Genomic DNA, 144,179 nt, shown 5'->3' on the forward strand with positions numbered 1-144,179 from the left:
AATGGTTAACTGCTAACTGTGTTATAAAAACATGTGCTAATTTGCAAAAAAAAACTTTAAAGAAAAAAGCACAGACTACTTCGATTCAAAAGTAAAAAAATCACATTTTCTAATATTAAAATGACAAGAAAAAACCTTTGACTTTACAGCACTATAAATAACCATATAGTTACTTAATCGCCAAAATAATAATGATACTGTATATTCTGAAGTGTAGAGAAAAATTTACCATGAAAATTTTATAAAAATTAAAAAAACAAAAAAAAAAAATGTTTGGCCGGAATTTACCACCAGTCTTTGGCGACTGCATGCAACATTCATCATGTTTATAAACATTTCCATCAATAGAAACTAGTTATCAACAATGTTGATAACACGCAGTACCAGAGATATCTACATATCAGGATAATCTCACCGCATATCCTATAGTATCTCAGCCAGTGTACCACCCTGTTTATGGTCGAAATTTCTGTCTGTATAATGCTGCATTGATCTAGCACCCTGAAACAAAACGTCTTCCAAAAAAAGGGAATGTTCAATTCAGTACCTATCCTAGCCGCAAACATCTGTACAGATCTCGAACATGATCGATACCTAAAATCAATGGTATTAGGGCGTAATCCTTAACAAACGTTCATAATCTAAATAATGACTCTTGATACAAAATTAATTTTGTAAAATCTATTAATAAAAAACTTGTATAATGCCAAAAGTTCCTGACTGATCTTTTTTCTACCATAAAAAGGCCGACGGCTATAATCAGGAGGAATTTAAGAAAAACAATTTCGACGAAATTGAGTCTCATTTTTAATATTTCACTTCCATCCTGGAAGTAAACACATGGTATCGAAAAATGGTCGCATGATATGTGTCCAAGGTTTACATACACTTCGCAGTATTGAGTCTGACCGAGATCAGAGCCAGCAGTTTGGCCATAAAGTCGGTCGGAAGACTGTGTATGATATGAAGCAAATCACCAGATGGATTGCTTAGTAAGGAGCCTGCGATTATGAAAGCAGAAGTCCATAGTATCTTTTCGGATACGTCCCGCAGTTGATGGATTTACCAATTGGCATTCAACAAATCAGTGCACCATAAATTAGTATGAGCTTGATCAATATGTCGAAAAGCCATTCTCTAGTTTGGAGACCAGAATAACATTAACATTGAAGCTGCTAAAAGCTCTAGAAATATAACATTCTAGTTTTGTTCGTTAAGAGAATTCATGAAACAGTTGGAAGATGGTACTGTATTTAGTGGCAGCGGTTACAGTACAGTTCATCATAGGCGCTGTTAGATTTAACATCAACAGCATTGCCAGTGTATTACTTAATTAACATTATAAACCGTGTAGTATACATAAGTTGTGTACATTTGAATAAATAAAGAAATGTTACATTTTTAAACTACTAAACTTATTTGCAATCAAAAGAATACAGTTTATTTAAAAAAAAATAAACCACCGTTTTTAAAAGGTTAAAACGTAACAACATTTTATCCGATTTTTTAAGCACATTATGTCTTTCATGATTGTTTATTGTTGTATAATTGTAAGTCCAAAACGATTTAAATATAGTCTTCATAAAATATAACTTCAATTTGTACTTCAAATGAAAATTTATTGTAAGAAAAATCTTTCCACATTACACGAACTTTTGACTTTTGTCACATTTTATAGGAATCCATAATTTTGTTTGAGAATTTGTTTAAAATATATGAAATAAATTACACAATAAATCTCAAGAAATCGCTTAGCATAGCTGTTAATTTAGAGTTGTCAAATATGACAAATTTATAGCCGTTTTTATTATGTGAATTTATTATATGCACAATGGGATCGGTTGTAAAATAATTGTGATATAATATCCTGTTGCTAAAAGCAGACTTAATACACATCGCCTGGAGTAAATTTAGAGCAAGGATCGATAGGGTGCAACCATAAGCCACTCTGATCTCACAAGCCTTAAACAAACAGAGGCCTCATGATGGATAATGTGTTAAAACTCTTCTGCATAGTTCACGATGCCCAATAAGACGAAGGTATTCGGATAGTATATACCACAAAGAGGAGTTGTGAATGAACGGTTATAGTGAATATTGATTTATTGAAGACTTTCTCCAAACTAATCAATGATACCCTCGGTCTGCAGATGTTGCTAAACTTTCAACTCTCATAACTTCATCAGAAGAAGTGAGGCGGAGAATACATGACGATGTAGCAAAACAATGATAAATTCTGAATGACATGTATTTACCCAATACATGTCACAGCAAATATGCTTAGTACAAAATTATTGGCCGGTCAGTGAACAATTAAACTGCTCCTGCGGTTTTAGCTTTATTGAGGGTATACCTAGTAGAGAACACTAACTCTGCAGAGTGGGGTCCTGACGTCTTGTTCTACTTCCGCCTCTTTTAAATTCCTAGTTAGCAAAAAGTTTATATTCAAGATCAAAAAGTATGAAATTTTTTGAAAATATGATGGTAACACTCTGAATTTCAAGATTTTGGATAGAAAATCCAACAATTTGGATTGCTCAGTTGCTGGCACAATTTGAGAACCGTAACATAGTCAATGAAAACTCGAAGTATTTTGCAGTTTTGCCGATATTAGATCCAGAAGTTCTCTCGTAAATCTGTAACATAATTATAGAACGTCCAAAGGATGCCTACACCAAAATAAAACAGCGCCTCATTGACCATTTCTCTATTTCTGAAGAAAACCAATTGGTGACAAGAAACCGCGAAATACGTAGTCTTGCCGACGCACAGTTTTTCGTTGAAAAATAATAACTTTTTCACCAAAAAAGATAATCATTAAATTTAAAAGGCATATGATAGATAATTGATCAGCCTATGAAATGAGTGTTTGAAAATGGTTTTATGCCTTTCAGGTGCCTACTTATGGGTTAGCAAAGTCAAAATTTGTAGAAAAATAAATTTTTGTGGAAGCAAAATAAAATAGTTTTTAACATTTTTTATGTTTCTTTTTAAAGGCTTTTAGGATTTAAAATTATTCCAGAAAAGACTAAAAAAAATTTTTTTGAACAATTTTTTTGGTAGGTTTTTCATTGTTATGTCGTTTTTGGAACCATGTATTTTTTTAAAATTTTACTTCTAGCAAAAAATGGGGCAAGAACAGGCAGCTGGAAATTTTTGCATTAGGTAAAGGAATAATCGAAGAACTTATTTTGAAAATATGCCAAAAGTTGAAAAATATTGAAAAAATGGATAGTTGGTAAACATTGATTTACCTGCACAAATACAAAGCAAACAATACAAATTTTCTTTATTCTTTTCGTAATAAATGGATATATCAATAGCATCAAAAATAATGATGATTCCTTATATAGTTTTCGATATATTGTATCTGAAATCGGACCAAATTACCTAGAAATGGTCTGTTATTTTGAAAACTCAAAATCAGTCAACTTTGAATGGCTATATCTTCTGCACCAAAAATCTGATTGTAAAAAGAGTAGCATATTTGAAATCGATGGACAGCTTTCTGTAAAATAGGTTTATTAAATATTTTTTAGGGGTACTTGAAATTTTTAATTTTTGCAACCTCACTTGTTCTACGGGCGCCTCTGTGCAACGGTGGTGTCACGAGTTCCTCCGCACTATATAGTGTTTACCTCTTCAAACTCAAGCAATTTTAGCCACTTCCTCAGAACCATTGCTCAGTAGCGCTCCCTAATAGATCACGAAGACCTCGTTGTTCATCAGAATAGGTATGTTATTATCATCATAAGTATGTAAACAACGTTAGATGTTGTCGTACAATGACACACATTCAGAAAACTCTCAAGGCGGTCACTAAATACAACTAGTGACCGAAGCAAAGCAACAATTCTATTTATTTTCGACTACCAAATTCATGTTTTCCTTTGTCAAACCACAAATTTGAGAAATGACCAGAAAATTATAAATGATTTTTCAATAATGGAACACCAATCAATACGTATGCTGATGCTATCTCCAACACTTCGTTTAAGAAGAAGTTTCTCCTGGAATATTATTGGTGCAGACTCCTTATATGATTACGGGTTGCTGATAGATCTTAAAAAGAAGAAACCTATTGACAACTCCAGACAGATCATATCGAAATTAAAACCCTCAACAACAACATTCCATAGCATGATTTGATTACTCGTTTTTCAGATATTACCAATCATTCAACAACATCTGTAAAACAAAAGCACAATGTGCAACATATTATTGAAAAGAAATGACAACCTGCAACATCGAAAGCACCACACCTATCTCCAGAACAATTAGAAATAGCGTTTATGATGGAACAATCCCTGTGTTGTCCATCGAAAAGCAATTGGTCCAGTCCAGTACATATGATTCCGAAAAAGATAGGCCAATGGCAACTATATGGAGATTATCGAAGACAGAATGCCGTAACAGTTCCTGAAAAATATTCGGATTTGGATTGAATGGTAAGACAATTTTTTCTACAATAGACTTTGTACCTGCCTATAATTAAATTCCTGCGGCTCCAGAAGAGTTTCCAAAAACTACCATTATAACATAATGCATACACACATGACAATTTTCCAATCGTTCCCACTGTGCAATATTGCAAAATCATAATTTCCCAAAACAAAAAGGAAAAATTTACACGTTTTTCTTCCAAAAAATGCCTTTTAAACAAAAATATAACTGATACATATTTTATAAAATAAAGACTCCTAGCGTTGTGGTGTTGTTCAGAGTCACCCTAAATGTTTATGAATTTTATTCTACTTATTTACTTTGAGTTGGTTTTTTTCAGCTCTTCCACCTCTATAGTCTATAGAATATTTTTGTGAAAAATCCTATTATAATATTTTGTTTTCACTTCATTTTCTTTAAGCACTTACAATCTAGTTCATCATATTCAATTATTATAATGGCATTTTATCTTTCCCCTTATTATATTTTTATATTATTTATTACGTTGTTTTTGTTTTTCTTTATCAATAATCAATTTTGTTCATAAATTTTCACTTTCAGTCTTAAGCTAAAATAATTTTATTTATTTATAAATAAATTTGTTTAACACTAATTTTTTTTATATAAATGAGAAAAGTTTTTTTTTGTTTTTTTTTTTAAATTTGTTGTTTAAATAGAGATTTTCTGTTTACGAGAAGTTAAATTTAAATTCGGTGTTTAGTTTTTTTTCTTCAATATAAAACTACAGTTTTTAAATTTGTCTTTATGTTTCTCTATTTAGAAAACTAGAGTAAATAGATGTGGTTTATTTTAAATATTTAATTGTCAATTTTATGTCATTAATTAATTAATTACAAAGCTCTCAGAGATACTCCTTTAAATGTTTAATTACAAAATAAATGTTTTCTATTTTTATAAAGTTGATTTTAATTTTAAAAAGAAAGTAATTGAATACTAAGTATTTGTTTTTTTTTATTTATATACAATTAAATTTTTATAAGAGTTTAAATATTTACATTTCACTTGGGTTTTTTTGTATTATTTTATTAAATTTTCCTTAAATATTTAACACTAACCCTACGAGTTTTAAACTTCATTACAAGCATTTTTATTTTATACAAGCACTTTTTTTTTATATTTTATAGCATTAAATTAATGTTATTGAATCTATATTGACATATACTTAAGTTTAATTAAATTATATGTAGTTGTAAAAAAAAGAAGTGTTTTCATTTTTTGTAATGAAATTTATAAATAATGAAACACCAGTATATCGGAGGTTTAATTTTATTTATAGAGCATGTTTTTATTTTTAATTTTTATTGTTTTCATATAAATAATATCCTACACTACAGTGGGGAGAGTAATGGTTTCTAAAGAATTGTATCTGAAAACAGCAATATTTTTCTCTTTAATCCAGTAGTGTTATATTTTTTTTTGAAGTTTCCATAGTAGAGATCTTCAATATTACCGAAATGTATAGATTTAAAGAACAACTTCACAATGATATGAGACATTTTTGTAAATAAAATGTATGTTTTAAAGTTTCCAAAGTAATGTGGCAATTGTTTTAATATCTGTAATGATCTCGAATTTGGATTATCAAGAAAAATGGGGAGTATAATGATTTTATCATTCCATTTGTAACACATCGAAATATTTTGTGTCCTTATGAAATTCTATGATGATCTAGTTATGTCCGTCCGTCTGTCTGTTTATAGTGCCAAAATTAAAGGAGCTAGCTGGCTAAAATTTTCACAAATTCTCTCCGTTGATAAGGTTTGTTTGTTATTGAAAGGAGGCCAAATGGCTACATTATTTAACCTAGTCCCCAAACAAATGTCCCCCCGGAAATACTGTTTGAGCAGTCATAAATATGTTGATTATGCGGTAATTTTGCACATAAATACTCTGAAATTATACTGTAAAACTACAAGGTCACTCTCAGAAAATTACTTGAACATTCATAATTATGTTTAATAACTAAAATTGTTATGATATTATACATAAAAAAGTTTCATATGAACCTAAACCTTTCTACAAACTTTTGTGAGAATAGATTCATAATTTGTCCTATCCCACCTAGTAGCCCCTATATCTGAAAAATATAGCCCCTTTTTGGGGTGGTTTTTTGCCACACTTTAATGTCAAAATTCTTGACGAAGTCATGACTTCTTATTCACAATACATTTGATTAACAAATAAGTGAATGTGGAACTGACACAGAACTAGCTATTCGTCAGGCTCTTTGGCTCTTTTCAATTTAGCATGGTGTTGTGAGGTTATGTTGAACCTTTAAGACTCTCTGTGTCAGGTCAAGGTACTATCCAAAAATAACTTAATTTGTTTCGGATTACAATTATTTGATTTTTTTAAAATATTCATTGACAAATTATAAAAATTGTGGCACTATTAGACAAACCAAAGGAATAAATTTAAAGTTTCCGAAATTTACAGTTTTGTAGCTATCGAATAAAACAAATGTATATCTTTAAATCAAAGTTGTCTATGTTTTCTTCAATAAATTTTTTATTTTGTGTTTTGTCATCCTAGAAATATTAACTGACAAAATTCGTGTAAAACTTGAGCATTACACAACAATATTTTAAAGACAAGTAAGAGAGCTATATTCGGCTGTGCCGATTCATATATATCCTTCACCAAATTATACTTCAAAATAAAAATTTTAAATATTTTTAGGGAAAAAAATTAATTTTTTTTTCAAAGTTGTTTTTTTTCATTTTTTTGGAAAAAAAAATTTGTATTGTTTTTTTAAAATTTATTTTTTTTTTTGTTTTTTCAATTTTTTTTTAATATTTAGCAAAAAAAAAAAATTTTGGTGAAAAATAAATCGAGTTAAAAAATATTTTTTCCGATTTTGACCCATTGTAGATCCAACTTATTATGGTCCTATATACGTCGTTGCAAAGGTCATTGAAATGTCTATCATTAGATATCCATATTGTCTATATTAATGACTTAGTAATCCAGATATAGGTCAAAAATCGTGGTTTTCCTGGTTTTTTCCTTATATCTCAGCCATTTGTGGACAGATTTTCTCGATTTTAATCAGCAATCGAGCCGGAAGAATTCCGGAGATATTTATGTATGAATCGTGTATGTCGGTTATTTGGGGCTTCGGAAAGTTGATTTCAACAGACAGACCGACAGAATATATATACTTTATAGGGTCGGAAAATTATATTGTGGAAATTACAAATGGAATGAGAAACTTATATATAACCTTCTTTTGAAGGTGAAGGGTATAATAAAGTTTGTTGGAAACAGCTCAAAAATGTCATACAAAACATGTTTGGAATATTGATTTATCTACAAATTTCCCTGAAAAATTCAGGGGGATTTGATCAATTGGTGATGCAAATTGGTCGTCAAAAAACGAGCCGTTCAACTTTGTTTTTCGTCATAATTTCTGCATTTGAAGTTAAGAGAACCCAAATGTGATTCTCGAAAAACAAATGCATTCACATCGTGTCATTCTGTGGTGCAGATTTTGAGCTGGAGGCATCATTGGACCACACTTCTTCGAAAATGAGGCTGGAAAAGACATGGTAAATACTACCAGTCTGTATTGAATATTATTAATGTAGACGACACGTAAATGCCATACAATAATTACTGCTTGAAATATTTCCCGGTCATGTACTCTTTCGTGTCGGTCATCAGGATTTTTAGAAGAAAAAATTGTCTTAAATTAATCTTTGTCTTTTAAAAACTAATATCGAATGTCAAATACTCAAGTTTAATGAAATTTGTCATACTGTATGGCAGTTACTGGAGTAAATATACATATTTTTGGAATCCTGAGGAGTCCAGTTAGAAATATTGCGATACAAATTTTAAATCTTAAGAACAGACAACAACATTGAACGCACATTGATGTCAAAATTATACTTTGCACACGGACATACATATGCAGAAAAAAAATATAGTTGTACATGATCACCGCAAACATTTCAATATTTTGAAAATGTTTTTAACAATATTATGGTCGGTGTTATAATTTATATGATTTAAGCAACCATAATATGTTAAAGTTATGATTCACATGATTGTAGTCATCTTATATTAGGCTATCAGTCGCAATCATAGAAATAATTACAGTGACCATAATAATGTTAACCCTCTAACCGGCAAGGCTGCCTTCAGGCGGGTATGTTATATGTATGTAATGCTACTTTATTTGGTTATTTTTCCCGTTATAACGGTAAATATGAGTAAAGAGACAAACAATTTACTTATTGCGATAAACAAGAACGTGCACTTGTCTTTTGTTTGTTTATATTCCAATGTATTTCTTTTTTTTTCAAACAATAACCTGGTATATTATTTTACCTCGAAATAAAATTGGCCGGTTAGAGGGTTAAAATACTTATAGGATAATCACAATTCTTAAATTTAAAATTTTTTCAAATTATCTTAAAAATATTTTCAATATTTTTTATATTTAAACCGTATATTTAACCATAATTACAATGACCATAATATTGTAAAAATTTTTTTTTTTAATTATTGTGTGATCATCTACAAAAATATTTTCTCAGGGTACAGTTAGCTGGATAATCACTGAGCTCCATATAATTCCACGAAATGAATTCCATTAGACATAACAAACAAACATTTTGACCTTGCGTCTCTCGATTTGATAAACACATACTCTTTAAGGTCATTGACTTCGAAAATCTCTCGATTTTAAATTTTCAGAACAATTAATATCGGGTTTTATTGATTTAAAAGATAATTGTAGCATCTGTGAAGTACATAATTAAAACAAACGTTTGTTCTCAAAAACTGCATTCATGACTACTGGGAGAACTTAAAAAAAATTCATTTGAAAATTGTAAAACTGCAATTGCATTATGAATCCAAGTTTAAGAAAATGTTCACTTTTAATTGCTTTCTTTAAAGTCGATACATGTAACTTTGTAAGATTTTGAAAATAAATAAAATCCGATTTTTCAATAATAGTATTTGTAATCTATTTGTATGAAAACATTTTTTTAAATAATGAGAAAAAAAATCGTGTTAAATATAAAAAAAAATATTAAAAATAGTAGGACTTTCCGTCACAAACAAAATTTAATTTAGATGTTTAGTTAATTCAACACTTTTTAGGATTATTTAAAAAAAAATAAAATTTTTTTGGTAGATTACATTTCGAAAAGCTCGTCTGAAAATTGCATTGGCATCATAAATGCATTTTTTGAAAACAGATAATTATGTTGTCTAAAATGGGATTAATTATAATTCAAATGATTTTTAAAGGCAGCAAATCCGATTACACATGCAGAGAAAAATATAGTATAAGTTTTGGAACAATAATATGGTCACTGACATTATTTATATGATTGCGGTAACCATAATATCGTAAAGTTACGATTAACATGATTCTTATGATGAAGGATTTACCATATTATGGATATCTAATTGAAGAACAACATATTTTGATATAAAATCATTGTAGTAAATAAGTGCTGGTTCGCACACGTCAAGTTTATTTGCCAAGTTTTGAGTTTGTGATGAGAGAGGGGAGGACATTGGAAAGATTTTAATTTTTTTCATCCTCTCTCTTCTATAAACTCAATACTTGCTCAAGCAAAGTTATGTTATATGTTTATTTACTACAAAAATATATATGATTGCGACAATCATGCGAATCTTAACTCTGCCATATTATGGTTATCTCAACCATATAAACAATTAATATGACTATAATATTGTTTAAAAATTTGTCAAAACGTTGAAATGTTTATTGTAATAAACATGTAAAATTATATTTTTTCTCTGGGTGCAGCTTCATAAAATAAAAGTATTTAAAACTATAGCCCATATGTACAATTCTAGATTTTTAAAAAATTTTAATAAAATTGCGAGTTTTTCAAAATTTAAAATAATGCACAGAGAAAACAGATTCGTGATAGCAATCGAATTTGTTGCCAATCGAATGATTCTACCTTAGTTACCGAATTTTACAGTTGTGCCTACAATCTTTTAGAAGGGGTAACAATAGTTTGGTTGCTTCAAATGAAATTCTTCTTTATCAACTGACTTTCTATTGATAGAACCGAAAAATTCTATGCGTGCAACGGAATCATTCGATTGGCAACAAATTCGGTTGCTATCACAAATCTGTTTTCTCTGTGTGGTATGGTTCAAAGGACTCCAAAGGGCTTGTGTTTACCGAATATGGTGAAATTAGAAGACCCGTTGTTAAATACTTATGTATTCTCAGTTTTCTTTAGTGAATTCCTGATATACTCGTCTGTATATCATCATCAGGTTGCGATTTTTAACTGAGATCGCATGAATTTAAACAAGAGTTCAGATGTAATTTAAAACAATCTATTAAAAATGTAAAGTAATGTTGTTGCTTTTATAAATAAATTTGCTTGCTATTTAAAATGATAGCATAACTGCCCATAATAATAACATTATCTGCATCCAAAGTATTATTTAAAACAAGAAATTGAATCGAAATACATTTGCAATCCTTTGGCAAATTGTAAAAAAATTCTATGTTTGCCATATGTATTAAATTTGTAATAAATTGAATAATTTATTGTGTTTAATTTTTGCTTGCAAATGAAATCCACAAAACCAGTAGCAGCAGCAGCACATGACCTGCTCATTAGTGTAGTGTAGGATTTTTATTTATTGTCGGTCTTTGGCCGAGTTTGGGGTTTGTTTTACTTGTGTTTTTACTTTTATACTTTAATACAAATCTTTTTTCTTTATTCTTGTCTTTTAAAAATCTTGTTTTGTATTTTATTCTTTTGTAATTTTTTTAGAGTTTTATTTCACATTATATTTTTTTCTTCTTCTTCTATGTTGTTTGTGAATGTTGAAATTTGTATTTTTTTTATAATATTTGCAGACTAAAACTATCTTTAGTTTATCTTACATTTAATGTAGAGAGTAGTTAGATACATAAATACATACACATGTATTTACACAGTGTTTGACCTAAAAAATATTATAGTACGAGTTTATTTAAAATTATACGAATGAGTTTGTGTGTAGTTGTGTGTGTGTAGAATTTTATCCTGCAACTAGGATAAGTAAATGTTGTTTTTTGTGTGTGAGAGAGTGAGTGTTAGAATCTTACTGGAAAATTCTAAAACAAACTAAAAAAAAACAACAAAACTAGTATTGTAGAATAATACAACTTTAAACATGAACAATATTTTTAATGGAAAATATTACAAAAATAAAAGACATTAAACATAAGTTTTTCCCTACTTACTAAAACTAATTTATTTATTTATGAATTGTATTGTAATGTTTAATTTATTTGTATTTTTAAGTGTTGTTTTTACAAAAATATATCTAGATTTGTATATTCTTAAATGCATTTATTTTAAAACTTGAATACAAATAGAACAATTGTTCTGTGTATGTTTGGGAGATTTATTGAAATTTAGTGAAATTAAGAGAATTGATTGTTTGGAAAATGATTTTACCTGCTTTTAGAAGTGTGGAATTAATCTAATATATGATTTTAATATTTGTTTCAGCTGTTAACAAACTGGTTCAAAATTTAAATTCATATAAATAAATTATTTTTAATCTTATATAGATTTCGTTTAGATTTAGAAGAAATTTTTAGACACTTGTAATAAACCTTGTGTTCTGCTTTATATTCAGTAAAAAAATTCTTCAATTACACCAGATAAGTTAAGATATATAATTAATTTATTTCGCTTAAATTGGGATATTTTTGTAAAAAGAAAAGTAAAGTAGTAACAGATTGCATGTTATATACTAGAGTGCCATATTTTATTTAACCTTCGTCTTTATAGATAGTCATGGTTTAAATCAATGGAAAGATCTTTCAAATACTTTTTATTATATATGCAAAACATGGTACCAGATAAATACCAAGGTAGTTGAGTATTCGGGTTTTCAAAACTAAAGTTTTCATGAATATATCTGACGTGTTAATAAAAATTGAGTCTTGATTATATGTGGCAAAATTATATTGGAACTTTTCCATTTTCGCTGCGCTCAAGTTCTAAAATTATTCAATGTTATCAATTAAACAAATATCCAAATTTTAAATTTGGATACTTGGAAACTTATGTTGTTTTCCACACATACTTTATGTCTATGAATTTTACACTAGCAACAAAATATTTTTTGTAGTCAAAATCAGAATTTACCATCAACTACATATTTATCTTTATATTTTGTTTGTCATTGAATTAGTGTATCAACAATAAATAAAACTTTTGGTAGAAACAACATATTTGACGACAAAAAAAAACCGTTCCTAGCGCAAATTACATAGAAAATACAACGTCACTTTTTAAATAAATTTATTTCTGCTTAGGAAAAGTAAAGAATTTTCATGAGCATCGCTTTATCAATTTTATTTCAAAATGTATAATAATTATTATTTTTGTGTGGTTTGATGTGAGGGTAAAACATTTTTTCCCAATTCTAATTAATGCTAAATCAAAAATGCAAATTTTAAATGGATTAATATTTTCAGTTACCTTGAAATCTAAATTATAAATATATATTCTGGATCGTTATAAGTAGCGAAGTCGATTTATCCATGTAGAGGTGAATATTCCGAAGCCATGATTAATACATCAATATATTGGACCTAAAAATTTTGGCCTGCAAATGACAAAGTTATAAGCCATAACCACGATTTCTTTACCTATATCTCGTTCATTTCTTAGATCTTATCAACGACATATATAACGAAATAGAATTCGGAACGATTACGGGTCAATATCAAAAAAATGTTCGACCCATTATAACCCAAGTGATAAGTATAAAATATTGACTAGTTATCTTTATCTTATCGACATCAATTAATTGTTAGATTCATCCAAGACAATGCTATTGGCAGTTCAAGTAAATAAAAATTGTGAGTTTTGAATTGTTATAAATTTTCCCAAAAATTTTACTTTTCATTAAATGTTTATGTGAAATAATTATTAATTAGAAAGATAGAATTATAGGAAAGTAGATTATGTGTGCAACATATCCTTACCTTTTCAATTTTGTGTCTTCGAATTTTAGTGTAGATATTTTGTATATTTGTCTGATAATCATTCTGACAATTCATGTGTTAATCAGAGAATCAGAAATTAGCAGAGTTTCTAACTGCGATATTTATATGTTTGCAAAATATGTTCGAAGTCCTTCCAAAGTATTTTTTTATGTCCAAAATTATTTTTAAATTTACTAATTGAAGCTAAGAGCATGAATAATCGACGTAACACATGTTTAATAAAATACTAAGTTCTGTTCAGTAAAGATATTCAACTCAATTATGAATAAAAACTCCCCGGGAGTTTTTTCCCTTTTCTCATTTTTCCTATTCAAATTCAATGGGAAAAAACTTCCAAACTCCCGGGGAATTTTTCTAATCATAATTGGGCTGATTGTAATACGCACATTCCCAATAAACTATCCATTAGTAATAATTTGCAATTACTCAATAACATACTTTTCAATGACAAGTACATACTATCTGGATTACAAAGAAGCAGTGGTATAATGACTTATTTATTATCTGGTATCTAACTGTTTATCAACTAAGCTAATTCTGTTTTAACTGATAACGACTTCTGTGGTACAACTAGGGTATTCAATTAATCGGGTTACTGGTTTAATCGGTTAATCGAGCAAATAATTAATCGGGGTTTAGATTTTCGATTAACCGAATAATTTATATTTAAATTACAAACTGAAAATAAAACCACGAATTTTGTGTATTTATTTAAGTATGTTATTAATAAAAAGAACAAAAACATAAAAATAAACAAAATATAACAATTCAGCCAAAAAATAAATAATTTTTCTGAGTTTTCATAAAACTCGACTTGGAAAAATTCTCTCGCTGATTGTAGATGTTGGAGAAATTGAAAATAAGGCATGATAAAGAATATACAACATCTCAGTAATTTTATACCTTTACGTCCTTTTTGAATTTTTTTAGATTTTAAATACTTTTAATAATTTCTACAAGTTCTGATAAAAGACTCGTTTCAGTAAAGTCTCCAGTTTCGTCAATTATCATGTTTTCATCCAACAAATATGTACATGTAAATTGAATATGTCAGTTGTTATTGGATGTTCGAAAAAATATGTAATTTTACTTTGACATTTGTAAAAATAAATACAAAAAAATAAGTAAAGTACAAAAAATAGGAATTTCGGTTAATCGGTTAATCGACACAAATTAATCGGTTTATTTGTTATTTGAAAATCGGCAATTTTGAATTATTCGAACAGTTAACCGACCAAAATTAATCGGTTAACCGATTAACGGTTAATCGATTGAATACCCTAGGTACAACTATCAATGAGTAATTTAAGTCATTACTAAAGTAATGTTCTATTTATTAGCGGTTGTGGTAAGTACTGGCCACAATTAATCACTTTAATTTATTACTTGGAAATTAAAGTTTTTGCTGGGGAATTGAATAATGCTGACAAATGCAGCAGATTTTACCTCCCAGTTCTAAGCAGATGTAAAATACAAGAAATACATATATAGAATTACATACTCAAAATGCTAAATTTTTTTAAATATGGATACAAGGCCTATTCAGTATTCCAATTTTTTCTTAAAACATTTGGCTGACCCTTTAGTGTACGTTAGACTAGCCCTAAAAAAAATTGGTTAATTAGAATCCGAGCAGGAAATTAATTGAAGGTTGTTTCTTAATACCTCTAACATCTGACATGTTAGTGGGAGTCGAAACGTAATTGTCCAAAATGTAATTCTATCAATAGCTAAATGAGCTTTTTACCTCATTTAAAATTTTTTGGAAATTGTTTTTTATTTATTTCGTCCTTTTAAAAAACTTCTTGAACCTCGAAATGGTAACATTTACAGGTTCTATAGATACATCTAACTGCCATAAGTCACCACATTACATTTTAAGGATGTTTGATATAAAATCACTTTTATATCGGAAAAAGAACCTTTTGCTAGAAAAAAGTAAAAAACAACGTTTTGTTTAAAACTAAATTAAAAAATTAAATTTTTTTAACGATAACCTTTTGACTGAATGTTTTTAAACCTGATCTAATATACAAAAAAATTACACATTGAAATTAAATATATTAAACAAACATTTGTTTAAATAAAATTATATTTTAGAACATTATGACAATACGACCTAATAGCAGACCGTTTGAATCCCCCAATTATTTTTGCCGCTTTATACTAGTGTTGTTCAAACAAAAATAAAAAAGTACGTTTTGTTAAGCACCAATTTTTTTAGAACCCATTTACTTTGTAAAAAATTTTAAAAAAATTAGCTAATTTGATTGGTTTTAGAAGATTTCAACCCAAATATTATAAAAATACCAAAAAAAAACAATTTGTCAAAAAATGTGTAAAAGTTAATGACCTTAAAAATTCGAAATATTTATTATGAAAGTATTAGGCGTATGACTTAAAAATGCGGGATTTGCAATAGATGGTGTATCTTTTGAACGCTGTTTTTTTTAATAACTTACATATATGCAATTTTGAATTTGTCATTTATTCTCACTGAGATATTGAACATGAATGGATAAACAACAATGATTTTTTTTGCATCGAAAAAGTTTATGCCAACAAAGTATAATATGCCGCTGAAGCTCACGGATTGCTCACCGAAGCTTATGGTAAATGTATTTCATAGGTTTCAACGTGCGAGAGATGGTTTGTACTGTTCAGAAGTGTGGATTTTGACACGCAAGACAAAGATCCCCCAAGCCAAACAATAAAAGGTAGAATACCTTTGAGGAATTATTCCATGAAGTTTGATGTCAAACTCAACAAGAGCTTGCGAAATCATTAGGAGCAACTCAAGCTGCTCCAAATGATTTCAAACGTTTGCGCATAGCAGGGAAATTGGTGGGAGCAAAAGGGTGTTATTATGAGCTGCTGAAATCTGGCCAGATCATCACAGATAAACTTAACCGACGCACCTAATTCATTTGACGCGAACATTTTTCGAAAAATGGTATCAATTGGTATCAATACCTGTTTAGAAAGAAGTTTTTGGGAAGTTTTGCCTCACCCGAGTTATAGTTCAGACTTTGCACCATCCGAATACTATATGTTTCGAGCGATGCAGAACGCACTATCTGAGATACGCTTCACTTTGGAACAGAGTATGTATCAGAGAAGCAAGCCGTGTCGGCGCGGCTGACAGCTAGCCGCTCAGCCGATTTTTTTCAATAAGCCACGCCGCCGCCGAATTACTCGGCTGGTTGGCGGCTCAATTTCTAGCCGATTCTCATTTTTTCTATCGTATTTTATTTAATATTAAGTTACAAATGTATTATACAATTAATTTTTGGTTCTTTTAACCAGCTGCTTTTGTTTACTTTTATTTATAAGAAATTGTGTCACTTTGGAACAGAATTATTGTGTTGAATGGCATTGTGTATGAAAACATTAACCGACATCTAGAACGTAAACAAAGTCTTCCAAAATATGTATACCATCGTTTGTTCCAAAGATTTAACTTTCATTCAACAATTTTAGAATTAAAATTTATACAATTTGAAAAAAAATTATTAAAGCTTTTGTTGAATTTATTTTTATGTGACATTTTTATCAAATATAAATTTTCTGTATAAACTTGCACAAAATTGAAATGGTGGGTTCACGAAACACATCGCGCAAACTTGCACATTTGTCCAAATGGGAAACTTAAGCATTTAAAGGAGTTCCCTTAACATGTGTTTTGATTTATTGGTTTTGTAATTAATTAATTTTTAATAATTAAAAATATTTTTATTTAAAGTAGCGCAGTAATTTATAAAAATTAGGAATACTGTTGAGACAAATTGATATGAAAATATCTTATAAAGCTACAAGGAGGACAAAAGATTATTAGCGGTATTCACAATGTAGAGTACTTGTCCTGGTAATGTTGTAAGAGAGCACAATATAAAAACAAAAAAAATAAAAACATTAGAAATTGAAATGTTTGTCAATAAATAGCTTTTCTGCTTTTTTTCTAGGCCAAGTACTCTACATTGTGAATACAGCTATTGTTTGAATTTGGCTAAGCTGAAATTTTTTTCAGCCGGTAGAAAACTCGGCGTAGAGCCGGCTAGCCGCCGCCGCCGAAAATTGCTGCTCATAAGCCGCCGCCGAAATTTTTGAATCGGCTTGCTTCTCTGGTATGTATACTATATTGACTTGATTCGTTATTGGCCTCAAAAGATGAGAAGTTCTTTTGGTTCGAAATCCATATGTTGGGATATATATGGGAAAAGGTCATAGCTAACAATGGTTAATACTTTGAATAAATTTATATTGTACAAATGTTTCAAAATAAAAGCTACACATTTTAAAAAATTACGCATTTTTAAGTCATAAACCTAATAGGAATATGAAAAAACGGCATTTAAAATTATTCGCGAAGTTAGACAAAATCAAGTTATATACATTAAATATTTTTATAATGCAAATTGAGGACAATAATATTGAGCTGTTTGTGAGTGGCTCCATGAAAGTCTATTTTACTCCAAAAAAGTTTATTTCATGATGTATATTTTGATTTCTCTCATTTCTGTTCCGAATCAATAAAATACAATTTCTATATAACACCGTACGACACTCAATATTAGACACGAACCGGATGAAATACGTCTGAAACAATAAATTAAATGGAGAAAAACTGCGTTTTCAGTTTTTCTTTCGTGATCCTGTTTTCTTTTAAAAGGACTTCAAATTTTCAGAGAAGTACATTTTTAAAATACTTCTGATCATCCTACTATAACAAATTTAGTGTCAAATGATCAAGAAGAGCTGCAAAATATTTCGTATTATTTTTATTTTATCCTGTAAGGATCAAAAGATGTCAAAAATGTCCTTTAAAATTTTTATCCTTGAATATCCTTTTAGATTTCCAATATTTTTTTTTTTAAAAAATAGTAAGTTAAAGATTAAAATATTGAATACCACACGCCAAAATTTCATCCTTCTATCTTAGCTACTTAAGTGTTGAAAAATATTTTAAATTTGAATTATTTGATTTTTTATATTTTATTTTAATATTTCATTCGAAAAAAATAAAACAAATTCCGTTGTGAAAAGCAACGAAGAAGACTTTTTAATAAACAAGTAAAATGGTATAGTCGGGCAAGCCCAACCCTATGATACCCTACACCGGGTATATGATTACAAAGTGTTTCCTTTTGATATGAAACTTATTTGTGTTGAATCTTATTTGAATACACACATTTTCAGTAGAGGGCCTTATATGGGAGTTATGACTAATTATGGACCAATCGTCACAAAATTTGGTAGGATGAATCGCGAATATATGGAACATATTTGTGTTGAATTTTGTTTGGATACTGATATATTTCAGAGATTTATGTATATTAATGACATATTCGAGAATGTTGCTTATATGGGAACTATGGAATATTGTTGACCGATCGTCACGAAATTTGGTGAGAGTTCGGCTAACATAGAAATTAATTGTGATGAATTTGGTTTGAATATGTTTATAATTAAGATATTTATGAGAGCTTAACTATTTTCAAATAGGCCAATTGTATGAGGGATATGATAAATAATGGGCTGATTCTAACGAAATTCAATAGCCTTTGTGCTTGGGACAATATAAAGGTTTGTGCTAAATTTTGTCGCATTATCATTAAACCTACGACCTGTAGTTTAATTACAAGGTTTACATGGATGGACGGACAGAAGGACGGACATCGCTTAGTCGACTCAGAAAGTGATCCTGAGCATATATAAGGTGGGTGTTGGAACAATATTTTTGTATGTTGCAAACAACAGCCCTAACCCATTATACCTCCCCCACTATGGTGGTGTAGTTTATAAACAAAGTTCTTAATAAAACTTTTTTGTATACTAATAAATTTTTTTTTTATATTTTAATTTGACCTTTATATATATATATAAAGGATGAAATTTTGACATTTAGTATAGAATATTTGGGTCTTTAACGCACTGTTTTTTAAAAGGAATTTATTGGCAATCTTAAAGGATATTAAAGGATAAACATTTTAAAGGATATTTTTCACATCTCTTGATCCATACAGGATAAAATAAAGATAATACAAAATATTTTACAACTCTTCTTGTTCTTTTGACATACAATTTGTCATTGTTGGAATAGCAGGAGTATTTTTAAATATTTTTTGAAAAATGTACTTCATTGAAACTTTGAAGTCCTTAAAAAAGGACACAGGATCACGAAATGAAAAACTGAAAACTCAGTTTTTCTCCATTAACTTTATAGTTTCAGATGTATATCATCCGGTTCGTGTCTAACGAATTTTTTCTCTATTTGTCGGACGGTGTAATAAATAAGCTTTTTGAATAGCAAGAGATTCTAAGCCAATATCCGATTTTGTTTCAAAATAACACTCTTCCAAAATTGTAATACTTTTAAAAATTTCTGTATAGCTTCTTATATAAGTATAAGAAATTGTGATTGCTTCAATGAAATCTAAAATTTGACAGGAATAGTAATTTAATTTTTAAGCATTTGTATAGATTTCCGGAATAGAAAATAGATTAATTAATTATTTTTTGAAGTAGCTTCATTTGAAATGTTAAGCACTTTAAATGTTTTTTGAAAAGTCGTGAGATTTATTTCTATACAAAAAGTTATTATTATTTCAATATTATTTTCCCTTTATGATGCAACATTTCCTTTCTTTTAGAAATTAATAATAAAAAATTTGGAAAAAATTTTATTTTTTAGTGTATTTAATTTTTATTATTTAATTTTTGGTTTTTTTTTTAAATTTTTCTTTTTCTGATGATCAGTGTATTTACAATAAAATTATGACTTATAAAATAAATTATTGGACTGCTTTGGCATTTTGTATGTATAAATACAATATAAAAATTAAAATAAAATTAAAGGCTAACCATTAGTTTGCAAGCAATTAAGCATAAAAGTTTTGTTTTTATAATTATGACATAAATTATAGTATTTAATTAAGAGATCTTAATAGTAAAAGAAAATCAAAATAAAGTAAATTATAATTAAAAACCTGAATGAAGTATGTTTATTTGGTAAAAGATTTATTTGTGTAGTGTTTTGTGTAGCTATATAAAAAAAGCACAACACAAATTATGATGGACTTAATTAATTAATAATAATTTTATTAATTTTCTTTCATATGAATAAGAACACAAGGTGAATTTTGAAATTATTACTTATTTAGCTTATATTATAATATTTTTTTTTCTCTTTTTTTGTAAGTTTTTTTTGTTTTAATTTTTGTTTTTAAATATTAGTGAAAAAATGTTAATGACCCCGAAATGAATTTAATTATTTGTATGTAATAAACCCGTTGATTTTATTTTTCTTTTTTGAATTTTTTTCTTTCTTACATTTCAAACCCTTCTTAATGTGTGTAGATGTGTGTAAATGAAACTAAAAAATGATGCTGATGAGTGTGTATAATAGTTAAGGCTAAGTATACCTTCTTAGCCAACTTGAGTGCCATAGACAATGGCCAATATCAGCCATAAAATGTTGAAGGAATGTTTGCTTATTGAGCCATTTATGGAGGCTGATAACACCTGTACATTACTGCTGCGTGCATCCATAAGATCTCTGGACAGCGGCAATTCAGTGGGATCACTCAGCTCTTCATGACATGGCAGACGTTCTGGTTTCAATAAGAACAGACGCACTGGTATGGCCAAGGCTTGTACCGTCATCAAATCTGCACCATCCAAATGATTGTGACTCTGTGCTGATGTCAGAACATCATTATTCTGTGAGTATAAAGCATTTTGCTTCATCAATTCCAGTTCATCTTCCATTTTGACGGGATGTGTCAAAAGTACCTCAGAGTTGGCATCAAAATAATCATTGTGCAGGCCACTGTTACTGTCTGGTCCCCCAAATATGTAGTGACTTTCTACGGGCGTATGGCTGGTATCCTTGGTTGTGCTGCTGGCATCCAAACTGCCAATGCCCTGGTACTGTGATAGAGCACGTTTCTTCTTCAACGAAGCTGAATTTTCTAATGCCTGCTCGTGTCCAGCATGTCCATCGTCTGTTAATTGAATTTGACCCTCAAATTTGTTGTTGTTACGTCTTTGAGCTCCCTGGCGTTGTTTGGTATGATGTTTTTTACTATTGGCTCCACTCATGAACTGTTCGCTGGTGCTTAAAGCTGCATTTATGCCACCCACATTTAATAACTGCAACACATGGTTGGGCACTGGCTCAATGAAATTGTGCAAATGTGGCTCCTGTAAATTGCACACAAATTTCTCCAACGAGTCACGCAACTGTGGATGACGTGTACGATTTTTCAATTCATACAGCCATTGCAGGCGACAATCACAAATGAAATTATTATCTGAAAATAAGCCAGAAAAGAAGGAAACAAAACGAATAATGAAGAAATTTCCGTAAAAATTTTAAGGTTTTTTTTTAGTTTAGTTTTTAATAACCAATTTAGTAAAGCTCTGTCTATCTCTCTCTATTATTTCTGTAAATTGTTTTATTTTTAAACTCTTACTTAAGTCTAAAAGGAACAAAAGAAATTTTGGAAAAAACCAGGAAAAATAAGAACGTAAAACAATTGACACTTTGACAGCAGCAAATTGCCAAATGTCCTTTCAGGTTAAATGCTTTTGACACATAAGTGTTGGTTTATTGTAAATGTTTATTTCTATTTTTTTCTATTTTTCATTTACAAAACTAAATTTGCAACATTGTTTTTTAAAAAAATATAAAACAAACTGATAGAGTTTGGCAAAATAGTACGAGGCTTGCTCGGTTATTTGGTGAATTAAATAAAAATTATTAGAAGTTGGACAGCAGGATTTCTACTGAAACAAAAAGCTATGAAGAAACAAAAATTCGCTTTGGTTTGTCTTTTATTGAAGTTCAAAGTTCGAATTCAGAAGAGTCGAATTTTTTCATTCCGTCACCATTTTAAGCGAACCTCGTTTATGTTTTTACAATTATTATTCTCAACCTGTATTTTCCATTAATGTTTGCCCTTTTTTTTGTATTATTATTTTTTGCTATTGTTTCTGCTTTTTTTATTTTTATAGTCATAAAATTTTATACTTTAGTTGAACCATTTGTGTATTCTTCAACTCGTTCAAACATACTTATATGCAACATGTTTTAGTCATGTCACTCAGTTTTGTTGCTACTCTTTTGTGAAAAGTAAAATGTATTGTTCAAGTGTCTTACTAAAATGTCTCAAATGTCTTCACATTTACAGAATCTTTTTTTATGTTTTGTGAAATATACTAAATATACAAAAATGTTACTTTTGATTTGTTTAACAATCAACTACTACTGTATGATTTTTTTTTATTTTTCATTTTCACGAGGTTTTTCCATTTCAGCATGTTTGTAAGGTTAAAATTGAAATTTTCAGAGAAAAACTAATTAATTTAAAAAGTGTTGGATGTAATAAACAATAGCTTGACTTTTAGCTTTCAAAATCTGGGAAAATTTTGAAAAATTAATCAAAAATAAGCTCAAGGTTATTTATTACTATATGAGTTGAAATGCTGTTTAATAGTTTTTAGAAAAGAGCTAACGTTAAGAAGTTAATTATAGTATATCTTATATAATAACAGTATGACATAGATAAGAAATCAGGGTTGCTGCAACAAAAGAAATGTTTGTCCTGATAGACCATAAAACTATTTTTATTCTTTGGCTTTGAAAGCTTACACAATAGTGACCGTTTAAGGCATTGTAACTATTTTTGATTCATAATTTTAGTTATGAACTTTTCCCATCGTTCCTGAAACATATGGATTCCGAGCAAAAAGAGCTGCTCATCTTTTGATTCCATGAACGAAGCAAGTCTATATCGGATACTCTGTTCCAAAGTGAAGCGTATCCCAGAGAGAACATTCCGATTCGATCGAAACAAATAGCAGTCGGACGAGACACGTTTGGGCTATAAAGGGGTGAGGCAAAACTTGTCAACCACTTCATTGTAAATACTTTTAATTTGTATTGCAACATGTGGCCTAGTATTGTCATGATGGAATATTACTGTTTCATGATTTTTTCGGCCAATGCTCGCTCCAAATGCATCAGTTGCATTTGGTAAAGGTTTTCTGTGATGCTATGGTCAGACTTCAGTAGCTCATACTAGATAGGAGTCTTTTTTTTTAACCAAATACACATCACCTCTGGTTGACCGGTCTTCATATAAGATCTCATATGCTTCGGGTTATCGTAATGGATCCATTTTCCATCGCAGGTAATGATTCGGTGCAAAACTGGTTTTCCTTTATAGCGTCCAAGCATCATTTTGGATATGGAACATCATCTTTCAAGGTCTCTCGGCTTCAATTTGTATGGAATATAAAGTTGGTGAGACGAAACTTCCCAATCACTTCATTCAAAATACTTTTTAACAGGTATTGCAACATGTGGTCGTGCGTTGTCATGATGGAACGAACGGTTTCATGTCTGGCTGCACATTCAGGCCAGTGCTAGCTTCAAATCAGGTTCGGTACAGATTTCCTGTGACAATCTGGTCAGTTGTCAGCAGCTCATAATAGATATACCCTTATCCTCCCACCAAATATGGAGAATTACTATAAGGCCATGGCTCTTTTGTCGATTGGCTGATTTGTTTCACATACGATCTCGTACGCTTCGGGTTATATAGCAAGTAATGATATAGATAATATAGAGTTCAAGCATTATTTCGTTAAAATCGTCGTTCAAGGTCTTCTTCCGGCTTCAATTTACCCAATTTGGATGAATCCTGCTGCTCAATGATTTTTCCAAATGATTTTGCAAGCTCTTGTTGAGTTTTACCAAAAATGTCATGGAGTAATTCCTCCAATTCTTTGCGTTCAAACTCTTTTGGCTGGCATAGATGATCTTTGTCTTCAGCATCAAAATCACATCTTCTGAACCGCACAATCCATTTATCGCATTGAAACCGATGGAACATATTCACCATAAGCTTCGGTGAGCAGTGGGTGTGATTCAAATTAAAGAAGTAAAGCAAAAATTCCTGCATATGACGCTTTGTTGGTAAAAGATTCAACATTTGCGAAGCAGAAGAAACGTTATTGTTTCATTATAATGTTCAGTAGCTAATTGAGAATAAATGACAGTTAGGTACCCTTCAAAATTACATATAAGTTATTAAAAACAAATACCGTGTTCACGCCATCTATTGTAAGTCCCGAATTTTTAAGTCATACACCCAATATAATTTTAAAGTATAAGAAATTACTTAGTGAAGTAAACACTTATTTTATAACTAAGTTTCATTCATTGAAATAAGTTCAGTTTTGTACAAGTTACAAGCTGTACAAATTTTCCTAACCAAAGGTAAAAGGACTTTGACATCCTGTATCTCAGTATGCATTCTAACAGATGATAAATCATTTTGCAATCGGACCTGTAGTTTAAAAGATTCACTTTTATTACAATTTTTCTATCGAACCCACTGTGCGTTGATCGTAGTGCAAAAAACATAGAACTTACATATGTGTGAAAAACCACACAAGAGGTTAAGAAATGTAGCTTTTTATATATCGCGAAATCAAAGAGTATTTTTCAATAAATACTTTTTTTCAATGCTACATTGATTCATGAACATCGCCTATTAACCATTTTTAAAAACTATTATTATTGTGTGGTTTCCCACACAAGAGATAGAAAAGCGTAATTTCTTCATTCAAAGCACTGTAGTCATGTGATTGTTGGTATAGACCTTCAGCTTCAAATATTGTCATACAAATAAATCCAATGGTATTTAATCACAAAAATTAGGACTAGGAAATATCTCTTATAGTAATTTAATTGTTTCGCGGGTTTTATGTTAATGTGCCACTTGCTTTGTTGAAACCATATGTCATCTACTTTTAAATTGACCAATTTATCATGTAGACTCATTTTTGAAGAAATATGGTCCAATGATGCCACCAGAACAAAATTCCCACCAAATGTGTTTGTTTTTCGATACATAAAAGTAGGTTTTTTCGAGGTGATAAGGTTTTTCTTCGCTTAAGATGATTTTTTTCAAACTATGACTGCTAAATTGCCATTAGTTTTTAATTAGATGTCTCAGCTAAATGACGGCACATTCATATCTTGCCCGAATTTGAAAACATCCTTTATTTATCTACTTAGATATTTATATTTGCTCTAAAAGTCGCATGAATTTTCATTAGTTTTGTTTCTAAATCCGTTTGTTTTATTTCTTCAACTCCAAATGTTTTGTTTAATTTCTAGCCACCAGAAAACTCTATTTGTTTTACTCTTTGCAGCCATTCAAAATCAAATAATAATGTATTCTTTACAATTTCTTTTAGATTCCTTTGTATGCATATTTTTAAATTTCATTTCTCATAAAGAAACCCTTTAAATACACAATAAAATTGAAGTTGCAGTGGTTTCTTTGAAAAAAACTTTTCACAGTTTTATTTTTTTTTTCTGTTTTTCTGTGTTTATTTCTTTTTTGTTTGTTGTTACGAGTAAAGTTAAACAATAATACACATTTTAAAAAGTTGTTGACCCACAACAATGTTGTGGTAACTGCAACAAAAAATAAAAAAAAACACAATTTGGCTTTGGAAAAAACCGGCATTATCCCAGCAAAATATGTTATAAAATTTTTCAATTTAATTGAGAAATATTTTCAATAATATTTAAGCTCCTATAAGGCATAGACAAACAAACAAATAAACAGACATACATTAATATGTATTTATATTGATTTTGATCAAATTGCTATAAGCTTAGAGCAAGAAATCGGAGAACATTTTTTTAAGATAATTATATATACATACATATATGTTTCCCTGTTGTTCCTATCAGGAACATTGCAACTTTTTGTAAAGATATCCCAAGAATTGTTTTCAAAATTGAAAATTTATCTTTATATTTAATTAAGTCTATCAGATTTATGCCATTCATAGGGTATCTTTCAAACCATCTAACAATTTTTTTTTTTTCATTTCAACAATAGATTTTCACATTTATGTTGTTTTTGCTGAAAAAAAATACTAACGTTAAGAATTGTTTGTCTTTTAGACAATATGACTAACAATTGTTAAGCTAAGAGGGCGTATAATCATAAGTTAAATTTTTTATATTTTTTTTCCAGCATTATTTTGGTTAACAATAGAAGTACGAATAAGTACCTAAATATTTTACAGAAAAACAAAATATATTTTTTCAGTATAAACATTGAACATAGAGTTGTAAGTGGAAGGCTAGGAGAAAAAGTTAAATTCGTAGAAAGTATAATTGTGTGGAAATTTGAAATGAAATATGGAATTTTATAAAATCATTAAAATTAATAATTTTAGATGAAAACCACAAAATTTCAAGTAAGTAATTACATCACAATTCCATCGTTTTTATAAATATTTGAGACAAAAATGGGAGTAGTAGCAACAGAGGGCGTGGCACCTCCCATATGATGTTAATTAAAAAAAAGAATCGAATATATACAATCCATACATTTTGTACCAGCAATATTAATTGGGTGCCACGCCCACTATCAATAGTGGGCGTGGAACCTCTCATACAAACTAAACATTTGAATTTATGTCTCTCTGTATAATTTTAATATGTGAAGCCTAGAAACTTTGTATTAATTTCATAGGCCAAAAATGGGTATGCTAGCAATAGTGAGCGTGAATATTTAGTACATAAATGGGAAAACCTTCTTATTTATGGGGGATTTCAAGTAAGTAAACCAAGTTTTGAAATTGAAGTCTTCCGATTGGGATGAAATTGGATAGTAATTCAGTTATAAAACATTTATTTTGATAGATATCCCATTCGCATCCCACTCAGCAAAAAAAAAAATTAAAGGAAAAGACCTTAGCTTCTTTTGAGCAAAAAAAGGACCCATTTTGAAAAAAAGTCAACAAAGTTTTTGATTTAGTAAGAAAAAGTTTAAAATTGTGTGTCTTAAGTTACAAAACATTTATTTTGATAGATATCCAACTCTCATCCCATTAAGCGACCAAAAAGCTCTTCAAGGAAAAGATCTAAGCTTTATTTTGAGAAAAAAGGGCCCATTTTGGAAAAAAGTAAAAAAAGTTTTTGATTTTGAAAAAAAAATTTCAAACATTTTTTTTAATTTTTTTTTTCGAAAGATTGAAGAAATAGCTATCTAAACAATTTGGGACACATTTTGCTAAGAAAAATAGATAATAAGTTACATGGATGAGAAAAAACATTTGTTTTGCCAAAATGTCAAATTTTGAATACCTCTAGCTCAGAAAGTTCTTGAGCGAAATTGTTGAAAAATTGTGCATGAATTACTATCCAAAAGGAATAATTTATTTATGACTTGGGTATACATATGAATTATTAGGAGATAAATCAAGATCAATCAATAATGTTAAGTTAAAGTTAAAATTAGTATACCTGTGGCACTATAATAGCTGAAGTCCTTAATGTATATGAGGAGCCGCAGAACCAAAGGTACTTTTTTGAATTTTTAAAAATTTTTGGAAGTTGATTTTTTCTAGAAAATTTTAACCCAAATATTATTAAAATACCAAAAAATCAATTTGCAAAAAAATTTGAAAAAGCTCCTTTTGTTCTGCGACTCCTCCTCATATATAGATAAAAATTAATGTATGTCTTTTTTATTTGTTTGTTTGTCTGTGCCTTATAGGAGCTTCAACCAATGAACCAGTCATATTGAAAGTTTCATTGTATTCCTCTATATCTGGAAGAAATAATAGGCTGTAAAATTTTAAGTGGGCATGGCACCTCCTATACAAAGTAAATAGTTATTATGGAATATTTGGTGAACTATAATTGCGAATTCCGCAAAACTTCGCGGAATTTACTTTGGTACCATTCTTATAATTATACGGAGTTTGCTTGGAAATGGGCGGAATTGTATTAGTGGGCGTTGTAACTATCATACAAAGTAAATTGTTATTTTCCAACATCTCCGGAACTATAATTGTGAAAGTCTTCAAACTTTATATGAATCAATTTCGTATCACTGCATGAAGTTTAACAAATAAAATTAGAGGGGGTAAGTCACCTCCCATACAAAGTAAACAGTTATTTTTAAATATCTTGACAACTACAATTACGAGATTATTTAAACTTTGTCCGAATAGCTCTCTCTTATTTTAAATATAATTTTTTAACTCTAAACTCTTTATTTCATTACGATACGGGTAGCAAGGAACAGCGGGTTTTAGCTGTTCTATTCAAGACTGGTTAATTATCTAAATTACTTTTTTGGAAAATATTTGTTCACTATCCCACAATTTCCATTATATGAATCCACAACTTTGGTTGTACGACTAAGAAAAAAAAACATACTAGTTAAAATCTAAATCATAGCCATTTTGTACGTTACGTTTATATATGTATGTCTTAGTATATGTATGTATATCTTTTAGTCGAAAGTATATTTTTAGTTAGTCATTCTTGTTGTTGTCATAGTAAAAGTTGTTGCTTGTGGTTTTTATTGTGCAAAAAAAAATAGAACTCACATATAGAAAGTAATGCAAAAAAACTAGGAAAAAAAAGGAATTACCCTAAAAAAACAACTTAAAATTTACAAGACAACTACAACAAATTAACATATACAAACATACATTTCCTCACATACGCTTCGCTCACTCTCAAATACATACATACATATTTGCAACACACACACAAAGATATAAGTACTAACATTAACATAAAAAACTATAACTACAAATGTTGAGTTTTTACGATGTTATTTTAGTTATTTATATGCACATTTATGTTTGTAGTCTTTAACATTTTAACTTGACATACGTACACATATAAATAAACACAAATGTTTTGCTTCTAATCATTCTACACTGATACATACACTTTTGAATATTTAATAAAAAGGCGGGCTGAAAAGATCTTAAAATTTATAAAAATTATATTTTAATTTCATGTCATATAAATGAGCTAATTTCAACCTACCATCGTATATATCTCATTGTATTGTAAAATGTAAATTTTAATATAAATCCCAGCAGTTAAGCAAGTTGTCAAGGTATCCCTTATAGACAGTAATTGTCACTTATATCTGCTCACTTGTCTGACTCAAATTTATAACATTTGACATGCAGGTGCTCTTTGTAGAGCAGAGATAAGTCAATTGGTATTTTTATTCATCCCTGGTAATCGCTAGTGAAGTCAATAGTTACTTAAGTGTCTCTAAGTAATCTAGAGTGTAGTCACTTTATTATACTCTTTACCTTCGTGAGAAAGGTATAAGTTTGTCATTCCGTTTGTAATTTCCACAATATAATTTTCCGACCCTATAAAGTATATATATTCTGGATCGTTATAGAAAGCGGAATCTATTAAGCCATGTCCGTCTATCTGCCTGTTTGTTGAAATCAATTTTTTGAAGACCCCAGATATCTTCGGGATCCAAATCTTCAATAATTCTGCCACATGCTATCGAGAAGTTTCCTATTTAAAATCAGCAAAATCGGTCCACAAATGGCTGAGATATGAGAAAAAAAAACAAGGACAACCTAGATTTTTGACATATTTTTGACCTATATCTGGATTACTAAGTCATTAATATAGACAATATCGATATCTAATGATACATATTTCAAAGAACTTTGCAACAACGAATATAAGTAAGTTGGACCTACAATAGGTCAAAATCGGAAAAAATATTTTTTAAACCGAAATTTTTTTCCACAAAAAAAAAAAAATTTTATAAATTTAAAAAAACAAATTTAAAAAATTTAAAAAAAATGTTTGTTTTAAAAAAAAATTTTCCAAAAAATTAAAAAAAAACAACTTTGGAAAAAATAAATTTTGTTTCCCTAAAAATATTTCAAATTTGTATTTTGAAGTATAATTTGGAAGAGTAAAAAGATTCGGCACAGCCGAATATAGCTCTCTTACTTGTTTTTTACTGCACTTTATTGTCGCTATTGGAGAGTTTTCGGAGGAAGGATTGTTTACAAGCAATCGGTTATTGGTCTGTTTATGAGATGTTTTTATAACTGACTATTAAAGCCAATTAGCATCCGTACATGTTAAAATTACTAGCTATGAAGCTGATTAAATAACCAGTCCAATGCGTTGACTACTTTGAATCAGCTATCAGACAGTGTCATTGGGTCGCAAAAGGGGGTCGACCCTTACTTGGGACATGTAGGTGTTGCTTAGGACATGTAAGTGTTAAAATAACTTGTGACGTTGCTGGTTATATAACAGTTATTTTTTATAACCGTTATTTTGTGATTTTAAAAATAAAACTCCATCTACAGCAGTTATTATTCAAAGTAAAAATAAAAGTAAAAAAAAAAAAAAAAACTCTTAAAAAAGAGTTTTAAATAGCCGTCACAAAAAAAAACTCATTTGAGGAGTTTTATTTTTCTCGTCAGAAAATTAAACTCATTTTATGTAAATTGACACATAAAATTACATCATTACAATTTCATTGCATTGCAATTGAATAAATTGTCATTCAAATAAAATTAAGTGGAATTTTAATTTGTTATTGTTTGATTTCTATTATGAAATTGTTTCTTTTTTTATTTTTCTTAGACTCAATAAAAAAAGATACTGAAACAAAGTAGAAACACACGAAAAGAGTTTTATTTTCTAGCGGGAAAAATAAAACTCCTCAAATGAGTCACTGAGTTTTTTTCTGACAGGAAAAATAAAACTCCTCAAATGAGGTTTTTTTGATAACGGCCATTTAAAACTCCTGTTTGATTCCTATTATTAAATTTTTGTGGTTTTTTTTAATCAAATAAATTACTACAAACATTATATCAGATAAACCCAATAAAGAAAGATACTGAAAAAAGTACAAAAGTAAAAAAAACGAAAAGAGTTTTATTTTCTAGCGGGAAAAATTAAACTCCTCAAATGACTTTTATTTTATGAAGGAAAAAATAAAACTCCTCAAATGAGTTTCTTTCTATGACGACTCTTTTCTCAAGTGTTTCGTGCGAACTTTTATTTTTACGTTGAAAAATAACTGTTAGCTCTGGAGTACAGATAATTTTTTTAAATATCACCTTAGATTCTTAAAGAATCCGTTGACTCTAACATAGAGAGCTTTTGATTTAAAATTTTCTGGGAAAATCACTAGTTCGAAACAGTCTCCCAAAACTGCTGGGATGTTTCAAAATTATATGTGCCTGTATTTGTATGTGTATTTAATATATGTATGTATACAATTCTGAGGTTTTACCTTAGGAGACATCAACAGCAACAAAAACAATAATAAAAACAACGATCAAGCAACCAGGCAACAAAACCAACTGAATAAATAAAAAGCAACAACAACAACTACAACAAAATCTTACCACACACATACAAACAGCCACACACAAAATTGTCATCCATAATAAAATCTCAACTCTTTTACTACATCAAAACATTATGAATTTAAATATTTATGAATTGTCTCTGAGAGTTTGGCTACAAAGTAATTGTATATTAGGTTGGCTCTTAGTTAGCAATCTATTCAGATTTAGTGCTAAAAACTATCTGAAAAACGAATTCTGAAAATTTGGGTTAACGTTTAACACTTTGCGGTTTAGTGGTCACTTTACTAACCACCTTTTCTATAGTCTTTAAAAAATAGTTTATTGGCATCTATTGGCATTTTGCAAAACAATTATATTTTTTGAAGGTTTGGTTAGATAAATGTATTAATTTGAAAATATTGTAAACCCCAGTTTAAGAGATTTTCACGCATTCAATAAAAAAAAGCACAGAGTTATTATTGTTCATCGAAATTGTTCCTTTCATTAGAACAATTTTAGAATTTGGCAGCATCTAAAAATAGCAAAATAAAGGCTACCCTAATATATACGTGTGAGCCATACGACAGATTATTATATAAGTTTGTATATCTGAACATGTGTAACTGTAGTTTAGTTGTCGTATGTTTTGTAAATATATTCAAATTACCAGCAATTTTACTTAAAAGTATTTTTTATTTTATATTTTTCATTTTATTTTGGTTGTTTTGCTGGTGCGAGTATATAAAAGTTAGTGGGCTACAATTTACACGCATATTACCAGAAATTAGCATTGAAATGAACAGTGTTGTGTTTTATTTAAGACTTGTATAAATATTTTTATTATTCATCTGCATAAAAAAAGATTTTTTTTTTTGTGTTTGTCGCATAAAAAGTGTACTAAAACCATAAAATGTAAACAAAACTAAAAAAAAAAATCAAATAAAGTTGAGTTAAAAAATAGATATAAAAACTAAATAAACTTGTTTACACCAACAAATAAAGTTGATGTTTTAGAAAAAAATAACATGTTTTGTTTTCAAAACAAAAAAAAAACAGATTTTAAATATGACTTTTATGGAAACGACTAACTACTGAATATTTTGGTTAAATTTTATAGATTAGTGGTTCGAGTAGGTGCTTTGTAAGAAACTGTAAAACTTAATGAGGTTTTTGGTTTGTCAAACTTATGATTACGATAAATAGTCATATAACCGATGATTTTGTTACCAGTTATATTTGTGATAGTATAGCTTTAAATTATTTCAATATTATCTAAACTACATATCGATGGCTTAATATAGAAGGTCGTATCTCAACTTTTAGTCACTTTACCGGAGAAGAAAAAAACTCAATAATAAAATTGAAAAAAAACAACTAAAAATTTGTAATATATCAAAAATTATTTGTAGAAAAGTTGTTTGTTTAATATAAACCAAAAAATATGCATTCAACTTTAAATGAGCTAGGGGTTCTTCTTTCAAACGATTTTTTAAATGAGTTAGTGCTTTTTTATAATTACTGTAAATCTGTTATTCGTCAACATAGGAAACTGAAAATTTTAAGGGAGCTCTATTTGAGTTTTGTCTACCAGAATATGTAAAAAAATCCGATTTTGAAAAAAAAAAAAAAAAAAACGAGATACGACCTTTCTATATTAAGCCATCAATATAACAACGTACGACACTCAATATTATACACGAACCGAATGATATACGTCTGAAACTATAAATTAAATGGGGAAAAACTGCATTTTCCGTTTTTCATTTCGTGATCCTGTGTCCTTTTTAAAGGACTTCAAAGTTTCAAAGGAGTACATTTTTAAAAAAATGTTTTAAAATACTTAAAATTTCTACTTGAAATTTTGTCATGTGATATTCAATATTTGGATCTTTAGCACACTTTTTTTTTTTGACAAAAATAATGGAATGCTAAAAGGATATTAAAGGATAAATATTTGAAAGGACATTTTTGACATGTTCTGTTTCAGACAGGATAAAATAAAAATAATACGAAATATTTTCCAACTCTTCTTGATCATTTGACACCAAATATGGTATAATAGGATGAGCAGAAGTATTTTTAAATATTTTTTGAAAAATATACTTCTTTGAAACTTTGTAGTCCTTTGAAAAGGACACAGGATCACGAAATGAAAAACTGAAAACGCAGTTTTTCTCCTTTTAATTTATAGTTTCAGACGTATATCATCCGTTTCGTGTCTAACGACTTTGTTTTTCTTTTGTCGGTGTAATGTAAATTCAGTTTATGTTCTATTTAAATAATCGCAGGCGTATGATTATTATTAATATTTATTTGGTACTCATACGTACTGGAAACTTACATATAACTTTTATTTACTGACAATGTAAAGAATAATAACGTATTCGGTATACAATTGAAACAAAACTGTAAAATTTTCATTTTTCTCTAACTTTGAACACAATATTACACAATATTATAATACCCTAATACCAAGTAAAAGAGCAAAAATATTTTTCTTTTAAAATTTCAATAATTTATATATTTGAGTGATTTTCGGAAGTGGGCCTTATATGGGGGCTATGACCAATTATGGACCGATCACCATGAAATTAGGTAGTGTGATTTATGTCTATATGAAAGTTTACTATGTTGAATTTTGTGAGTATACCAACATTTTTAAGCGATTTATGCACGTTAAAGTGATTTTCGGAAGCGGGTCTATATGGGAGCTATAACTAATTATGGACCGATCGTAACAAAATTTGGTGACATGAATTTTGTATATATAAAACTTATTTGGAGCGCAATTTGTGGAGATACATTTATAAATTAAATATTTATGACCGATAAAGTCCAATTTCGGAAGGACATTTGTATGGGGGCTAGGTGAAATAATGGACCGATTTCAGCCAGTTTCAATAGGCTGTGTCCTTGAGCTGAAAAAAAAATATATACCACATTTGATCGAAATATCTTCAAAATTGCGACCTGTACTCTGCGCACAAGGTTTACATGGACAGCCAGCGGACGGACATCGTTTAATCGACTCAGAAAGTGATTCTAAGGTATATCGGTATACTTTAAGGTGGGTGTTAGACTAATATTTTAGGGCGTTACAAACATCTGCACAAACGCATTATACCCTCCCCACTATGGTGGTGTAGGGTATAAAAAAATGAGTCACTCTCATTCTCTATGGTGGGAGTTTTGAAAGGTCTTATATATATATACTTAAAATATCGAAGATTGCATTTTTATGTATTTTTAATAAAAATGATCTTATAGCTTTCTTCTATTTAAATAAGTCCAAAGACACTGAATTCATTTTAGTTTAAAATCTTTGGGATACCGACATTATATGCGATAAGGTTTACATTAATTTGAAAAAGTGTCTCTGAAGCTCACCGATGGCTCACCAAAGCTTATGGTTCAAAGAGCGCCCATACCTGCGAAAAAAGTTTGGAGACCAAGATTTGGAGGCCTTACTCAATAAAGATTGTTGTAAATAGCAGGATTCATAAAAAAGCAAGGAAATTTGGGACCATACTGAGGCTGAGCGACTTTGCAACACGATTTTGAAAGTCTGAAATGCTGCTTGAACTCTATACAACATTTTTGCACCGAAACATACACAAAATAAAAGCTTGCGATGAAAAATTGATCCATTACGATAACCCGAAGCTTAAGACAACACCAAAGCCATATATCCATGGTGCTAAGGTAATGCTCTGTATTTTGTAGGACCGAAAGGGTCCTGCCTATTATGAGTTGTTGAAATCTGGCCAGAACATGGCAAGGAACCAGTACCGAATGCAACTGATTCGTTTGAAGAGAGCATGGCCCCAAATTAAAAGCTAAAACTGTGAAAAAATCCGTTATTTATAAATCATACACACAATAGTAAATCCCTTATTCCGAGAGAATTTTGTGTGGTGACTAAGGATAAAAAAAACTAATGTAGAAATACCTGGAAAGTAATACTATATTTCTGATAGGCTTTACGAGTACAATAAGAATATGTTTCTGAAATTAGCAAAACACCTCCAAAATCTTGAGTTACGGGTAAAAAACCGGGTTTTCATACCTTTATGTACTTATAAGCCATTAACTAAGCTGATTCTCAATCGATTTTAATTTTTTAAACGAAGAAACTGTGACCTTTCCAATGGTTTATATATTGGATATTCGATTGAGAATCAGCTTAGCCTATAAGTGCTTAAAGGTATGAAAACCCGATTTTTTACCCGTAACTCAAGATTTTGGAGGTGTCTTGCAAATTTCAAAGACAGATTCTTGTTAACTCGACAGCAGCTTCCAGAAAAATTGTATCACTTTCCAGGTATTATTTTTTGTCGCATAGTGTAATGTTCCGATTTGAAACAATTTCATTAGTCTTCGTTCTTGAGAAAAAAATATCGAAATATTTTTAAAATTGGCACTTGTACTTTTCTCCAAAAACAGATATTTATCCCTTCAGTTACTTCTGTTTAATTTTAGTATTTTAACATAAAAACTGTTAAAGCTTGTTCTACATATATAGATACAAATGAGGTTAAAATACATATTTATCTTTATTATGACCACAATCTGGAGGTTAAAAGAGAAACACATAACATATTGCTTAAAATTCTGAGAATTTTTCTTCAAAATAAAAGTATTAAGGAGTGAGATCGAAAAATTCTTAACATACATATATGTTTATAAAAAAGAAACCACTAAACTTACAGCTTTAATTTTTTTTTATTTGATTGAAATTATTATTACAATTTACAAAAAAAATTATTTTTATAGTTTTAATCACTAGTGATGAAATTTTGAACCTTTTTCGGAAACCCTTCCATTAACGTTTTTATAGTGCTTTCTGTCACTTTGCTCGAACATGTAGTCCATCTCCGTTTAAAATCTACCACACTTTTGGACACCTTTTTTGTACTCTTCAATTCTCTTTTAACAAGAGCCCAATATCTCTCCACTGGCCTTAGCTCCGGGCAGTTTGGAGGATTTGCCTCTCTTGGTACAAATACCACATTATTGTTCTTGTACCACTCAAGGGCTTGTTTGCCATAGTGACAGGATGCCAAGTCAGGCCAAAAATAAGTGGACACATTATGAAGTCTTATGAATGGAAGCAGCCTTTTTTGTAAACATTCCTTGATGTAAATTTCGGTATTTATAGAGCCCGTTGTAACAAATGAGTGGCTTCTTTTGCCGCAACTGCATATTGCTTGCCATACCAAGAACTTTCTGGGAAATTTTGTCTGCTTTTGGGTCCTAAACTTTTCTTCAACATTCCCTCGAGCATCAGCAACATAAAATTTTTGACCTGGAAGTTGCGAAAAATCTGCCAGAACATACGTTTCGTCATCCATTATGCAGCAAGAATATTTTTTTATAAAACTTGACTTCAATTTCCGTGCTCTGTTTTTGGCCTCTAAATTTTTAGTAGCGTTCCTGTCAGGAACTTTTTGAGCCTTGTATGTTTTTAAACCTGCATTAGCTTTAACTTTTCGTACCAAATAGTCCGAGCACTGAGCTAACCGGGCTGCTTTCCTACCGGATGTGTTGGGAGCTCTTTTGAAAATGCGTTCTATTTTTTTGGCTTTAGAAACATCATGTGGACCATTCCTTCTACCTGAACCAGGTTTTCTATCAACTGACAAGTTCTCCCGGTACTGTTTAATAACATTGGAAACAGTTTGACGGCAGACCTTTGTATGCTTGGCCAACTTTTTGTAAGACCAAGTTGGGTTTTGTTGAAAATATTTAATAATTTCAGTACGCACTTTTTTCTGGTCACTCATTTTAATCAGATTAACAAAAAAATTAATATAATTGACATTACACATAATAACTGACATGTTTTTCAAAGGTAACTTGATCAAAAAAAAATTCAAATAATACTTGGGTTAAAAAATGTAATGAAAAACGTGTGTTAAGAATTTTTCGATCTCACTCCTTAGTTGCTAAACTACTAAGTACTTAGCAACAAAACACTATAGAGAATGTGTGAAAATAATATTTTCACTAAATATATTCCTTAAACAGAATTTAAAGCAAATATTGCTGCTTAAGTTTCACAACAATTTGTTACAGTTTTTATGAAACAACAAATCTTATTAATATATTTTACCATTCTTAGTATTTTTCCCTGTTTTGTTTCTTTAGTTTGTGTTTTATATTATTTTTATATTTTTTGCTGGTATAACTTTAACACTTATATCTTTGACAGCTGTCAAAAACAAAAATCGCTTTAAAAATTTCATCCTTTTGTAGTATCGTTTTAATACACTCCATGCACTCAAACACAAAACCCCCATCACTTTTATTTTATAAATATTTTTTTTTATTATTTTTTTTTCATATAAAATTATATACAAAGCATGAAAAATGGGAAAAATATAAAAAAGCTTATAAATTTTAAGTACTTTTAAGGACATTTAAAAACTTTATTTTTTTTATTTTTTATAACATATTTTCCTTTTCATTTTTTTTTTTGTCCTTTATATTGTTAATGAGTTTTAAAGTTGCTACATAAATTTCAAAGTGTTTATTTGACAATATTATATTTCAATTAACAAGTTCTAATTACAATTAATAATATCTAAAGGAAAGTGGTTAGTATTAAAAATAAATTAAAAAAATCTCACCCAAACTGTGTAAAAATATCCAACCTTTATTTTAACAAATGTTGCTAAATTAAATATTTTCTTTTTCCATTAAATTGCATTTTGCTAAAAGTTTCTTATAAAATATTACTTTAAAAATAATTTGTTTACATGTAAAGAAAAATCTTGCCAATAGAATTCTACTATTTATTAACTTCCCTAGAATATTTCTGTATTATTATTGTTTATTTCTTTTTATAAATAAATATGCCTTTAATAAACTATGTTATTTAGTTATTTTTGCTTTTAAATAACTTCAATAGAAGTTAGTTTCTAGTTATTTACTATACAAATTTATTTCCTTTAAAACGAAACCTTACATTCACTTAAGCATTAGTTATTGTATTGTTTTGTTGGTGTTTTACTTCTAAAGATACTTCTCGTTTTGTTGTTCCTGACCATTCTTTTTTCTAACCTATTCATTTTAGATTGAATTGATACTCATATTACTTATGGTCTATACGAGTACAATATATACTATATATTCTGCCACCACTCACTCACAAACAATAGTTAAAGTATCCTTGCTGTGTGTTAAATTGTAAATTGTGCTGTAAGGTTGGATGTAACTAGGAGCATTCTATAGACATACGATGCCTTAGAACTCATTTATTACATTTTATGTTTATTGATGTAACCTTTTAATGCTGTGAAGCAAAAAATAAGCAATAAAATTCCTTGTTATTATTATTCTTATAAACTTTATTTACAATAATAACAAAAAAACATTTTAAAGGAAAACTGTATAGTATGGCAGGGGGTGCTGATTGTTGCTAAAGCAACAATAACAATTTTAGCAAAACAAAAGATAAGAATTGTGAAGACCTAAAGGAACAACTAGAAGTGTATTAGATTGTAGTTATAAGTGATGTTAAAAACTATAGCTTTTCTTCATTTGATTTCTTCTCACTAGCCTTGTTAGGTGAATAACAGCTTAAATGGAAAATTTTGATGGAAATGAAATTTTTAGAAAATGTAAGATATAGTTTTTTGAGATATCCTTGTGTGTAAAATAACATCATTTTTAAGAAAATATATGGAAACCAGAATACGACACATTACTATTTGACGAATAATTTAAAAATTGGATAAGTTATAAACAATTGAAATTCTTATAAAATGCCAGAAGCCCGGTAGCATTTACTAATGTTAGTTCTTCAAGTTTCTCCAACCCACGCACACCAGCCTGTTCTTATTTGCAAATAAAATATCTAAATTTGTACTGCATACTTTAGGAAGCTTTTTTATTACAGTTGACTGGACTCAGAAAAAAAGAATTTCCGAGTATTACCCGAAATTTTTTTTCTTTACAAACCATCTCCTGAAAATTTCGAATCGAATAAAAAAAAATCCAGCCGTTCTCACGTGATGACATTATATACCTGGACGATTTCATTTTTATATATATAGAAGAAGATTTGAACTTTGATTTTTCAGCAACATCAAATTTCGATGCTTTGTGGAAAATTTTATTTCCACCCTATAAAGAACTCACCTATATATTCTGGCTAACATATTCTTCAATTGAAAATTCACCTAATCATTCTCATAAAAACTTTTGCTCTCATATCTAATTTGCCTAAAATTTCTTTTACGAAGGCGTATAAATATTTGAAATAATTATTAAATTAATCATACGTCATGGTATACATACTAAAGACCTGCACAAGCTGCATTGTTTAACACGAAGACAATTGCCACATGATGCTTTTGTCATGTCATGTTATGTTCTTTTACCTACTTAACAGCAACACGCAAAGGCAATGTATATCAAAACAAAAAACAAACGCAGCATCATTTTAACAACATCATAACACACACAACATTAAAAAAATTAACAGATGCATGGATGACATGGAAAATAATTTCAAGTCATTTAAATCATGTATGAGGCCTTTTTTGTATGAGATGATTTCAATTCACTTGTAGTATTTATTGTGTGCAATAAGAAAAAATCTATATTAATATATAAATGTCTTTGTAAGTTTGTTGGTTTGTTTATTTGTTTGAGCATCACGCCTAAACGGCTGAACCGATTTTATTGAAATTTGGAACGTAGATAGATCCTTACTGGGAAGCGTCAATAGGCTATATATTTTTTTACTACGACAGGGCTAGCGAAGCGCACCGAGTCAAGCTAGTTGACTATAAAAATACAACTGAAATTTATATTTATATTATATAGTAGGTCAAAATAAAAATACGAAAGTACACCAATGGGTTTTTCAATGTTGTTTTGGAAAATTTTACAATATTTAGTAATATTACCTGTTATATTATTACTTTAAAAGGAATACGTGGAATTAAAAATGTAATGTGTTTCACATACATATTTTAAATACTACCTGACTTAGGTACAACCGCTCGAATATTATTAACGGGACATTTAATAATTACATTGCTAAATAAAATAAAACTTCATGAACAAAGCCAATTGGCCTATTAAACGGTGTTTAATTAAAGAAAATTAAATTAATGTATAAATCCTTAACGGTGAAGTTTATAATATATTTAATGTTTAAATTTAATGAAGTGTCTCTGAATCGTTCGCGGCATAATTGCTACAAAAATAAAAATCTACGAAAATGATCCAATGGAACAAAAGCAACTGCCCAACGATTTGAAGAAAAAGTGTAGGGCATTTATTGCGTAACTTCACAGAATTTTTTCCCCTATTTTTTGTTTTTAAATAAAATCTAGAAGGCTTGAACAAAATTATTTAAATTTTCTAGTATATTTTAATGTTATTCAAAAATGTTTGAAATTTTTGTTGGAAAATATTTAATTTTTTTATGATTTTCAGCTATACAATGAGAAAATATGTATACGTTTCAGACTTTTCTATACATTTAGAAATATTGGCCAATATTGGGATATTATACAAAAATATTTGAACTACATAATGCAATTTATTATAAAATAGCAACAAATTTGTGTAAAAAATTAAAAATTTCCTTCATGTACAAATTAATAATATTTATGAACATGTTCTTATTCTGAATGAAAAAAGTTTGGAAAAAATTCATGTTCGATTAATAATATTTATTAAAAAATTCATTCCAATTATGAATTTCTTTTTCCTGTGTTACACTTTATTATTTATATTTTTTAAAAATCCTTATATTATTTGTTCTAAATATTTAAAAAAAAATATATAATGCTAAATAATAATAGTTCTCAGATTTTCACAGTTCAGCAGTTATGTACAATTTCATTCTGCTATGCAATTTTATTCTGCCTAACAATGCGACACTTGTTAACATCAATTCAATTCAAGCTACCACACATAACAACAGCATCATCAATAGTTATAGACATGACATGGCACAACACGGTTTTCGCGGCGCGAAGACATGGTACAACATGGTTTTTGCGGCGCGATGACATTGAACAACATGATGTGCGCGTCGACACAACAAAACAAAGCATCAAATTTTGAAGTAAGACATTTTTCTACAAAATGTTGTCTTGTGCAGGCCTTTAATACATACTAATCTTGTTGTGGATTCTACATAAGTCTGCAAGGTACATACATATGTTATCGAAACCTTAAAAATCAAAAAAACGATTTTGGAAAAAGCTGTTATAAAACATGTAAGAGAGCTATATTCGGTTGTGCCGAATCTTATGTACCCTTCACCAAATTATACTTTAAAATAAACAAAACTAAGACATTTTTTTTTCCAAATTTAAAATTTTTTTTTTCGAAATTGTTTTTAATTTTTTTTCCAAAATTTTTCTTTTTAATTTTTAAAGTTTTATTTATTAGTAAATAGAAAATGTTGGTGAAAAAAATAGACTTATGTACATATAGTTGCAATGGACTTTGAAATATTTATCATTAAATATCCATGTTGTCTATATTAATGAATTAGTATACCAGATATAAATTAAAAATATGCCAAAAGTCGAGGTTGTCCCGGTATTTTTCTTATATGTGAGCCATTTGTGGGTCAATTTTCTCAATTTTAAATATAGGTTGCTATTTAAAATTGAGAAAATTTTAATATATTGATGTATCAAAAATGTTAGTAAGTTATTCGAGGGCTACGGAAAGTTGATTTCAACATACAGACGGATATTGCTATATCGACTCCGCTATCTCTAACGATCCAGAATATATATACTTTGTGGGGTCGCAAATGAAAAATGTAGAAATTACAAATGGAATGACAAACTGTTAATTAACAGCTGAAAACATCATTGCCGAAGGCGTATACTCATTTCAAATAGGAATTATGTTTATCATACGTCATGTTGTACACACAAATAACGTTTAGGCAGTTATATGGAAAATATTGGCGGAAATTTATTTATTTATTCTGATATTACTGAAAATGTAAACAACAAAGTTTATTTTTGCCTCGAAAATGTCGAATTTTGTATACTCAAAGAGTCATATGCTGGAAGTCATGCTTTACTTCTTTAATTTTAAAACAAGTGCCTCTGAAGCACACCGGTTGCTCACCAAAGCTTATGGTGAGTGTGTTCCATCGGTTTAAATGTGGGAGAGATGGTTTGTGCGGTTCATAAGAGATAATTTTGACAGGGAAGATAAAGATCGCCCAGGCCAGCCAACATAGTTTGAAGACCAAAAATTAGAGGCATTACTTCATGACGATGGTTGTAAAACTCACTGCTGGAGTAGCAGCAATTCTAAAACCTTTGCTAGCAGTACAATTCATCCGAAAGTAGGGAAATTGGGTAGCATACGAACTAAAACCGAGAGGCCTTGAAAGACGATTTAGCATGTCCGAAATAATGATTGAACGCTATAAAAGAAAGACATTTTTGCACCGAATCATTACTTGCTAAGAAAAATGTATCCATAACGATAAACCGAAGCGTAATAAATTGTATGTGAAGACCGGCCAACCAGCCGAATCGACACCAAAGCCAAATACATATGGTACTAAGGTAATGCTCTGTATTTGGTGGGAGCAAAAGGGTCCTATAATGGATAGGAAGACAATAAGATGCCGAAATCTGTGCAGACCATTACAGGGAATCTGTAATGTTCCAAAATAAAAGCTAGAAATCCCGCATTCTTAATTCATATGCCCAATAAGTTTTAGTCCAATGTGCAATGTAATGAAAGCAAATAAATTCCTATATTTTTAACATAAAAGTATTGTCTATGCAAATGAATTCTTGGCAGTGATGGACCGATTTTAACCACTTTCAATTGGCTTCGTTCTAGGGCCTAAATGTGCAAAATTTTATCACAATATTATTAAAATTGCGACCTGTACTTTGCGCATAAGATTTACATAGAAAGCCAGCCATTCAGGTAGGCAACGTTTGATTAACTCAGAAAATGATTCTGATTTGATAGGTAAACTTTAAGGTGGGTGTTGGGACAATATTTTTGCACGTTACAAATATCTCAACAAACCCAATATACCATCTCCACTATTGTGGAGTATAATGACTCATATGATGGTAATGTGTATTTTCTATTCCTTACAATTTAATCTTACTTAAATCAGTAAAATAAATAAATATAACTATCTAAAAAAATTAGTATTAAACTTAGATCTCTAAAAACTATTTTAATTCACTAATTTCAACAAATAATTTTCAGACAACAATTGACATTATTAGCCCCTATTTTATTACATTCATATAAAGCAAATGTCATCTATAATTTTACAACTTGGAAGTAAAACCCATATAGAATAGACATAGAGCGGAAATTCTCCTGTCAAAGACCTAACGCAGTTGTCAGAAACCTAAGTGTTGAGATTGTATTTGTAAAAAAATCTATGTGAAAACAAAAACAACACTCATATGTGTGATTATTGACGACTGGGTCTTTGACAGGAGAGTTTCCGCTCTATATCTATTCTCTATGATAAAAACATTTGGTTTTTATGACATTTTTTCATGTGACTTTAATTTAGATTGTTACTTTATTTTTCTGTTTTTAAGCAGAAATCAAAAAAAATCTATTAAATTATTCTAACAAAACTCAAACAAATTCAAGAATACATATGTTTATGTATAAAGCTGGAAGTAGTTATGTGTGTAAAGGCCATAAATACCAAATGAATGTATGTATTTGTAAACTCCCATAAACAAACAAACATCGATTTAATGTTTTCTTATAGGAATTGTTGTTTTTTTTATTTCTATTTTTTTTGTGTAAATTTATAGTGTAGAACACTATTAGAAACTCATTTAAATGTCGAACAAATGATTGATCCCATAAAATGGACAAATGACTAAAGAACATGAAATGACATATAGAAAACAACATTTACTACAACTACTACTATTCCAGATACATATACCTATTCTAACATAAATATATGGATAAAAACATAAAAACCTACAAGTTAAATAAAATGACTTTCATTTGTTTAAGTAAAATCTTAAGATTACAAACAATATTTTCAATAAAATAGAAATGTAGATATGTAATAGAATGGCCCTTATTTTGCGCTTTTTTGGATTTTCGATACTGTCAAGGTATCGAGCCAAAATAGTGAATGGGATAATGTTTAAACACTGCAGATTTGATATGAACTTCTGAGTATTGGGTCCTTTGCGCAACCTCTAAACTTAAGCCGCTATTACTGAAATTATCAGTTTTTGGTTTTTAGATGATGGAGATCATGTTTAGTTTTTGAAAGCATCGAAAATCCAAAAAGTATAAAATAAGGGCCACCCTAATGCTACAAAAGAGAGAAAGAGAGAGCATTAATGTTTGAAAATACTTTATAAAATTTATATTTCCTTTCTTTTCTTTGGTCCATAAAGATTACAAATGAAATATTTGCAAAGTAGTTTATTTACAAACAACATAACCAAAAAAAAATCTATTGTAGAAACCTAGTCCCAGTTAATACTTTAGCATTTATAAATACGTATTATTATTCTTGCATTTTCTCTCTTATTTTATTTTCTAATTTATGTAGACACACTTCAACATAGGCACACTTGTAAATATTTATCCTTAACCACTTGATTTGCAATTTTCTGGTTAAAATACAATATATATGTATCTGTATCATTATTTAAAAGAAAAATTTAATTTTAAATTTATTTAAGTCTATAGACATAGAAAATGTTGTAGTTGTTGTGTGGTAGCTGTAGTACTCGTAAGTATTCAGTCATGTTATATTAAGTTACACTTGATTACATTTCAATACCATAATAGAAACAACAATAATAAACAATCCCTCCTACAACACTTGTTAATTTATTTCCTCTCCTTGTTTCAATATAATTGTTGCTAGTATTTTAATATGATATTTTTTTGTATGGTTTGAAGCAGTTTAAGAAAACTTGTATTTAAACTACTTGAGATGTTAAGTGATGCCATAATTTATTTAAACTCTTGCTTAGAAACAAGGTTACTTCAATTTTAGGAAATAATAATAATATCTATTGTCCAAAATGATTTAATTGTTTCTCAAAATTCTTTTGAAAACTTCAAGGGAGGTAAATTTAATGTAACTGTACAAAATAAGAGCTTATGGGAGAATAATGAGAATTATCTCAGTTTCACTATAAATCATGTGAAGATCCAGAAATATCATTACCCAATGTATAATGTGACAAAGGGCGACATCAGTCGACCTTCATGATATACGTACTTTAGAAAAGTAATTTCTGCGAATTTCAAAGGCTTACTACTTAAGTAAATCATAAAAAATTGGCATAAGTATTTGATATCGCTGAATAGAGAATTTTATCTATATTAAAAATATATTAAAATAATTTAACCTCGACAACAAATGTATTAAAAAAACATAATGAAACATTTTTTAACCAAAAAAATTTTTCATCCTGGAACAATTAAAAAAATACTTTTTTTAATACTATTCCTAAATTCATTCAACAATAAGTCTGATCATATTTATACCCTACACCAAGATAGTGGGGAAGTATATAATGCGTTTGTGCAGATGTATGTAAAGCCCAAAAATATTAGTCTAACACCCAACTTAAAGTATACCGATCGACTTAGAATCACTTTCAGAGTCGATTAAACGATGTCCGTCCGTCCGTCCGTCTGGCTGGTCGGCTGGCTGTCCATGTAAACCTTGTGTGCAGAGTACAAGTCGCAATTTTGATGATATTTAGATAAAATTTGGTGCATATATTTGTTTTGGCCTAAGGACAAAGTCTGTTGAAGCTAGCAGAAATCGGTCCATTATTTCACATAGCCCCCATACAATGTCTTCCCGAAATTGGACTTGATCGGTCATAAATGTTTAATTTATATAGCTATCTACACAAATTTTGCTCCAAAAAAGTTTTATATATACAAAATTCATGTCACCAAATTTTATTATGATCGATCCACAATTAGTCATAGCTCCCATATAAGACCCTCATCCGAAAATCACTTTAACGTGCATAAATCACCTAAAAATGTTGGTATACACATAAAATTCAACATAAATAACTTGAATAGAGACACGAAACACACGACCTAATTTCATTATGATCGGTCCATAATTGGTCATAGCTCCCATATAAGGCCCACTTCCGAAAATATCTTTAACGGGTATAAATCTCATAAAAGTGTTGGTATATACATAAAATTCAACACAAATAACTTTCATATAGACATGAATAACACAACCAAATTTCATGGCGAGCGGTTCATAATTAGTCATAGCTCCCATACAAGGCCCATTTCCGAAAATCACTTTAACGAGCATAAATCTCTTAAAAATGTTGGTATACGCATAAAATTAAACACGAATAGCTTTCATATAGACATAAATAACATGATATAATTTTATGGCAATCGGTCCATAATTAGTCATAGCTCCCATCATAGCACTCTTCCGAAATTCATTCACGAAAATAAATTATTGAAATTTTAAAAGAAAAATAATTTTGCTCATTTACTTAGTGTAGGGTATTATATGGTCGGGCTTGACCGACCACACTTTCTTACTTGTTTTTAACTGTGTAACGCAAAACTGAATTGAAGGCCTCTTTCACGATGAAAATAATTTTAAAAACTGTGTGTTTTTCGTGGAACAGGCAGTGAGTTTGAAAAATTTGATAAATCTTTTGAACGCGGTTTTTATTTTTAATACCTTATATGTAATTTCGAAGGGTACAAATTTTTCATTTATTCTCACTGAGTCATTGAGCATTATAGTGTAAACAATAAAGTATTTTTTTGCTTCGAAAATTTCGAATTTTGTGCCAATAAAGCGTCATATGTGGGCAGTTTTGCATTATTGCTTTTAATGTGCGAGATATGGTTTGTTCTATTCAGAAGTGGAAGACAAATATCGCCTAGGCCAGTCAAACAAGACTGACGACCATGAATTGGAGCCAATACTCTATGAAGATTGTAGAAAAACTCAACAGGATCCTCCAAATCATTGAGAGGATTCATCCATATGCTGGGAAATGAGCTACCATATGAATTGATGTCGAGCGAAATTGAAAGACAATTTTGCATGTCCAAAATGATGCGAACACTATAAAAGAAAATCAATTTTACACCGAATCATTTCATGCCATGAAAAATTGATCTATTACGATAACCTGATGCGTAAGATGTTGTACGTGAAGCCCGGCCAAACAACCATATCAACACCAAATCCAACTATCCATAGCGCTAACGCAATTATCTGTATATGTTGGCAGTTTTGCTTTACTTCATTCATTTGAAAAAGTGCCGCTGAAGCACACCAATTGCTTACCAAAGCTTATGGTGAATCTATTTCATCGGTTTTAATATGCGACATATGGTCTGTTCCATTCAGAAGTGGAAGACAAATATCGCCTAGGTCAGTCAAACAAGTTTGACGACCAAGAATTAGAGGCAATACTCCATGAAAATAGTTGTAAAACGCAACAGTAGCTTACAAATGATTGAGAGCTACACAAGCAGCAATTTCAAAATGTTTCCGAGCAGCTGGATTTATCAAAAAGCTGGTAAATAGGGTACCATACCAAAGATATCATATGTGGCCAAACAGCCAAATCGATACCAAAGCGAAATATCCATGACGTAATTCTCTGTATTTGCTGGGAGCAAAGAAATCCTAGCTATTATGAGCTGCTGAAATCTGACCAGACCATCATAGGGAACCTGTATTGAAGGCAATTGATTCATTTGCAGTGAGCATTGATCAAAAAACGCCCAGAATATTAAGTCAGACATGCTAGCGTAATATTCTATCATGACACCTATCGGCCGCATGTTGCAATACCTGTTAGAAAGTATTTAGAATGAAGTTTTGCCTCAGCCACTTTATAGTCCAGACCGTGCCCCATTCGACAACTATTATCTAGTTGATGTGAAAAGGTCATAGCTAACAATGGCCAATTCTTTGAATGGCTTCAAAAATGATTAATAAGACGTCTTGAAATCTAACCTGAAATGGTCGATTAGGGTGATTGCGAATTTAATTTTCTTAAAGTCTATGTCTATGGATATTCAGGTCCTTTCCGATGATATATTTTTCAAAAATCGCATTTATAACTTTTGAATTTCCAATAATATTCTGTATAATTCTGTCCCAAAGACTTTTTTTCAGATCCATTATTAATCTAACTTTTTGCTCAGAAATCGTATGTCCTGATTGTGAAGTTCTAATACCGCAAATAACAAAAGACCTTGCAAAAGTTATCCTCTGAAATTTGATAAATTTTACAGGAGGCACAAAAAACTTTTTTTGTTATTTTAAATATATTATATATATAAAAATGAAATGGTCCATGTATGTAATGGCATCACGTGAGAACGGCTGGAGTGATTTGGCGGTTTTTTTATTCGATTCCAGGAGATGGTTTGTAAAGAAAAAAATTCAAAAATTCGGTGTAAAACTCGGAAATTTTTTTTCAGTCCAGTCAACTGTAATAAGAAAGCAACCTAAAGTATGCAACACAAATTAATAGATTTTATTTGCAAATACGTAAGAACAGGCGGGTGCATATGGGTGGGTTGGAGAAACTTGAAGAACTAACATTAGTAAATGCCACCGGGAGAAGCCGGGGCGGTCAACTAGTTTTAAATATTTTTGACATCTGTTAATGTATTTTATATGACTTCTAATGACAAATATAGTTTTGAAGAGATGCGTTGGCGACTTTTTGGGTCTTATAGCAAAATTTATATTAATTCTTTTATATTTTAGGGGAATTTTAACCAATTTGTCCCTTTATTTTTATAGACTTCAACATGAGTGGTATGTGTATATATAGGTTTGCCATTCCGTTTGTAATTTCCACATTTTTTATTTGGATTATTATAGATAACGCAAAAAAATATAAAGTTCAGTTTCATTTAAGAGCTAGTTTTAAATGTCTTTCATTATACGGTTATATAAATCCATTCACATTGCGGAATATTAATATTTTATATCAATATTTGTAATGTTAACTATGATTTTTGTATTTACCTATTAATATTTACTTGTGCATTTATTTGATATGGATCTTTTTTTAATAAATAAATTTTGACGTAACCCAGCAACACATTGTTTTCCAAATCTCAGTGGGTCAACTCACCGAAATTCTTCACATTAGAAATAAATTTGAAATATTGCCAATTTCTACCAACTTCCAAAGATTACAAGTACTTAGACTGAAAAAATCTCTAAGAATATGGCAGATAATTTTAAAGAATTTTAACTGTGTTCTCAATATTAAAGTATAAACTTTAACAAATATTTTTGTAACTATACGTTTACAAATAAAAGCAAACAATGAAAAAAAATTGTTAAAAAAATATTGTTTTCATTATATCCGTTATTGAGCATTTACATTTTCGAAATTGAAAAAGCAAGTAAAATAAAACTGAGCAAGAGGTAAGGATGTGTGCATGTGTTTAATATTCATATAACTAGTTTTAAAAGCATATGTGCAAAAAACACTCTTACGCACACATACACAATGAGAGAATTCAATTTCCGTTCGGATATACATGCGAACACACAGACACACACACACACGTACACATTGACAGGCCTAGCATATGTGCTGGTGTAATGATATACGAATATTGCCATCAGACTAACTAACATATTTCTGTTCATGTAAATATGTATATTTTTACGAATAGTACTTATGGCTGTGTTCAGCTATTTTCGAAATTTTACCATATATTTTTCATACTTCTCTCTGTTTTTGCTATTGTTATTAACATTAATGTCACAAATTCTTAAATTTATTTAACTCGAATGGGTTTTTTCTTCTATGGTTTTGTTTCTATTTTCCTTTTTATTAATATCTTTAATAAGCCACATGTTTTTTGCTTTTGGTCTATACTATCTGGTTTTTCTTGTGAGCTGTTTGTCGCTGTTAAATTTCCACATCAATAATTTGGGTAAACCAGAAATCATAAGGACTTTGTGATTTAATCTTAAAAACATCCAAGGATTACAAATTAAACACATACCACACATACACACACACGCATAGTTACAACTACTAATACATTTTCTTTGTTTTTTTTGTTGGTTGCGGGTTTTGTTTTATTTGTACACATCCCAGCAGTCAACCAACCATCATAGAACATAATAGAAGAACTCCACCAACCAACCACTCAACCAACAAACACTCAAACATCATTATATTTATTTTGTAGTATTTTAAGGTTTTAATGTGTGCTTGAATATGTATCTATACGAGTTCATATAAAAACTCTGCTGAAATACAATTTAATGTTGAGAACTTTTTGTTGGATAAAATTAAAAAAAAAAACAGACGAAAGTAAAACTAATCAGTAGGCTTTAGGTTGCTCAACGAACGTAAACGAATATTGATGAGAATTTATTAACCAAAAATCCTGAGAGCTTACATTTGATATTTTTGGGCATACATTGATTAGGGTGATTCTTAAAATTAAATTATTAAACTAAATGTTGATGAATTTGTAAGGAAACTAATTCAAAGTCAGGTTTTCACTTTTTAACTTGTTTAGTTAAGTTATGGGTGAAATAAAAAAATGTGACCACCCTTAAATATCTAAACGGTTGAACATAATATTGAAGTATTTTTTACATGCAACGGTTTATCGAAATTTATTTTTCTACTAATTTTTAAAACCAAACATTTTGAGATCTTTGACACTTCTGGTAGGTGCTGTCGAGTATAAAAAGAATAGGTTTTTGAAATTTTCCAAAGACCTCCAAGATCTTGAGTTATGGTTAATATATTTGTTCTTCGTAACTTTATGCACTTAGTAAGTTAGATGAATATCAACTAATTTTATACGGATTTAGAAAGAAGAAACTGAGGCCTTTCTAATTGTATATACGCTATTTAACCCTCGGAGGTATAGGGGTTTGTTGGCGCTAAAAGGTATTACCAAGTCTGTGCAGACCTATATGGGATTTGCATGAAAATGCATATTCAGACCTCCTAAAATTATGTGAAATTTTTTTTGTTTGGCATTAAAGGCACGAATACATGACATGTGAATGCTGTAAACAAACCGGCTATTTTTAATACATGCAATGAAATCACAATTATGCACATGCATTAATAAAGTGTGAATCCCCTTAAATTATACATAGAAAAGAGCTACCATATGTATAGTTTCCGTTTTTAATTTTTCTTAACGTTCAAATTATTCATAGGTCTGCACAGACCTGGTTATGACATTTGAACCAAAATATTTGAAAATCTGGATTAAGCCGAACCTGCTTCCACAATCGGTTTGATTTTTCGCTCATTGTGTCCGCAGAATGTTGCTCCAAGAAATCATGAAAGGATTTGAAGAACAATAATACCTGGTTATACCTCCTAGGGTTAAATATCTAAATGGTTGAACATAATATTGAAGTATTTTTTTACATACAACGATTTATCGAAATTTATTTTTCTACCAATTTTTAAAACCAAATATTTTGAGATTTTTGATACTTCTGGTAGGTGCTGTCGAGTATAAAAAGAATCGGTTTTTGAAATTTTCCAAACACAAGATCTTGAGTTATGGTTAATATATTTGTTCTTCGTAACTTTATGCACTTAGTAAGTTAGATGAATATCAACTAATTTTATATGGATTTAGAAACTGAGGCCTTTTTAATTGTATATACGCTATTTAAATAACCGGGAGATCTATGCGTATTTCTCCAGAAAATATATATTTTTTTAAAATTTTTGTTGGTGTATTTGAAACATTTCTACAGTATACATTAATTCAAAGTATTGGCCATAGTTAGCTATGACCTTTTTCCCATCTTTCTGGCATCACATGGACTCCGTCTAGGGTTGCTCAGAGGGAAAATTATACCGGGAGTATTTTATTGTAAATATTCGGGAAATGTTTTTCGGGAATATGTTTATAAGTTTTCTTTATAAAGTAACAATATTCAATACGCTGAGATGACCAAATTTGTTGCTAATTTAATTATTCTATTATATCCATTTTTTTATTATATCCTATCTATTATATCTATTATATGTTTTTCGGTTCTAGCAAAAGATTTTATGTTCTTAAAGGAATTATTAAGGTGCCAAACATTACAAATTTAAGGATATTAATTTTTAAAGAAAACAATAACAATAATAGTAGTTTAAATTTCATTATCTACAATCTAATTCGAACAATTTCTCTTTCGTAGAGAAGTACTCATGTTTTCCTAGATCTACATGGTCGGAATTCTTATATTTCTTAATAAAAGAATATAATTTATTGATTTTATACCGATTAAAATTACGATCAAATTCCTTAGAAATTGTGGCAGCATATCCCAGAGAGAGCATTCTGCATCGATCAAATCAAATAGTAGTCGGACAAGCACTGTCTGGACTATTAAGTGGTTGATATAAAACTTTCCAACCCCTACATTCTAAATACATCTTGACAGGTATTGCAACATGGGTTGTATTCGGAACAGTTTCCCTATGATTACTTGACCAGATTTCAGCAGTCAATAATAGATAGGATACTTTTGGTCCCAAAAAATATAGAGCATTACATTAGCGTCTTGGATATTTCGATTGGGTGTCGATTCGGCTGATTGGCCGGGCTTCACATTCTTACGCTTTGTGTTATTGTACTTTTTACCTTTTTTCATCGCAAATAATGATTCAAAGCAAAACTGATTTTCATTCATAGCGATCAAGAATCATTTCGGACATGCAAAATCGTCTTTCAAAGTCTCTCTGTTTCAATTCATATGGTACCCAACTTCCCAGCATGAATCCTGCTGCTCTAAAACATTTTGAAATTGCCGATTGAATAGCTCCCAAGCTGTTGTTGAATTTGACATCAATCTTCATAGAGCAATGCCTCCAATTCTTGGTCTTCAAATTTGTTTGGCTGGCCTGGACGATCTTTGTCTTCCGTGTCTCTAGCACGTTGAAACCGATGGAGTAATCGATAAGTAATCGCTGTACAAAATATAGTTGTTTAGTTAACAATCTATACACTATAATGTTCAATAACTAAGTGAGAATAAATGACAGATATGCGCCCTTTAAAATGGCATATAAGATATTAAAAACAAAAGCATTGTTCAAAAGGTACGTCATCTATTATATATCCCGCATTTTTGAGTCATACACCCAATACCATTTTGAACTACACGATCTAAATCTATTCAAAATATTGTTGCAACCACATACCTCACATCAGTGTCTGATTTCAATTCTGTATACTACATACATAGCTTTGAATTCTGTCTATATTTTTTAAAAAATCAAAATCTAAACATTTAAAAAAATCACCCTTTGTATAGGTAAACTTTTATTGCACCTACAACTTTCCTATTAAGATACTTTTGTGTATACACATAATTGTTTCTTAACGCAAAAAAGTGATGTTCAAAGTTTTCTATAAAATATGTTGAGGTTTTATCAACCAAAAATTAATGTTCATAAAACAGAGATAAAACCGAAAACAAAAACTTAAAAGCAAAACGCAAGACACATATAAAACGTTGCTTTTCAACAGCTTTTAGAAAATTTATATTGAATTGTTTAAAGTTATTTTTACACACATTTGTAGCCGAAGAACAGTGCCATATACTAAATACGTGTGATAAGTGTGATTAACCCTATAAAAGAGGTAACCAAAAAAATAATTGTAAAGTATTTTGCTAGATTTAACCAAATAGACCTATGTACATCTGGATAACTCCGTTGTAAAAAGTAAAACTTATCAATGGAATTTTTACTGGAGATTTAAAAAGAACTTGATTTCTTGTTTAATTTCTGTGAAATAGAAATTTCTAAAGAAAATGATTATGAAATACAAATGGTTATGAAAATGAATGAAATATGCTTAAATGACATCTTAGAAATTCTATAGTTGGACATTTTGTGAAAAAATTTAAGTAAAAAAGTTCTGATATTTATATTTAGTTCCACGTAAATACTTAAAGCAGTTCCCAAAGGATTAAAAATATCGTATGGCTGTATTATTGAAAATCTCTATACACCACAGTCTTTCATTTAAAATCCATAAAGTGTTAATATTAGATATTTTATATATAGTATATGTCTGTTGTATATATCTACATATATAAAGGTACATAGTACATATGTGTGTGAGTTTATGTGTAAATGCTTTCAAAAGATATAATGAAAACCCATTTAGTGGCTTAAATATGTATCTGCTTGAGTGCGTATAGCAAAAAGCAAAAATAAGTTTAAATATATTTTGTTATGCTGTTTTTGGTACTTAACTTTTACCTACACACACTGTCTCTGTCCTCTCCTCTAACCCCTCTCCTCTTATAAAAGTATTTCTTCATTCAGTATCAACTTTTATTAAATATACTACTTTATAATGCGTCTTCTTCAACTTGTGCTAAATTCATTCATGTTCAGTTTCTACTTGTTTTTTTTTTGTTGTATTTAACTTCTTATTTAAGATACGACAAGACAAGGCAAGACAAGTTGTTAAGAGTTTTCATAATCTAACACAAAGCTAAACATTCTTAATTTTAAGAACTCTCTCATAGACAACAACAAATACGTGGTGTATTCAAAAAACACAAAAAACTGTAGAAAGAAAAATTAACTTGTTTATTTATATTGTGGTTAAGCATGAACTTTTATTATAATCATCTGTATCGTCAACGCCAAACCGCATAAATACAACAAAAACAACAGCAACAACATAAAATGTCTCAAGTACAAGCATAGTATTGAGAGAATATATGTATGAGATTTAGTGTAGATCCTGGCATTATGCTATTGTTTTCTCAGCCACTAACATACAGATACTATATAGTATCTGTAGATTTATAAAAGTATCTGTATGTATGCCTATACATACATATATATATTTGAATAATTATGTGTATGTATGTTTGTGTGTCATCAGAAAAGTGATGATGAAAATAATATAAATGTGTTTTAGAATTGAGTAAATAACTTCAAACACATTAACTCTGTTTAATGATAATCATCAATTCTTAACACACACACTCAACCACACAAATGCTCACTAATCTAGTCATTTAAGGACTGACATTAGTTAAACAGTTAAATGAGAAAATTAACTAATTTCATAGACAGTTTGTTCAAGTTTTAATATTGTTACGAAATTGTATTTGAATTCAAACATAAAGGTTTCTAACGGCTGCTTTAAAGTTGCATCATGTTTCTGAACATTTTTATTTCTAAAGACTTCTAATTATACCCTACACCACCATAATGGTGAGGGTATTATGCGTTTGTGCAGATGTTTGTAACGCCCAAAAATATTAGTCTAACACCCACCTTAAAGTATACCGATCGACTTAGAATCACTTTCTGAGCCGATTAAACGATGTCCGTCCTTCCGTCCGTCTGGTTGGCTGGCTAGCTGTCCATGTAAACCTTGTGCGCAAACTACAGGTCGCAATTTTGAAGATATTTAGATCAAATTTGGTACATATTAGTTTTTAGGTCCAAGGAGCAAGCCTATTGAAACTAGCTGAAATCGGTCCATTATTTCACCTAGTCCCCATACAAATGTCCTTCCGAAATTGGACTTTATCGGTCATAAATGTTTAATTTGTAATGTATCTCCACAAATTGCTCTCCAAATAAGTTTTATATATACAAAATTCATGTCACCAAATTTTGTTACTATCGGTCCATAATAAGTCATAGCTCCCATATAGACCCGCTTCCGAAAATCACTTTAACGTGCATAAATCGCTTAAAAATGTGGGTATACACACAAAATTCAACAAAGTTGACTTTAATATAGACATAAATCACACGACCTAATTTCATAGTGATCGGTCCATAATTGGTCATAGCTCCCATATAAGGCCCACTTCCGAAAATCACTCAAAAATATAAATTATTGAAATTTTAAAAGAAAACTGTTTTTGCTCTTTTACTTAGTGTAGGGTATTATATGGTCGGGCTTGACCGACCATACTTTCTTACTTGTTGTGGATAATGTTATTTACCGACCGATTAACAGCAGTTAACATTATTAACATATCTGTGGATATTGTTAACATTACATTACAACATTGAATAAAAGCTTTGAGTTGATCATTGTAGAAATACAACATTCAAGAAGCACCGATGGATGTAGCTGGAAACATGCAGTGTATATAAAGTGAAAGTGAGAACATCAACCAGTCAGTCTCGTTTGAAGCATCGTTATTTCCCTACATGAACAGTGACAGTCATTTGATGCATCATCTGATAGGCAGTGCTGATGGGTTTATACATCTGTAGTTTCCATAATTTTATTAAGGTTATTGTGAAAAAAAATAAATTGCTAGTTCGTTGGCTTCCATCAGTAATTTCTTGCAAGGTTTTTATAAAAATACTGAGTGGCTTTTTAAACAGTTGTTGTGTAAATTTGAATAAATAAAGAGTTGTTACAATTTTAAACTACAAAACTGTTTTTATTTGCAATCAAAAGTATCCAGTTTATTTAATGGAAAGAAACCAACGTTTTTAAAAGGTAGAAATGTAACAAGATATTGATAGATGGTTTAGATCCCTCTGTGTTAGTTGTAGTCATGCGAGAGAGTAAACGGAAGTTTCTTTATTTAGCAGAATTTGTTGACAAAAAATTAATAAAATTGCTTTAGCACAAAACTTAAGGGGTTCAACATCACGGAGTTGGTCCTTCCATTTGATCGCCATGATAAACGGATCGTTAATGCCAGCTCCAGACGTATCTAGGGATAGTTTTTTACACAGCTAAGTAGGTTGACAATAACACGACACTTACAACAAATCCCTGCACTTAGTTTAGTACGATCAGCTCCAGATTTTGAGATTATCTACTTACTTCAATATTTGATTCTCATTATTAAGTCAACTACGAAGGCCATACTGGCGGCCGCTTAGTAAATTGTTGCACTCGATGGTAGTTTACCATTGACCCTCATATATATAAAAATGCCTGTAGCAAATTTTATAAGGATCGGCCCATAATTGGTCATAGCTCCACTTTCGAAAAATAAGTTAACCTACATAAATATCTAAAAAAAAAAATAACGAACCAACATTTTACTTTGTTCAGTAGTTTTAAGACGGACTGTAGAATAAACTTCCTGCATAAGTCTTTCCTGTCACTTTCAAAGTAGGAAAGTTTAAATGGAAATTCCAAAAACACTGTTCCATCTATTGTCCCTCCCATTATATATTTTCTTAATTTCAATAAAATTCATTGCATAGGTGTTGATCCGAGAAGAAAAAACTATTTAACCACCAAAAAATGGTTGAACATTTTAGAGCTTCTATTGATATACAATAGAATCATGGTAGGTTTGTAGAACAATATAAAAGATGTTGAATGTGTTAATGTAAAACTTCCCAAAGAGTCTAGCAAAATGATACAAAATGAGTTAAAATTAATTGTATACGAAGCATAATAACTCATTCCTTCGCAAAACAATCACATAAAGCTTTGCAGAAACCCATTAATGCCTGGAGTCTCGACGAAATTATTCAGACAGAGTTCTCTGTTGTAGCTGAAGACTTTTAGTTGAGGTGAAGAAATTCGTTAATTTCAGATTCTTCGAAAAAAACTATGGCTATAAACGCGATGATCTTATAAATTAGACGATAGTGTGCTGGACTATCAAATTTAGGGTTGCGAGTTCGATTCCCGCCAGTGTTTATCTGTAGATAAGCCAAAGCGCTGTGCAGTGTATGTTTGTTTCAAAAATTTGATTTACAAACAACTTGTTCTTCACAACAAATCTGTTTGCTTTGTGTAGAAATAACAATCCCAAAAATTCCAGATTCGAATTTCCTTTAAACTTACAATACATCAGATTTTACATTGATCATTTCCGTGTTGAATATGCCTTTCAGTTTCGAACAAATTTTGCCAAGACACATACACAAGTAAATGCAGACATAATACAGTTTGGCATTGATATGAATTTAAGAAAAATGACTGACCTCCGTCCTTAAACACTCACAAATTCATTTGATACTCTTAAACAAAACCATAGTTTTAGCAACAAACATTAAAAATCTACCAGGCCACACTGCTATGAGACGAGTTGAGTGACTAGAAAGGAAATATGTCGCGCATCAAATATTATGGAAATTAAATTCAATGACAGTTGAATGAAGACTGAATGAATTATTTATGTACGTACGAACTTATGTATGTATATAGATTTTCTTGGTGTGCGTGGCATTAGTGTGACAGATAGTTGTCTTAGCGATGATGGAAATGAACAAAAAATAACAAAATGACTGACTCAACGATTGAATGCATGAATATATAATTTATTGTCTATTTTTATCGGAGAAAAACAATGGGTGCAGACAATGGCTGTTTTTAATATATTGTAGACTATTTAAATATCGAAAGTGCTTGTAACAAAGTTAGCTAATATAGTTACCGAGTTTATGTTGTAGGTTAAGGCGGTTTATTATAATAAAGATTCTGTTGGTTATTTGATTCATAAGAACAAAAAGTGGGTGTAATTAAATCAAAAGTAATGTAAAAATGTTATAAAATGTGTGGCAAGTAAAATGTTTGTTAAAGAAAATAGGGAAGGACATAAATCGTTGTAATTATTGCGAGAGTTTTACTTTCATATACTCTGGGCGTCGAAATTTTCCATCTATATAAATATTTAGCCTATCTAAAATTCGTTTTCACTTACATTCCATTCGTCAAGTTTCTCACTAACCTTTCAAATTTATTGTTTAAATTTCAAAATTGATAATACTCGACAATGTACTCCATCCCCCCACTATGTCTTCATTTAAATTAAGAAATTCTTATTTATTCCTGCCACAACACAAATACTTAATTGTGTCATCAATATTGACAATGATTAGATTATTCTAAAATGCGTAATATTTCTTCTTTGAAAGCATAGTTTGAGTAACGAAATAAAAAGACGTTTATAAATAGCTGGGATATGTTTCCTGTTTAAAATTACAAAAATACATTAAAATAAACACACGGCAATCAGTTAATGATAAAACGAGTAAAAATACTAAATCAAACTGTGCCGAATCTTAAATTCCCTAAAACTGGAATTTTACAAATTACGCTCGTCCACCTGATGGATTTTCGCATACACAGTATAGAAAATACAACAACAACAATCATAACTACAACAATATTAATACTTCTACACATTACAACAACAACTAAATAACCGTTTAACAGATATGTTACATATTGCATTTCGTTATAAGCATCAATTCGAGATGGCCTCACACTTTGGTTTATAACTTTTCTTCCACTTAACCGATTTAGCTGATTTTCAATAGCAAGCTATCTATAACAATGATAAATATTCTGGAAAAAATAATAATTATTTGGTTTTGCAGTTTGGTCTGGAGCATGTTTTATACACACAAAATCAAATTTTAAACCAAATTTATAAATAATTTTTAAGATCTTGCTTTTTTTTACAACTTTAAATTCATTACTAAATTAAGCCTGCAAAAAAAGCTACAAAATAAGTTTTTTCTTTAACATCCATTTAATTTTTTAATCTCCCAATTCTCCCTTTTTAACATCTTAATGTCTGGCATAAGTCTATGTTTAACATTTATTTTTTTTTTATTTTTAACTCAAATTTATCTTCAAAAGTCTTACAATCCAATATTGAAGATATCAAAAACGATTTGTTTTTTCATTTATTTTATTTTTCCTCATTTCAATAAAGATGATTTCATTTAAACATTTCCACATGATTGCTTACGTGAATGAATGCATTAAGGCAAGTAGATTTGAAGTTTGATAAAAAATAAATAAAATCATGTTTACAATAACAAAATGATATTTTAATAAAGACTGGTTGGTAATCAGCAGACTCTGCTAGGTTGATAGGAGGAAAAAATATTAAAACAAATTTTAGATTGAAATTGCTTTTAACAATATGTTATTGAAGTAGTTGAAATTATTATAGGAAAGTATTGATGTGTTTGTTGTGGATTTAGGACTGGAATTTGCTATTGCCCAAGTTTGCTTCTAAAATGAGGCTGGCCAAGCAGTGACTGTTATTATTACTGGATACCGCGACATGATAACAGAGTTCTTTCTGCCTAAATTGGATGACATTGAACGATGCGTCTACTTTTCGATAAGGTAATTATCCGTTTGGACTGTCTAATTCCTGGTAAATTACCCCAAAATCGGTCAAATTCCGATTCAACACAAGAACGAATACATTGCAGGTGGGATGCCAAAGACAGGTTCAGGAACTATAAACGAATTTCAAAGGTCTTTATAGTTTTTGTAGTTATACAGCCAAATTACCAATAATATACCAAAGATTTCAGAGCAATATCAATTATGGATCCAAAAATAAACGAGTTTTAATTTAAGAATTAAAAAAGTAGTAGATTTTTTTTCTGTTTTTTGTGCGAAAATGTGACTTAACTCTTTTTTTATTAAACAAAACTTTCTTTAAGAACAAATAAAATTTTATGTGTTTCTGTACGGTAAATTTTGGGCAGAAAATTTTGGATAATAAACATTAGGGTGGGTCAATTTTTTTGACTACTAAGTGTAAAGCAAATTCCTAATCTACGGAAAATTCTAAGAACTTTTCCAGAAGAAACCATGGTTTTAAAATCAAAATCGAGCTTCCGGTTTTTTACGAGAAGATTTGGAGCTCAAGACCTCTTTTGCTAGGAGACCTCGGGTATGTTAATTGGAGAACATATACCAAGTTTTATGGAATTTAAAGCTGGTATAATGACCGATCCCTTGCTGAAAACTTTTGTTTCCTCAATAATCCAAAAAAGTTCCTAGAAATTCCCGGCAATATTTTTTTAAAAGTTCCCATCTAATTTTTTTGGGAACATTCTGGAAATTTCTGTATAAGTTTCTTCTTAAAGTTACATCTAAGCCAGAATCATTAGGATACTTTTTATGCATAAAACTATTTTAGAGTCACACAAATGCTTTGTTTTTAAAACATAAAAACTTATTGCAAAAGTAGAGTTGATCTATTTGGCAACATAGCCATTGATTTATTATTCATAATGCTTTATTTCTACGACTGAATGGTCACATAAAGAGGGCGTAAAATATCAATAAAAATAAAAATAACAACAAATACTCTAATAAATGATTTGATTTTCTTATTTCATTATTTACTAACAAACAAGCCAGAAAGAAGAAAAATAAAATAAATAAATACAAATAACTAGAAAAGATTTGGTTACAAAATACAAAAAAAAAAGAAACCAAATCAAAATCAAAATATTTATATGTCTGTCTATTGGTCCTTATAAATGTATAAATGTATTTTACGTGTGTATATATTAATGTTCATTCATATGTACAAGAAATATAAATACATTTATTCCCATTTATATCCCCCAGCGTCATATTAACTGGTAAATGTTAAATCGTTTGTAAGTTACTTTTATTTTCATCTTGTATAAATACTACTACTACTACTGTTGCTCTCATGTAATGCTGCTACTTTTACTTTATTTTTTTATTACATATTTCTTGTAAATTGTGATACTCATCATCAAGTATGAATACGTTTCATCAGCATTTAGGCATAAAAAAGTAAGCTTAGTGGGTGGTTTAGTCTAGCGCTGGGTGAAAAAGTTTTTAGTGGATGGAGTGGTTTGTAATTTCTGATTTTATTGAATTCAATATCAAATGATTTGTTATCATATTGAATTGACAAAAGGGGGTGGTAGAGTTTTTTTTTGGAAAATATCCTGAACTGGGGTGTTCTAGGGCTTGATTTGTCTACATATTAAGAAATTGTTCACTTGTTTGTTATGTTTGTAGCAAAAAAGGGGATTTGTATTACAATTTAATTTTCCTATATCTGAGAGTTGTTTTTTTTCCTTAAGCATGAAAATCTTTTTGATGTTTTTGTAACGGAAGACTTAAACGCATAATTTTATTTATTGGAAAAAAAAAAAAAAAAACAAAAATAAACGAAATTTACTAAGAAAGTGTTTGTAATTGTTTGTTGATTGAAAATTGAAAGGAAGAAAAAAGTAAACGAAAAAATAAATAAATAAACATTATTTACTCATAAGTACTAGACTGCAGCCATCCATACTATATGTAGTTTATTTATTCATTTTTATTTTATCCTACGTACTTACGTTTTATTTTTTTATTCACCCAGTTTTTTTATTCAATTTTCTTTCGTTTTGCGTAATTTTCTCAATGAAAATGTCATTATGTAAAAGGGAAATTTATGTTGCAGATTCTGTGTGGCATGTGAATGCGTGTTACATTACATTTATAAATATTTAATATCATAGGGGGGAGTTTTATGAAAAAAAATAAGATTTCGTAAAGTTTTCTGTTTGTTATTGAACAAATCGTTGATGTTTTTAATAGAGCATATGTGTGTTAGTATTAAGAGTTTCCTTCATTGCTTTATTGAATAACGAGTTTATTGTAAAATTGAATTTAACAAGTTTTCGATTTAAAAATTTAAGAAATTTTAAATTAAGAAAAAGGTTATTAAAACCAAATGTTTTCTTTTGATCTCAACGATAAGTGAAATACGCATTAAAAAATGTTTAATCTAAAGAGTGCCAAAAAACGAATGATTTGAATTTGCAGCCATATGTTTTAACCAAAAAAATCTCTTTGACAGCTGGTAGTTTAAGGCTAGCACAATTGTAGCATTGCACGTTTCCATTGTTGAAAAATATTTCCAAAATAATGAAAGATTTTTCGTGCAAAATCATCCTGAACGATGAAGAACATTATAATTCAATGTCTTTGTAATCGTCAAAATTAACGCATTTGGATTTCCACAGCTGGAGCATACTACTTCGAAAATGGGGCTAATGAAGCAGTGACTTTTACTGGTGCTCGATATCACGACCTGGTAAGTTAAATTTTCAGGTTTTTGTGTGTGCACAGAGAAAACTGATTTGTAGTAGCAACCGAATTTGTTGCCAATCGAATGATTCGGTTTCATACATAGAAATTATCGGTTGTACCAACAGAAAATCAGTTGTTAACCCATTAACTCGAAAATTCGAAAATTCAGAAAATATTATTTATAATGTCTGATGAAATTCAAATAACTAAAAAGACTGGTAAGTCAGATATGGAGTGTATTTATAAGATCTATTGACTTTGAAAATAATGGAAATATTGCTCTCCATAATATAGAACTATACATACTTTTGTTAATGAAGGGAAAGTCTAATAAACATTATGTAGAAAATATATGGGTTTATGGGCAATTTCTGCATAACTAATAAGCCTATTCAACTTTTCTATGACTATTGTTAAAAAAGTTTTCACAAACGAATAACAAATTGAGGAGGAATGGAACTCTCTAACACTCCCCAGCAGTTTGACAAGGACACAATACACCCGTAAACTACACTAATTTTCACTATTGTATTTTGTAAAATAGCTCAACTTTGGCCCTCTAGTTCCCCTCCAAGGCATGACGTAATATTACCGAAAAAATATTTTAAGTAGTTTGATTCTTACTTTATCTACTCCAGAAAAAAGATTTTTGATATCGCTCTCGTAGATTTTTCTAGAATTTTTATAAAATTGATCTATTTTTGGGTATTTTTCTACCCATTCGGCGTTAATGGGTTAAAAAAGAATTTCCCTTAAAGCAACCAAAATGTTGTTACTCCTTCTAAAGTTTAGTAGCCACAACTGTAAAATTCGGTGACTAAGGCAGAATAATTCGATTCGTTACAAGTTCGGTTGCTACTACAAATCAGCTTACTCTCTGTGTGACTTAAAAATGCGGTATTTACAATAGATGGCGTATCTTTTGAATACGGTTTTTGTTTTTAATAACTTATATGTCATTTTGAAGGGTACATATCTGTTATTTATTCTCACTTAGTTACTGAACATTGTAGTATTAACAACAAAGTTTTTCTTTGCTTCGAAAATGTCAAATTTTGTGCCAGCAAAGCATCATATGCGGGAAGTTTTGCTTTAGATATTTAGCTTAGCTCACCAAAGCTTATGGTGAATGCATTTCATCGGTGTCAGCGTGCCAGATATGGTTTGTACGGTTCAGAAGTTGTGATTTTAACACGGAAAATAAAGTTTGAATACCAAGAATTGCAGGCAATACTCCATGACTCCTTGCTGTCAAACTCAAAAAGAGATTGCACAATCATTGTAAGCTACTCAGGCTGCAATTTCAAAAGGCTGCAAAAAAGGAATGCGAACAGCAGGATTCATCCAAAAGCAGGGAAATTGAGTACCATACGAATTGAAGCCGAGAGACCTACAAAGACGTTTTTGATCGAAAATAAAATAATTTTTGCACCGAATCATTACTTGCCATAAAAAATAGTTCCATTTCGATAACCCCAAGCTTAAGACGTCGTATGTGATTTCCGTCGAACCAGCCGAATCAACACCAAAACCAAATATCTATAGCACTAATGTAATTCTCTGTATTTGGTGGGAGCAAAAAGGTTTTATCTATTACTTCAAGAGCTTGCATAATCATTGGATGCTTCTTCAAATGATTGGATCACTTGATGTGTTTTACTTACGACATGGCAAACTTGAAAAAAGATGAAGTAAAATAACTACTCAATGCAGAAAGTGACTCCAATATTTCAGATTATATTTCAGAAAGAGGAAAAATGGATCCATTACGACTACCCTAAGCGTAAGAGTTCGTACGTGTAGACCGTCGAACCAGCCGAATCGACACCAAAACCAAATATCCATGGCGATAAGGTAATGCTCTGTATATGGTGGGAGCAAAGAGCTTGCAAAGTCATCGGAAGCTACTAAAGCAGCAATTTCAAAACGATTGCGGGCAACAGGATTCACCAAAAAGAAGGAAAATTGGGTGCCATAAGAATTGAAAAGGAGAGACCTTGAAAGACGATTTTTCATGTCCGAAATGATGCTTGAAAGTTGAAAAAAAAAACAGAGGTCGTATGTGAATTCCGTCGAACCAGCCGAATCGACACCAAAACCAAATATCCATGGCGCTAATGTAATGCTCTGTATTTGGTGGGAGCAAAGAGCTTGCAAAATCATCGGGAGCTACTAAAGCAGCAATTTCAAAACGATTGCGGGCAGCAGGATTCACCGAAAAGAAGGAAAATTGGGTGCCATACGAATTGAAGACGAGAGACCTTGAAAGCCAATTTTGCATGTGCGAAATGATGCTTGAACGTTGGAAAAAAAAATATTTTTGCAGTGAGTTATTACTTGCGATGAAAACAGATCCATTACGATAACCCGAAGTGTAAGAGATCGTACGTGAAACCCGGCCAAATTGCCAAACATTAATGGCAATGCTCTGTATTTCGAAGGAGCAAAAGGGTCCTATTTATTATGAGTTGCTGAAGTCTGACCAGACCATCACAGGGAACCTATAGCGAACGCAACTGATTCGTTTGAAGCAAATGAAACCTTGATATTCCATCATGATAGAGCTCGGCCACATGTTGAAATAGCTGTTAAAATGTATTTAGAACGAAGTATTTGGGAAGTTTTGCCTCACCCGCATTATAGTACAGACTACTATTTGTTTCGATCGATGTCGAACGCACTCTTTGGGATACGCTTCTCTTTGAAACAGAGTATATTGGCTTAATTCATTCTTGGCCTCAAAAGATGAGCACTTCTTTTGGCTCGGAATCCTTATTTTGCCAGAGAGATGGGAAAACCTCAAAGCTATCAAAGGCCAATACTTTGAATAAATATATATTGTACAAATATTTCAAAATAAAAGTTAAAAATTTTAAAATATCCCACATTTTTAAGTTCTACACCCAATACGATTCTCAGTTTTCATATAAAAATATAAAGTTTTCCATATCTTTTCTTATTTAGTGAGTTAACAAATAACGGAAAAACATAGCGAGATGTCTTATATCAGGCATTGTATAATTTTAATGCATTATTATTAATTGTTAAAGTAACATTTAGCTTAAAACTGGAATAAAACTACCTCATTAGTTATAAATATTTTCCCTAAAATATTAAATTTAATATGAAATTTAAATTTCTTATTTCTTCTCACACAGCTAAACGCACTCGTACACATCTCCCTAAAGACCTTTTTACAACATTCTAAAACATTTTTCCTTTATTTTTAATTTTCTGGATCTTACCCAGGGATTTGTTAAAATCAATTCTTTAAAATCAAGCAAATTAAGTCGACCTTAACTCAAACACACTCTTTTTATTCCTATAAATTTCTAAAACTTGGGCATAAATTTGTTTGTTAAACCGTCACAGGAGACCAAAAAGCTTATTAACCAAATACACCAAGAGCAGTAGCAGCAGTTACAATAACAACAACAAAGTATATTTTTGAAAAGGCTAAAATTACAAGAAACCCCCCAAAAAATAAAAAAGAATGGTCTCTTGTTCAGCAGTTTATAGTTTGTGTATGACTTTCAAAAAATGCCTTCAGCTATAATGTTCATTTACACAATCACACACACGTTTACTACTACTCTTTTAATTTTCGTTGTTGTTTCTTTTTTTCTTTTATTTTTTCTGAAACTTGTGATAACAATGTAAGGTAACAAAGTCAATTTGACTTTTCTTAAATGTTATTTTTTTTTTTGGTTTTTGTTCTCTCCTTCACTTTAACATTTTATTTTTTAACAATCAAACACTATGGCTTTTGTTGGTATAAAATGTTGCAGCAATGCGGAAAAATAAACCATTTGATTTTTTTGTTTCCATTCATGGATATATAACTTGGGAAGAGTGTGTGTGTGTGTGAGTGTGTATAAATACATTTTCTGCCAGAAAAGTCTCAATTTTGTATGGATGCCTGGGCTAACAAGTACCTACTTACTAACTAACTATATATTTATACTTGTTAGAAAACAAACAAGTCAGTTGAGCGAAAACAAAGCCAGAGAAAAATTCTTAAAATAAAAATGTTCCTAATAGAAAGTTTAAAGACCCAACACAAGAGATGGCAGAAAAAATATGAATTATTTTTTACAAAAAAAGGGAAAAGTAGGAACAATTTAGCAAATTTCAGTAATGTAAAATGTAGGGGAAATTTGAGGTTATGTAGTAACCTCAAATTAGCTTTGCAAGTTTTCAATTCTCAAAAAACTAAAATAAAAAAATTTACCTAAAACCAAATTTTATGAAAAAAATCTATGAAAGCGGAAGGGGTGACTTCTGGACTATAAGACTGGTGAGGTGAAGCTTCTCAACCACTTATTTCCTCTTCTTTTCCATCCACTTTTTCCATAATGAATCAAACGAATCGAAGTGAGCAATCCCAGAGAGAGCATTCTGCATCGATTGAAACAAATAGTAGTCGGAAGCGGTAAGGTCTGGACTATAAGACTGGTGAGGTGAAGATTCCCAACCACTTCATTATAATTAGATTTTATTGAAACATGTGGCCGAGCGTTGTCATGATGGAATATTCTGGGCGTTTTCGGCCAATGCTCGAATCAGTTGCATTCGGTATAGGTTTCCTATGATTGTCTGGTCAGATTTCTGCATCTTGTAATAAGTAGGACCCTTTTGATCCCACCAAACACAGAGAATTGCTATAGCGGCATGGATATTTTGCTTTGGTGTCGATTCAGCTGATTGGCTGGGCTTCACATACGATCTCTTACGCTTCCGGTTATCGTAATGGATCCATTTTTTATCGCAACTAATAATTCGATGCAAAAAATATTTTCTTCAAAATCAAAATCAATCCTTCAAGGTCTCTCAGCTTCAATTTCCCTGCTTTTAGATGAATCCTACTACTCGGAAATATTTTTAAATTGCTGTTCGTGTAGCTCCCAATGATTTTGCAAGCTCTTGTTGAGTTTGGCAACAATCTTCTTATAGTAATTCCTCCAAATCTCGGTCTTGGTCAAACTTTTTTGGCTGGCCTGGGTGATCTTTGTCTTCCGTGTCAAAATCAACACTTTTTAATCGAATAAACCATTGAAACAGATGGAACGCATTAATCATAAGCTTTGTAGAGTAATCGGTGTGCATCAGCGGCTCTTTTTTTCAAGTTAGAGAAGTAAAGCAAAACTTTCCGCATATGGCATTTTGATGGCACAAAATTCGACATTTTCGAAGCGGAAAAAACGTTGTTCTTTACACTATAATTTTCAGTTACTAAGTGAGAATAAATGACGGATATGTATCCTTGATAATTATATCTATTGGATTTTTAGGTTGAAAAGCTAATAAATCGTAGATAGTTTTTTGAACAAAGGATATTTTGAAAAATGTATCTTCTATTTTAGTAAGATTTCCCTTAAATATGCGCCAAGGTGGAAAGTTGTTTCCTCATTTTCTCTGTTGTTGAAACTACGACAATGGTCGTTAAAGGGGAGTCCAAGGCGACTTTTATGTTTGCCTAGAATACAGGTCATCTCTTCATACTGCCAGCAAACTTGGTATAGCCCTTCTATTACGGATTATGAGTTGCAGAGTTAGTTTTTCGTTAAAAGAGAGCATTAATAACTTGACCATACTACTACTGAAACCGTCTTGGATATATCCAAAGCAGATCCCAGTCTGGCTAAATCAAACGCGGTAAACCATTTTTTAAATAGAAAATTTTTCGGTTTTGGGGGGAAATTTCTTATTTCAGCCCATCTGGATCCGTCTGCCTGTTCATTGCCATAGTAGTCGCCAAACTAAAGTATTGTCCGATAGACATTACATACAGAGCATTCTTACATTACGTGACTAATGAAGATGAAGTTGTATAGACACTGAGAGAATTGTCGCCTTGATATTGACAAAAATACCAATACTGCAGCGCATTTTTTTGACATGTAGTATATTTCAAGCTACCTTGAAGACGGTTTGGGATACCTATCCCAAGTTCGTCACAAAATACACCAGAACTAGAGTTTTTCACGCGAATTCCCTGGAAATTTTGCGAAAATTGACATGATTTTCTCTAAAAGATGCTTAAAGCTCCAAAACAAATGCATAAGATTCATGCAAGAAAGAAGATTTAAACCAAATAGACCAATAACTAGTTCATTATTCAAAATATTCCAAAAACTCGTGAATGTTCAGGGCTGTCACAGAATTCTATTCCGATCGAAATAAATTTTTGGCGAATTAACAAAAATTAATTGGAATCTAACGGAGGTAGAACAAAATCTAATGGAAATTGAAGCCATTTCGACAAATGGCGACAATCTTGTATATAACCAAAATTAGAAATCGAGTCAATTTATATTTTTATAATAAACTTTTTGGAGATTTTTTTATTTGTATCAAAAACATTTTTTTAGATTTTTAACAAAGTCTACATTCTTAAAATAGAATAATTAGTTCTAGACGGAATTCCCGGGATCCCGGGAAATTTCAAAATGAATCCGGATTTCCCGGGAAATAAAAAAGTGGAGGATGGTTACAACTTTATCACAATGGGATCAGTTTTGAATGGACCCAAGTGAGCTGCTTGAAGAGTGGCTACACGCAGAGAAAAAATATGGTTGGGCATGGTTACTGTAACCATTTCAATATTGTTACAAGTTTTTTAACAATATTATAGTCACAGTAACCATTTACATGATTGTGGTAACCATAATATGGTTAATTTATGATTCACATGATTATATCAACCATATATATGGTTACAGTAAACAAATATATGTTTGTGACAACCATTCATATGATGAAGGACTTATCATATTATGTTGCTCTCGGCTTAAAGCTTATCATAATCTGAGAACAAAATATTATGATAAAATTATTCATCATAAATATGGTTGTCACAAACATATATTTGCTTACTGTAACCATATATATGGTTGATACAATCATGTGAATCATAAATTAACCATATTATGGTTACCACAATCATGTAAATTGTTACTGTGACCGTAATATTGTTAAAAATCTTGTAACACTATCTAAATGGTTACAGTAACCATGCCCAATTATATTTTTTCTCTGCGTGTACCCATGGAACCTACAACTTACTCCTGGAGGGAATTAAGACTTTGAACACCTTATCAAAATCTGTAGTCCCATATTAAACTATTATTTAAAAATAAATAACTATAATAAAACTAGCATATTGCCCATTAATCAAAATTTACAACTTTTTTGTTTCCTTGTTGAAAATATTTTCTATATATTTTTTTTAAATTTTATGCAAATCAGATAAAATTTCTATTAATCCTTTTCACACTACGCCAAAAAGTACATACATACATAAATAAACAATCCTTTAGAATATAATGTAACCTCCAAAACCACTTAAAATATGTTGCAAACCGTATGTCCTATACACTGTAACTATCCTGCTTCCTGCGAAAACCAACAAGTGTTCTAAATACAAAAGGAACCTTTATATTGCAGAAAAAAAAATAAACAAGAGAAAATAATAAAAGAAACCCAAACTCATTATAAAAATATGAGCATAAATAGTCACTATACGCTCATAACTAAAAGTAAACAGTTAGTAACTGACAAAAAATAAAGGACACTAGGAAAAAAAATAAAGAAAAACATTGTTCGCACAATATACACCAAAAAAAAATGAAAAAAAAGAAATATATAGAATGTAGAATAAAAACAAACTAGTGACTTAATTTGCATATATAACACTCTAGAGGAATAATAAAACAACACACATACATAAATATATTAAAATATCCTTGTGCGTGTAAAAGTGTAGATGTGTGTTTGGGGGAATAGAAAAACAAAACAACGGCTGAAATGATAAAATTCTCTAAAGGACCACCATGTTTTATATCTCATAGTTAGCATAGCCACACTCCACACACACACACACACACACATTATACGCCACACACTCTCTAGAGTTTATTTTAAACAAACTAACTATCAGCAGCAACAACAAAAACAACAACTACAATACAAAAAAATTTAAAAAAAATGAAAATACATTGTTTAGGTATATAAATTATTTTGTTTAAAGGACATTCATACATTTAATACACCAACACTCGTAACACTCTGCATAAAACCCTAACACGCAGTTAGATATAAAATACTCAAGCAAGGACTCGTGTTTTATAAATTTTTTGGCCAAATTTATATGTATATGTATTTAATATTCTGTATGAGTGTGTGTGCTGTGTGTGTGTGTGTGTATGTAAAAAACCACTATATAGTAGAACAAATTTATAACGAAAATTAAAAATAAACTAGGCCATCTGTTGGGGATGTTGTTGCTGTTTCCTGCTAACAAACAATTTTTGTTAATGGCTTTAGAAATAAATAAAAAAAAACAACAACACCAAATTGGAAAATTACTCATCTATACGTGGGTTAATAAATAATTTATTAAAATACAATAATGGCTTTATTGTATGGTTTTAATATATAAATTTAAAAAAGAAAAAACCTGAACACACATACTTAATACTCTCAGTAATATTTATAAAAATACTTAGTAGGCCTTATACAACTTGTATGGTTGTGTGGTTGGATTTTAAAGTGTTAACAAAGCTTTTAATAAACACAACAATGCCAATCAACTTGTTTGTGAAGATGAATATGAATATTAATAAAAATGTATTGTTTATTACCAAGGTGTGAAAATCCCAAATGAATTCACTTAATTTTACTACCCTACACCCTACACCATATCGAGCCTTTAGCGCCAAATTATTGTAAGCGACAAAACACAAATTTTACAGGGTGAAGGTTTATTTGATTATTTTGAAATTTATACATAGAATTAAAAATGTTATGATGCGATATAATATAACTTCGTTCAAGCTATTTGCTTATTTTTCAAAAATATTTATAACTTTTGACCATTAAAAATTCATGGAATACTTTATTGAAAAATATGACAAAAAAAATTTTTTATTGAATTTTTGCATAGATAAACATATTTCGAATTGAAATTAAATTTTTATTTTTTATGAATAGTTTTTAATGAAATTTCACAGTTACGTAGATTTTTCTATTTAAAATGGAAAAATAAAAACGAATTTTGAAATTTATTTTCAGCAAGCCCGCAATTCCCAAAAAAAGTGTTGAAAAAATCCAAAAATGGGAATTTTTAGTTTTTTGGCTATAATATCCATACCAGGGTCGGGGTTATCGGAGCCCTTTACAAAATAATTAGAAACATATTAGGCCACCTAAAATAGGTTACTATATTTTGATATCGAATATGCGATTTTAGAATTTTTACCCTAAAATTTTATTTTACATAAAAAATAGGTGTTTTTTGAAAGGACCTGGAAAGGACCCCTCGGTAACAACAATTTTGAAATTTGTTTTCCTTTAAAATATTTCATGAGAACTTAGCTTTCAGAAAGTAAAAATTCCTTATACATCCTCTTAGAAATTTTTTGCGATAACTCAGAAAGAAAAAAAATTATTTTTTCCCAAAAAATTAGCGAAAAATCGCCTTTTTAAAATTTTTAAATTCAAATGCATATAACTTTGGACTTAGTCATTATTTTTAAACAATTCTTTTTCCATTTGATACATACATGTGCTGTTACTCCAATAAAGGAAAACTGGAGAAAATCGGTAAATATTTGGATACGCTGTTTTCAAAAAACTGGAGTAGGGTGGGTAAAAATGTTGACAATTTAATCTCCTAAGCTATAATAGATAATTGATAGCTACGACTAGATTTTTTTGTAGTGCTCGATGAGAAGATTCTATATGTATAATTTTTTTGAAAGCGGAACTCAAACCAAGAATTAATATCGTTTTAAAAATGTAACATACCAGAGGTGTCCTACTTTGAGGACCCTTGGTCGCGGCCCTGATGGGCAAATGAGGTCCACCTTCAAACTCGAGAACACTTCTTCTTTGCGCATGTGAAATTTCATTCAAACTAATCTCAACATTTAGAAGTTACAGATTTATTTCCCTCTTTTTTTTCTATACCACTGGGTGTAGCTTACGATAAAATTCATTGTCTGTAAAATATAAACATTGACTTACTATAAAGTCTTACCCCTTATATTTTTGATGTTATTAACAATTTTGATATTCTGAGAACGCTAAAACATTAAAATTTTAATTTCTGCAATAAAACAAATATTTTAAAAATGTCGATTACGATAATTTGGCGCTAAGGGCTCGATATGTAAATAATTTTCGTACAGACATAAATCACAATAGTACATAATTTCAATAATTGGTCATAGCTCCCATAAAAAATTATTGAAATTTTAAGAGAAATATGTTTAGCGGATATACATCAATATATCCGCTATAGTCCCGGTTCGGTTACTATTTAAAATTGAGAAAATTGGCAGACAATTAGTTAAGATATAAGCAAAAAACCAAGAAACGTAAAAATATGGCCATTTTTTCATGTTCCAACTTTGGATGCGTGCAACTTTTTATAGGGATGAGATAACTGCTAGTATGTTAATTTTATTGTTTTCGAAATTTTATAGCAAATATAGATAATATTTTAAAAAAAAAGTTCGAACCTTTGTAGGCCCGCCATATCTAAAAAACCAAAAAAAGATCAAGCAGAATTAAAAAAAATAAATAAATAAACCTAAATATCTCTTGAACTAAAAGAGATAACTTACATATGTTTACTTTTTTTCTAGATCTCCTTATGGACTATTTACATTTTAAATTTCGGATCAATCGGATCATGCTTGGATTTTTGGAGATATTTTAAAAAAAATGTGAGACCCGATATGGCGTGTAATTTTGCTAATTAATCGTAAAGGGCTCTATTTACAACTTTTGTGTCTTTGGTGACCCCCAATAAAATTGTATGGCAAAAAGTTTTGTGGAATATTTTAATCCTTAAATGTCCTTTTTGAAAGGGCGTTTTTAGATTTTCTCAAAAAATGGGTCAATTTGACCCCTAAAGATAAGTGATAGGGAGTTAAAATCTTCCACAAAAATGATAACCATAAGATTTCACAATATAACTCTGACAATAAGAATTCTCTCAGATATTAACTTACAACACTTTTTTCAGTTAGTATAATGCTACCTTCGATCAAAAAATTAAAACTTTGACCCACTAGAAAAAAATGCAGACCAGCTGGACTATAACTTTATACAACTACAAATATGATCTAATCAACATGCCCTTTCAGAATTATAAGGTCGCTGTTCTGTTCCAATCAAAAAGTCTCAATATGTTGGTGAAATTATAGTGTAAACAACAAAAATTTATTTGCTTCGACATTTTCGATGAGGGGTGTTTTGATTAACTTCTTTAATTTGAAAAAAAGCGATTGCTCAACAATGCTCAAATGGTGGATGTGTTCCATATGTTTCTGTTCAGAAGAATGATTTTGATACGGCAAGCAAATATCGCCCAGGCCACCCGAAAAAGAAGACCAAGAATTGGAGGCAATACTCCATGAAGATTGTTGTCATATCCAACAAGAGCTTGCAAAATAATTGGGAGATACTCACGCAGAAATTTCAAAACATTTTCGAGCAGCTGTATTCACCCAAAATCAAGGAAAATTGGGTACCATGCGAATTGAAGCCTATATAGGTTTTTGCATGTCCAAAAAGATGCCTGAAGGCCATAAAAGAAAATCAGTTTTGCACCGAATAATGGATACATTACCAGCAGCGTAAGGGTTCGTATGGGAGGCCCAGCCGACCAACCAAATCGACTCCAAGGCCAAATATCCATGGCGCTAAAGTTTGGTTGGAGCAAAAGGGTCATATCTATTATGAGCTGCTGAAGTCTGACCAGACAATCACCGGAAACCTATACCGAATGCAACAGACTCGTTTGAAGAGAGCATTGGCCGAAAAAATGCCCACAATATGCGGCCAGACATGAAAGCGTAATATTACATCAGGACAACACTCGGTCCCATGTTAAAATACATCTTAAAAACTATTTAGAATGAAGTGGTTGGAAAGTTATTCCTCACCTGCCTTATAATGCAGACCTTAGCCTGTCCGACTACTATTTGTTTCGATCGATGAAGAACACTTTCTCTGGGATGAAGATAGATATAGATAGCATTGTTTTTTCACCAACAAATATTTTTAATCATTATCTAAAAGTATACTTTGGTGAAGGGTACACATAGGATACAGATTCGTGATAGCAACCGAATTTGTTGCCAATCGAATGATTCGGTTGTACACATAGAATTTGTCGGTTCTATCAACAGAAAGACAATTGACAAAGAAGAATTTCAATTAAAGCAACCAAACTTTTGTTAACCCTTTTAAAATTCTATAGCCACAACTGTGAAATTCGGTCACTAATGTAGAATCATTCGATTGGCAACAAATTCGGTTGCTATCACGAATCTGTTTTCTCTGTGTATATAAGATTTAGCACTACCGAATATAACTCAATTATTAGTTTTCTTTAAAATGTTATTTATCTAGTCCTATGGTTTAATAATACCAAATACTTGTGCATAGTTCTTATATCTACTCTTCAGGAGACTGAAACACCGTACCTTCTAAAACACTGTGCATTTAAATTTATATAATTATTTGTTTGCAAATCATTACGAATTACTTCTAATATTAACTGATATCTAAATATAAATATAAAATTAAAAATAGTTCTTTTCGGTGTATTTTAAAAGTTACTCGTATTAAATATTAAATAAATATTTTAAAACAGGCTGATAATTTCTAGAGATTTCTGAATCACCATCAAAAAAATGAGTTGTATATTGATTTTGTTATTCCGTTTATAACATATGGAAATACTCATCGCAGACCCAAAAAAGTGTATATCTTATGGGTCCCATAATACTTTAAAACGATCTAGCTATGTCCGTCCGTCTGTCTGTCAGTTTAAAACACGAGTGGGTCTCAAAGAAAGGAGGGCTGAAATTTTAAGGTTTGTTTGGTATTAAAAATAGGCATTATCGGTCCATGATTTCACCTATACCCAATACAAATGTTCCCCAGAGAATATTGTTTGAGAAGATTTTAATATGTTGACCATCAGGCAATCCTGATAAAATTTTGCAAAAATTAGTTTTGTGTACTATGAAATTATATTTGGTCAATTCACAAGGTCTCTTATCAGTCATATTGTCATAATGTCTTAATATATCTCGACTCGGCAGCTCGGCTTAGCCGACACTTAGGCATTCGGCAAAGGTCTCTACTGGTTGGTTACGATAACACAATAAACATAGCATACAGAGTACTATTATTTTAGACACTTTTTACTTGAAAAACAATAAAAAGCATTGTGAAATATTAGGACATTATGACAATATGACATGATAAGAGACCTTGTGAATTGACCCATTGTAAAATATTGGACATAAACAAATTTTATATGAAAAAATTAAATATTTGTTGTAAAATTCTCCCACATTTGTGATTTTCCTCATATAACTAAATGTTTCTTATAACAATTTTTAGCAACAAAAAAAACAACAACAAATTAACAATTTTCTGGCATTCAACATCAATTAATTTTATAATTCTGCTTTCAGCTTTCATATTAATTTAGAAATTCCAGTTATTATCAAATAATTTATGTAATTATAGCATTTAATAAATTAATAGACCAGTAGTTATTGTATATAAATTGAATAATTGAAATTTCTTAATAAATTGAAAATAATTAATAATTGCAATTTGCCATGAGTATATATATGGCATACGCATTTAACACAAGCTTGCATCTCAATTAGAACATAAAATTATTAAATTATAAAATAATCAGCATTTTTATATGGACACAAACAAGTCTTAAGAAAATTCTAAAGCATACATAATTTATAACCAATTTAACCACAAAATAACTATTGGAAACTATGTACTTATTTCATGAGAATAGTTTATTTTAATCTAATCTTATAAATGAAATATGTATGTTCTATATTGAATTTCATGAAACAATTCTGATTAAATTTCAAAATTTGTGTCAATAAAATTTGAAGGCATAAAACCAAAGGTAAAATAAACCTAATTAATACTCAGGCCATATGTCAAGTTACAGTTAAAAGAAGACTAAAATTATTAATGCTAAATAATAATAATTTTCTTATGAATGAAATTTTATACATTGTCCTAGCATAAATTGTTTAATATTTCATTATGCAAACCCTTTGCTACTGGTATGTATTTAACCTGTAGTTTTGTTATACATATTTGTTCTTCTTTTGTACATTGATGCAATTGATGGTTTGATAATAAAATTTTCACACTTCAAAATTTCATTTACATTCTATTCAAATTGAGTTCTGTGCTGTTTAGTTCAGTTCCATTTTACAACATTTCATTACACTTCACTTCACATCACATCATGCATTCATTCATTCACTCAGTCACTCATTTGCTTAATTCATTATTTTATGACAGCATTTGTTTGTAAAATGACACAACCCATACGTGTGTACTTGTCATATGACACCTAATTGTTTATGTTGGTTGTTAGTAAGTATTTTGTGCATGTTTCAGTTTTATAATATTGTATTATTGTAAAAATTTCTCATTATTTAGAAATTTTACAACAAATTTCATGTTTGTTAAACTGTCAATTTATCATTTTTATTTTGGTTACATACATCACACATATGTATAGAAATATGTTTAAACATGTTTATTATTTTAATGTTAGAATTATAATAAACATTGTGGTTTAGATCAACATGCATTTTAGAAGTTTATTAGTTAATTTTTTTGAAGCTGGTTTTGTATTAAGTATTTTTCTTTTTAAATAAAACCATAAATTTTTACCTTGACAAAACCACATAAAACATAAGGCTGTTAAGTATTTTTAGCCACATATTATTAATGTGGTATTAAATTATAGATACTGTTATTATTTTGTTACAAAAAAAAAATTAACTTTTTATACTGAATCCCAGTAGAAGAATATCAGCTAGTGCTTTGTGTCTAAACAATAATATTGTCACTGTATATATGTAGTAAATTTTAACCTCAACTCATCTGCAAACACACTTATAACCCAGCACATGCTCTACTTTAAATTTTAAATGAAATCTTCACTAATATTTTCGTTTATTATTTTCTAGCCATAATCAGTCAACTAAAAAACAAGTAAGAGAGCTATATTCGACTGTTCCGAATCTTATATACCAAATTATACTTTGAAATAAAAATTTTAAATATTTTTAGAAAACAAAATATAAAAAAACTTTTTTTATTTATTAGAAAAAAATAATTTTTTTTAAACTTTTTTTAAATTTAAAAAAAACAAAATTTTTTTGGTGAAAAAAAATTCGGGGGTAAAAAATTATTTCCCGATTTTGACCCATTTTAGGTCCGACTTACTTTGCACAGTTACAAATGTCTTTGAAATATCTATTATTGGATATCCATATCCTTCACCAAATTATACTTCAAAATAAAAATTTTAAATATTTTTAGGTACCCAAAAAAAATTTTTGTTTTTTTCATTTTTTGGGAAAAAATTTCAAATTGTTTTTTAAATTAAATTTTTTTTTTTTTAAATTTTCAATTTTTATTTTTTTTTCAATTTTTTTTTAATATTTAGCGAAAAAAAACTTTTGGTGAAAAAAATCGGGTTAAAAAATATTTTCTAAGATTTTGACCCATTGTAGGTCCAACTTACTATGGTCTTTTATACGTCGTTGCAAAGGTCTATGTAATATCTATCAATAGATATTCATATTGTCTATATTAATGACTTAGTAATCAAGATATAGGTCAAAAAATAGGTAAAAATCGAGGTTGTCCTGGTTTTTTCCTTATATCTCAGCTATTGGACCTATTTTCTTGATCCCGAAGAATTTCGGTGATACTGATGTATGAGTCGTGTATGTAAGTTATTTGTGGGCTTCGGAAAGTTGATTTCAACTGACAGACAGATGGACATGGCTTAATCGATTCCGCTATCTATAAGGATCAAGAATATATATACTTTATAGGGTCAGAAAATTATGTTGTGGAAATTACAAACGGAATGACGAACTTATATATGTATACCTTACTCACGAAGGTCAAGGGTATACAAATTAATGGATGTCGGTTTATTTGTTTGTTATTCTGTTATTTATAGGCGCCCAAACCAATCGACAGCTCATCTTGAAATTTTGACTGTATGTTCATCTATATCTGGTAGGCACAATACGCTACTCATTATTTTGAAATTTCAAGTGGGCATGGCACTTCCCATACAATGGAAATAGTTATTTTCGAATATCTGGAGAACTATAACTGTAAAAGTATCTAAACTTTTTATAAATCAAATCCTTGTTACTGTACGGAGTTTGGGTGAAAATGGGCGGGATTGGATTAGTGAGTGTGGCACCTATCATACAATGGAAATAGTTATTTTCGAATATCTGGAGTACTATAATTGTGAATATCTTTAGATGAATCAATTTCATATCATGACATGAAGTTTAACCAAAAAAGGGAAGGATCGGAACAGGGTGTGAGTCACCTCCCATAAAAAGTAAATACATAGATTATCATGGGAACTATAATTCCGAGATTTTTCAAACTTTGGTCGGCATAGCTCTCTTATCACTTTACATAGTTTCCCTGGAAATGGTTTGGATTGGATTAATTGTGAAAGTCTTCAAATTTTACACGATCCACTTTCTTAGCACTGCATGAGGTTTCAACATACAGACCGACAGAAGGACATGGACGTATATACTTTGTAGTGTCCTTCTTTGTACGGATTACGAGCAATATTTTATAAAAAAATTAAAAATAATTAAAAAAAAATTTTAATCTTTTCTGGAATATTTTACAAACAATTGAAAAATTAAAAAAAATAAAGAATTTAAATCTTTTCTGGAATAATTTTAAATTATAAAAATTTTAAAAAATATTATATTTGACTTTTTTTACCCATAACATTGATTTTTTCACAAATTTCAACTTTTCTAACCCATAAAAAGGAACCTAAAAGGCGAAGAACCCCTTCCAAACACTCATTTCATAGGCTGATCAATTGTCTATTATATGCCTTTTAAATTTTTGAATTATCTCATTTGGTTCAAATGTTATGAATTTTGCTATGAGAAAACTAAAATTGCGCAACTGTGCGACGATTCATAATTTTTGATTTCTCTTTTTATATTTAAAACAATAGATGTTAGAACGTTTTTTATGTCTGATGTAACGTTTATGAAATTGGACTTATAACGTTTGCACAAAGGAGTGTGAAATATAACTGAAATTAAAATATCAACTCTGCCAACTATTTTTTCTTTTATGATCATAATTGCTATTGGGTTCAGATCAGGAAATCGTAAACAATAACATTCGATTTAATTATATTAAAGTTTTTATATTACGAGAATCTGTTTGCTGGTATATTCACCATCAAAATAATTGTGGAACAAAACCCTCAACCTCGTATGTATGACCGTGTTGTCAACAATTAAACTAAAATAATGTGGACAATGTTTAGTATTTCATACCTTCTAACAATATGTATACAATGGCAATTCAGACATACATACGTACATTTAGTTTACCTGATGCAATTTGTGACACATGTGACAACATTCCCATATATACATACATATATAAATCATACAAACATATGAACATACCTAGAATACATAAAAACATTAGGAGACTCCATTTGGTATGGAACCAAAAAACTAGTAACATATTGCTCTTTATAACTATGATTTGTTTTGTGTCAGTTTCGTTCCCCTCAAGTCCTTGTCAATCCGGGATAAATTTTAAATTCCGAAAAATTAAAATAATTTTTTATTTGATCAAACTTTTAAATAAAAGTTTATGAAATGGGAAACGTTTGTGAACAATAACTCGTATTTCCGTTCATATAAAAATTTATATATGAAAAATCAGAAAATCTTTTAAAGACTCTTTGTGTGCATCTAAAATTGAGCCTTCTGTTATAAATTACGAAAATATCATAAATACCGTAAAAAACTACTTTTTTGTGTTTTTAATCAACTTAACAAACGCAAAATCTAACATTTTTGCAAATCATTTAAACATCTTTATAATCATTCGCTTTAGTTGAGAACATTGACAAGCTTTTTTTGGCCATCCTAATGTACCACTACTACTACTAGCTCTTCTACATTTAAACAACCTCCAAATAGAAAAATATGCTAAAGAAAAGAAAACAACATGTTACTATTTGCTTCCCATTATTTTTCTTATTGTCTGCTGGTGTACACTACAGTAAAATTCTGTGTTACTGTTACTGCTTGTTTATGCAAAATTTGCATTATTTTGAATATTCGAGCTCAAGGAAAGAACGAGAGGAAATAAAGATGATATGACTAAAACCAACAATTAAAATCAGGACGCTACTATGGTTGGATTTTCATTGAGGTATATGCAGGTAAAACAGTTTCATTGTAATTTTATAATGCCAGGGTATTGCTAACTATTTAATAACTACTGTCAAATTTGTCTAGTTTGTGTGGTTCAGAAGTGGTGAATTTGATACGGAAGACAAAGATAGCCCTGGCTAGTCTAACATGTTCGAAGACTAAGAATTGGAGGCATTACACCATGAAGCTTGCTGTAAAACTCAACAAGATCTTGTCAAATCATTGGAAGCTATTCAAACAGAAATTTCAAAATGTTTGTGAGGAGCTGGATTCATCCGAAAGCAGGGTCATTTGTATATGCAGGAATAACAGTTTCACTGTAATTTTTTAATGCCAGGATATTGTTAACTCTTTAATAACTACTGCCAAAATTGTCGGGTTTGTGTGGTTCAGAAGTAGTGAATTTGACACGGAAGAGTTTGGCTAGCCAAACATGTTTGAAGGCCAAGAATTGGAGGCATTCCTCCACAAAGATTGCTATAAAACTCCACAATAGCTTGTCAAATCATTGGGAGCTATTCAAATGGCAATTTCAAAATGCGTGTAAGGAGCAGGATTCATCCAAAAGCAGGGAAATTAGGTACCATACGAATTGAAATTGAGAGACTGAAATGATGTTTTAACGTTATAAAATAAAATATTTTTTGCACCGAATTATTAATTGCGATTAAAAATGGATCCATTGCGATAACCTGAATCATAAGTGATGGCATGTGAAGCCTGGATTGATTCCAAAAACAAATACCCATGGCGTTAAGGTAACGCTCTGCATTTGGTAGGAGCAAAAGGGTCCTACTTATTAGGAGCTGTTGAAATCTGGCCAGACCATCACAGGGAACCTGTACCGAACGTAACTAACTCGTTGAATGCGAGAATTTGCCGAATACCGCCCAGAATATGTTGCCTGATATGAAACCGTAATATTCCATCAAGACAAAGCTCGGACAAATGTTGCAATACCTGTTAAAAAGTATTTAGAATGAAGTGATTGGAAAGTTTTGCCTCAGCAGCCATATAGTCCAGACCTTGCCCCGTCCGACAAATATTGGTTTCGTTCGGTTCAGAACGCTTTCTCTGGGATACGATTCACTTCAGAACAGAGTAGCCAAAATTGGCTTGATTCGTTCTTGGCCTAAAAAAATGAGATGTTTTTTTGTGCTCTGAATCCAAATGTTGGCAGAAAAATGGGAAATGATCATAGCTAGCAACGGCCAATACTTTGAATAAATTTATATTGTACAAATGTTTCAAAATAAAAGAAAATATTTAAAAAAATTCCGCATTTTGAAGTCAACTTAATTAGATAAAATGCAGAGTATTGGCCAATAATTATTTTGTCAACATTTTGCTGACATTTCAATAGGTCATAGGCGCATTCTATATGAACCCAGAATAATTTGTTTTAGATATTTCAATCGGTAATAGGTTGATCATTTGCGATTACCCCGAATAGTAACACTAATGCTGGCATATAAGTGTAAACTGTAGTCGCCTTAGACATGCACCATGTTGCTACACTACCACTCGTTTCTACAATTTTTATAACCTACACCACCATATTGGGAAGGGTATTATGCATTTGTGCAGATGTTTGTAACGCCCAAAAATATTAGTCTAACAACCACCTTAAAGTATACCGATCGACTTAGAATCACTTTCTGAGTCGATTAAGCGATGTCCGTCCGTCCGTCTGGCTGGCTGGCTGTCCATGTAAACCTTGTGCGCAGAGGACGCAATTTTGAAGATATTTCGATCAAATTTGGTACATATTATTTTTTCGGCTTAAGGACGAAGTCTATTGAAGCTAGCAGAAATCGATCCACTATTTCACCTAGCCCCCATACAAATGTCCTCCCGAAATTGGACTTTATCGGTCATAAATGTTTAATTTATATATGTATCTCCACAAATTCCGCTCCAAATAAGTTTTATATACACAAAATTCATGTCACCAAATTTTGTTAGGATCGGTCCATAATTAGTCATAGCTCCCATATAGACCCGCTTCCGAAAATCACTTTAACTTGCATAAATCGCTTAAAAATGTTGGTAAACACACAAAATTCAACATAGTTAACTTTAATATAGACATAAATCACACGACCTAATTTCATGGTGATCGGTCCATAATTGGTCATAGCCCCCATATAACCCCACTTCCGAAAATCACTCAAAAATATAAATTATTGAAATTTTAAAAGAAAAAATGTTTTTACTCTTTTACTTAGTGTAGGGTATTATATGGTCGGGCTTGACCGACCATACTTTCTTACTTGTTTTTATATAGATACCATTTGCCATCATACATATCACTGGTCATATGTCCTTTGGTTATTTTTATAATACTCTATGTATTGTTTAGTTTAGAATTTTACGTTCGCTCGATTTTTGTCCTCTAGTTTTTTGCAGTTTGTTTTTTGGTATAAAACAATAAAAACACAACAACTCAAAACTCATGTTGAATACACAATTTATATACGAATGAATGACTGTGTTGCAGGTACACATGTCCGTCATTTGTTTTTTTTTTTGTACGTTTTCTGTCCCAGGTAATAAAACAACAACAGAGAACGAAAAAATGTAGACCGTCTAACATTTGTGTTGCTGTTCATATGATTTTTTTTGTTTGTAATATTTGTTAGAGTTAAAAAAATAAGCAAAGAGTGTGGTCGTTAATAGTTTGTTCGATTTATTTCCATTTGTATTTTTTAACGTCCTTTTTGGGGGGTATAACGAAATGCAGACCACTAAACCTTTGCTTTCATACATATATTCAAACCAACATTCCTACATTTATTCATTCATTCCTTCACTCATTCATTCATTTGTTCGTCTGTAGAAATGTGTGCAAAACAATGTTGAAATATCTGTTATTTTTGGTTATTTGGTTATTCCATTTGCTGCTTTTAGGACACGTTTTCATGAATGCTTTGCATAGAAGTCGCGCCTTTGGCTTTATATGTTTTATTATATGGGTAGCAGAATTGTTTGGTCAGTTGACTGCAACACAAGTGTTGCCCTTACAAAAATTAAAAACGTTATTGTTGCGTATATGAATGAGTCTGTGTCCAGTCATCTATCCATCATCAATTGTTCTATATTCAGCAATTATATTTTTATTATCACAGTGAGACAACTAAATATAGATAGCAAAAATAAAACGTCTCTAAACAAATATTTATGTTCTACTATTTGGTTGCCATAAATGACTTTATTGATTTAATATGAAGCTTTTTTTTTGGTTTTGTTTTGTGACAAAACTGAATTTCTATTTAAATGAACATATTGGTGGGTATATGTGTGTTTTATGTATATAAATAAAATTGATTTTATTTTAATGGGAAAAATTTTGTGCTACTTGTATGGGAAACAATATTTTTTTAGTTTTCAAATTTCAAGGAAATTCGGTTTTGTTTTTAAATTTTATTTAATTTTTAACTTATAATTTTAACACAAATGAAATGCTTTAATTATAATAATATAATTTTTCATAATATCGCATGTAAATTTGCTTTATTTTTATAAATTTCCTGGAAATATTGGAAACATTTCAATTAAAAGTTTTATTAATTTAAATAAAATTATTTTTATTATTACCTGTATTTAGTAATTAGTTTTTATATTTAATTGCAAATTAATTGTTATTAAAAGTTAATAATGTTTCAAACTTCATGCACTGAGGCATCAATATTACATGAAAGGGTTGGGTGTGATATCTATTCGGACGGTTTCTAGCCGAAATTATAGCTATAAAATAAGTCGCGCAACAAATTTCGAAACTGATGCATTTACCAATGCTGGAACCTCCCAATTTATGAATGAAGTCAGTCGTGATATTGAAATGCACATATTGGCCAATAATAAACTATTTTCACACAAAAAGCTCGCTTGAAATGAAACCAGAAAAATCTGACCTAATATGGATATGTAAAGGATACGACTTGCGATAAATCTGTCTAGATTCCACCTAAGAAACTTTATAGCGTCATTACTGAAAACTGGTATTTAGAGGATGTAACGACAGGGAAGAAGAGGTTCAAGCTGATGAAATTTTCTGTCATTGAACATTATGCCTTGAGAACTACGGCGGCCAAGTAACGTAGGACGAATGGTGCTAGACATAAGGTTCGAGAATCACAAAGAATTTGTCATCTTAACTGCAAAAAGACCTATTTGAATTTTCAGAAGACTATAAACCATAAGAAAAATTATTTTTTTTTACGTGAAAATAACAAAATTTTTTGTTTTAAAAAAATCATGAAAAATTGAAAACGGCAGAAATTGTTCGGATTTATTACTTTAGCACAAAGCCACATGTAATGGGAACAAATTGAGATATCGAGCATAAAAATCAATTGATCTTTTTCGAATTTATTCACAATTAAGTGAATTCGCTCATTTTTACAAAATTATAGTTTTTTGTTTGATATACATAAAATTGAGTAGTTATTGTTCTTCATTCGATTTATTAAATTTTAAACACATTTTCCCCATGCTATGTACAAATTTTCGCATATATATTGCGTTTCAATCGGCTCAGTAGTTTCGGAGTTATCTTAACAAATTGAAGCAAAAAATATATTTTTTACGAGAAAATATAAAATTTTTTTGTTTTAAAAAAATCATGGAAAATTGAAAACGACAAAAAAATTTCAGATTGATTACTTTATCGAAAAGCCACATGTAACAGGAATAAAATGAGATATCGATCATAAAAATCGATTGGTTCTGTTCGAATTCATTCACAATGAAGTGAATTCGCTCATTTTCACAAAATTTTTGTTTTTTGTTTGATATACATAAAATTTAGTAGTTAATGTTCTTTATTTATTAAATTTTAAAAACATTTTCCTCATGCTATGTACAAATTTTCGCATATATATTGCATTTCAATCGGCTCAGTAGTTTCGGAGTTATAATAACAAATTGAAGCAAAAATCATATTTTTTGTGTGAAAATACAATTTTTTTTGTTTTAAAAAAAATCATGAAAAATCGAAAACGCCAGTAAAGGTTCATATTTATTACTTTATCGCAAAGCCACATGTAATGGAAACAAAATGGGATATCGATGATAAAAATCCATGGATTATTTTCGAATTTCTTCACAATTAAGTGAATTCGCTCATTTTCACAAAATTTCAAATTTTTGTTTCATATAAAATTGAGTGGTTAATATTCTTCTTTCTATTCGAATGATTCATTAGACAATATTTGTACTAGTGGAGCCACAATTCATCGAAATTGTGCAGTGGTTTAAAAAGCCTTTAACATTTTATCGATTTTGTTGCCTTGTGTTATATGTGTGCTTAATTGAAGATTTCTTTATCAGTATATGTAAATCATAATTACAATAAACTTTTACAAAAATTACAAAATATTAAACATGACTGACTGATTTCATTCTCAATCATATTTTAATTTGATGTACAAAAACCAAATGCTCATAAAAAGAGTTTAAAAAAAAATTTATTTAATTTTTATCTTATTTATGACTGTAGTTTCAAATCATTTAATATTTTTTTTAATCTTATCATATTTTAATTTTCTATTTTTCTTAAGAATACTGTCAGAAACACCAGACATTTTGATATAATTTCAAATATATAAATTTCTTATATAAGTTTTTAATGTATATACTTGCATATGTAAAAGTATATATGATGATAGTAGTAATAAATATTTAATGTTAGTGGTATGTACTTAAACCATATATATATGGGGGATTTCATGTCAAGTGAACCAACTTTTGAAATCGATGTCTTCCGATCGGGATGAAATTTGCACCAAGGTTAGCTCTATTGGATAGTAACTCAGACACAATTTTTCAACAACATCGGTCGAGAACTCTCTGAGTTATAGGGGGTAAAATTTTGACAATTTGGTCAAACAGGGGTTTTTTCTTATCCATGTAACTTATTACCTATTGTTCTTAGCAAAATGTGTTCCAAATAGTATAGATAGCTATTTCTTCGATCTTTCGAAAAAAAATATTTAAAAAAAAAATAAAAAATTTTTAATATTTTTTTTCCGAAATCAAAAACTTTTTTGACTTTTTTTTAAAATACGCAATTTTTTTTTATTTTTTTTTTTTTCTTAAAATAAAGTTTAGATATTTTCCTTGAACACCTACTTGGTCGCTTAGTGGGATGCGAGTGGGATATCTATCAAAATAAATATTTTGTAACTCAAAACATAAAATTTTTGACTTTTTTTGCAAAATCAAAAACTTTGTTGACTTTTTTTTTTCAAAATGGACCCTTTTTTAATCTTTTTTTTTAGGTCAAACAAAAGCTTAGATATTATCCTTGAAGACCCTTTTGGTCGCTTAGTGGGATGCGAGTGGGATATCTATCAAAATAAATATTTTTTAACTCAAGACTTACAATTTTTGACTTTTTTTTTTGCAAATACGATTTTTTTTCCAAATGGGCCCTTTTTTAAAATTTTTTTTGTAGTCAAAAGAAAGCTTAGGTCCATTCCTTTAAGATATTTTTAGTCCCTTAGTGGGATGCGAGTGGGATATCTATCAAAATAAATATTTTGTAACGCAAGACATACAATTTTTTAATTTTATTTTGCAAAATCAAAATTTTTTTTCCAATATGGGCCCTTTTTTAATTTTTTTTTTTGCTCAAAAGAATGGACCTAGGCATTCCTTTAAGATATTTTTAGTCCCTTAGTGGGATGCGAGTGGGATATCTATCAAAATAAATGTTTTAACACAAAAATTGTATGTCTTGAGTTACAAAACATTTATTTTGATATATATCCCACTCGCATCCCACTAAGCGATCAAAACCATCTTAAAGGAATAGGCCTAAGCTTTCTTTATAGCAAAAAAAAAAATTACAAAAAGGGCCCATTTTAAAAAAAAGTCAAAAAAGTTTTTGATTTTGCCAAAAAATCAAAAATTGTATATCTTGAGTTACAAAATATTTATTTTGATAGATATCCTACTCGCATCCCACTAAGGGACTAAAAATATCTTAAAGGAATGGACCTAAGCTTTCTTTTGACTACAAAAAAAATTTTAAAAAAGGGCCCATTTGGAAAAAAAATCGTATTTGCAAAAAAAAAAGTCAAAAATTGTAAGTCTTGAGTTAAGAAATATTTATTTTGATAGATATCCCACTCGCATCCCACTAAGCGACCAAAAGGGTCTTCAAGGATAATATCTAAGCTTTTGTTTGACCTAAAAAAAAAGATTAAAAAAGGGTCCATTTTGAAAAAAAAAGTCAACAAAGTTTTTGATTTTGCAAAAAAAGTCAAAAATTTTATGTTTTGAGTTACAAAATATTTATTTTGATAGATATCCCACTCGCATCCCACTAAGCGACCAAGTAGGTGTTCAAGGAAAATATCTAAACTTTATTTTAAGAAAAAAAAAAATAAAAAAAAATAGCGTATTTTAAAAAAAAGTCAAAAAAGTTTTTGATTTCGGAAAAAAAATATTAAAAAATTTTTATTTTTTTTTTTAAATATTTTTTTTCGAAAGATCGAAGAAATAGCTATCTATACTATTTGGAACACATTTTGCTAAGAACAATAGGTAATAAGTTACATGGATAAGAAAAAACCCCTGTTTGACCAAATTGTCAAAATTTTACCCCCTATAACTCAGAGAGTTCTCGACCGATGTTGTTGAAAAATTGTGTCTGAGTTACTATCCAATAGAGCTAACCTTGGTGCAAATTTCATCCCGATCGGAAGACATCGATTTCAAAAGTTGGTTCACTTGACATGAAATCCCCCATATATATAGGTTCTTTGCAATGAATGATACTAATGGAAATCCTTAATATCTTTCATATAAATACATTTACACATTTATATTTATGTTATAATATGTATGTATAACATACATAATACTTTTATATATTTTGTACATATTTTTATATACTATGAACACATACAGTGCAAATGAATTAAATGTTGAATATGTCACCAGACAAAACTTAATGTCAGTTATCAGTAGTTGAGTTTTCTTCTTTCAGATTATTTTTTATTAAAAGAAATTTTATGCTTTAGATTTTATTATATTTTTTCTTATGTTACAACATAAGCAAAGTTTTACAGTTTAATTTTTCTTTTGTCAGTTTCTAGTCACTTAAATTTAAATCATATGAACAAATTGAAGCTGCATATGAAATTGGTTGTTAAACATAATTATTATTACTGTCCAGTTATACTAAAGCTCCACATGCCCCACATTAGAGTATCCCGTAGACATAACAATAAGAAAATTCGACTCATTCACCAAAATATGGCCAAAAAATTAGTTTTTCTCGAAAATTGCAAAATTTAAATCGCAGGTACGGAAAAACTATGGGAGGTATTGTCATACTTTTTTCATATTTTTATTCCCTATTACGTTCTCAATAAATCCCAATGTGATGATCAGCAAATTCTGAAATTTATTTAACAAAATTTTTAAAAATTTGAAATTGGAGTTTTGAAACTGCCTTTAATTATTTTGTTGGTCATACCTGCGAATAGGTTAACGATATCCTACGAAGACAAAAACTCATATACAAGTAAATATGGATATATTTTAAGTAAAAATAAGCTTTTATTTTCATATTTCTCAAAATATGTTAATTTTGTTCCTATGTTTCATGTTCTAGTGGCCTGAGACACATTAATGGCCTGGCGATTTTTTAATAACTTTAAAATTTTTTAACCAATTTTCGTCTTTTATATCTTATTAGAATGACAATTACGTGCACATTTCGATTCTTTTAAACTAAATTGCAAAAGTATTTATTTAATGGCAAAATTTTTACAAAAACTAAAAAAAATGCATTTTTCACCATGTAAATGCACCTCAAAACTAAATCACTAAGTCGGCACGGGTTGCCCTTCTTAGAACAAGCTTAAATTTTTGTTGGTGGTATTTTAGGTCATTACGAAAGTTTTCAGTGGGTACCTTCTCAACATTTCAACAAATTTAATTCTAAGGGACTCTCTAATGCCCACATCCGAAGTATTTTAATTAAATGTTATAAAATTTTGTGAAATCTAAAGTACTCAGTTTGGTCTACGACATCAACTAAGATCATTTACTAGAGCAAAATCAGTTTTGTTTAATAAAAATACATATAGATAAAAATCATGTTTGTGATATGATAAAATACTTTTTATTTAATTACAATATATTCTACAATATTATGGTCCTCCTTAATATAACTTCCTCAACCATATTATGCTACAGTTACCATTGACTTGGCTGCTGTAATGTAGATTAAAAACTTTTGTTCTAGAAATCTCAACAAAACCGGATGTAGCATTGTATCATCCTTGAAAAAATGTTATCTTAAAAAAGTTTCTTGTTCAGAATGTTTCAAGGGTTCCAATTGAAATTTAAGGAAATATAACATAAAAATATGGGATTTATAATAGATGGCGTATCTTTTGAACGAGTTTTTTTCTTAAAGATAATATGTCCTTTTGAATGTCTATTTATTCTCTCTTAGTTATTGAACATTATAGTGTAAATAACAAAGTTTTTTTTTGCTTCGAAAATTTCGAATTTTGTACTAACAAAGTGTCATATGCGCGAAGTTTAACTTTACTTTTTTAATTTGAAAAAAGTACCCCCGAAACACACCGATTACTCTCCAAAGCTTATGGTTAATGTATTCCATAGGTTTCAAGGTGCGACATATGGTTTATGCGGTTCAGAAGTGGTGATTTTGACACGACAGACAAAGATCGCCCACTCAAGCCAAAAAAGTTTGAAGACCAAGAATGAGGCATTAGTTCGAGAAGATTGTTGTGAAAATCAACAAGAACTTGCAAATCATTATGGGGTTATCTAGCAGCAATTCATTCATCGAAAAGCAGTGATATTGGGTACCATTCGAACTGAAGACGAAATACCTTAAAAGACGATTTTGCATTTCCGAAATGATGCTTAGACGCTATAAAAGTCATTTTTGCACCAAAATCATTTTTGCACCGAATCATTACTTGCGATGTAAAATTTATCCATTACGATAACAAGAAGTGTAAGTCCTCATCCATACTGTAAAACATTTGAGTTTGTTGATGAAAGGGGAAAGACGAATGGAAAAGTGTTCTCTGTTTCATGTACATGAAGTTTTTGTTGAGTTCTGTACAGAAATGTTAAAAACTGAAAAGTAAAAAAATTCACTGTGTGGACACGAATGCAAAAATGTTTTGTAGCAAATGTTTCACAGTGTGTACAGGGACTCAGAGATCGTTTGTGAAGAGATCGTTGTGAAGATCCAAATATCCATGGAGCTAAGATAATTCTCTGTATTTGATAGGAACAAAAAAATCCTAGCTGAAATCTGGCCAGACCATCACAGGGAACCTGTACTGAGAACAACTGATTTGCTTGAAGCGATTATTGGCCGAAAAATGCAAAATATTTGCAGCCATCATGACAACGCTTGGATATATTATACAATACCTGTTAAAAGCTGTTTAGAGTGAAGTGGTTGGGAAGTTTTGTTTCACTTGTATAGTCTCAATCGTGGCTCACCCTACAACTGTTTGTTTCGATCGATACAGACCTGTCTCTCTGGGAAACGCTTCATTTTGGAAAATAGTATCCAATATTGGCTTGATTCGTTCTTGGCCTCAAAAGTTGAGCAGTTCTTTTGGCTCGGATCCCGTATGTTGCCAGAAAGATGGGAAAAACTCACAGCTAACAATGACCGATACTTTGAAAAAATTTTGTATTGTACAAATGGTTCTAAATAGGAGCTAAAATTTTGAAAAAATTCTCGCATTTTTATGTTTACAGTTATTATTGCCTTAGCTTCTGTAACATAAATTTTTGTTCCAAAAATCTCAACATAACATGATCTAGTATGGAATCAATATTGAACAAATTTAATCTAAAAAAAATTATCCTGCATTTTCCACAGCTTGTCCATTGCACGATTCAAATCATATATACAATTCAGAATTTAAAGGAATTTAAATAACTCATTGTAAAATTGTTTTAAACCTATTATTATATAAATCCTTGTAGGTTTTTCCTTCCAATGTATTACTAAAATAAACATTTTTATCAGAAAGATGATAATTAGTATGAAGAAGAATATCTCAAGTTCTGTGTCTTAATTATTGTATTTTGTTTTCATAGTAATCCAGAAACCAAGTCAGTTATCGCTGGCTCTCTTCTTCCATAGCAAATTTCAAACTGTGGTTAAAGTCCATAATTCTACCTATTTTACTTTGGTTCCTTATAAACAAAACAAATCATCAACATTATCGGCTTCTCGTCAAATACTTGAATAAAGTTGCCTAAGTCAGCAGGACAATTTTTTGGTTCAATATCTTGTGTTCAAAAAATAATATTTTTAGAAAAATCTAATAAAACTATAGTACAAAAGTTATATATTGTAGATACAATTGAAATTAATTGATTTTACATAATTTTTATTTAAAATTTTAATCTTGAACCCAGATGAAAGGCCAACCAAAGATAAAAAACCAACCAAATTTGGTATAACCACAGAGAGTTTACAAAGTTTTGATAAATTTGGAACGATGCCTTTTCGTAGATTTCCCTATCGTCCTAAACTGGTTGCGACAGTCAACCGGATAAAAATGGCTGCGACTATATCGAAACCGTAGAATTTCTTTGGGTGTAAGTTTTCACTAGAAAATATGATTTTAAACAAGACATTAGTTGAATATGCAGCTAGCTTTCATTTCAAAACTTAATAAAAAGCCTTTTAACAAAAAAAATACAACAAAACCATCAGTTTAAAGTTGAATAAGTCTATGAAATATTTATAAATTGTATTTATAACACTTTATCAAATGCAGTCAAAAATATATTTGTGTATATTAAATAAAAGAATTTCAAGAAAAAGTTGAAAACAAAAATAAAATATTTTTCAGCTTAAAAAATATTTTTATTTGGTTTTTTTTTTTTGTGTATGTACTTGTATTTACTTATAAGAGTATGAGTGTGTGTATGAGTGAGTATTAGTAATTTATTTTTTATTGGTACTTGTTGCTAAGAGCCATTGGCAGCAGACATTCAATGTTAACCATCTGTAGTCGTACTCTAGTACACTAGTGTTTAAATGTCACAAAATATTGTTGGTAGATTTTTTCATACATTATTTTCATTTTCATCTCTTTCATTTCACATTTCATTGTATAGTTCAAGTACAATCACTGGCACTTTGTACATACAAACATTCAAAAATAAAAAAACATATAAAGCTATGTACTGAACACATACCATAACACTTTGACAGATTCTCACACTCCTACATACTTGCACTCTCATGTACAATATTATATTATATATGGTCACAACAATTCATTTCAATTTATCAATAAAATAGTTTTGTAGTCTTTATGTGACCAATAAAGCCAGTAACGGAAGCTGAAGGAGATGAATACAGAAGCTACAGAAGCAAGCAACACACTGTTACAAACACTTGAACATCTGAACTACATCTGATGGGTGACTGTGTTGTTCGTGTCTTTGCTGGCTACCATGATGTGATGTGTGATGTGATGTGAGGGCATGACAAAAGGGATACAATGTCTCATATCATCATCAATCATTTTATGTTCCGCAAAGCTCCTGGGTAAAATAGTGAATGTAACAATTATGTCAGTTTATGATTATTGTCTATGTAAACGTCAATTACTTCTTTTATTTTTGTTCATCTTGCTCTGTGCTTTTTGTGGTTGTAGATTGTATGTGTTTATTTTTTTTTTGCTTCTCGTAAATTGCTGCGGGAATAGTAAAATCCTTTCTGTTTTTTTTTTTTTTTTTTTTGGTTGTATTAAAAATAAATGGAAGACATGGGCTGTTGTTGTGTGTCAGGGTTGGAATGTGTTTGAAATTTTATATCTTGTAATTTGGTTTTTAATTAAAATTTTAGAATCAACATACATATACGTAGTAGTTGAAATGTTGTAATAATAAAAAGATATTTGATATTTGACAATTTATTGCAAATATTTGTAGTGTTGCTAATAATGAAGTATAAGGAAGTTATAAAATGCCTTAATTATAATCTACTAATTTATAATTAAAAAAGTTAAATATTAATTTCCTAATTTATTTAAGTAAAAGATATATCAAGTTTCAATATTTTAGTTTAATAAAAAAAAAGAGCAAAAACTACATTTATAAGAAAATTACCTTAATTTGATTTTCTGCGAAATTTACTAAAATTTATTGTCACTATTATTAAATTTAAAGAGAAGTGAATTTAAATTTATAAATAATATTATTTTTCCTTATCATCAATAAATTCACTAACCTGCATTAAAAAGAAGTCTGGTTACATGTTAACTTATAAGTAGTTTTACTGTCGGTTAAAATAATGTTTGTATGTAAACTTTCAATATAACTTAAGGTTATAACTGTTTGACTAGTCGTATAATTATTATAAGTTAACTAATATTAAGCATACGTACTGTAGGTCCAGTGAACCAGAGGTTATTAATAGTAATCATACGCATTGTAGGACCAGAGAACATGTTTGATAAATAAAATCGTATTAATATGTATTTTCTTAATTGTTGGTGGAATTTAAAAAAAAACAGATGGAAATTATAGAGGAAGACAGGAATTGTAGTAACATACATGGTACTTAGGTTAAAGTACAGTCTGTCAAAGTCGATTATTTTTTTTACAAATTGAATTTACATAAGGCCTAGTACCGCGATTTTAAATACGTGTAATTTTAAACATATTTAAAATTTTTGTAATTTTAGTTTTATTAGCTTAACGAGTAATTTCTTTGGATTTTCAAAACAGTCTCCAAATTTATAGTTATGCCACTACATAGACTATATGAGATGTATAGTTGGGGGTAGTGCACTAAATGTTGATTGAAATAAGCACTATCACTCAATAAAATTATAAAAAAATAGTTTCCACTATTTTTCACCAGCTTTAGTGATAATGGTTATTTTTTCACTAGAACAAAATAGTGATAATTTGTTCATTATCACGAAAGGCAGAAACCTGCACTAAAATCAATTAGTGCAAAATTTTAACATTGCAAGAAACAGCTTCATTAAACATACTCTCACCAAATATTCATAAATTAGACGTCATCAAATTATTGGAGCCAAATTCGAATAATAAAAATATTAAATCTTTTTTATCAATTTTAATGAAGTATTAGTCTTAAGTTTTGAATTAGTGCACAAAAATAAAGTTAAATCATTTTGTACTTAAAATTTAGTGCAACATTTTTAGAGTAGAAAAGGAGGACCCTCAGAAACCGTTTTCAGTGATGTTCGTAATTTATCGACCTGTAGCTCAGTCAGTTTTTGGTCGTCTTTTAACGGGTTTACAATGAAAACTGATTACTCTTTAAAATGTCGTGCAATTTTTGATACATTTGTAAGTTACAAAATATATCAACTTTTTGGATTTTAGTCGCTTTTCTGATATGAAAGCTTATAAAAATTTATAAAGAAAATTTAATTCTTAGCAAAACTGATGAAAATTATAAATGTTATTAAACTTTTCATTAACAACTTTTTTAGTATTTTGTCCCCCAGCGCATATGAATCAAAAATTAAAATAACTATTGTTTTATTTGAAAAATTACGGAAAAAAATCTTTGTCCTCTAAACCCGTTTAGGTGAAAACCATTAGGTCGCTTTTCAAGTTCTGACAAAAAGTGTTATTTTGTAGCAGAGTGTTTTTATTCCAAATATGTTCATTATCTCAAAATTTGTTGTTTTATTCATAGTATTGAGCGAGAAAGACATAATGTTAATGACAATTCAAGGTTCAATGGTAATTGAGAAAGAAAATGTAGGATACGCAAAAGTCTTAATATTGCTGCCATCATTCTTGATCCAACCTGTATAAAGCATCATACGGATGTTAATGATTTTAGTGCCTTTATTAGGGTATTAGAGAGACAGTTACATGATAAATGGATACTACACCAGTATCTAAAATGAATATCGTTGTCTGGAGTCTTTTCTTATATACTTAGGATCAAAATCTCGTTCTTTATCTTCCAGATAAAAGTAATGTATTTCAGGCCGAAATCTTGGAGTACAGAAAGCCATTTAAAGCACTATACGACAGACTCTTGTTAGGCTCTTAGGATAATGTTCTAATTTGTCATCTACAATTTTTAAAAAATTCTTCAAATTTTTTTAAAAAAAATTCACAATTTACAATTTTACAAACAACTGAATTTTTTTAAAAAAATGCAATTTAAAAAAAAATTACACAATCATAAATTTTTCCAAAAATTTGCAATTTTACCAAAAATCTTTATAAATTTTAAAAAATCTAAAATTTTTCAAAAAATTTATAAATCGTTAATTCTTCAATTTAAATAGACAAATGTCTCAATTACTGCAATACATCGTGAACATATCTGTAAATGGCACTCGCGAAAACCATTTTTCCCGCTAACCGGCTATCAACTAGATATCCCAGCAAAAAATATTTCGGATTTGGAAGCAATAAATATGATTACTGCATCTTCTACTGCTACATTAATTGCATCCTAAAATTATTGCCTTACAAAAATTTTGGAAGGCATACATTAAGCTATTCGTATAGGTGCTGAAGTACTTAGAAAAAATCAGCGCTTCTTGTTAGGCAATCACTGTAAGATTTTATTGCTTCTCAGCAGCTCTCAAATCTATGTGCACAATTGTTTGCACATATTTAATTCGATGAAATCAGGTTAATTTTAAAGCTGTGAAATATGCTTATTTTGGATTCCTTATGCAGAGCCTCTACGCGAGGAATCCCATATAAAAATCATGTAATCTTTCATGCGAAGTGGTAGCACTATACAAGTGCTCTCTGCCTTACAAACCTGCTTCCGAGGAAGCACAATTTTTTGCTGGGATATTTTAAAGTGTTGTAAATTACGTCATCTTTTAAATGCTATTGTGAAATTTTTTTTTTGATTTTGAATTAAAAAAAAATTTGGTAAATTTTGGTTTCACTTGTATACCAACATTTTGATACATAGTGTAAGAGTTCCACTGGACGTATGATTATTATTTTTTTATTTTTTTTTTCTAATATTAAGTATACGTACTGTGTAAGCATTGGCCATGATTTCAATATAAGATGTTATAAATATCTATATATTTTCTATACTTATAATTCGATTGAAAAAACTACAAGCCAAAATTGTAGGGGAAGATATAAGCTTGAGATGAATTTAAATAGAAGTTATATTGTTGGTACACAAGTTGAACTACAGGCTGCCAAAAACTGAGCAAGTTGACCGATTGTGAACGAAATATGGGCTATATTTTTTACAAAGGCAGAAAGTGATTAAGCGATTTGTCAATTTTACTATACAACTTTACTTAGTAATAAATTTTTTAAATTTTGTATTTTTCAAATCCCTTTAAATTCATATAAATTTTTCTTTAAATCCTTTACAATTTAATTGTCCTGCTTCCTTTAGTACTTTAGTTCCACTTCTTAGTATTTTATTATACAAGAACCATGTAGCACATGTACTTTAGATAATAACTCTACACTATGGGGACTCTAATTACACAGGTGATTATCTATTTTTAATGTGTTTCATTTTAATGACCATTTACCTCACCATTTACACTATACTTCCGTTTTATATCCAAACATATTTAGTTTTTCTTTTCTTCCTTTTCAGCTATTCTATTTCCATTCTTCTTTTTTTTTTTGATAATTTTCATTATAAATAAGTAAGTAAAACAATTAAAGACAAAAAATATATAATAAACTATATTTTTTCGAGTTCATACTAACCCACAATACAGACTAACTGATGTATACAATAAATTTACAGTCAACAATTATAATGGCTTGTAATTATTTTAATAAACATGACACCATTAAAGGCTTTTTTGTATGCATAAATAGTAATAATATTCAATAGAACAGTGACATGAAAAATATTAGAAATTTCATATTATTTGACATTGGTTTATTTTTAAGGGTGTTGTTCAATAATTAAGCATGATTTGTTTTGAAAACCAATTAAATGTAGAATCAAAAAAGAGACATATAAAAAAGGGTATTTCATTAAGTGCTTCCAAATATTCTTTTACTTTGGAGCCTAAATCAGGCTGAATTTGAACCGATGAACGCTGCCAGTGAATTGGTATTGTCATGTGAATGAATTGGTATTGTCCCAAATTCGACAAATTTGTTCCTTGATATACCCATTCATCCAGAAATGGGCCTCACCTTAAAGTGAGCGAAGAGTGCAGAATTTTGCCCGAACAGAACACTCATTTTTATAAAGCAATTGTATCCATAAATGACAGCCAATTCGATTGAAGTAGCTTCAGCAGTATGGTTGGTAACAACTGTCAAAGTGCGAAGGAAGACCCTTTATTTATATAAGTCCTTTTTACTAAACATCATAAAATGTATATGTAATTTTATTTATGAAATAATTCTAAAGTACTTGTTTCATCATCATTTAAGCATATTTAGCATTCTACATATTAAAATATATTTACTTATACAAGTGCTAATTTCCATAACTTTGAAAAAAAAAAAAATAAAAAAAAACAGTGTAAAGAAAACACCGGAAATGTACAGTTGAACTATGACTATCTAAATTATTTTTAATGACAAAACATTTTACTTGTTGTACATACTATAAAATTGTAAACAGCAAAGCAGCAACATTACAGACAAAATAATTCCTCACTTCCTGTGAAAGCTTACTGAGTTGGATGTGTGTATAGGTATGTATGTATGCTTTGTAAGTTTTTAGCATCAACTTTAGCTGGACAAGAGTAACAAAACAACAACAACAAAGATAAATGTTTGTATATGTTCATTAAGAATGCAAGTCACTATTAGATAGACAACACCAGTTGCCAGAGATAAAAAATAAAAATATTTACATCTATATTCCGAGTACCATAAGAACAGTGGGATAAAAGACTAAAATAAGAGGACTAGAAGCAAATTTTTATTATGTTTATTATATGGGAAGACCAGAAATAACACCAAAAATGTGTTTTAACCATTTTAAAAACTCATACCATTATTCTCACTTTGTTATTGAATAGTATAGTGTAAACAACAACACACACCGATTGCTCGAAGAAGCTTATGATGAATGTGTTCCATTGGGAGATGGTCTGTGCAGTTCAGAAGTAGTGATTTTGACACGGAAGACAAACATCGCCCAGGCCAGCCAAAAAAGTTTGAAGAACCAGAATTGGAGGCATTACTCCATGAAGATTGTTGTAAAACTCAACAGGAGCTTGCGAAATCATTCATAGCTACTCAGGCAAAAATTTCAAAATGTTTGCGAAAATTGGGTACCATATGAATTGAAGCCGAAAGACCTTGGAAGACGATTTCGCATGTGCGAAAATAAGCTTTAACGCTATAAAGAAAATCATTTTTGCACCGAAGCATTTCTTGCGATAAAAAATGTATATATTACAATAACCCGAAGCGTAAGAGATCGCATATGAAGCCCGACCAATCAGCCGAATCGATACCAGAGACAAATCTCCATGGCGTCATGGTAATGCTACCTATTTGGTGGGAGCAAAAGGATTCTATCTATTATGAACTGCAACTGATAGAACATGTACCGAATGCAACTGATTCATTTGAAGCGAGCATTGGCCGAAAACAGCCTAGACATGAAACCATAATATTCCATCATGACAACGTGCAGTGGCGCAGAATCAAATTTTTTGGAAATAAATCGGTCATTTCTAAACAGCTAGGCCGATCGAGATAAAATTTTACGTGGTCATAGACAAGGAGTTTTCGAGTTAAAGTTATTAAAAATGAACCTACAACTGCTCCAGCGACGGCGTTTTGGTAGCACAAAATAGGGTAACTTCGACATGTAATAATTTTAAATAAGATTTATTGTTTTATTTCTTTAAAGCGATTGGCTAGGTCTTGAAAAAAACATGCTTGCGTGTGCTATTTATCTCTTTTATTTGACTTGAAAAATATTGATCGTACTTTTGGATCGAATAGACTCGAATGTGAGCCAACTAAATTACAATAACATACAAAAGATTTCAGAGCAATATCAGTTACGAATCCAAAAACAAACTATTTTCAATATAAAAATTAAAAAAAATATTGTTTTTTGCTGTTTTTAAGAACATATAACAAATTCATGTTTTTCCGTAAGATATCTTTACGGAGAACATTTTGGTATAAAAAACATGTCCAATGTTCCGAATATGTCGCTCCAACATCTAAACATATTCAAAAATCCGAAAGCTGGAATCAGAAAACGGATAGCAGCTTTGGAAACCTTGATGTGTTTTTTATTTATCTCCAAAGTGTTTTCCCAGCCCCGGAGGAAATGTAGACCTATGGGCAAATTTGAAAAAAATACCATTTTTGGGATTTTCGCTCCAATTTTTAGGTATTGCGGGATTTGATTTGACAAGTTTTTTCACTTTGTTATTTAGAATGACAAATTTAAAAAAACGTTGAAAATTTCATTGAGTTTCGTTAATAAATAAAGATTTTATTACATATTTATTGAGTTTCTAAAACTAAAATTTTGTATCAAAATTTTAATAGGATTGCAAATATTAGGATCAATTTGATCTGCATTTATTCCGAACTAATTTTTTTTTTAGATAAGTTAAATTTTATTCTTACACGAAACCAGGTCAATATCTCAATTAGATTCAGAAATATGCCACTTTAAACTCTGTCCTTCAAAAATATTTAAATTATTCATATTTTAGTTTAAAATGTTAGAACCATTGACTTGTTGTTGAATAAAATATTAAGAAAATGTATAAAAGAAGTTGATTATGTGAAGGTGTAATATTTTTGAAGGACGGAATTTTAAAGTGACATATTTTTGATTCTAACTGAGATATTGACCTGGCTCCGTGGAACCACTAAACCAGTTTTCTTTTGAAATTATAACAATTTATTTTCGTGAATGATTTTCGGAAGAAAGCCTTTTGACTAAAATATAGTACCAGAGAAAATATTTTGTAACACAGCTGTTAAACGGTACAGTTACTGATCATACAGCTTCTTAAAGACTATTATCCTACCAACTTAAAAAAACAAGTAAGGAAGTATGGTCGGTCAAGCCCTTTTTCTTTTAAAATTTCAATAATTTATATTTTTGAGTGATTTCGGAAGTGGGCCTTAATGGGGGCTATGACCAATTATTGACCGATCACCTTGAAATTAGGTCGTATGATTTATGTCTATATGAAAGTTATTTAGGTTGAATTTTGTGTATACACCAACATTTTTAAGAGATTTATGCACGTTAAAGTGATTTTTGGAAGCGGGTCTATATGGGAGCTATGACTGATTATGGACCGATCGTATCAAAATTTGGTGACATGAATTCAGTATATATGAAACTTATTTGGAGCGAAATTTGTGTAGATACATACATAAATTAAACATTTATGGCCGATAAAGTACAATTTCGAGAGGACATTTGTATGGGGGCTAGGTGAAATAATGGACCGATTTCAGCCAGTTTCAATAGGCGTGGTCCTTGGACCGAAAAAATTATACGTACCGTATTTGACCGAAATATCTTCAAAATTGCGACCTGAACTCTGCGCACAAGGTTTACATGGACAGCCAGCCAGACGGACGGACTGACGGGCATCGTCTAATCAACTCAGAAAGTGATTCTATGTCCATCGGTATACTTTAAGGTGGGTATAAGACCAATATATTTGTGCGTTACAAACATCTGCCATCCCCATTATGGTGGTGTAGGGTATAATGAAGCCAATTATCGATAAGCGTAATTTACTTCTGATTAAATTTAGAAAACTCACATTTTTTATAATATAACATAACATAAAATATTTGTTTTTGACAGCATGCCACGCCCACAATTACCAATATTTGTATCTAAGTTATTGGCCACCTTAGCTTCAGTATTATTTCTATTGAATGGCATTAACATTTTGGAAATCCAGGTTAAAAATCCTATACAATTTTACAAATATTAAAATTTTCAAATAATTTTTAACATTTCAGTACCAACTGTAACTTTTCAATCACAGTTTATTTAAAACGAAATGCATAGTTGAAATACAATATTTTTTTTTTTTTAAATTTTTAACAAGCCATGTCCTCTTCTTTCATACAATTGCTAAAGAATAAATTGTATAGTTATTTAAAAATATATTGACATTTTGTTCAATGATAATATAGTTTATTTTTTTCCAGTTTTACTAATTATAACAGAATATTTAAATAGCAATTGACACATTCTGTTATTTATTATGCACAAGGACAAATATACTTGTACCAAATGGATCACTACACTTATACATCTACATATATTTATAGAGAGTACAGAGCTACTAATTGAAAAAAAAAATAGTTATGCAAAAGGATAACAACATGATTTTTATTTTTGTAACACAACTTACCATTTACCAATAGTTCACTACTACTGTTGACCAAATTATCCATAATTGGTTGAAAGGTATAAAATGTCAATGTTTCCAATTTATTCATTTGCACGTTGAGCGATAGTAGGGCCGGAGTTCCACGTAACAGGCCATTATCGATTTTTTTCAATAGATTGTTGCGTAAATTTAAAGTTTTTAAATTATTCAAGCCATCCAAAGCACGCTCCGAAATACGCTGGAAAAAAACAGAAAGAAAATAAACACAATTACAGTTGGATAAACACCAAAATTGTATATATAAATTTGTATTCATTTTTTTGTTATTTTTTCTTCTCATTATTAATTAATGAGTGTAATAATGTATGCAGAAATTTATGTAAATTGCTTAAAATCATGTAAATATATAATTAAATTTTATAGATTTTATTACCTTACAAAACAAGACATAAAAAAACAAAATTGAGAACAACAGTAGTACAGTAGGAAATATGTTTATATCGTCACCTGAAATGCAAAAGGGCGTAACAACCAAAAAATTCAAAATGGATATTAGTATAGCGCATCAAGACACATGTCTTCACAAATCCTTAGATTTCTACTTTTAAAAATAACGACTTTATTCAAGAAACAAAATCATATTTGTAACGAAAACACTATAAATTTTATTACGTTTCTCATCTCTCTTGCTAAATTTAAAAAATAAGGTGTTGATAGACTCCTTTACATTTTAGGTGACGATATGTGTGTTAATATCTACAAATACACATGTGTATAAAAATTAACACACCTGCTTAAAACTCCCATAAATTGGTATGTGTATGCATATGTATGTTTGAGTAAAATAAAATTTTTGTTACACCTTTTTCAGTCTCTTTTTACTTAAACAAATGTTAATGTGTGGTCAGTTTTTTTAGGGTTAGCAGAAACTCCTGAACATAAAAAATTCCTGGTTTAACAGAAAATACAAAATCCTAAATACGATACAAGAAAAACTTGGTCTGAGATATGGCTAATGGTTCTTATTATTCTTCCCAATGGAAGAATTTCGTTACGGCCCTTTGTTAAATTTGGAACCATAGGAATCAATATATATATATTTGAGAGTTTTCAGTACGGATTCCTATTATCAAATTATTTTAAGATTTCTGACAGTTACTTACAAAATACATATTCGATTTTCATATCCAGTTTAGGGAATACCCTTACACTCATTTAAATAAATTTACATGTTTATTGACAATATGCAATTCATACATACCTATTATTTATGTATATATTTGCTACTTATAAGCTCTATAATTATATGAAATGTCCTTTATATTTAACGACACTATGTCACATTATTTTAACACCTTTTCAATAAATATTTTCTTTTTAGTTTCATTTTATAGTTAATTAAGCTCTCCTCTAATTTGCAAAACTTTTTATTGCTAATTTTATTATTATGCTTTATTAAACACAAAAAACCCAAGTCAAAGGTTTGGCATTGTCTTGTGAAATTCTTAATTAATTTCTAATTATTTTTTAATATGCATAATAATGTGTATTATAGGCATTTTTCTTTATTCTGCAATTTAGCTGAGGACTAATTATAGCAAAGCATGCATTTTTAATTAGTTAGTGGGAAAATTTCTTTAAATAAATTAAGAAAGAAATTTATTCAAGTAAAATAATTTTTTTCTAATATTTAATTAATTGCACAGTAATAAAAAACAAGTAAGAAATTATAGTCGGTTAAGTCCGACCGATACCCTATACTGAGTTAATTCCCACGACAGCCGGTTTTACGCACCGGAATGACCCGATTTCACTCGGCCAAGGGCTGTCAACTCAGCAAACACTGCTGCTACAATAACAACAACTGAGTTAATGAGTAAAAATTGGTACCGTGAAATAACTCCCCACGAAAAAATGAAATAACACCCAACAACTTTTTCATACAACTTAGGACTTATTTCATTATGAAACAACTCCTAACGCATGGGGAGTTATTTCATAATTTTTTGTTTGGATTTATTTCATAATGCAATAACTCCCAATGAAACAACTCCCAATGAAATTTTTGTTGGGTTTTATTTCATTTTATTTTGGGAATTAGGAGTTATTTCACTGTATTGGGAGTTATTTCATTTTCATTTGCAAAAGCAGAACCCATAAATATCAAAAACTGGCTTCACTCAGAAAAGTTTTTTGCATTGGCGACCTTCGGCCGGGCGCAAAGGTTTTCTCCTCTGGGGTGTATAAAAAACTGGCTTCGCTCAGAAAAGTTTTTGGCATTGACGGCCTTCGGCCGGGCTTTCTCCTCTGGGGTGTATCAAAAACCGGATTCGCTCAGAAAAGATTCTTTTTACATCGTCGGCCTTTGTCAGGTTGCAACGATTTCTTAATATGGTGCGAAATGAAAATCGGCTTTCTGAAATATTATAAAAACCTTTCTGCAATGAAAGAAATCTTTTCTGAGCGAAGCCATATTTTGATACACCCCGAAGGAGAAAACCTTAGCAATGCAAAACTAATTTTTTGAGTGAAGCCAGTTTTTGACACTTCCCAGAGGAGTAAAACTTTGCACTACGCTATAGGCCCGCAATGCAAAAAATGTTTGGTAAGCGAAGAATAATTTTACGTTTGTAGTTTCCTTTTTTAGATTACATAAATAAATTTCTTCGGGATTTATTTCATTGGAAGTTATTTCGCTTTTTTGGGACTAATATTTTTAAAATTATTGGGAATAATTTCATTTTACCCTTTGGGAGTTATTTCATTTTTCAAGTTTGGGAATTATTTCAATTTTGATGGGAATTATTTCATTGGAAGTTATTTCATTGGCAGTTATTTCATTTGGGAGCTATTCCACGGTACCGTAAAAATTCCAATAATTTATTTTCTTGTTTTATTTTCGGAAGTGGGTCTTGTATGTGAGCTATGACCAATTATGTACCTATCTCCGTGGTATTAAGTAGCTTTATTTCATTCTAAATGAAACTTCTTTCTGTTAAATATTACACTGTACAACACCAAAAAAATTAATAATTAATAAATGCGAAATTAACCCTAGGCTCTCTTTTGTTATGTATTTTTTCTGACATTCTTGTTGAATCTTCCGTTTTGCTGTATTCAGGGACTTATAGTAAAATTCCACGTACAATTTTTTTGCAGAACATTTTAACCCCTTAAATCCTTGTTTTAATGGTGGTTTTTGCACTTTTTTAAAAGAAGGCCTATTAACAATAAGAATGTGCCTGAGATGGGAAACCTTAACCCCCCTCAAATGAAATGCCGATGTAAACTTTCAAAACGCTGATACACGTATCTATTTTTTGTCTACTTTATCAAAATTTATTGTAATTTTGGAAAAAATTTGATTTTGTTGTATAGTGTTATTTAGATAACAAATTTTTTTATGAGATTTATCCTAGTTAAAGTGATTGTCGGAAGACGGCCTTGTATGTAGCGGGATTTATTTATATAGTCGAATATGTCCTGTATACCAATATTTACGAGAGTTTTAAGCCTGTAAAAGAAATTTCCGGAAGTGGGCCTTACATGGGAGATACAAATATTTAGGTGGGCTTTATTTGTATATAAAACTTATTTAAGTGGATATTTAAGTAAATCAAGCATTTATGGGCGATAAACTCCATCGGTAGGACATTTTTATGAGGGTTAGGTCAAATAACACTGTGCAACAAATGAAGACTTTTGGAAAAACACACGGTCATGACAGTATAGGTTCGACTCTACTACCAAAGGGTAGAGTATGGAGATTTTTGTGACCAATTTTTTTTAAAGGCTTCCAAAAATTCTGATAATCAGTGGGAACTTAAAAAAAGTATCTGGCTAACAGCTAATTCAGACTTAGTGATAGCGCTTAACTATATACGGCAATAATATAGCTAAGAATCCACTAAACAAATTTTGTTAAAATTTTGTTCGTGTCCCTTTATTGAATAAATATAAAATAACTTCCAGGGACTCCTAATTTTTCACTAAAAATATTTAATAAAGTTGTAGATACTTTTAATAACAACTCTAGTGAACATATCAATGCAATCTGAACATGCTCCCCAAATATCATTTTTTACCTTAAACATTTTCCTACTTTACTATTTTTTGAAGCGAAATAAAATGGCAAAGTCATTATCAGTATTATCCGGGCCCACCACGCTTCCAATATTGATCACGCAAAACCGCCATCATGCAATGCATTAAAAAACGTTAAAATTTTTTAAAGGTGGCAATGTTTTTTGGTGTAAACCGTGGGACTTGAAGATTTATATTTTAGTAAAATTAAATAATTTTATGTTTTTTGTACTTAAAAACTAAAAAGATTATAATATGGAGATTTTCCATCAAGAAAAATATAGAATTTGAATATACCGAGAAGAAAAAATTAATGGGGCCTGATGAATGCCGCTGACAATAATTATTATGCGAATCTACTGTACGTCATAACGAGATGAAAGAAATATTGTGTTCTCTGTCATACAAAATCTTTACTAAGTCCCCTTTTACAATGAAGAAATTGAAAGGCAGACATTTTTCTCATTCTCTTTTGAACTAACCTAAACCAGTGTAACATACACTCTACCTCTTCCACCCCTCGTCCACAAACTTCATCTGTCTTGCAAATTCTGAATTGTCAAGCACTCAAATCAATATAGATCATCTGATGTGGCATTCAATGCCTTATATTTGTTTCAAAAAAGCCAAATATAATCAAAAAAGTCCCAAATGTAGTCTCAAGAGTAAATCGTATAGTTTTGGTTTTCCTGTTCTTAAGAATCTTCGCGAAAGTTAAACTGCTTAAGTTTTAAATACTGAACTGATATTAATATTTTGTTCTGAAAGCATGTAATTTAAATCACTCATTCCTAAAACTCCTTTCAACTATGTAGAATGATATAAAGAATAATTTTATGTGTCCTTATAAAATCTCAAGAAACACAATTTGTATACTCGTACTTTGATCATAACAGCACTTAAAAACAACACCAAAATCACACAATATGTTCCCTAAAAATGCGTATAAATTTAAATAAAACACATTATCTATGTTTTTACACCAATTAAATTTTCCATATGCTTGACTATTACACATGAATAGTAGATAGATTCATATTCCCATATATTCAGTCAATCACAAGAAAGCAAAAACAATAACTTTTTTGGCATATTAATATTTTCCTTAACGTTAAGCACATTTAATTTAATCAAAAGTATAAGAAAATATGAAAAAGAACAAAATGATTGAAACAAAACATCAAGAAAAATCCAACAACAGAGGGGAGAAAATGTTAAAAAAAATAAAATAATAATAATAAAAACAAACACTAATACGGTTACTTCCGCACAATAAAATTTCCAAACTATGTGATGTTGTTACTAAACAGGAAAAATATTAAAAACAGATAACAATCATTGTCATCATCATGGTGGTGCTGCTCTTCATGCTCCAGCTCCAATCATCAGCATCGACAGCATCATCATCGTTATTAAAGTCAATAGAAAACAATATCCTTTAAAAATACAAACACGTTCTCTTACATACATACACACAAAACAAAAAACAATACCTTTTTTCTCGCAAAAACAACAAAATGAGCAACAACAAAAATAGAATTGCCAAATAAAAGGCAACATAAATGTAAACAAAACAAATTTTTGTTGTTTCTATTTTTTGAAATCATATTCCGGCTTCAACACACATGAATACGCATTATGTGAAATAATCAACAAAAAAAATGCCTCACAAAATTCTAGCCATTATGTTAAAATTCTGTTTTCATTTTTGCCTGGTTTGGATTTTTTTTATTCAGTTTTTTTTTTGCACTTATCAGCATATTAAATGACAAGGAACAGAATTGAAAAATAAGTACCGAAGTAGAAAAAATAAATAAATTTACGCATAAAGCCAAAAAAAATACTTCTTTTGACGCCAGAAACAAAAGAAAAATGCGCCTTAAAGTGTTTTATACGGCTGAGCCGTCTCCCACGTGCCCCTCCATCCATTAATATTTTATAGCCACTGCCTTTCTGTGATAAATAAAGTATTTAAAACGGTAATATTTGTAGACTTGTAACATTATTTGTTAAGATTTGGAAAAATTTATTTTTCTTTTTATAATAAATTTACATATATTTTATATCGCTGTTGTTTCCTGTAATATATTTAAATGTAATTGTAGTGCTATTAAATTTTATTATCAGACAAATTATTGTTCAAGTAATGCCATACATACCCCCTCCCTTCCTAGAAGACATGATGAGTAACTCATTCACCACTTGGAAGCTGGCTTATGAGAGTTTTTGTTCCCGCTTACAATCGTTCGTTTATTCCCTTACATTACCACATGATACAAAGCTTGATATAAAGCTTCGAAGTTTTTTTAAAATTTTTACAGAGACATATCGAAGTCTTTAATGATTTGTGCAAAATCTAGTAAAAACAAATCTTAGTCATCTCAAATCATAGTTGGGGGTAGTGCACTAAATGCTGATTGAAATCAGCATTGCACTATCACTCACTAAAATTGCAAACAATTTAGTTTGCACTATTTCTTAACTAGCACTAAAAAAAATTAGTGATAGTGATAATTTTTTAACTATCACTAAACGAAGATTTAGTGCAAAAATCTGCACTACAATTTATTAGTGCAAAATTTTAACCTGCAATCAAAAAAAGGCTGCTTTAAACATACTATCACTAAATTTTCAAAAATGAGTAGTCATGAAATTCTTGAATCCAAATTCGAAAAATAAAAACTTTAAATATTTTTTGTTCTTTTTAATGAAATATTAGTCTTAAGTTTTAAATTAGTGTACAGAAATAAACTTAAACCATTTTGAACTTAAAAATTTAGTGCACAATTTTAAGTTGCACTCAAATTATTGCATACAAAAAAGTTGCAATAAACTGATGATTGCACTCAAAATTAAATCAACTAATTTAATTTTGAGTGCAAAATTTTTTAACTCACTATCACTAATGTTTAGTGAGGCTGCTAATTTTCAACTCAGCACTAAATATGAACAAACTGATTGCACTAATTTTGCACTATCACTAAGTATTAGTGCAAACTGCAAAATTAGTGCACTACCCCCATCTATGTCTCAAATACATGATTTTGTATTGGAGTGTATTTTGAATGCATCAACCCGTAATGCGGTTTGAACCAGTTTTGCCAGAATTTGTAATTTGGATCAATAATTCCAGATTTGAGCAGACAAATTTTACGAATTGTATACTTATTTTTTAATCATAAAAAATGCTCGTTTAATATCTTAAATAGTTAATAGTTTAAAGATTAAAAAGACTTATGTTTCTTATTTTGAAAATATAAATTCTACATCATTTCCAATTGTATTTCAGAAGTTTCTAATTGTATTTCCGAAATTTCCAATTTAATTGCAGCAATTTTCTTTTATATTTCAGAACTTTCTAATTGAATTTTGGATTATTCCAAATATATTATAGAGGTTTTCATTTGTATTTCAGAAATTTCTAGTTGTATTTCAGTATTTTCCAATTGTTTTTCAGAAATTTCTATTTGTATTCAGAAATTCTGAAATATAATTGAAAGTTTCTGAAAAACTGAATTAGAATATTCTGAAACATTATTAGAAATTTCTGAAATACAATTGGAAATGGTGTATTTTTTGAAAGCGGTTTTAGATTTTAATAACTTATATGTCATTTTGAATGATACATATCTGTCATTTATTCTCACTTAGTTATTGAACATTACTGTGTAAGCAACAAAGTTTTTTTTGCTTAGAAAATATCGTATTTTGTATCAAAGAATCGTGATATACGGGAAATTTTGCTCTACTTCTTTAACCCTTAAATGAATGATTTTTACTTTAATTTTTCTATAAAGTATCAAGTATTTAGTTGATTTTTATTTATTATATTTCTTTTAGCTTTAGTTTGATTTAGAATTTATTTAGTTGAAACTATTCGTACTCCATTTGATTTTTCGGAATTAGAATCTGAATTACTATCAAGACAATTGGCAACAATATGCATTAAAGGGTTAATTTGACAAAATAAGCCGTTAAAGCACACCGCCTGCTCATCAAAGCTTATGGTGAATGCGTTTAATCGATTTCAATGCGTGACAGATGGTTTGTGAGGTTCAGAGTGGTGATTTTAACACGGAAGACAAAGATAGCCCAGCCCAGTAAACAAAGATTGAAGACCAAGAAATGGTGGCATTACTTCATGAAGATTGTTTTCAAACTCCACAAGAGTTTTCAAAATAATTGAGAGCTACTCAATTAGCAATTTCAAAACGTTTGGAAGCAGCACTATTCATACAAAAGCAGGGGAGTTGGGTACCATACGCATTAAAGATGAGAGACCTTGAAAGACGATTTTGTATGTCTGAAATGTAAAATAATTTTTGCATCGAATTATTACTTGCGATGAAAAAATTGAAGAATTAGTACATGAAACCCAGCTAACCTGTTGAATCGAAGCCAAAGCCAAATATCTATCCATGGCGCTAAGATAATTATCTGTATTTGGTGTGAGCAGAGCTGCTGAAATCTGACCAGACCATAACAGGGAACCCGCACCGAAAGACAGCATTGGCCGAAAAACGATAATACTCGGCCACATATTGCAATGCTCTCTCTGGGATACGCTTCATTTTGGAACAGAATAATCGATATTTTCATGATTCGTTATTGAGTTCAAAAGATGTCCAGTTCTTTTGGTACGATATCATTATGTTACCTGAAAATGTCATGGTAAAACCTAAAATTAAACTCTTTCTCTATCCAAACCTTTAAAATATTTATCGTAATTTTTATTTCATGAACAAATATTTTATTCACTGTCTTTTTATCTGAAAATACTTACAAGAACATTATATGCACCAAGGCAACATTCAAATGTTCAGATATTTATCCATAAAATTAGATTGTGGTTTCTCTAGACCAATGAGAGCCAACCACAACATCAAGAGACGAACATTAATTGGCTTTTTACACAAACTACAATCATTTATTCTAATTACTGGTCAAATGTGTAACCAAAAATAGGGATTTTAATATGTTATTCAAGATAAATGTTGTATGACCAAACCAATGAGAGTGGAACTTATTTCAGTACATGTCACATAATTTATTATGTTTGAACTCTATGAGTTAAAATAAAGAATTCCTTATTGCATTCTCAATCCTAAATTTGAGCACAAGAACAAGTAATATCGAAAATAAGAAAAAATAAAGAAATGTTGCAAATTCGATAGCCTCAGAATCATTTATGGATATCTAGTCGTCTGTCCGTATGGCTGGCTGGTTGTGCATGTAAACCTTGAGCGCCAAGTACAGGTCGCGTTGTTTAGTCCAAGATAATCGGTCCATTATTATTCGGAAGTCAAGTCACCTAATTTTATCATGATCAGTCCATAATTACACATAGTACCTTTGTAAGGCTCATTTCTAGATATCATCATGCTACAAATTTTTTAGCGATCTCTTCACAATTTGCTCATATATTCGATGACGGACTTGACAGACTATACTTTTTTACTTGGTTTTTATTTGGGATTGTTAATGCCAAAACCTATGTTTAATCTACAGATATGAGCAGTCGTATGATTCAAAAACTTTATTTTATTATATTTAAAGACTTATTTCAAATATTTATTCAACATTTCAATAACACCTACGTACAGCACTTGAAATAAATTTGTACCATTTCCTAAATATAATCCTTTAAATTCATCAAAACATTTTCATTCAAGTGTAGGGTAAAAATATGCTTCAAGAGTTACAAAATAATTTGTAAGATTTTTGTTCTTTTGTTTTGCCAAACTCCACTCACACTTTTTAAACAATTCAGACAAAAAAAGTAATGTGAACAAAAAGATAAACGATGTTCAGCCATATATTTATTTTGTATAAACTTTCAACACTTGAATTGAAGAACAACAACAGCAGCATTAGTAGAAGTAGTAGCAACAAATAAACAACAACAAAAATACACAACAAAACGCCTACTACCATCAACACTCAAACGCCTCAGTAAGCTTGTCACGCAAACAGAAAAGGAAAACTCGCAACCATACGACAACTAACATACAATAGGAATAAATAACGAAAAAACAAAGTGTGCTTAGGAAAAATAGCAGGTTAGGCAAGAAATTTTTGGTACTTTTTTGAGGTACCGTACCAATATGTTGCCTTAATTTATGTACTCAAAGTGTATTTGAAAAAAAATGTGGATCATGAATGTTTTATCGGCAATAGAAACCAATTTGTGTTCTAATACTTTATTTAAAAGAGACCTAAGTATTACTTTAATATCGGAATTTAATTGAAATAAAAATTTGCAATTTAACCCTAATGAGAAATCGATATTCATGAAATTTCTTGATATCCTGTCGCATCAATTTAGCACAGAAAATGCACAAATTAACTAAAAAGAAACTTTGACTACCCTCTTGTGTGGTTTTCCACACATAAATTTCAATGTGTTTTGCACTAGAATGATAAAATTTCTCGACATTTCCTGCCGCATCAATTTAGTACAGAAAATGTATTAATTTACTAAAAAGTAACGTTGTTTACCCTCTTGTGTGGTTTTCCACACATATGTAATTCCTATGTATTTGGCACTAGGAACAACTTTTAATATCCCAAAAGCCTAAAAAGTATATTTTTACAATTTTCCTTCTTAAAAACCACACAAATTAATATTTTTTGTACATTTTAACAAAATTTAATAAGCGATGTTCATGAAATTTCATGACATTTCCTGCTGCATCAATTAAGCACAGAAAATGCATTAATTTACTAAAAAGTAACGTTGTTTACCCTCTTGTGTGTTTTTCCACACATATGTAATTCCTATGTATTTTGCACTAGGAACAACTTTTAGTATCCCAAAAGCCTAAAAAGTATATTTTTACAATTTTCCTTCTTAAATCATATCTATCACAATCCAAAAAGTACATTTTCATTATGTTTGCTGGTATCATCTAACGCAGCCCTATCTCACGACTAGAACTCTAAGAATGATGACAATATTTCTAACCAAAAGATGAGCAAAAAATTAAAAAAAAACACCAAAACAAAAAGATAACAGAAAAATAAGATGAACAAAAAAAAAAGAAACAGAAATCCCTAACACTTGAATGAAGTTTTGTAATGGTAGCGGTAGTGTAAGTCTCATATCTAAATTTTCCAACATAAGTAAGGATGAAAACATAAATACACACGCATAAACAACACACATATACAATATACAAGTTAAAATCTTGACTGTCCGTATGTCTATAACAAACGCCAGTATGACTGCGTATGACAGGATATGCGACCACTTTTGCAAATATGGCAAAAAAAAAAATATCCATCGAGAAAAAAAAAATACTTGAAAAGAGATATTAAGCTTTATAGGGTTCCCTCCTACAATTTATAAGAGTTTGTTTCTTATTTTGTTTTCTGTGCCATATGAATGTACTTTCGATTTTTTCACACTTTATTTTACTTTTCTTTTTCTTTTAGTTTATTTTTATTTTTTGCCCGCGTCTTTTACTTAAGCTGTACATTATGTTCGTATGTATAAATGATTTTTACAGTCAGATAGATAGACAGACCCACACATAATACCGACATGCAGACAGACCGACAGACAGATATTGCTAAAATACATCCTACATGTGTATATTCGCACATAGTATATACACACATATTGGAACAATATCTAACAAGGATTTATGCTTATCTGTGTATTGTCAGTGTAGGTTTCTTCTTTTGAAAGTTGTGTCATGTTGCTGGCTGTTGGTGCTGGTGTAACTGTGTCTGTATATTATTTTCTTTAAGTTTTTCTCTTGATGTTTATTTTTTTGCAATTTAAGCTTTGGTTGTAACTGTGTCATCTTTTACTATTTTTTGTTGCTGCTTTCTTATTATATTTTCTGTCACTCAAGACAATGTCGTCTTGCTGTCGCACAGTAGAGTGTTTAGTGGACAAATGGCAAGTGTTGGGAAGTATCTGGTGTTCGGAATGTTAAGAAATTTGTAGTGGACATTTTGTTTAAATAGTTTAAGTTTGAAATGAGAAGAAAGTGCAAAGAGAAAACAGATTCGTGATAGCAATCGAATTTGTTGCTAATCGAATGGTTCTACCATAGTGACCGAATTTTACAATTGTGGCTAAAAAATTTTAGAAAGTGTAACAAAAGTTTGGTTGCTTCAACTGAAATTCTTCCTTATCAACTAACTTTCTGTTGATAGAAATGAAAAATTCAATGTATGCAACCGACGCATTTGGTTGGCAACAAATTCGGTTGCTATCACGAATCTGTTTTCTCTGTGTGGTAACCATAAAATTAATGTTATAAAATATTGTCAGTGCCATTTAGGTAAGATTTGATATAAAAATCTTTAAATCTTTCCTTGATTTCGGTACTTAAACCATCCGACATTCCTTAAAAACTTAAATAGATCTTCTCAATCCTTGTATTCTAAATAAAGTGCTAAATGGCCTCATAATCGGAATATTGAAGGTCAAACGTCACAAAAATCCATTTACTAAGTCCTTCAAGTTTACAAGTTAGTATAAATTTTTTAGAGAAGACGAATGCCAATTTTAATTTTTAATTCTTTCTCCTTTATTCCTCAATTTAGTTATTTTTGTAGAAATAACTAAATCGTATTATACGATATACGAGGTTTTTGGATAATTTATTTTTATGCATTTTATTTAACATTTCTCTAATTTTGTTATCACTTCCAAAAACTACAATAATATTTGACGACGTCATCACAATGAGATTATGTCATCATTGAAGTCAAATCTATTTCCGCCGTGACATTTCATCTGGTTTGGAAATAAGAAAAAGTCACTCAAGGCTAAATCTTTGAAATAGAGCGGAAGAAGGACCTAAATCATGGATTTTTGCATTGGAAACTGCACCTTTTTGTGCACCCGATTGTGCACAAATACAATAGCCATCGTGCGAAAAGCATGGAAAAGCTTGTCGCCCAGGTGATCTTTCAACATTGAAACCACTGAAGCATGTGGGATGCCAACGGCTTCCACAATCTGTGAATGATTTCGTACAAATATTTCGGGCGTAGAGACCTCAAGTGAGTGTCCAGAACGTTGGGCATCTTTCGAACTTGTACGACCACAAAGAAATTCAGTAAACCACTTTTTTTACTATGGTGCAGAGTTTCTATGGTATTTAGAAAGTTAATCCTTTATTTCAGTGATGCTTGATGAGTAGACGAAATTCACTTTTTTCCAATTTCTTCTCAAGTCACATGGTAGTCTGCTATCAATGGCTTGTGGAGTCAACTGACAGATGTTTACAGGAGCACTGTTTCCATTTTACTTAAGAGCCATGAAATTCAAAAAGTCACTGACTTATTGACCGAACGTCTTTAAAAATTGTAATAGGAATGAATTATTTTCATTGTACAAATGAACTTGCTTTCTAAAAATACTAAACTCTTCGTCATTTTATTTGAGTTGTTTCTAGAACAGAAAGAAAATTGCTGAAATAAAGAATGAACATTAAACATTAAACATTTTTCAGGATATACGAAAATCACAAGTTTGATTGCTGCCTTTTAAAAATTAAACATCCCTATATCACCATTAAGAATGAAATTTTAAAATATTTAGAGAATTATTATACTCACAAATGAAATTGTTCATTATAAAAGGTTGTTGATTATACACAGATCAAGCTTGACTGGTGTCATACAGTCATTATGCCCTACACCACCATAGTGGGGAGGGTATAATGCGTTTGTGAAGATGTTTGTAACGCCCAAAAATATTTGTCTAACACCCACCTTAAAGAATACCGATCGACTTAGAATCACTTTCTGAGTCGATTAAACGATGTCCGTCCGTCTGGTTGGCTGGCTGGCTGTCCATGTAAACCTTGTGCGTAGAGTACAGGTCTCAATTATGATGATATTTCGATAAAATTTGGTAAATATTATTTCTTCTGCCCAAGGACCAAGCCTATTGAAAATGGCTGAAATCGGTCCATTATTTCACCTAGCCCCCATACAAATGTCCTTCTGAAATTGGACTTTATCGGTTATAAATGTTTAATTTATAAATATATCTCCACAAATTGCGCTCCAAATAAGTTTTATATATACAAAATTCATGTCACCAAATTTTGTTACGATCGTTCCATAATTAGTCACAGCTCCCATATAGACCCACTTCCGAAAATCACTTTAACGTGCATACATCGCTTAAAAATGTTGGTATACTCACAAAATTCAACATAGTAAAATTTCATAGAGACATAAATCACACGACCTAATTTCATGGTGATCGGTCCATAATTGGTCATAGCTCCCATATAAGGCCCACTTCCGAAAATCACTCAAAAATATAAATTATTGAAATTTTAATAGAAAAATGTTTTTGCACTTTTACTTAGTGTAGGGTATTATATGGTAGGGCTTGATCGACCATACTTTCTTACTTGTTTTATTTTCATTCTGTATTATTTTATAATTCAAATTATTCAGCTGTACTACAAAAATCAGGGTTTTGTGAGAAATGCTTTTCGCGCACTTTGAGCAACATATGGTTTGCATTATCGGACCTATGAACTGGCCACTTAGATATTGAGATATAACTGGTTTTCTCTTATTGGGTTTATGAGAACTCTTCGTCGATTCAAGACTTCGAAGCCAACAATAAATCACTCTTAACTATAGTGTGAGGTGGCTGAGGCTGTAATAACATCAGCTGATCGTGTAATTTGGATAATAAGCTCAACCGTGTGAACACTTCAAAGAAGTTCTGTTGATGTTCAATAACAATTTGAAGATGTTTCGCAGCCTGGGATGAAATGTGGATCTATAACAGTCAGAGAGAGACAGCCAGCCAGAGACCAAGGAACATTCAAAGCAATGGTCTTGTATCGGTGAATAACACAATAGAATGATCATTTGGAAATCACTCATTTCGATTAATTTAAAATGATCACTGGAGAATATTAATCACAGAACTTGGACAGATTCTAAATTGAGTTGAAGCAAACGTGATTTTCATAAATTTTAGAGGAGGCACAGAAAACGTTTTGTAATGTTTTGTTTCAAATATTTTTAAAATCCATTAATGCAGTTTTTCAAAAGTTTTTTATGCAAACTGCGTATTTATACTTATTCCAACGTTTTGTATTAAAATCCCAATTTTTAATAGAAAGTGGACTTAGCTCGTTTTTACACTAAGCAAATGATATGATGATTTTATATAAATTCACAGGAATATTTTGATAATAAAAAATCATTTATATTTAAAAATGTAGCAGCTAAAAATAATAACAAATCTACAAAAAATATTACTTAAAAAAATCAATTTTATTTCCAATTTAAATAAGCAATAAAACTACTCTAAATTTATTGTTTTTCCTCGCTGCACTGTGCATCATTTACTAAGTTTATATTCTGCTTATTTATTTATTTGTCAAAAGGCTTATGATATCTTTTCAGTTTTCTTAAAGTTTACAAAGTTTTATACAAAAACTCTTATTCGACACACATATCTTTAACAGTAGAAAAAAATGAGGAGTGAGAATTGTAGAACAGTCAATTTATAACACCCTCAAATGATACAAAAATACTCAGATCTATATCTGCATGCGAAGAGCTGTCTGTGTGCAAGACAATGTGTGAATTCAATATTCAAGCATGACAACATACTGTAGACTGGTGCAACATTTTAAGGAGAAAAATATAATAAGTTATAAATTCTACTAGAATTAGTTTCATGCGTTAATTCATTGAGTTAATTCTAATTCTTGTGTAAAGAGTATGACTTAAGATTTGCTTAAAAAATGTATCTGCTGGGAGGAAACAAATAACCGTTCCAAATTTGTTTAAACTTGGTATACAGATTCTTTGCTCAAACATTTTAAAATAGCTTTGACAAGACAAACGTCTTTTAACGCTATCTTGTGTAAAAGTTTAAAATCAAAACAATTTTTACTTTAATCAAGATTAGTTTATTATAAAAAGTATGAAAAAAATAAATTAAAACATAAAAAACCACCTCATTCCAAGGTTTTTTATGCAGTGGGGTGGTTAGTTTACTAACCACATGATAAAACTTTCGTTTTAAAGACTATAGAAAAGGTGGTTAGTAAAGTAACCACTAAAGAGTTAAAATACATGTCATAGATCTGAATAGTGGGTCGCATTTTGTCTCTCGTAGCTATAAGAGCAGCACAGTTCTAAACTGGGACAGCTGAGTAATAGATTGATGATCTTAGTAATAAAAACAATACTATTCGAATTTTAGAACTCAAAAATAAATTTTTTGATGCAGTCTACTGTGTACTGTATTTGTGTATGTGTGAAAGTTTGAATACATGCATTTTATATGATTCAGTTTTATACATATGTACGTATGTACGTACATGCATACAGGAGTAATAAATAACATATAAATCTATTATAAAATGATTTGTTATTCAATATTTTGCAAAGAGATTAAATTCAAAGTCGTAAACATTTGCACAGATAATGTATCCTACATATGCAAAAGTATTGTATAGCTTTAGCATCATTTATTTCCATACTTTCACTGGCACAAACAAAATACCCATAAAATCTATAACACTTATTTATGAATCTTAAGGATTTTCTTGTTTCAGCCTACTTACCTCAATTTTATTATCATCCAATTCCAATTCAGTTAAACTCCACAATTCAGCAAACACTGTGTCACCAATAAAGTTGATGTTGTTGTGTGTCAACTTCAAGACATTTAAATTACCCAGACCCTTGAAGATTTCACTTGTCAAAACGGAAATTTGATTGTGAGCCAAATTCAAATAGATCAAACGCACCAAATCGGAAAATAGACCCTCATGTAAATTGGAAATATTGTTGTTGTTCATGTTTAGACGTTCACACAGCGGTAAATTGCGGAAAGCCTTACGATCGATTTCGAATATTTGATTGTGTTCCAAGTTCAGGTCTCTCAAACGTATGTGATTGGCGAAGGCTTCCTGGTCCAAAGCCACTATTTGATTATTTGTCATGACAATACGTTCCAATTGATGTAGATTGGCAAAGGCATAGCTGCGCACGATTTCCACTTGTGAGTACTCAATAGTGATGCTGGTCAAATTCTCCAAGGGCTTTAGTATATGGGTGGGTATATAGTCAAGGCGTCCATGATTTTGTATGACAAATTTTAGATCACGTAAACGTGGCTGTTGATAAAATCTAGTCCAGGTGGTATCGTTTTGAAGTAGACCATCAGAGAATACCCAGCATTCGGCCTTTTGTACAGGTACATGATTTTCATCCGGTGTACAATAGCACATAAGTTTCATATCACGGCGTCTGACACAAAAGCCAGTCTCATCGATGGGTCCTTTATAGGGTAAAGACGATGAAATGGAATACGCTGAGGAGGCCACCGATGAGGGTACTGATGAGCCATAGGTATTGTACTGATTGGAGGCGGTGGAGGAGGATATACGATCATTACGTCTTCTGCCTTCTTTATCACGAGATCGTGAGGCCACAGAACTAACGGATGTCAAGCAGATGAGTAAGATAAGCACAATTGGCATTGAAGCCTGTTTAGTTAAACGTGTCGTTAACATGTTTATTTAATGTTTTATTTGTTATTTCTTTTATATATAAAAAAAATTATTATAAGTATGTGATTTTCAGTTAATGATTAAATTGTTTTGTCTCCTTTAGCAATTTTATTTGTAGGTTTTTCTGTAATGAAAATGGAAAATAAAATATTTACATTAGTATTTTTATTTTTATGTACGTATGTATGTATGTGCTTAAATGTGTGTAATTAATTAAGATTCCTGTATCTTGTTTGTTAAAATCTAAATTATTTATTACATTATTTTATTGTCATTTACATAAAATGTTGTCTCTTTTTACTACCACAGACTTAAAATAAATGACATTTTTATGGTTACCCAACATATGTTTTACTGATTTTATTTATATGCGTAAATAAAAATCTCTTGCAACAAAATTTGTGAGTTTTAAGATTGTGCAGAATGTTTGCCAATAAAATGTTTTTCCTTAGTACGTATGTATATAAATATAAATATTTTCAAAGTAAAAATTTCTGTACAATAGGGTGGCTCCACTTATGTAAGTTGTCGATCTTCCCAACCAAAATGAATGTTTAGATCATTTGAGAAGAGGGTTTTTAAATATTGCTGACATGGCATCAATATTTGGTTAGCTAAAATACAGGATCAAAATGTCCTTTTTTACAATTATTTTTATATCTCTCGCAAAGCATACAAATTTGTGATATCATGTAAAAGATCTTTCAAAGGCACTTTTAATGACAGATGAAACATATTCGTGTAACCACAAAAACATTTTTTACAAAAAACAAGTAAGAAAGTATGGTCGGTCAAGCCCGACCATATAATACCCTACACTAAGTAAAAGAGCAAAAACATTTTTCTTTTAAAATTTCAATAATTTATATTTTTTAGTGATTTTCGGAAGTGGGCCTTATATGGGGTCTATGACCAATTATGGACCGATCACCATGAAATAAGGTCGTGTGGTTTATGTCTATATGAAAGTTTACTATGTTGAATTTTGTGAATATACCAGCATTTTTAAGCGATTTATGCACGTTAAAATGATTTTCGGAAGCGGGTCTATATGGGAGCTATGACTAATTATGGACCGATCGTAACAAAATTTGGTGACATGAATTTTGTATATATAAAACTTATTTGGAGCGCAATTTGTGGAGATACATTTATAACTTAAATATTTATGTCCGATAAAGTCCAATTTCGAGAGGACATTTGTATGAAAGCTAGGTGAAATAATGAACCGCTTTCAGCGAGTTTCAGTAGGCTTGGTCGTTGGGCCGAAGAAATAATATGTACCAAATTTGATCGAAATATCTTCAAAATTGCGACCTGTACTCTGCGCACAAGGTTTACATGGACAGCCAGCCAGCCAGCCAGCCAGCCAACCAGACGGACGGACGGACATTTAATCGACTCAGAAAGTGATTCTAAGTCGATCGGTATACTTTAAGGTGGGTGTTAGACTAATATTTTTGGGCGTTACAAACATCTGCACAAACGCATAATACCCTCCCCACTATGGTGGTGTAGGGTATAAAAACTGAAAAACACATTTCGACGTAATTATACCTTGAAATTGGTATTATGTACTTTAAAAATTTCTATGTAAAAAATTCAATAAATATTCAAATTTTTTCGAAAAATTAAAAAATTGCAATATTTTTGAAACAACTTGAAAATTTATAAATTTTTATTGAAAACCCATTGCAAAGGTCTTTCGGATGATATCAACATTTCGTCTGTTTTCTTTGCAAAAAAATTGAAAAAAAAATCATATAAACCTTAAAGAAGGACATTTTTATCCTTTAATCCAGCTCACCAAATATTGAGGCCAGAAACAAGTTTTGAGAAACGTTATCTGAGAATGAATTAATCTTTTATTTTTGTTGGAAACATCCTCCTTACCAACGGTGTCACCCTAATACGTAAACATATATGTATGGTCTTAATTAATGCCGAGTTATTTAGGTTTATTTTAACAAGATAATAGAATTTTATTAATATGAAGGAAAAATACAAGTTTAAATCAGATTTAAAATATGTACTTAAATATTCATGATACTAAATTTTTTAATATTTTATCAAAATTATGTAAATAGTTTTTTATTTTTATTAAATTCTCCCTAAAATTAATAATAAACTTAAGTAAAATGGGAAAATTTCAGGTGTGTAACAGACATCAAATTCGTTCATTAGTAAAAACTAAAACGAATTTAGCTTTTATAGAAAAACCAAAAAATGGAACTATAACATTAAAGGTCTTATTCATAGAAAAATTTATAAATTGATCAAAGGTTTACAAACTAAATGTTGTACCGAAATTTTGTTTTACAAAGCATTGATAAATTTAAAAATTTATTTTGAATATGGGACCACCAGGGGCGCGACCAAGGGCCCTCAAAGTAGGACACCTCGGGTATGTTACATTTTTAAAACGATATTATTTCTTGGTTTGAGTTCTGATTTCGTAGCTATCAATTATCTATTATAGCTTAGGAGATATTCGCATTTGAAAATTAAATTTTCAACATTTTTACTCACCCTACTCCAGTTTTTTGACAACAGCGTATCCAAATATTTCCCGATTTTCTCCAGTTTTCCTTTGTTGGACTAACAACACATGTCTGTGTCAAACGGAAAAAGAGATAATGACTAAGTCCAAAGTTATATGCATTTTTTATATGCATTAATAAGCGATTTTTCGCATTTTTTTTGGAAAAAAAAACTTTTTTTTTTAAGTTATCGCAAAAAATGTCTAAGACGATGTATAAGGAATTTATACTTTCTGAAATTTAGTTTTCATAAAATATTTTAAAGGAAAACCAATTTCAAAATTGTTGTTACCGAGGGGTCCTTTCCAGGTCCTTTCACAAAACACCTATTTTTTATGTAAAATAAAACTTTAGGGCAAACATTCTCAAATAGCGTATCCGATATCAAAATATAGTAACCGATTGTAGGTGGCACAATATGTTTCTAATTATTTTGTAAAGGGCCCGATAACCCCGACCGTAATATAAATAGTATAGCCAAAAAACTAAAAATTACCATTTTTGGGAATTGCGGGATTGCTGATATTAAATTTCAAAATTCGTTTTTATTTTTCCATTTTAAATAGAAAAATCTATATAACTGTGAAATTTCATTAAAAACTATTTATAAATAAAAATTTTATTTCAATTCGAAAAATTTTTATCTATGCAAAAATTCAATAAAAAACATTTTTTGTCATATTTTTCAATAAAGTATTCCATGAATTTTTAATTGTCAAAAGTTATAAAAATTTTTGAAAAATAGACAAATACATAGCTTGAACGAAATTATATTATATCGCATCATAAATTTGAAAATAGTCAAAAAAAACCTTCTCCTGTAAAATTTGTGTTTTGTCGCTTACGATAATTTGGCGCTAAGGGGTCGATATGTGCTTAAAACAAATTAAAAATGCGCCTAAAAGCATGTGAAGTTTTTGCAGCAAAAATTTTTACAAAAGGTATAGAAGCACAACCATTACTGTTCAAATTGGAAAATACGACTATTTTCACTTTCGAAAAAATTCTTTCATAATTTTTACATTTTTCTAAATTAGTTTTTGAGTATTTGTTTTAATGATTTTCATTATGACAGCTTATTTTAGCAAAGGAAACAATGTCTAAATATTTGGGATAATTTGTTTACCAAATTAATTCATGCTTACTTACTTATTTTATCTTTTCCAAATACAAAATAAATTCTTTCAATAGCATTATTAATTATTTTCTATAAAAACTTCCACAACACATGCTTGTGAAATTTTATATGTAACACGGTTGGTAATGTTAAATTTAACTTTGTATATTTACATACATACATATTTATAAACCTATACAATCACAATATTTATGTACTTATACATAAATACAGTTATTAAGTTATTTTTCATATATGTACAATATATATGTATGTATTGATGTGAGTGAAATGAAGTTAAAAGTTATTTTATAAAAGAATTTATTTACTTGCTCACATATAAACGAGTATACGAAATATAAAATATGTACATGTATAAATATAACTGAAGGCTATAAACAATATTCTATAGATTTATTAAAAAAATATACGGAAAATCTGCATGATTTTGTGTGTGACAGAAATATAAATAATTCCCAGCTGGCAAAAATACTAGGGCTCTACTTTGAAGGCCTTCTAAAATTTCTGTTTACAAATTCTATATGATCCGATATTCTTTCAAACCTGCCTTCACTCAGAAGATGTTCAAGAAGGACTTTGTTTCTCCTTGAAAACAAATTTCATACGCATTCAAAATTGCTTTACAAAATAAGGTCAATGAAACCTTTTAAACTCAAATATAATGGGTCTTGCAATTACTATTATGTTGTCTTTCTATAATAAAATATATGTTGCTCTGTTTACAAACTGTTATATGAAACCAGAAGAAGGTGCAAAATCTTCTAAAATATTTTATCTTTTATAAAATGTTATGTTGTGAAGTTGGCCTGAAATAGTTTTTTTATATACATATTTACAAAACTACACATTTATTAAGAATATTTCCCCTAATCATCCTGTTTAAAGGCTTGCTTCAGAAGACCTTGAATTATAATCAGGCTTTAATTTCCTGGCCTATTACTAAAAGTTCCTATACAGACATTCTATGAGGCAGGTCTCCTTACAGGCCTTCTAATATGCCTTCTTAAGTAGGCCTTCTATCAGCTCTCTAACAGAAGCGAGTATGCAAGGCCTTGACTCCCAAGGACAGGCCATTTAATTGAATCGATTTTGCAATGCGGCTGGGTGTCCTTGTATCTGCAAAATAAGGCCTTTTTACTGCATCCTTCTCCCGGTGAGGTTTTGTGTATAAACACAGAGGAAAAAAGCGTGATTGTATGTTTTAACATTTGAATTTTATGTACTTTTTATATTGTGACCAGGGTTCCTAATTTCTCTGATTTTTTTCATTCCCGAGAAATTGTTTTTATTAACAGCAATTCATGGAAATAACACAAAAGATAAATTTTTAAAGTTATTTTTGACGAAATATTTGACAGAATTATATAAATGATAATAGGACTAATATACTGTCTTATATTCTTGGAATTAATTCGCGAATTGCGGTAATGGCCTTCGACCTTTGGGAAATAAAGTTTAGTTAAGCATAGCTTAAATGTTTATTTCAATACCTCTACAACGATCTACCTATTAGTCTTGTTATTGACACGGTACATGCAATTGACACGGTACATGCCTTTTGATTTCAAAATTATTTTGAACATACCACATTAAAAATCCTTATTCAAGTGATTGGTTTAGTTATTAGCCAAGTTTCATCCAAATATTATGGTATAATCTTCATAATCTTTGGTCAGAAAGCCACACATTTGAACTACTTTTGTGAATATTTTAGTTACAGGCGGTTAACATAGATACCTATATAATTCCGTTGTGTACCTTAAATTTGAATCAGTAACTATTAAGCGAGAAAGAAGAAAACTTTCAGCAAAAAATTTCTCGCGAATATTCCCGAAAAATTCCCAAGCGAAAACCCTAAAACTGCCATGTATTTACATATGCCTGAATTTGTGTTTGATAAAAATACATGTGTATGAGTAAAATTTTTTAAGACTTTTATAAATATGTATGAATGTGAATAATTCTCATACACTCAACACAAATTTCACTGTTCATGACAATTACAATCATGTTGACAACAACAATGTGTGAATGTTTTATTGACTAAATGAAGGTATACAGGTACTAACCTATCGATAAATAAAGTTAGGGTTTAACTTATATGGCCTCCTAAAAAACTTTTTACACAATTCAAAATATTCGATACTCATTCCTCTCTTACTGCTCTCTGAAATTGTTCAACAACAATATGTTCTGAAAAATTAGATTCACATTAATAATTGCATAATACGGGTGGGTATCCTTTTTTCTACAAATTGAGGCCTTTAGGACTGTATATTAACCGCTGGAGGTTTATAAACTAATAAAGATACAGAGACAAAATATAGTTGTACAGGTTTGCCATAACCATTATACATATGTTACCATTCACATGATAATTAAGAAAGTATGGTCGGTCAAGCCCGACCATATAATAGCCTACACTAAGTAAATGTGCAAAAAAAAATTTCTTTTAAAATATCAATAATTTATATTTGTAGCTGATTTTCGGAGGTGGGCCTTATATGGGAACTATGATCAATTATGGACCGATCACCATGAAATTATATCGTGTGATTTATGTTTATATGGAAGTTATTTGTGTTGAAATTTTGAGTGTATACCAAAATTTTTAAGAGATTTATGCACGTTAAAGTGATTTTCGGAAGAGGGTCTATATGAGAGCTATGACTAATTATGGACCAATCCTAACAAAATTTGGTGACATGAATTTCGTAAATAAAAAACTTATTTGGAGCGAAATTTGTGTAGATACATATATAAAATAATCATTTATGACCGATAAAGTCCTATTTCGGGAGGACATTTGTATGGGGGCTAGGTGAAATAATAGACCGATTTCTGCCAGTTTCAATAGGCTTGGTCCTTGTACCAAATTTGATCGAAATATCTGCAAAATTGCGACCTGTACTCTGCGCACAAAGTTTATATGGACAGCCAGCCAGCCAGCCAGCCAGCCAGACTGACGGACATCGATTAATCGACTCAGAAAGTGATTCTAGGTCGATCGGTATACTTTAAAGTGGGTGTTAGACTAATATTTTTGGGCGTTACAAACATCTGCACAAACGCATAATACCCTCACCACTATGGTGGTGTAGGGTATAAATATGTTTATGGTAACCAATTTCGTGACGAATCATTATATCATATTTTGCTCTCAGATTATGATAACCATAACCCGAGAACAACAAAATATGGTGAAGTATTACATCATAAAATGGTTACCACATTGCTAGATTGCTAGAATTATGTGAATGGTAACATAAACATATTATGGTCAGATTCACATGATTGTAGCTATCATAAATATGATTGCAGTAAATAAGTATATGAATGTGACAACCATTTTCATGATGACGGATTTACCAAATTATATTATTCTTGTCTTATGGTCATCATAATCTGAGAACTATTATGTTATAATTATTCATTATGAACATGATTGACATAAACAAATATTTATTTACTACAATCATATATATGATTGTGACAATCATGTGAATCTTAAATTCAATCAAATAAATAATTATTGTGTGTATAATATTGTTCAAATGTTTTAAATTTGTTCTGTGCGTGTATATTATAAATATGTACGAGTACTTATTAGAGTAAGGAGTAGAGTTGTCAAACCGGTTTTCGAATTATTCGAAAAACCGTTTTTTTTTTCAATTTTCCGTTTTTTTTCCAATTTTCCGTTTTTTTTTAAACCGGTTTTTACAAAAGGACGGTTTTCGAGTTATTCGACAAACCTGTTTTTTTGTCTCGAATTATTCGACAAAATAGAATATTTTTTACAATTTATTAGAAGATTTTATGCTATTACTTTTAATTATTTTAATACAACAAGTAAGAGAGCTATATGCCTTCACCCTTCACAAAATTATACTTAATAATATTTTTATTTAAACAAAATAAATTTTTTTAAAAAGGTTTTTTCGAAATTTTATTTTAATTTTTTATTTTTAAAAAATCTTTTTTGGGGAAAAATAATTTATGACAAAAAAAATTTTTTTGGTGAAAAAAAAATTCAAAAAAATAGTTTTCCTCATTTGAGCCATTGTAGGTCAAACTTACTATAGCCTAATATACATCGTTGTAATGGAATTTGAAATATCTATCATTGTCTATATTAATGACTTCGATCGAGCTACATATTATCGAGGTTGTCCCGTTTTTCATACCTACACCACCATAGTGGGGAGGGTATAATGCGTTTGTGCAGATGTTTGTAACGCCCAAAAATATTAGTCTAACACCCACCATAAAGTATACCGATCGACTTAGAATCACTTTTTCAGTCGATTAAACGATGTCCGTCCGTCTGGTTGGCTGGCTGTCCGTGTAAACCTTGTGCGCAGAGTACATGTCGCAATTTTGAAGATATTTCGATGAAATTTGGTACATATTATTTATTTAAACTGGCTCAAATCGGTTCATTATTTCACCGATCCGCCATACAAATGTCCTTCCGAAATTGGACTTTATCGGTCATAAATGTTTAATTTATATATGTATCTCCACAAATTCCGCTCCAAATAAGTCTTATACACAAAATTCATGTCACCAAATTTTGTTACGATCGGTCCATAATTAGTCATAGCTCCCATATAGACCCGCTTCCGAAAATCACTTTAACGTGCATAAATCGCTTAAAAATTTTGGAATACTCACAAAATTCAACATAGTAAACTTTCATATAGACATAAATCACACGACCTAATTTCGTGGTGATCGGTCCATAATTGGTCACAGCCCCCATATAAGGCCCACTTCCGAAAATCACTCAAAAATATAAATTATTGAAATTTTAAAAGAAAAATGTTTTTGCTCTTTTACTTAGTGTAGGGTATTATATGGTCGGGCTTGACCGATCATACTTTCTTACTTGTTCCTTATATCTCAACCATTTGTGCGCCGATTTTGTCGATTTTAAATAGAAACTTAGCCGGAAGAATTCCCGATATATTGATGTATGAGTCATGTATGTAAGACACGGATAGTTGATTTCAACATACAGGCGGACAGACGGAAATGGCTATATCGACTTCGCTATCTATAACGATCCATAATATATATACTTTGTGGGGTTGCAAATGAAAAATGTCTTGCCTTGCCACTCAATTCTTAAATTTACAAAAAAAGGCTAAAAACCGGTTATTCGAACCGGTTTTTTATAGAAAAAACCGAAAACCGGTTTTTAAAAATTACGCTTTTTCGAATTATTCGAAAACCGGTTTTTAGAATATGTCGAATATTTGACAACTCTAGTAAGGAGGGAATAACTTAAAGCTATTGCTGGTAGCTCAGATTGAAGATATTCCTTCGATTATAAAAATAATTTGGGAGATGGTAAAAATGCCATTTATTCTAGTTTTTAGAAAAAATCAGTTATAAACACTATTTTATTAAATAATTGAACTGAAATCAAAATAAATACTGTTTTATCTGTCTAAAAATATGTAGTACATATTTTGAAAATTTTAACTAAACTGGAGAAGACCTTGGTCAAATTTTACAAATTTTATTAATAAAATAATATTATTGACCATTTTTCAGATTTAATATAATTTTTGTGTCACTAATTAATTTTACCTCATCTCATGTGAAACTCATTGCAAAAATAGTAATTTTATAAAAAGTGATGGATATTTTTTATTGCCTCCAGGAAAATTGTGCCACTGTAAAAACGAGTTTTTTAAGATATTTATTCGAATACGTAAAATATTCATGTGTGTATGAAAGAAATTTAAGAATAACAATATTTCGTTACTATATATGGTTGGTAGGGCGTTGATAAGAAAAAAAAATATCATCATCAATCATATATGGTGGCAATTTGTTTGTAATAAACTTTTTTTTATATTCACAACCCACCACATATACGTACATATATGTATACATATATGAATGGTTTTATTATAAAGTTAAAAAGTTTTAACGTACTTACACATGAACATCATTTCTGTAAATATTTATATGTTTCGCATATTTTGTGTACTTTCAATTTGCACATACAGATACTTCTGAATTTTCAATGACTACAACATACTTATTATTATCCTTTTACTCTTAACTAACTTCTTAAGTTCGGTTTTTTTATACTTTTGCTTTACATCATTCAATAATGTTCTACCAGAGAAGCGTAACGAAACATATAGTAAATAAAATTGTTAATGAATGCATTTGTTTTTCGAGTTAGTAAAGCTAAGGAGGTGAAAGTATTCTTCATCGCTTAGGATGATTTTGCTCCAACTGTGGCTGCCAATATTTAATTTTTGGTCTACAAGAAAATACATTTGATTTCCCTTCACCATGAGTGGCAAGCGTATATATAATTTGTTCATTCATTGCTGAGTTCTAAATTCCACAACAACCTCGATTTTTGACCTAAATCTGGATTACTACATCATTAAAACAGACAATTTGGATATCTATTGATTGACATTTCAATGCTTTCAAACGTATATAATAGAAATTTGGAGCGACAACATCAGACTTATTTGGTTTGGTCATGTCAAAAGTCGGTTATAAACCAAAATCTTGAGCTTTTCTATTTTAGTGTTTCTTTTATATATTAATATAAGTTGGAGAATATAAAACATTCGGCCCCTATTTTATTTCTTACCACAACTTAAAACAGTGCATTTAATTAAAGCTGATTTGTTTTGTAAAACAAAAAATCTCATATTTTCCGAAAACCAAAATGAATTATGTTTCATATTTCTTAAATGCTAAATATTAAATAAAATTAAAATCCATTTAAGTATAATAAATTGCACACTTTACATTTTTATCTCGAGCGGTTTTAAACATGCTACTACTACACTCTTTTTATACTTTATTTAAAAACAGAAGAAATGAATCTTTCTTGTTCTTTAAGATTTATGAGACATTTACAAGAAACACACAACAACAAAAATTGTAAGGAAAAAAAGGAAATATAAAAAACGCGTTTAAAATCTGTTGATTGTTAAATATTACAACTAAATTGTCCTGCTTTTTTTTTAAAAAAAAAAAGAAAACCAAAATTCACTTTTCTGGTACTACTTTTTCTTGGTAACTTTTATGATGATGTTGCTGTTGCCTTTATAACGGGATACATTAAGTCAACTGCAATTTTTTAAACTTTTTTTTTTAGTCAGAACGTACCAACCAACCATTTAGCCAGCTAGTCAGTCATTTATTCAGTCGTTTTCGCATCCTTTGTTTTATGAACTACGTTCACTGTCTTACGCTCGCCTGTATAATAATGAATAATAGATGGTATTTTATTACAAACGATTTTTTATTACATCGTTTTAGTTTGGATTTTTATTTTTCTTTTTTGCAAAATTTTTAGTCCTTTTTTTAAATTTTTGTAATATGAATTGAATGTTCGAAGGACATTAAGAATAAAATTAAATGCAAAATTTAGGTAAAAGAAAATTTTAATGGACAAAATAATTTGTAATTAAGGTATTTAAATGACGGTAAATTATGTTAGTATTTGCGTTTTTGTTTAAAAATGTAAGAATGTTATATAAAGCGGTCAGGTTAAGCAGAATATGAAATTTGCAATTGCAAACAATAGCAGTTTTCAAAGGACAATTTCTCGTTTGTAAGAACATAACCAAGGATAAATTTGTTAAATAGGTAATGATTTGGGAACATTACTAAGTTTCTAAAACTTAATTAATATTTTGTATTAATTAAGTTTTAGAAACAATTAAATTTATTGCAAATTGATTTTTAAAATTTAAGTTTTGAAAAAAGGATATATGACAAAAATTTTTTTTGGACTATCCACAATAAAATTTTGTTATTTCCAGTGAAGTACTTGAAAAACTACAAGTTATAGCAATTATTTAAAAATTTTCATAAAAAGGATATATGACAAACTTTTGAAATAATAAATATTTTCCAAAAAATTTTATAGAATTATATAGAACACAATAAAATACGAATTGTAAACACATTTTGATAAAAATTAAAAAAGTATGTAAACATTTAAGAAATTTTTCAAAATTTTTCTTAGAAAAAAATATTTTTTTTGGTAGCTATGCAAATACAATTGCTCAACTTCTAAAATAAATGTTCCATCCACCATTTAAATATTCTATAAACAGTGTATTAATTAGTCACTACCGTCTTTATACAAAATTATAGATTTTATTACAAATTATTTTTAAAATTTATTAAATCAAACTGTTTTGCAGCTTAAATTTTTTAATAAAATAGTTTATATCCATTATTTTGATGAAAAAAATAAGTTTTGAAAAAAGGATATATGACAAACTTTTTTGTTAGACTCTCCAAAACAAAGTTTTTTAGTTTCCAGAAAACTTCATGAAAAACTACATATTGCAGCCATTATTTAGAAATTTTCCAAAAAAAGGATATATGATAAACTTTTGAAATAATAAATATTTTAAAGACATTTTTACAGAATTATATAGAACGCAATAAAATACGAATTGTAAACACATTTCGATAGAAATTGAAAAATATGTATTCAAATTTATGAATATTTTTAAATATTCCTTACAAAAAACAATATATTTTTCCTCAACTTCAAAAATAAATGCCCCTTTCAACATTTAAATACATATTCTGTAGACAGTGTCTATTCTCTTTATACAAAATCATTGATTTTATTGCAAATTATTTTTAAAAATTTATTAAATCAAACAGATTTTTGTTTTACAGCTTTAAATTTTTTAATTAAAAAGTTTTTATTTATTATTTTGATGAAAAAAATAAATTTTGAAAAAAAGGATATATGACAAACATCTTTGTTTGACTTTCCACAACTAATTTTTTTAGTTTTCAGAAAACTACTTGAACAATAACATGTTGTGGCCATTATTTAAAAAATTTCAAAAAAAGGATATATGATGAACTTTTGAAATAATAAATATGTGTAAGAAATTTTTACAAAATTATAAATAACACAACAAAATACGAATTGTAAACAAATTTTGATAGAAATTAAAAAAATATTCATATAAAAAAACAAGTAAGAAAGTATGGTCGGTCAAGCCTGACCATATAATACCCTACACTAAGTAAAAGAGCAAAAACATTTTTCTTTTAAAATTTCAATAATTTATATTTTTCAGTGATTTTCGGAAGTGGGCCTTATATGGGGGCTATGACCAATTATGAACCGATCACCATGAAATTAGGTCATGAATTTTGTGAGTATACCAACATTTTTAAGCGATTTATGCACGTTAAATTGATTTTCGGAAGCGGGTCTATATGGGAGCTATGACTAGTTATGGACCGATCGTAACAAAATTTGGTGACATGAATTTTGTATATATAAAACTTATTTGGAGCGCAATTTGTGGAGATACATTTATAAATTAAACATTTATGACCGATAAAGTCCAATTTCGGAAGGACATTTGTATGGGGGTTAGGTGAAATAATGGACCGATTTCAGCCAGTTTCAATATGTACCAAATTTGATCGAAATATCTTCAAAATTGCGACCTGTACTCTGCGCACAAGGTTTACATGGACAGCCAGCCAGCCAATCAGACGGACGGACATCGTTTAATCGACTCAGAAAGTGATTCTAAGTCGATCGGTATACTTTAAGGTGGGTTTTAGACTAATATTTTTTGGCGTTACAAACATCTGCACAAACGCATTATACCCTCCCCACTATGGTGGTGTAGGGTATAAAAAGTAAGAAAGTTATATTCAGCTGTGTTCAGAATAGGTGATTTTATGTGATTTATGTACGTTAAAGTGATTTTCGGAAGCGGGTCTATATGGGAGCTGTGACTAATTATGGACCCATCGTAACAGAATTTGGTGACATGAATTTTGTATATATAAAACTTATTTGGAGCGCAATTTGTGGAGATACATTTATAAATTAAACATTTATGATCGATAAAGTCCAATTTCGGAAGGACATTTGTATGGGGGCTAGGTGAAATAATGGACGGATTTCAGCCAGTTTCAATAGGCTTGGACCTTGAAACTGTACCAAATTTGATCGAAATATCTTCAAAATTGCGACCTGTACTCTGCGCACAAGGTTTACATGAACAGCCAGCCAACCAGACGGACGGACGGGCATCGTTTAATCGACTCAGAAAGTGATTCTAAGTCGATCGGTATACTTTAAGGTGGGTGTTAGACTAATATTTTTAGAGAGTATTTTAATTGTTCTTACAGAAAACAATATCTGTTTTTAATTACACAAAAATAAATTTTGTTAATTTTTGATATTATCCTTCCAATTTGTTAATCTTATCTTTACTTACTTATTAAGCTCTTCATTTTAAGTGTATTGAATTTTGAACTTAGTACTACAATTTTTGTATAGTTTAGGAAAGCGTTTCATTACTACCCACTTCTGTATCTGTTAAAAAAACAACACATTTCCAAAACTAGTCTTTGTAAATAAAACAATTTATTTTCTAGCCAGCTCCCAGCAGATTTAGCCTCAAGTATTTAATACCAAAAATAACAGAGATTCTGCAAACTAATGGAATAAAATCTGTGTTAATTTTCATTTAATCCCGAACCCATGTTAAAAATGAATTTTTTTTGCACGATTTCTAAATACAAATCCTAGCTGTATTCTAAAAGTACTACAATAATAAAGATACAAGGGTTAAATTAAAACATGCATACTTTTTTTCTAATACCTACTGAAAACAAAAATCAACAAAAATACTTTTTAGGGAGTTGGTTTTATTATTGTTTAATTTACATTTTATTATTATTATTTTTCTAGCAGAACAGAAAAATGTTCAATAAGTATTTGCAAAGGTAAACAAAATCAACAATCTATCTACACAAGCAACAAAACCATTCAGCCATTCGTTTGCTTTGAGTTGAGGGTGCAAATTTGTAGTTGAATCTATTGTTTAAAAATGATGGTTGCTTAGATTTCTACTGATGTTGTTTGTTAGTTGTTTGTGTGTGAGTGTGTCTTTGTTATTCTTTGTTTTTTTTTCCAAAAAGGTTATTATTTTTTAATAAATTCTTCAATAGGTTATTGGCACATTGAGAATGTAAATGTAAATTAAAATTAAAGCCAGCAATCAGCCTCATAGTCATAACAAAAGGTTAAAAAGATGAAACACAAAACACGATCAAAGTGTATTCGTGCATATTTGTTGTTTTAGACTTAAAATAAACATTGAGTTTTTTATTTGATTCTTGGTTTAATTTCTCTTTTCTATTATCATTATTATTATTATTTTGCATTCATTTGTGAGTGTCAGTAGAGAATTTTACAAATGTTGTTTTGTTTCGTGATATTTTTAATGTTTTATTTAACATTATCTCTGCATAAATGTTAAGAAAAAAAAAACTCATTTGAGTTGAAGTTTTATATTTATATTTATAAAACATCAAATAAGTAAGGATTTTCTAGGTATTACTTTTTATATTTCCAACTTTTATGTTATACACTTTTATGATAATTTTCAATACTCTAGCAACAGTCAATAACTGAGCTGAACAAATATTTATTCAAAGGGGAGGCTGTATCAAACAACATTTTGTATTTTCGCGTTTATTTTTCTAAAGGGGGACATGCACGCAGAGAAAAAATATAGTGGTACATAACCATTTCAACATTTTTAAAAGTTTTTTTTAACAATATTATGATCACTGTAATTACGTATATGATTGCGATAATCATAATATGTTGAACTCTTTACGACTGAGTGGTCAATTTACTAACCACCTTTCTATAATCTTTAAAACATAGCTGTTAAATAATGATTACTAATCATAATAATTAGTAATTAGATTATTTTTTTTCGAAAGGTGAAGTAATGATTAAATTACGATTATATTCAGATTTGCACGATTACTAATTGATTACGATTACAAATAATCAAAAAATAATCAGGATTACTTTCGATTACGAGAAAATAATCAAAAGTAATCAAAAAATAATTCGACTATTTTCAAAGATTACTTTTGATTATTTTAGATTGTTTTCCAAAAATTTTGCATTTACATCATTTTATTTTCAAAAATTTGCATTTATAACGTGAAAAAATAAAAAAAATAACAGGCCGCCCACATTCGGACTCGAACCGGGATTTATAAAGCGATAGAGCAAGACACATACATTTGACCTATCGAAAGAATTCGTATTGTCAGAGTTATATTGTGGAATTTTATGGGGATAATTTTTGTGGAAGATCCCTCTATCTCCTCCGTTAGCAAGTTGTTTTGATTTTATTCAGAATTTTATAGCAAAACTAGCTTATATTTTTAAAAAAATTTCAGCACTCCACAGGCTCACCATTCTTAACATTTCAACAGAGTTTGTCATTTATATATTGATGTTGAGCGAAACGTGTAATGTTAACCAATTAAATATTGTTAACATCACACGTTTGGCTCAAAATATTTCCTTATTAACCTCAAGTGAAGAAACAGTGTATAAAAAAGGGTATACAAATATATTTAGACAAAGTTCAAAATTTTGCATATTAAAATGAGTTATATGACCAAATTTTAATATATATTTGCGATTAATGAATTTTCCTGATATGAGCCATAGTCACAAAATCAAGCGGTATGATTTCTGTCTACTTGAAACTAATTTCTGTGGAATTTTTTAATGTTTATATGCGTTAATGTATTTCTGGATTTTGGGACTTATATGGGAGCTATGACCTATTGTGATTCGATTGTCATAAAATATTTTTACGTGATGTCTATGTACAAGGTGGCGCAAAACTAATCCTCCTATCAGAAAATGCTATAAATTTTGCGATTGGCCCCTAATGGCCCCTAAGTTCTGTTTTGACATTTGTGTAGTAAACACATGCGAAATACACGTTAAAGGGGGGTTAGACGGCATGTATTGCTTGTGTTTTGTGCCATGTATTAGGACATTTTTCCATATGTAAACATATACATACCTTGTGATCCATATGAAACTTTGTGTATGTAAAATACATATGTATTACTCGTGACATTTTTGGCAATTAGAGCATGTTCTATTTTCGTGTGTATAACAGTGTTGCATTTTGAAATACAACACTGTCTGAAAGCAAAATAAAAAAAAAAACAAAACAAAAAAGAGTAAAGAAAAATCATAACAAAATAAATTGCATTAAATATATTTATTGTGATTTAAAATTGTTTTAAATAAATATATTGTTAAAAACAACAAACATATAAACTAATAGAGGTTATGTCACATGCAATTACATATGTACGTTTGAACGTGGAAATTATGAATCGTATGTATAAAGTGAATTTTGACATACACATGGAATTCCATATGTGTCGAATACATGTCCCAATACACAAGCAATACATGCCGTCTGACCCCCCTATTAATAAACAATGTTACGCTATATTGCTCCAGAACGCGGAATATTGCTGACCAATTGATCACCACCAAGAGGAAGATGATTTTTCATCAAAAATAATCATGAGTGATGAGGCCCATTTCCATCTTAACGGGTACATAAATAAGCAAAATTTTCTCTTCTGGGGCACTGAAAATCCGCGTGTAACCCAAAGTCACTGTATGGTGTCAAGAATATAGCTCTTAAAGACAATATCCGTCAAGAATGTGAGGACCTATCGCCGGAAGTTTTGGCCAAATTGATGGAAAATGCCATAAAAAGGGCTCAAATGACAATCAACTGTAGCGGCGGCCATTTACATGACATCATATTCTCGACTTGATGTAAAAAAAAATAAAAGACCAAATAAAAATAATCCACAAGAAGAATCAAAGTTTTTAATTTTTTTTTTAATTACAGCCAAAAAACATCGGAAGTTTAAGTGGAACGTGATTTCTAAGTATTTGAAGGGCTAATTTTGTAGAATTTCATTTAAATAACTCAATTATCAAGAGTGGACCATATATGTGTATTTCGAAAGTGATTTTTATATGGAGGCTATGACCAATTATGGGCCGATCATCAGAAAATTTAGTATAGCGATTTTTATATATGTATATTGAAATTTTTTGTTTCGAATTTCAACTTGATAACCATATTTTTAAGAAATTTATGCATGTTTAGGTGATTTTCTGAAATGAACTTTATATAGCGGCTATGGCCATATTAATACATTTTAAACAAAAATCTATCAGTTTTTATTATCTTTTGGCTGATGCTGACCCAACGGTTCCAGGTCCTTGCAGATCCTCCACAATATTAAAATTTTGTAAATAACTTCCTGAAGTCCTTATTTTCAATATTTCATAAAAAACATAAAACTTTTTTAACGATTTAAAGCCTTGGTCAACTTTTGTTTTATTTTTTTAGAATGCAAATTTTTGAAAATAAAATGATGTAAATGCAAAATTTTTGGAAAGTAATCTAAAATAATCAAAAGTAATCTTTGAAAATAGTCGGATTATTTTTTGATTACTTTTGATTATTTTCTCGTAATCGAAAGTAATCTTGATTATTTTTTGATTATTTGTAATCGTAATCAATTAGTAATCAGAAATTGTTCTAAAGAGAATTATATAATCAATTAAATTATTTTTGAAAAATAATCTAATTGATTACTAATCGTAATCCAAAATTAACAGCTATGCTTTAAAACATGGTTTATTGGCATCTATTGCCATTTTGCTAAACAATTATATTTCTTGAAGTCATCGTATATGCTTTTTTCCAAAACTTTGCCGTCAGGCTGCTCTGGTTGGATAAATATATTAATTTGAAAATATTGTAAAAATCAGTATTTTAAGAGACTTTTATGCATTCAATAGTTAAAGAGCTGAAAGAGTTATGTTACCATTCACATGATTGTATTAATCATATATATGATTGTAGTAATTATGTATATGTTTGTGGTAACCATGTTTATGATGTAAGACTTCACCATATTCTGTTGTTCTAGGATTATGGTTATCATACTCTGAGAACAACATATTAGGATATAATGATGCATCATGAACATGATTGCCACAAACATATCGATCCCTTGCGACAAATTATTGTAAGCGACAAAACACAAATTTTACAGGAGAAGGTTTTTTCGATTATTTTGAAATTTATACATAAAATTAAAAATGTTATGATGCGATATAATATAATTTCGTTCAAGCTATTTGTCTATTTTTCAAAAATATTTATAACTTTTGACAATTAAAAATTCATGGAATACTTTATTGAAAAATATGACAAAAAATGTTTTTTTATTGAATTTTTGCATAGATAAAAATTTTTCGAATTGAAATTAAATTGTTATTTATGAATAGTTTTTAATGAAATTTCGCAGTTATGTAAAATTTTCTATTTACAATGGAAAAATAAAAACGAATTTTGAAATTTATTATCAGCAATTGCCAAAAAAAGTGTTGAAAAATCCCAAAAATGTAAATTTTTAGTTTTTTGGCTATAATATCCATAGTCGGAGTTATCGGAACCCTTTACAAAATAATTAAAAGCATATTGGGCCATCTAAAATCGGTTACTATATTTTGATATTGAATATGCGATTTGAGAATTTTTTCCCTAAAGTTTAATTTTACATAAAAAATAGGTGTTTTTTGAATGGACCTGGTCCCCTCACTAAGTAAAATTTTTAATTTTTTTTCATTTAAAATATTTCATGAAAACTTAGCTTTCAGAAAGTATAAATTCCTTATACATCCTCTTAGACATTTTTTGCTATAACTTAAAAAGAAAAAAGTTCTTTTTTCCCAAAAAAATTAACGAAAAATCGGCTTTTTAAAATTTTTCAAATTCAAATGCATATAACTTTGGACTTAGTCATTAGTTTTAAGCACTTCTTTTTCTGTTTGACACATACATATGTTGTATGTGTGGAGAAAATCGGAATTTATGTGGATACGCTGTTATCAAAAAACTGGAGTCGGTTGGTTAAAAATGTTGAAAATTTAATTTTCAAATGCGAATATCTCCTAAGGTATAAGTGATAATTGATAGCTATGATTAGGTCTTTTGTAGCGCTCGATGAAATAATTTTATATGTGTAATTGTTTTGAAGTCGGAACACAAACGAAGAAATTGGATCGTTTTAAAAACATACCCGAGGTGTCCTACTTTGAGGGTCCTTGGTCGCGCCCCTGGTGGTTCCATGAGGTCCACGTTCAAAACTTACACTCGACAGCACTTCTTTGCGCATTTGAAATTTCATTCAAATCAATCTAACCATTTAGAAGTTACAGATTTATTTCCCTCTTTTTTTTCCCTTACGATAAAATTCGTTTACTTTAAAATGTAAACATTGACTTACTATAAAATATTATCCCCTATAATTTTGAAGTTATTAACAATTTTGATATTCTAAGAACGCTAAAACATCAGTCGGTCCATAAAATTTTAATTTTTGCAATAAAAAAAAATTTAGAAAATGTCGCTTACGATAATTTGGCGCTAAGGGCTCGATATATATATTTATTTATTTTGTGAAGGTTTTCAAGGTTCTAATTTTGTTCCTAAAATATCTTGTCTAAATATTTCTATTTTGACCCAAAGGTTGCATATTTCTGTTCCCATTCAACATTAAATTCTGCTGGCATTTTAAAGCTTCCTTTTTGCCACAAATTTACACACAAACACATGCTCCCATTTCAAATAATAAACCTACTTGGGATGACTCTACTTACTACTACAACAACAACATAAAACAAACCTACAACAAGGTGGTCTTTATGTTGTTCCTGTTGTTATAATAATTTTCTTGTAGTTGTTGTTGGTTGGCATTGTTTATTTTTTAGTTAGTTGTGTTCAAAGTTTAGGTGCTTGTAGATCTCTCTACTCTAGGTAGGTGTTGGTTTGTGAGAGAATGGAGCTGAAACATCTATAAACACCAACACATTGGAATAGTAAGTATCCTTTTTTTAATGGTACTGGGTTCCTTGTTGTATTGTTTAAAATAACGGCCTTTTTTTGTTATTTCAACTGTTGTATGACTGTGTTATTTTTGCCTTGTTTAAGTAAAATTTATAGTGTGATGTTATTATTTTTATTGACAATACGTGACGTGTTCTTATTGTTTATTTAGTTGCTTCGGTCGTTTCTTCTGTTGTTTGTTATTTGTTGGTTTTTGTCAGTCAGTCTGTCAGTCAGCCACTCCGGCATCCAGCTAGTGGCATTCGTTGGGTATCCTTGAATTTTTTAGAAAATTGTTTCTTGCTCCAGCTCTTGTTATTGGTATTGCTATTGTTACGGTTGTCTTTTTTTTATAACTTTCAATACCACAACCATAACTACTCGTGCAACATACATCCACACATCTACTAACCAACATCAGTTTCATTGAAAAGTTTATGTATGCAGGTTTATTTCAGTTAGTAATGGTGTATTGCTTTCTATAACGCTGTGTAGGTGAGTTTGTATGATATCACATAAAATATATATTTTTACTACACATTTATTCAACATATTTTTTATTATTTATTTTTTTTTTGTTTTTTTCGTTATTGGAATGTTCATTTCTTGTTGGTGGCTTTTATTAGTAGGGTTTCTCGAGAGAGTTAATATATTCTAATCCTAGTATCCTAAACATCTTTTGCTAGGCACAAATCAATACCTTAGTTTTTGCATGATATTTTATTAACGCTTGCAAATGTCAACACAAACATGTTGTGCCATTAGATTTGCTTGCTGTATGATCTTGCCTGCAAATGTACATCGCATGATCTGTTTTCATTGCCAAGATATACGACATCGTGTCGAACGAGGTTTAGTATTAAAGAAAATTGAATCGTTTATTTCAAAAACCAACCAAGCAACAAATTATTGATTTTGAGTAAATCAAAGAAAACTTCCTAGTAACATAAAATTACTTTTAAAAAATTTATATTTTTAACATATATTTAAAAAATAATACAAGGGTTGACTGGTTTCTGAAACAAACAACCATCACTTTTGTAAATTTCATATTAATATTCTAATTTTATTAGGAATTTCAAAAGTAAAATGACAAATGAACTTTAGAGTTTAACATCATATTCTGAAATAACCATTCGTCATCATACACTCGTTCTACAATACATTCTGCTTCCGTTGTAGGCCATTGAAAATGTTCAAATAAAAATCTTCATATCCAACAGAGCTTGTAAATATTTTATTTTGTTCACATTTATTGAGACCTACAACATCTATGATAAAAATAAAACCTAATCACTTGAATTCTTTCTGCACTAAACATGGATTTCTCGGCTTTGCTTCACCACAATTTAATTTTGTTTGCATTAAAAGTTGCATTTACCTTTACAAACCAGTAATCGCCCAATAACTCAATTTTTGTTTTTTGTTGCTTGACTGGTTTTTGAAATAAACGATCAATTATTTCAATCCGCAAAACGATTCCGAATCAGTAATACAGAAAGGGACAGAAAGGCTTATATCTAAAAGCTCTACATATTTTTGTGCCAAATGCAATAAAAACAAGTAAGAGAGCTATATTCGGCTGTGCCGAATCTTATATACCCTTCACCAAATTATACTTCAAAATACAAATTTTAAATATTTTTAGGTAAACAAAATGTATTTTTGTTTTCCATCTCAACCATTTGTGAACCGATTTTGTTGATTTTAAATAGGAAACTTTTCGAAAGCATGTCTGACAGAATTATTGAAGATTTAGATCCCGAGGATATATGGGGTCTTCAGAAAATTGATTTCAACAGACAGACGGACAGACAGACGGACATGGCTTAATCGAGTCAAATGATCTGAATCTGTATTTTTGGAAAAAAATTATTTTGGTTTTTGTATTAAGTAACTTATAAATATACATCACTTTGTTTAAAAAAAATATTTTAAAAATAGAAATTAGCTTATTTGAAGAAAAGTGTACTATTAAGCGTAGTTTAGAGTTAAAGGTTAATAAAAAGGTTTAGTATTCTAGGGTTAAAGAGGCCCAAATATAAATTAATTTTAAGCAGAAAAACAACACCAAAATTGTGTATGGAAGAAAACATTTTAGAAGCATTGTAGTTCAAAAACCTTTGAAGTGTTAACCCTAACTACAATACCTTTATCTATATAATACTTTGTCAGATGTAGTTAAATATAAATAAGTATATATGTATATAATATAAAGGTTTGCATGTATTTGTGTATACCTGATAATTTACATACATACTTTTGTAATATTTTTATTATTATTTACCGGTCTATTTGTATTTTTCAATTTTTATTTACCTTACAGACAGTAAATGAAATATTTTTCTGTTGAATATACTTAGTCGTACATCAAAATACTCGTAATATATGCTTTATACCAGTATGTATTATTTAACTAACACATATTCATATACAAACACATCAATTATCAAATATACTAGCATGCATATAATATACATATACGAGTATAATAAATAACGTGTATATATTGGTTTTTGTTTTGCAAAATTATACATATACAAACATAAAAATGTATTTATTAAATTATGAATATATATACTTATACAGATATATAATCGAAGTTTGTTTTTTTTTTATTATTTTGAAAAGTTTATTTGATAGTAGCTTAACCGATATTGCTGTCAGTCAAAATAAACAAGGTAGAATTGGGTAAAACCTAAACGAATTTGTTATTACTCTACAAAGTATAACAGATTACAAACAATATAACTTACAGTTTTATAAGACTTTATAAGACTAAAGCATTCTATGGGCCCACATAAAAATTAATATATTTTAATCCGATCGGGATAAAATTTGACGTAGGCGTAGACAAAGACTATTCGATGTTC

The 144,179-nt window shown here is 29.8% G+C and overlaps 1 protein-coding gene across 1 annotated transcript; it reads right to left on the reverse strand.

Annotated features, from left to right (window-relative positions):
* Positions 1 to 20,491: 20,491 nt before the first annotated feature.
* On the reverse strand, positions 20,492 to 120,916 carry Con (Connectin). The gene is made up of 3 exons (XM_065505353.1): positions 119,870 to 120,916; positions 103,233 to 103,449; positions 20,492 to 21,798 (listed from the first exon to the last, which is right to left on the reverse strand). Exons 1-3 carry the CDS (start codon positions 120,821 to 120,823, stop codon positions 20,912 to 20,914), a joined length of 2,058 nt encoding a protein of 685 aa, XP_065361425.1. The 5' UTR covers positions 120,824 to 120,916; the 3' UTR covers positions 20,492 to 20,911.
* Positions 120,917 to 144,179: the final 23,263 nt, after the last annotated feature.

The sequence above is a fragment of the Calliphora vicina genome, chromosome 3, assembly GCF_958450345.1.
Source record: "Calliphora vicina chromosome 3, idCalVici1.1, whole genome shotgun sequence".
Taxonomy (NCBI): Eukaryota; Metazoa; Arthropoda; class Insecta; order Diptera; family Calliphoridae; genus Calliphora; species Calliphora vicina.

Bases quoted from the DNA above. Each gene is read 5' to 3' on its own strand.
- Con (XM_065505353.1), bottom strand. From the start codon at position 120,823: ATGTTAACGACACGTTTAACTAAACAGGCTTCAATGCCAATTGTGCTT. The intron at 103,450-119,869 runs GTAAGTAGGCTG...GTTTTTTTCCAG, and splicing joins TGGATGATAATAAAATTGAG to CGTATTTCGGAGCGTGCTTT. The intron at 21,799-103,232 runs GTAAGTTGTGTT...GCTTATTTTCAG, and splicing joins TAGTGAACTATTGGTAAATG to ATAATAATTTCATTTGTGAT.